Source organism: Cryptomeria japonica, chromosome 2, assembly GCF_030272615.1.
Source record: "Cryptomeria japonica chromosome 2, Sugi_1.0, whole genome shotgun sequence".
Taxonomy (NCBI): Eukaryota; Viridiplantae; Streptophyta; class Pinopsida; order Cupressales; family Cupressaceae; genus Cryptomeria; species Cryptomeria japonica.
The window spans coordinates 641,729,035-641,873,213 of NC_081406.1; the positions used below are offsets into that span (position 1 = coordinate 641,729,035).

At 37.4% G+C, this 144,179-nt stretch overlaps 1 protein-coding gene across 4 annotated transcripts; it reads right to left on the minus strand.

Annotated features, from left to right (window-relative positions):
* Positions 1-25,884: 25,884 nt before the first annotated feature.
* Positions 25,885-106,819, minus strand: LOC131055080 (protein SUPPRESSOR OF FRI 4). Of its 4 annotated transcripts, none has more exons than XM_057989725.2 (7): positions 106,515-106,819; positions 69,417-69,517; positions 47,258-47,384; positions 46,238-46,698; positions 27,289-27,467; positions 27,105-27,158; positions 25,885-26,274 (listed from the first exon to the last, which is right to left on the minus strand). In XM_057989725.2, the coding sequence occupies exons 1-7, from the start codon at positions 106,703-106,705 to the stop codon at positions 26,197-26,199; spliced, it is 1,191 nt and encodes a 396-aa protein (XP_057845708.2). In that variant the 5' UTR covers positions 106,706-106,819; the 3' UTR covers positions 25,885-26,196. The 4 variants fall into 4 exon arrangements, with proteins under 4 accessions (XP_057845708.2, XP_057845716.2, XP_057845729.2 ...); XM_057989733.2 differs by having other exon boundaries at positions 27,289-27,449; positions 106,515-106,818; XM_057989746.2 differs by lacking the exon at positions 106,515-106,819 and adding an exon at positions 71,021-71,161.
* Between the last annotated feature and the right edge of the window lie 37,360 nt (positions 106,820-144,179).

Here is a 144,179-nt window from a genome sequence, read left to right on the forward strand (position 1 = left end):
ATTGTATGTTTCTCATAAAGGAATTCACCATGTGTATTATAGGAGTAACATAATAAATTTCTATCTTAGGTAATGTGTGATTATGTACGAACAATTGTTATATGAAACTGTCTTGTTTGTAATAAGATGTGTAAAAGGGATCATGTTATAGTGGCAAGGAGTGTGTTGATGTGTTCCATGAAAGATTTCCTTATGTGTTTCATTATACCGACTCAATTGAGGACCTTTTTGAACAATACTACATTGAACTTGCTTTTGGATATATATAATTGACTTAGTATGAATAGAAGGTGCAAATGAAAACCATGTTTGATGTGCATGCATAATTATGTATTATTTAGTTGACAACTCCTCTTCCACCTTCTTCTTGTACTTTGATTTTCGATGAAAGGTTGCAGATAATGATCTATTTCGTATTAATTAGGAGTAGTAAGTGTTTCACAAAAGGTCTTGCATAAAAGAAAAGATTGTCTGTCTTGATTTCATTTTTGGAAAATTAGGACATTCAGTTGCATCTATAGTATTTGGAAATGTCATGTTAGGACAATTGGCATTCTTCTAAAATGTTAGCGAAATGAAAACCATACCATTAAGATGATAGGCATATAGTGAGAAATTTAAGCATATACGTGTGATCTTGTTGATTTTGTGCATATGTATTAAATGGGTTGACTATCAAACTCTCTTCCCCTTTTCCCTACCTAGTTATAAGATTTTTAGAAATGCTACTAAAGAATGCATTGATTTAAATAGAATGTATATGAATTATATGAAATTGTATTTTGTATTTTGGTTTCATATTGAAAGATGGAAGTCTTAAGCTTCGGGATGAAAATTTGCATGGTTAGTAATGTGAATATGAATGCTAAATGGAATTAGTGAAAGATATAGGAATGACGTTACTTCCTTGTTTAATTTGAATTGTAAGGAAATAGAGTACTTCTATCTAGAAATAAATTCTATTCAGTTATTCATGTGGTAAACATAATTAAGACCTTCCTTGAGTAGATGATAATGTTACTGAAAAGTACTCCCCGTAAATGTGAATAAACCAGTACTGGTGCTTTCATTGTGTATTGTGAGAAACCAATGCTTGCTATGTGTGCCCATGGGATAGTGAAGTAATCAACCATGGAGGACATATTTACTTATGAGTATGGGGAAACCATACTGTTTATGTGATGTTGCATATTTGTTACCCTACTGAGTGCCAACCCACGGGTTGTTGGCAATTTAGTATGTGAAGGGGTAGTATCAGAAGTCACCATTCCTCAAATACTATGGATCGACATACGAGTAATGGCAACGTGAAGCGACTTTAGGTTCTCTAATTCAAGGAAAAATATAGTTATTTAATGAAACTATATTAAAGGTGTGCTCAATACTTTCCCTTTTTGATGAACCAACTTATATGGTTTATGTGTGCCAACCTATTCCCTCTTTTATTGAGCATATTGATAGTAGTTTTTGAGCATAGTGATGGTGTATCTTGGAGGATCTTTTACCTTGTCTTCATGAAAGGTATGTTAGTTCCACATGAGTTGCCAGTTGACAGGTGTTGGTAGACATGTGGGTGGACCCTAGCCATGTATACCATTGGCTTATGGCGAGTATCCTGAGAGGTACGTCGCTGTGCGGGGTGTGACTTGCGCGTACCATTTTCTGCGAGGTACACTGCCATGTGGGATACATCCATTGCGTGCCTTCTCCACTTGGAGTATTGCCATGTCGTGCTGAGACACGATGCAGGATGTAGTAGACATTACCATGTGGCCTACCGACTTGTTTAGGGTAGAGCTATGCCAAGTGAAAACATGATGTCGAGGTGCACATTTCCATGCCATGTGGATGTGTGACTAGGCCGCACCACATGATGAGCTATTGCGATAGCTAGATGATTGTTCTCTCCTTCCTCGTTGGTGGATAGATTCTAGTCACATAGTGATGTTATGTGCAATTATGATATTCTTATTTATTTCATATGTGGACCAGCAATATATTCTATTTTGACTTTGAAGGTTTAGCCACAATCTTGTGATCTTTTTCTTACTTGATTTAGTGTTGCAATTTTAGATATTTCTTGCCTTACTGTTGGAATTGGTGATTTATTATCTTTATTCATCTGTATCTTGGTGGCTAAACTGGTTTATCCTAATTGTTTTCCTACACTTGTCTTGTGTTGAAATGTGAGTTCCTCTCCAAGCACATATGATGCGGTCTTGGTTGAGTGTATACGAGGAAGTAGACGTAGGGAACCTTGAGGATGGGGGTATGTGAGGTTGTGATGTAGCTAGGATCCACTACCTACCTATGTGTGGTGACTATCTCTTGGAGGTTAACCACCTTACTCAACAAGGGATGACCACGAGGGTCTTGTATGGAAGGTATCACCACTATGTGTGTGCCCTAGCACCATCAAGCCCTTGAGTGAGATGTTGGATTTATATGATTATGTATTTTGTTATGAGATCAGGCACATATATGTTGATCGTTCATGCTATTTATGACCGAGCATTAGACATGCTCACATGTGGCCTTATGAGTTGTACGTTCCAGTTATGTGGATGTATATTTATGTGTTAAACATGGAGTAAAATGTGTAATTTTGTCACTATGTTATGGGACATAGACATTGGAAAGGTTTTTATATGCCTAACAAGTATAAATCAATTGTGTTATATATGTTTTTCTTATTTCATGAAAGTTAACTTGGTTATAGAATTTTGAATTTGAAGCTATTTCTGTGCAATAATATATTAGGAAGAGGATGGAATGTTAAAAGAAATTGATCATGATGGCATGTTTTTCTTGTCGTAGTTAGTCGATGAGTGCTATAATTGGTTGTTTACCTCAATTAATGCATAAATTTGGTGTGATTAAAGGAAGAAAATTCTTGTTTCACTACTATGATTATAGATAGTTCCTAGAATGTTATAAAATGTATGAATTTGGATGTATCTTACTAATGGATAATTGCATTCATAAAGGATTTAGCAATAATGTTTCATTATCTGTGAAAGGATACTTATGTGCAATTTGATATTTGTTAAATAAATTTCAGGGCTAATGTGTGCTGCATGTTTTTCTTCTAGCCTTGCGACTTCCAGGAGTAAGTCGGAACCTAGGGGGGGAGGACGTAGTACCCCTTCCCTAATCAGACTTTTAAAACCCGGTTTGACCTTTTAAGTGGCTTTCTTGGATGGTTGATTTACCATGTTGTGATGTTATAGTCACGTATTATGCTTGATGTGTGTACCAATAAATGTTGATTACACATTGATTCTTATATATGATTAGTTGTTCTTTTGATTCATGTTATTAACCTCAGGCTAACACTTTCATTGAATATATATATATATATATATATATATGCTGGAGATTGCAGGTACGTCTCCACCTGGCTTTGCAAGTTTGACCGTGCCTTATTGGTCCGATGGAAGTGGATTAGGTAGTCATAAGACCCTACGTTTTACCCTAGTCGTGCTCAAGTGAACGTCGCCAGTTGTTTGTCAGTTTCCCCTTTGGTTGGGTATGCGGGTCGTGTATTTGTTTGGTTTCCTTGAGTTGCGTGTTGTGCGTTTGGTAAAATTGATTATTAAATCTTAAGTATTTAATTAGATTAATTGTGTTTTTACACATTCGTAAATCAAAGGGACTAAATTAAATAGGACCCCATTGTGTGATTAATCAATAAATCAAATTGATTAATTCATATTTGTAGCAAGTTTGGTTAATGGTTATTTTTAAATGGTGAATTAATTAAGTATATGTATTTTGAAAGGAAAGGTTAAATAGAATTAGAAAATTAATATCCATGACCCACATTGACATTTTGGAAACATAAATGTTAGATTTAATTTATTTGAGAAAATCAAAATTTGGAAAGAAAAGCAATTTTTGAATATTAAATTTGATTGGAAATGATTTTTTTTTAGTTTAAATAATTTTGACCTAAAAATAGATTTTTGGTCAACACTTCCATTTAACCTAGGTTTTCATGTAAATTGAGGAACGATTTTTGGAATAGAGAAATTTTTGGGGCATTTTTGTTGGAAGAAATCTTGCAGTTACAGGTTGGGCTCTCCTTCAAGTCTCTTCCAGGATTGCTTTAAAAGGTTGGATTCTTGTTTTAATTTATTGGGTTTTAAGAAATTTCATCTTGAAATTGAAAGAAAATTTGTATGTGTGTTTTGTTTGAAAATCTTTTAGATTTGTGGAATAGGAAGAGTTTAGTTAAATTTCAGATTTAAACCCTCCTTGATTCCTTTTCCCACTTCCAAATCAAACTCTTATTTGCTCAAATTGATTCCAAAATCGAAATTTGGGGGTGGCTATTCACAGTGATTTTTTTTTAAAATTCCATATGAATGCATTCAAATTCGAGTTTTAAAATTGTAAAATTAGTTTGTGTTTGGCTAATTGGTTGGATGAATGTGTGTAATTTGTCCAAATTTTCCCAAATATGGGATTATGTTGGTGAAATTTTCCCAGTTTTAGTTTTTTGGGACTGGTTATTTTCAGTTTTTAAAAAAACACTTGCATTTCCTTTCATATTCTCTGTCATTCTGAGTTTATCTTGTTGGTTTGGGGGTTTGTTTCTCTTTGAAAAAAAAATAAAAAATTAAATTTATAAAAACCATTATGTTTTGTGGTAAATCTTTTTTTTTTTTCTCTCAGAATTTTCTTAGAAAATTTCGAGTCTGAGACAACAGGAAATGAGGGTTCTTCTTTTAAATAAAAAAATAAACAAAAAATAATAAAAAAATATATTAAATTATGGAGGGGGCTGATTGGGGGATCATGGCCCTCGACCCATGGTTGGGGAGAGTCGTGGCTTCCCCAAACCATGGGGAGAGGCCATGGCTGTGGAGACCATGGCGTGGTCTCCACACAACCCAGGCTATTGGGAGACCACGTCATGGTCCCCACAATAGCCATCCCTTTGGAAGGAAAGCCCACGTGGGTGGCTATGTTTTCAAAGCAAAATAAAATAATAATAAACACAATTTGTTAAATTATATATTATTTAAAAGTTTTTAATATTAATTTATTAATTAATGTATATATATATATATATATATATATATATATATATATATATATATATATATATATATATATATATATATATATATATATATATATATATATTAATTAATATTTAAGTTTGTATTTTTTTTTAATATTTATGCAAGGACATATATTTTGATTTGCAAAAAATTAGATTAGATATTTTAATTTTGAAAAAAAGGGAAAATATTATTTTATTTGGAAAAATAATTATCGATTTTAGTTTTTAAATTTATATTTTTATCTATTGGAAAGTATATAGTTGATTTGGAAAAGATGAGTTTAGATAATTTACTTCGAAAAAGAATGGAAATTATGTTTTTATTTTGAAAAATAAATATCAATTTTAGTTAGTTAATATATATATTAAATTATATCTTTATATGTATAGCATATAAATATAATTATATAAAGGTGTTTTTGGTTAAAAGATTTTTGTGGGGTGTTGATATTGTTTGATGGTGTATATTGAAATATAGCTTAATTAGAAAACCTTGGTCGACATATATTAAATGAAATGGAAAAATGATTGTCATTTTAGATTTATGAAAATGCGTGTTTAATTTTTTTTATTCGCATTAGATTTCAAAAATGGCAAGTTCTTGATTGTGAGTGTTAGATATTGTCATGTGGTAGATTTGTAACTGGTCATGTCCTTGATCTCGAGTACTGGTTGTTGTCATGTGGTTGATTCATAACTGGTTGTGTCTCTAGTCGGAGAGTCGTCAGTTGGTTATCTGTGTGCAAGGGCTAGTTTGGCCAAGTGGTTTTCTATTGCTTGAAACTTCGTATACTCGTCCTTGTGTATACCTTAGTTTTAGGAGTTTGTCTGATTTGTGGTCAAGTGTCATATGGGAGAGTGGCTTTCGAGTGGGGGTCGCGTCCAAAGTGGTAGTAGGGTAACCCATCGAAAGTGTGTCTAAATAAGTGATAACTTAATAGATTATTAGGGAGTTTAGTAGATGAAACACTAAGTAAGATAATTGTGCCTCATGCATGGGATGAGTGCTAGAACAGACTCAGGATGCAGTGAGAAGGCCTGAAATGGCAAATCGACAACCTTGTATTCACGAAAGGATGTGTTGGGTCTACATGAGACTTGGATGGGGCCGGAGGTTTAGGAGAGGTTGCCAGGGTTACCCAGTAGATGGGGGCCGGGACCTAGGGAGGCTTGCCAGGGTTACCCAGTAGATGGGGACCGGGACCTAGGGAGGCTTGCCAGGGTAACCATACCAAGCTATGTGATGACACTCGTCCCTTATGTTCACTAGTGTGCAGTTTGTGTTGTTTTTTGCTAGGAGCACTATTGTGGAGTCACATCTGATTGTTTATGCCTTTGAGAGTACCTGATATTCATGATAGATCATGGGTTGCTTATGATGGGTTGTGAAGATTTAGTTTCATTGGTGCTCCTGTTGTTCTTTTGTATTTGCTCCATTTCATGTTTCAGATAGATCCTCTTTCTTCTTCTTGGATCATTCTTGTATCTTTTGGACTGATGTCGTCATATGTATTATTTGTTTCTATACGCCTTAATGACAGGATGTAATGATGGAGACATATGTATTATTTGTTTTTGTACGGCTTGATGGCAGTATGTAATTGATGTGAACATTATGTATTCTTCACCATATTATTTATTAGAGGGGTCTTGCAGTTGAGCAGACTCAGAGAGGTAGCCCATTAGGGGTGAACTCCGATATCAATTTGGTGTTATGTGGTGTTTGTGTTCATTTGGTTCCTTTTTATTTTGGATGTATGAATAACATTATGGTTAAAATGTATAATGTAGATTAGATGATATTAATCTTAATGCATGTATGAAGTTTTTAAATGCAGTAATATGGATCATGAAGAATGTAGGTTTAGTGTAATGCTAAGTATTTATCATCCTTTAATGCAAACAAAGTATGTATGGAAATTAAATGTATGGCATTTGTTTTAATTTAAGGTTGGATGCAATATATGGTTAAATTGCATGAATGAGCTTAATCATGTTATCTATATTTTAACCTATCGAATAAATTTAACCATTGTTTAAGTATAATCTTGTCATTAAGTTAATCAACTTAATTGGAGTAATTAACGTGAGTTGAGTTAGTGATAAACCAAGTAATCATGTTGGGAAACCCTTAGGTGTGAGTTAAGTCTTCTGTTGTGTAATCTCAACTTATGTTAACTCAATGTATCATTATACTGTTTTAACTAAAAATAATAATTTTTTTTAATCTATTCTTGTGTTTTAGTTTAATCCCTTCGGGGTTTCCTTGCGGGGCATTACAAAAATCATGAAAGGAGTCTTTACTCACTCCACCTAACCACAAGATTGAATTATTTTATTTGATATTAAACCCCACTAACTTTTTTGATAGTGATTATGGAAGGAAACTAATTATGGGTGATCCCACAATAGTGGGTTACACTTTTTGGCCAACTTTGACACTTAAATGAAAACATTTAAAAAAAAAACCTTCACTTTCTAACACATAACTTTTAAATTGTTAAGAATTTAAAGATGATGTAAACTAGTGATTTGTAACATCTTTTATGCATATTCTAAATAAATTTTTGTTGATTTGTTTTGAATCAATCTGTATTCATTTTTCCATCTCCTTTGAAAAGTAGTTTTTAACAACAAACAATTTTTTTAAGAGTGATGTGCATTCCGAAATGCATAACTTATTTTCTATAAATTGTAAAAACTTGATTCTTTCGAATTTAGGTCTGTAACATCGATACCTAAGGCATGCAGTTGGTTTCAGAATGATATGTTGATTTTTTATTTATTTTTATTAAGTTTGAAGTCAAACTAATTATAATTTAGACATAGGTGTATGTTTGAACTCGTAACTTGTTCTATATATATCGAAATTCGATTTATTTTTTTGGTTAGAAAGAAGACATCAATACCCAAGGCATAGATATTTTTCATATATTTTTTGAATTAGTTTACTATTTTTCCAAATGCATTGAACAAAGATGTTCATGTTCGATGAAAAACCTATATTTGGTAAAATTAAAAAAACAAGCTCATAATAAACTCAATATATAATAAAATTATGGTCATTGGAAAGCTTGCGTTGACGGATACCATAGTAAATTTTGGGTTGTCAAGATCATTCGATTTGAGCCTTCAACCAGAGGTTTGAAGGCCAAAAATCTGCAGAAATTTGTAGAAAGTTTCAGAGAAGTGCAAAAAAGGGGGGTTTGAATGAAGGGGGCCAGGGGTAAAACCATAAGACAACTAACCTCCTTGAAAAGGGATCCAACACAATGGGAAAGTGTATAATTTAATAGGAGCATAAAAATTATAAGAACATACAAGAAATTCCTAATAGATTCCCAATTTACAGATAATTTATCCTTGTAGATTTTATAAAAGTTGAAAAGTATAATGATGATGATGATGATGAGTGTTATGTCACATGTGTAGGTTATATTATCAACCCAATTAAAGATACTAATATTTCTAAGACCTCTCAAAAAGTTGTGAGTTTCCACTAACTACAAGGTCCACCTTGAATTTTAGATCCAATCTAACATTCTAGGAAATATCTATATTTTGGTGTAATAAGTATAATCCCTTTCTATTGAAATTGTTGTTCTCAATGAGATTGGGCTTAAAAAATTAAACATTCATGAAAAGCATCCTTGATTTTATTCATAGCTATCATGCCTACCATAATGATACTTGTCCTAACCCTTAATTCCTTCCAGATCAATTTTACTTTCATCTTTACATATAAAATCTTACTAAAGGTAGTTAGAACAAATGGTATTGCTAATGAGCTTGCAACCTTGAAAATGATTCCTATGTGAATGCTTCAACTTATTAATATTAGATATAAAATTGTAGTGCCAAAAATTGCATACCCCTTTGTAATTTGACCTACATCTTTTCTAACCACTTTGGTGTCCATTCACCTAGCACCTGAGTAGGCTCACTTCAGCCCTTGCATTAGCCTTTTCCCTCTCAAGATGCTCAAGACACCTTTCAACAACTATACTTCAGCTTTTGTTTCATGTTTGTCACGTGTCTCCCTTGTCTCCTGTCATTTTCAAGCATGATTCATTTGGACACTAGCGCCCCACACATTCGTCTCGTAACATCTTAATGTCCGAATGTCGGTCCTGAGCACGCCTTTCCACTTGTCACCTGCATATGTCGGTGGAAATGGCTCCAAACCTTTCAAACAACTCACAAGCCCACTTTGCCCTTCTCTTCTCTCTTTTAAATCTATCCTCACTCTTCATTCAAACTCTCTAGATTTTAGACAAAATTTCTCTTATTCTCTGGCTCTCTCTCACTTGCTTCAACAGTCTCTATTTTGTTACAACACTTTCAAGCTCTCACAATAATATCTAGAAACTCTCTTGGCTTTCTCAAGCCCCATTGCTAATATCTTTCTATCATTCTATTTATCCTATCTTTGAGCATCTTGGGATTCATCACATCCCTTATCTATCAAATCATTCATCATTTATCATTTATCTCATCTTGCATTTATTTTATTTATCTATCTATCTATCTGGCTGTCTGTGGAGGTGGAAACACCAAAAAGGGATTTGACTGAGGCAAGTCCCCAAGCAGCCCCAAACATTTTTCCTTTTTGGCTTGTGTGCAGGTCGCATTAGAGAATATTTATCTAGTTGGAGGCTTCATAGCATGGACCTATTGTTTGTCTATTTTTTTTCCCTTTTCTCCTTTTATTTTATCTTGGTTATTTCGTATATCGCATTTACTAGCTTAGCTTCATTGTTTTTCGTGTTTTTATTGCATTATAATCACACTTGGAACTTTCTGTATGAACTTCGTACCTCGTCCGTATAGGACGACAGCGCGCTGCGCTGGTGTCCCAGACCTACACGTTCGTCCTTTGGACAGAGGCTTGACAGAGTCATCCGAGAGCCTCAAATTGTGGTTAACTAACTTAACTCTGTTATTTTTATCCCCTGGCTCACCTTAGCACCAGTTCGAGTGAGGTAGCGACAGATCGATTTGTCCTCTGAGATTCATCATCTTGGAGGTAACAAATCCCCTCCTCTACAAAAATATAAATAGGCCCCCTCATATATGTTGGTTTTATTAACAACTCACTTTTTCTCCAAGAAAATTTCATGTTAGATGTCAAGTTTAGACATAAAATTATTGAGGTTAAATTAATTTTATTGATTAATAATTATCTTAGAATCACATCTTCAATTGAACCTGATTACTTTTTTGTAATTCCTTTATATATGTAAGGTTCAATTTGAATATTATCACAAAATACATTTTGCGTGCACCAATTATGATCCTTAGGGTAGGACAGAAAATTAATCTAATATATTTAATGTCTTGATTATTCCTACCATCACTACATAAAATGTATTGATCCATGCTTTACTTGTTAAGACGTAAAATTTTACCTAGAGACCCAAGAAAATGATATCTTAGAGATAGATAACAAATCTCCCGCCTCTCACCAACGACTCTTCCACCTCTTAGATTTTGAATGTTGTTGTCGATGCCAAGAATACCTCTGCCTCGATGGTGTTTGTTTCTATTGTGACTGTTAGTGGCACTACTCCTCGCGTGCCCTCATCCATCGACTTCCCCCCTTCCTCCTTGTGTGGGGGCTGTTGGCGATCTCTTTGGTGGTGGTTCAACTATGCCCTCGACTGCTGGTTCAGTTGCCTTGTGCGATGCTCCCTTGGTGGAATTGGCTGCCGTGAGAGTTGTGGTCGGTTCGTGCCCTCCCCCACCTGTGGATTCCCTTCGGAGGGTGTTTCTAGTGCTGACACTCTAGGTGATGCTTCTTAGCTGGTTGCCACAAATGTTGTGGGTGCCAAAATCTTGCCCAAACCTTCTTTTGTTGATAGGCACAACTTTGTTGCCCAACCCTCTAAGGGGATTCATCCTCTTCCCTGTGCCAAATCCTCCCCTGTGGTGGTTTGTGGGTAGGATGTGGTTGACAACATTGAGTTCTACCAACGTTGTGCTTTAATGTGCATATTCTCTTGGCTCTGGCCTTCACTACTGGACCTCCACTGCTGGGTGAGTGACTCTTGGAAGCCCTTGGTGGCTCATAATATTGAGCTTTTTCCTTGTGCAAAAGTCTTTTTCATTGCTTCTTTTACATCTTTGATTGATCGGGATTTGGTTTTGGGCAAGTTATGGGCTTGCGGAGTGCACTGCCTCTTTGTCAAGCCTTGGACAACTTCCTTAAACCTTCTCACTGAACCGCTCAATGTTTGCCTTCCAAATCTCCCTCTTCACTTTTGGGAGCATTCTTGCTATGATGCTATCGGTAACTTCATTGGTTGTTTCCTAAAGGTCAATGATGCTATGTCTTCAATGGACCACACTACCTTTGCCTGCATCTTAGTTGATATTGACATCTCCTTGCCTCTCCTAGGAGATGTGGTTCTTATGGTTAAGGATCAGCCTTGGACACAACTGTTGGATTTTGAGGGTCTCCCCTTCCATTGTCGGAAATGTTTCTCTATGGGTCATCTTGCTTCAGATTGCTCTATTTCACACCACAAAGGTGTTGCTACTTGGTGGAAATATGCTACTGTTGATCATTTGACCATACATGTTGATCCTGATTCGGATGACTCCTCTTGGGAGGTTGAGATGCCTCCTATTGTTGTTGATGTTGAGGTTGATTCCACTGCTTTGACTCCTCCCGCCCTCATGGATTCAACTCCTATCGCCTCTGACTTGCAGCTCCACTCTACACGTACTAGTTCTGCTCCTAATGTCATTCCTTTGCAGTAGCTTGTTGTTCCTCTGCAACAGTTGATTGTTGTCTTGCAACAACATTCTGTTGGCTCTACTGATTGTTTTCAAGTGGGATCCTTACCACTTGATCATTATCTTGATGGTCCCAATGATAGTATCGCTTGGACTGTTGTTTATCGCAGGCAGAAGGGGAAGTCCTCCCCACCCCCCCCAATCCCCTCCTTGTCAAGATTCAAGTGTACATACCCCTCGTTGAGTTAGGTTTGGGTTTTTGAAGGTTAGACAGGTTTTTTCATTGGGGCTTGCTTCCATTTGTTGTTGTTTCTTATTGCCTACGGGCTTTTGTTTTTTATAGTCTCTAACTATATTAAAGGCTTGGTGCCCTAGTTAACGCTACTTTTTAATCAAAAACAAATCTCTTACACAAAAGAAATCTTTGATTTTTTTATAATATTCCACACCTCCATTCCTCATCAAAGCAATTTTTATACATGTATTATTCAATCATGTGAATCTAGCCATCCCACTTTCCAAGATCCACAAAGTCCTAATCAAAATAGGGAATGTTTCTCTTAATAAAACAATTACCTTAGATAACCATATCAAGTATTGTCTGATATGAACTGTTGTTGAGAACTTATTTAATAATTTTAAAGCATTTAACAAGAATCCCATGGGGTAGAATTATAGTGTCACACTTTCAACCAACAAAAGAAACTATTTCACTGTAATTGGTTTTGTGAGAAACCATTTCGTCTGAAACCACTTGGCGTATATGTGGCATGTAGATTTTCAGACAAAACACTTTTTTTTGAAACTATAAAATATAATTTCTATTAAATTTTTTGAATCACACTTGATAATATTTCACACAAAATTCTTTTGGTTGAAACCCTTTTGACTGTAAGTGTCTATGTGGCTTCATATATGACAGTTTAACCCTCTTATATAGAAACTTTAAAAAACCTCATCTTTTAACTTTGAATTTCTCTAACTACGGATACTTTGATGAAGATCTTAAAAAAACTCTTTGTAGAACTTAGAGTCTAGAATCCAAAAATGTATATTTTTTATATTTCAATTAGTTTTGTTACGATTTATTTAAAGATTATTGTAAGTAGGTTTTTATAATCAAACACGAGACTGGCTATAAATTAAAAAATATCAAAACATATTAAATTTTTCTAAAAAACATATGATGCACTAGAGGAGAGATTCATCTCCAAAAGCATATAATTTTTTTTTCTTAAATGATAAATAATGGACAAAAGTTGACGTCAAACGAAAACTATGATGTTTTGATGAAGTAAATTGTTATTATGAAAAAATATTCATCGAATTTTTTTTGCATGCTCTAGATATTGAAGTTATCTATTTGAAAAAAAAAAAAAAGATGAAAAATTGTTTGCTCTTTTTTATGGTGTCTCATTAACCTCACTTTTTTCTAAAATTTTCAACAATTCAAATTTTGCTCATAAATTTATAAATTAAATAAAATAATACAAAACAATATTTTTTTTCTTCTTGAAATTACAAGCATAAACTTCATCAAGATTTCTACATTTCATTAGTTTACATCATTTTAAAAATTTAAAACACAAAAACCACTTTTAAGCAATTGAAGTTATTTTTTTTTGTTTATGTTGGCCATCCTTTATGAAAGTGTGACATAGCTTTATACTTTTACCCAATGAAAGATGTCCATCAATCTTTTAATTAACCTCTTCACCAACATAGCTCTAAAATTTCTTCAATTTCATCAACCAAACATCCTACTACTCAACCATAAATTGAACTCCTTGACATCAACCATGAGATTTCTTTTAATGGAATTTGAGTAACAAATTGTTCTTCCACTTGAATAGATCGAAGTTGGTATGCCATACATGTTGAAGACCATTAACATCAACCATGGTACTAATTAAAATTCCAAGAAGCAACAATGTTGTAACTAAAATAATATTAATATTATTTTCCAAAAGGAACAACTTGTGGCCTCTTTTTCTAATTAGTCCAAAGAAAATGAAAACTTATTAATGGGGGCTTCATAAAAATTATTGGCTACCCTAAGTGGGTCTACAAGGAAGATTTGTCTTTGCACAAATTTTTCTCTCTATATTTCTTGCCCAAAATAAAAACTATTTTTCGTCCATTGAAACCATCATGAATACTACTATTGGATAAGATGCTCTCTCTGTTATGGGCAATTTTTCAAGGTACAACCAAATTAGTAGTACTTCAAATGTGAAATAAAAGACATCATTCAACTTGACTAATCAGTGTTGTTTATCCTATTTGTTATTGTTGAAACTTAGTAGCTTCGGTAAGATAAATGATTGAATGAGAGACTTCATTTATCTCTCATTCAATCATCTACCTTATCGATATAACTACAATATAAACATAGACCTCATGATTAAATAAATGAACTTGTCATAATCATCTTATATGCATAATCGATGATATTACTCATGTTGTGATTAGACCAGACTTATAACTATCATAGCTATCATATGATAGCATCTATTGATGCTATCATATGATAACTATAATAGCTATCATATGATAGAATCTATTGATGCTATCATATGATAACTATAATAGCTATCATCCTAATCGCATGTTAATACCAATCACTTATTTGAGAATTATATTTTATCCCGATCATTTATCGGATGACTATATTGACGTGCCCCGATTATTAATGGTTATCGGTTTAAACATGTTAAATGGTAAATAACATGACCGATAGTTATCGGTATAACACACGATAAAGGATAAATGACGTGACCAATAATTATTGGCATAACACATGTTAATGTGGTAATATTAACTGAAACAGTGCCTATGCACCGATCAAGACATGTCTTGATCGGGCATGTCAAAAGACATGACCAGTCAAGGCATGCCTTGATCGATGAGCATAGACTATAAGTATATGTCAATAGACAGCTGTGGATGCATCGAAATAATTAATGTTATCTTCAGCAACCTATGACATAAGAAACATAAAATATCAGTAAAGAAAAATAATATATGTATAACTTCAGATTTGAACATAAATTTGAATATCATTTACATGGTATCAGAGCCAGGTTGATCGAACCCGAGGCATTCAAATTTGAGAAGTTTAAACCGAAGATATAAACATCATATTTCCCATGGCTAATGCTATCATATTTGAGGACAGACTTGAGGGAGGCGACAATTTCTCAGCATGGAAATTCATAATTAAAATGATTCTAAAAGAAAACAAGGTTGAATCATTTGTTAAAATTGAATCTAAAGAACCACAGGATGAACCTGACAAATCGACATGGATCGAGGGAAATGAAAAGGATATGAAGAACATAGTCGATGGAGTAAGAAATCACATCATGCCAATAATAACAAAGCATGAAACTGCCTATCATATGTTCAAAGCACTCGAAAGTGCATTTGAGATAAATAATGCAAGTAAAACCCTGGCTCTAAAAAGGGAAATAAATCATATAAGTATGAAAAGGGGAGTCAATCAATGCATATTTTATGCGGATATCAGCCATAAGGGATGAACTAGCAATGCTTGGATATGAGATCCAGAGCAAAGAGCTAACGCTCATTGCTCTAGATGGGTTGCCTAGTACATGGGAGACATTCGTCCAAGGCATCCGTGCAAGAGCTCAATATCCGAAATTTGATAGGCTAAGAGCAAATTGTCTTCAAGAGGAGTCAAGGCTAAATAAGAAGGGGATCAAACAAAAGAACATAGATGAAGATCTCCATGTTTTAAATACCAACTCCAACAAGAAAAACAAGAAGAAACATTTCAAGAAGAGAAAGAACCAACATGAGAAAAAGTCATCTAAAAGAGACAACTCTCACATTCAATGCTTTAGGTGTGATCAATATGGACACTATGCCGCAAGATGTCCAAATAGAATCAAACAACAAGCTACATTTGCAAAAGTTAAAAGGGAAGAATATGACTCTGAGAAGCATGTATTCTATTCTGCTCTCTCCAGTCAAGTATCCAATAAATCTAACACCTGGATCATTGACAGTGGGTCTTCAAGACACATCACTGGGTATACAGAATTATTGGATTCCATGATAGAAGAAACTGATGAGGAAGTAACCATTGGTGATGACTTTGCACATCTAGGGAAAGGTGTCGGTACTCGCACCATTAAGCTGAAGACAGGCATGTCTCTTCAACTCACTGGAGTCCTATTCGTTCTTGGCATCAAGAGGAACTTAATATCCATATTTGCACTTGAAGATGATGGGTACAAAATAACATTCATGAATGGTAAAGTTCTAGTATGGCCACAAAACTCTTCCATCAAGAAGGCTACAACCCTAGGACATAGAAAAGGCTATTTATACGAGGTATGTACTAAATCTAACCTAGCCCTCCTTCATGAGATTACAGATTCAAATGAAATTTGGCATAGAAGATTAGGTCATTTAAACTTTTGTGCTTTATGTTCAATGGAAAAATTAGTAATTGGTTTGCCTAAGTTAAAACAATACCATTCTGGTACATGTAAGGAGTGTGCCCTAGACAAAAATACTAAGAGCTCTTTTCAGAATAGTTCTAGAAAAACAAGCAATGTTTTAGAGCTAGTTCACTCTGACCTATGTGGGCCAATGTTTGTACCATCATTAGGGGGTTTCTTTACTATGTAATATTCATTGATAACTTCTCTAGGAAGACCTGGATCTATTTTCTTAAACGTAAAGAATCAGAAGAGATTCTCAAGAGATTTAAGTAATTCAAATCTCTCTCTGAAGACTCTTCCGAAAGGAAAATAAAAACCTTAAGGACTGATAATGGGAGGGAATACACCTTAGACATTTTTAGATAATTTTGTAAAGATGCTGGGATTAAGGGGGAGTTCACTGTCCCCTACAACCCCCAACAAAATGGGGTTGCTGAGAGAAAAAATAGAACCATTGTAGAGGCAGCCAAAGCCATGCTTCTTGACCAAAACTTAGAAACTCATTTCTGGACAGAAGCCTCCAACATTGTTGTATACATACAAAATAGATGCCCTCACTCCCACATTGAAGATAAAACTCCTAAAGAAGTTTTCACAGGTATAAAACCTGATATCACTCATTTTAGGATATTCGGATGCCCTGTTTATATTCATATACCTAAAGAGAAAAGAACAAAACTAGAACCTTCTGGAAGAAAAGGAATCTTTGTTGGGTATAGTGAAACTTCTAAAGCCTATAGGGTATTTGTACCTGGACATAGTAATATTGAACTTAGTAGAGATGTAATATTTGAAGAAGACGTAGCTTTCAATAGGGCTAGATACTCTATTGAGTCAGAAACTTATGCTCCATCTTCAGACCTAGAAAATGATCCTATTCCTGAGGTTCAAAGGGAGTATTCAAAAGAGAATGAGAATGAAGTTCAGATTCCACACTAGGAAAACCCCTAAGAAAAGACCACTATGGGTTCACAAAACAGTGGAAGATGCAAGGAACTTTGTAGCTCCTTCAGGGACCTTTAGAGAAAGTAAGAGGCCCCAAAGATTCACTAGCTATGTAGCCTTAATGAATGATCTCTTCAAATCAGAACCTTCTAATGTATCAGAAGCACTTAAACATCAAGTATGGAAAGATGCCATGTCAGAGGAATATCAATCCATCTTAAACAATGATGTTTGAGAAATTGTTCCTAGACCCAAAGAAAAATCCGCTGTTTCATCCAAGTGGCTATTCAAAATCAAACATGTTGCAAAAGGTAGCATAGAGAAACATAAAGCCAGATTTGTAGCCAGAGGGTTCTCACAGAAAGAGGGAATAGACTATGATGAGACTTTCGCCCCAGTTGCTAGATACACCTCAGTCAGAGCAGTACTAGCCATTGTAGCAGCCAAAGGAGGAAGGAAAAATTAAGGAGGAAGTCTACTTAGAGCAGCCAGAAGGGTTTGAGATCCACAATGCAGAATCACATGTGTGCAGATTAAAGAAAGGCCCATATGGACTGAAACAAGCCCCCAAGTTCTGGTATGAAAGAATTGACAGCTACCTCATGGGATTGGGATTCTCAAAGAATGATGCAGATCCAAATCTGTACTTCAAACGAATCAAAGGTGATATGTTGATATTGATCTTGTATGTTGATGATCTTTTGATTACAGGAGAAGATCACCTTATTGATCAATGTAAGAAAGACCTTGAGAAGGAGTTTGATATGAAGGATTTAGGCCTTCTACATTACTTCCTTGGATTGGAAGTTTGGCAAAACTTTGACAATATTGTGCTTAATCAAGGGAAGTACACCTTAGACATATTGAAGAGGTTTGGCATGATGAACTGCAGACCGATGACTTCTCCCATGGAAACTAATCTTCACAAACTAAAGGAGGCAGCAACAGATTCCCCATTGGTAGATCCTACGCTCTACAGACAGATGATTGGTTCATTAATGTATCTAGTCAATACTAGACTTGATATTTGTTATCCAATAAATGCCTTGAGTCAATTCATGTGTGAACCTAAGGAGATTCATCTTATGGCAGTAAAACATATAATGAGATACCTTCAAGGCACTCTCAACTATGGACTCAAGTATGAGAATATTGATTTGAATCTTCCCGGGTTCACTGATTCAGATTGGGCTGGAAGTGTGACTGACAGGAAAAGCACCTCAGGGTGTTGCTTCAACCTGGGTTCAACCATGATATCTTGGATTAGCAAGAAACAGTCTTCAGTAGCTCAGAGCTCTACAGAAGCTGAATATATCGCAGCTTCCATGGCTGGACGAGAAGCTGTATGGCTACGGAAGTTACTTGTGGGATTATTTGGAGAACCAATGAAGCCTACTATAATTCATTATGACAATCAGAGTTATATAAAACTCTCTATGAACCCTGTATTTCATGATCGATCCAAGCACATTGAGATCCCTTATCACTATGTGAGAGATATGGTGGACAGGAATGTGATTCAGTTATAGTATATCAGTACAGGAGACCAGACAACAGACATACTGACCAAACCTCTTGCCAGAATAAAAGTTGAACACTTCAGAAAAGGTCTTGGTATGATTGAGTTATAATCAGTTTTTGTAATCTGTACTAATATATGAGATGTTTAATGTGTAAACTTCTTTTGTCATGTTATGACTTTATGGGCTCCACCCCTGTGTACAATTCTAAAAGGTGATGATCTTTTAGACTATGAACACTTGTATTAAACATTATGAGGTGACGATCTTGTATTGTTGATATCATGCTGACTTGATATCACTCTAATTCATGGATGTGCCATGATATGTTATGGTAGACATTATGTGGCGTAATGTCAATGCACACGCCATAACCTGGATATAAGGGAATTCAACATTCTCAATTATTTTATATCCAAGGTATCGCGTGTTATGTGATATCTATATCTCAAGATGATGTGATATATTCCTGTGTTACTCATTACGTGATGCATCATGTCACGAGCATATGTGATATGGTCCTTTGTATTATGTAGTCATGTAATACATTTTATTATGAGAAATATGATGCTTATTTTCATAGGTCTCTAGTTATCTTCCCTAGCTAAGAGGGAGTGTTGAAACTTAGTAGCTTCGGTAAGATAAATGATTGAATGAGAGACTTCATTTATCTCTCATTCAATCATCTACCTTATCGATACAACTACAATATAAACATAGACCTCATGATTAAATAAATGAACTTGTCATAATCATCTTATATGCATAATCGATGATATTACTCATGTTGTGATTAGACCAAACTTATAACTATCATAGCTATCATATGATAGCATCTATTGATGCTATCATATGATAATTATAATAGCTATCATCCTAATAGCATGTTAATACCAATCACTTATTTGAGAATTATATTTTATCTCGATCATTTATCAGATGACTATATTGACGTGGCCCGATTATTAATGGTTATCGGTTTAAACATGTTAAATGGTAAATAACATGACTGATAGTTATTGGTATAACACACGATAAAGGATAAATGACGTGACCGATAGTTATTGACATAACACATGTTAATGTGGTAATATTAACTGAAATGGTGCCTATGCACCGATCAAGACATGTCTTGATCGGGCATGTCAAAAGACATGACCGGTCAAGGCATGCCTTGATCAGTGAGCATAGACTATAAGTATATGTCAATAGACTGTTGTGGATGCATTGATATATGTATAACTTCAAACTTGAACTTAAATTTGAATATCATTTACAGTTATCATATCTTATGTATAGGGATGGTCCCTTTAAAATCTTTTTACCTTAATAAAAAATAAAAGACATCATTCACCACCCCTTCAATACTTAGGCCATATTTTCATGTCATTTAATATTTAAAATGCTTATCCTACCTATGCTAAAGAACAAGATCATTCCTAACAAAGAAATAAATATATGGATGATTTCATTAGGAAATACTAATAAATTAGTTGATTTCATGACCTTCAACTCATCATCAAGAGACTTGAGAAATATCATATTAACCTCAAAAATATCTCATAATATTGAAAGGAAGCTAAGGTTCGGGAAAACACTTCCTAACACTAATATAGTGAGGGAGATAGTGCAAATTTTCTTTACAAATCTATTACAAAATCATAGACACATTCACAAGTAGATAATAAGGATGTATAAAGATAAACACAATGAACACAAGATATATCATGGGGAAAACCCTTTTGAATGAAAAAACCCACTCTAAAAACATAGTACTATGTATTCCAATAAACAGACTCTTACAATACAATATCAACACTTAGCTTCTTAAACAAGAGTACACAATTAACAACCCACAATTTGGATTAATTTCGATAGCATAACACTTCACCTGTAATACAGCTTCTTAAACAAGAGTACACAATTAACAACCCACAATTTGGATTAATTTCGATAGCATAACACTTCACCTGTAATACACAATATGACTAATACTCTCCAATGCTACCTTTTATAGAGAAATACAACTCAAGAAGAAACTTCTAGAAGTTACTAGATGGGGTTGTGCAAAGCATTTCACTCTATTTTTTAGCCACTAAAAAGTATGTAAATGACACACGTACACCTCCAAATGACTCCCCATTCACACCTCCTAAGTTGGGCATCCAAAATTTACTATTTTGAGGTATGACAGATACTCTTACACATCTTACAACACTTGCAACTGTAAGAGAATTTGTCATAAATAACTAATATTATCATATTCTCTCACAACTCGTCATAACCCAACTTGGGCACCTACCTTCTCCATGCAAAAGGTATCTCCCGCCACTTGTCCTATATGTTATAGAATATGTCATAGGATGACACTAGTCAAGATCCTCAAAGTGGGTTGCCTACCTCCACATGTGCAACATATGTGTTATACAATCATTGCCAAGCAGGATGCCACCAAGCCTATGGGTGCCACTAGATAACTAGACATCTATAGGCAAATAATAAATAAATAAATGCAAAATCAATTTAAGGATTTGTAAAAGTTGAGACACTTTAATCCCAACACATATATCATTTCGTAAATGAAATTGACCATGACAATACCTCCTAAAAATACCAACCAAATGCAAGCATTTCTAGGAAGAGATCCTTTTCTTAGAAGGTTCTTAGATAAATTGTACATAAATTAGTCTATCCAGTCCACCCCCCCTTCAAGAGTGTTCCACATGTTCATGAAACTTCTTGTATACTTCAATTACCATTTGTGTATCAAGGTAATGCTCTTGCATGTTAACTCTACTAAAAAGGAGAAATCTATCTAATAATTTCTTAATCCTTGATGAGTGAGTTCAAACATATCAATGTGCAAAAGAATTGTTGTTCTTGTATTTTATTTGCAAAAGGTTCACTACTGGATGATTGTAAATAATCAAGTTTATTGTTCAATTCAAATATCCCTACTACCTACTAACTTTACCCTATCCTTTAAGGAAAGCCAACCAAATAGGTAATGATCCTTCCTTAATTCAACCTTCAAATTGATAATCAAAAGTCTAAAAATTACTTGACAAAAATCAAACTCCTTTTCAACACTTCTTAACCTAATCACTAAAGAGCCAATGAAGGCCAATTTTTTTAGATAAATTTGTCAACTTTGTTGGCCATACCAATATTGTCAATTCTATGATTAAATAATCACTAGCAAATTTACACCTCATCTACACTAAAAAGTAATAAATAATTATTTAATTTTATTGACCAAAATTTACCTTCAACTTGTGAACATAATGATATGTAAAAATAACTATGCACAATGTTGCATCTTAAATATATGTTTGAGTATCTTACACAAGAGTAACAACTTTCTCTACTATGCTATATTAGATTATTTTAAGATTTTTTTTTAGTTTTGCATTACTATATATGCACATAATTGTCTTGTATAAACTATAAAAAAATCCAAATTAATAAAATTGAAATTATCATAAATTTAATTATTTTGGTTTTTTTTTCCTAAAAAAAAATCATAACATCATATTGAAATATATGAGATTACGTCATGTAGAAGCTGAAAAAGCTTTAAAGGAGGAAAAACTACAAAAGACAGAAGAAAACAGCAGTACACAGCCACAAAAGGGTAGGCAAAAAAAGAAAAAACAACTACTAAAACAAAGGAAATACAGCCCACCAAGAAGGGACAAACCCCCATCAAGGAAAGAGAGGAAACAAATTAACTAAACACAGAAAGTGTCTTTGTTAACAGCAGTGAATCCTCTAACTGTTCCATAATCTCCCATCTATCAGCAGCCAAATTCAAACCTTCCTTTGAAAGGGTATCAGCCTCAACATTTTGCTCTCTATAAACATGAACTAAGGATGTGAGGACAAAAGAGTTACACATCCTTTCTACCAAATCTTTAATAGGTGTGAGAATCAAATTTTCCATGGTTTATCCCATTTATCCAATTGATGATGACTTCAGAATCTCCAAAGACTTGAATTTTAACTAATTTCCTATCCATGGCCAAAGTCGAGAAGTTTCAAGGCCATAATTTCAGCAAAGTTATTTGTACCACTACCCAAACCAGCACTGAAGGAGAGAGAATGATTTGAATTAAAAAATAAGATGCCTCCTGCCCCACGAATGCTAGGATTGCCTTGACAAGCCCCGTCAACAAAACCTCACGGATAAGATTTATCAATCAAAATGGGAGTCATGGAACTCCATGTTTTCACCTTTGGTGCATGCTGAAAATGGGTAAAAATAGATAAAATTTGAGATGAGCACTAAAATGAAGGGATCAATTTGTTTTGGAAAATAGCAGAATTAAGCAACCAGAAGTGGTAGAGACCTATACTTGTGAAGTGCCCCATTGTGGTACCAATTCCAAAAACAATGTAATAGTGAACCTCCATCCCAAACATTCCTCTGACCAATGAATCTTTCCATATCAGACCAAACTTTGATAGTGTATGGGCAAGTGATTAAAATGTGATGGATAGATTCCAAATCCATCGAAATTTTTTTTGTTATTTTGTTACAATTTAGAATCTTTCATAACGCTGAAGGGGGCTTTTATGGATTTTTAAGGGAACTCATCTGTCCCACGACAAGATGATTCCTATAATTAAAAGTCATGTAGAGGATGAAGCATCAAGCACCTTCCACCAAAACCCCAAACCATTTCCCTCAATGACACATATTCCTCTCCAATACAGAGATTTGGAGATAGTTACAGAGCTAAAAACTAACCAAACAGATATAAGGAAATATTACGAAACAAAATGCAATATGTACGGAAGTAAAAAAAACTCAAGCATTGAGCTTGTTCCTCTGATGGCAGAAATCAATCGACTGTAAGTCTCACATGGGTTGGATTCTCTGGCTCCCTCTAATTCTCAGGTTTCCTGAAAATGCTTTCTCCAATTAAAAGATGTGAAAGGTGGTGATTCATTAAAGTGGGTCCTTCACTACGTAGGGGAATGTGTTATTAGACTTAGTGCATGCAAAGGGATTGGCCTCACTAGTGTTCTTTCTTTAAAGGAGTATGCTTTTCGTTATTTGTGCCAGGTGTTTTGTTTGTTTGCAGGTTTTACTTCCAGGTGTAGCTGAGAGTTTGATCCGAGAGATCTGTGAATGGCAAAGAGACGTGTAGAAGGCGAGACTAGGGATCCTTTTATTCACAGGGTAGTTCCAACTTCAGATTGAAGGATGTTTACTATTGTCCAAATGCAACCACCCTGCTGATGATTAAAATGGTATTGGGTCTAGAAGGCATTCTGAGTACCAGCAGTTTCAAGTCCAAGTGCACCATTGCAACAGACTGTCACAGAACTGGAGGATTAGGTGCCCAAAAAAGCAAACAGAAAATCGATGATCGGTATGTATTATGGTGCTTTCGGACATGGCAGCACAAGCAGCAGTGATGTTGGCGATCACTCGGGTGATGAAGGTGAACTCTTCTGAGGCTCGTGGTCCCCATGGACATTGGGAAATTCAAACTCTGCATGAGGAAATTCAGGCTGTGTAGCAGTACAAGACGAGTTGGTTGACTACTGCAAAGATCTGGCTTTGGTGGTTAGTTCCCTGCTCATCGTGCATAATGGTAAACCAGAATTGGCTTCTATGTATTCCCTCCCACACTCTCTAGTAATGTGCTTAGCAGGGATGTGACAAATTCCGAAAATTTTCCTGGTGTTCTGTTTAGGCACGAGCAGGAGAATGTGTGGAAGATCGTGCAAGGTTGTGATGGTGCTGGCAGTGGCCTGGGAGCAGAAGCGGGTGGGTTTGGAAAGGTGGGTGCAGAGGGGTTGGTGGATGTTTCTGTTTGTGTGAGGTTGAGAAGGCCTCATTGTTTTCATGTTTATGATTAGCCATGTTTTGGTAACTAGCTAGCTAGTTTTTTTTTTTAAAGATAGCAGTTTTTAATACACCATCGACTGTGGGTCTAATGGTAGCCTTTTGGCTTGTATAGGTTTAGCCTTGGCATTGTACCTTTTTCGTTAACAAATCGATGGATGTATTTGGTGTTTACATTTCATTGGTGAGAACCCCAATAGATCCCTCGCTGCTCTATCAAATAAAAAATTAAGGCTGACCACCAACAGAAGTACGTTGATCGCTGTCAGATGGAATAATTAATCAGTCTTGCAAAATATACAACCTATAGAAAATCTTCTTAATCTGCCCGTGCAAAACTATCATCTGTCAATATACGCACAATGTAGATAGTTGAGCAACTACAACTAAAAGTAAAAAGAAAAGGTAAACATAATTTTTAGGTCACCACAAGCAAGACACCAGTTTCTGTATGAGAGCCCCCTTATGCCAACATTCCGCATGAGGATTTTCTCTTGACCGTATATTATTTTAAATAAACCACCCTAGCACTCAAGACACGGACATGTGACCTCCATAATGGAGTACACATGCCTGCACCATAATACTCTATATCTTAGCTCGTATAATACAGATTTTCTGTGCATAGTTTGAATTAATATCAGCAGCACACATCCAAATTGTAAAATCAAGTTGGACATCAAATTCTTATATGATCAAATTCTAAACTTTTTGCTTGAAATGCCAGTTAAAGAAATGTCGAGGCCATGAACAATGATATATTGATGAAACAAATCAACAATTAATAATGTTGAACAAAGATGTTCTCCAATTAAAGATAGAAGACCTCAATAACGTTCCAGCAAATAATGTTCAAGGCCTCAGTAAAAACTATTTCCTATGACTTAAATATTTAAAAATATGAAAGAAAAAAAGTTAAAAAACTGAATATTTGGAAAAAGGCATCATGGAACTTTGACACAATTTAGAACATAAACAATGAGCTCTAATTGCAAATCTTGAATGCTCTACACTTTAATGAATTATGAATCATTCTAATTTTGATCAGATTTCTCCTAGACAGAGAAGTAACAGTGCTCCCTTTAGTGCTAATCACAACCATAATACTCTATATCTTAGCTCGTATAACACAGATTTTCTGTGCATAATTTGAATTAATATCAGCAGCACACATCCAAATTGTAAAATCAAGTTGGACATCAAATTCTTATACGATCAAATTCTAAACTTTTTGCTTGAAATGCCAGTTAAAGAATTGTCGAGGCCATGAACAATGACATATCGATGAAAAAAATCAACAATTAATAATGTTGAGCAAAAATGTTCTCCAATTAAAGACAGAAGACCTCAATAACGTTCCAGCAAATAATGTTCAAGGCCTCAGTAAAAACTATTTCCTATGACTTAAATATTTAACAATATGAAAGAAAAAAAAACTGAATATTTGGAAAAAGGCATTATGGAACTTTGACACAATCTAGAACATAAACAATGAGCTCTAATTGCAAATCTTGAATGCTGTACACTTTAATGAATTATGAATCATTCTAATTTTGAACAGATTCCTCCTAGACAGAGAAGTAACAGTGCTAATCACAACCCAAAACCTATACGACCAGCAAGTCTGCTTTCTGATATCCTTCTGTCAATAGCTGCATCAATAGAGTTCATCTGAATACAAAAATCAAAGTAAACTTCAAGTGAGAACCGGGAACTTCAAAAATAGAACAAACCACAGATATACTATTTTGATGGCAAATTATATCTTATCCGGATGAAAGCTGACCTGTTTCCAGTCTCACTGCAAGTGTGACTAAGAATAAAATAGACACAAGTTATGCATCAAACTATCCCAGAAATTATCACAAATGGAAACACAAAAAGGCATCAGTTGCAAACTGGGGATAGAAGTGGGTAGCCAAAAAATACAAACTTCTTTTACCAGTGGTCTACTGCATGCAACTTGTGCTACTAAATGAAGCTTTGCATGTGTAGAATATTTAAAAGCAATTTAGATATCAACACTGTAGAACAAAACGATGCAAGTACCTACTTGCATCTTCTGACATCTTGAGCACACAAGCGATTGGTTTGATAAGCAGAAGAAATTTGCAAGTTTGAGTGTGCCCTTTATAACAGTGGTATAAAACTAGAACTTCAACATCAGTTCCAAAAGGTTCCTTTGAAAGTTTCTATCTTATTTTCAGCATCAAATTCTTCAGGATCTAAGGATACAAATATACTACTGCTTTTAAAAGCTAATGCATTTCTCATCTATACAGACATTCCAAAACACCTTGTAGTATAAAGAAAAGCGAGCTTTCAATTGCATCCTAACCAAAACCAGTTATCTGATAACATTGAGTCTCGAGGTGATAAATTAAGAAGCAACTAGTGCAAAATTTCAACTACTAATTGCAAGAAATTGCATCTGACAAAATTTGTGTCACTTAAAAAGCAAACACCACCTTTACACTGAGAAAAACAAATTCATCACTTACCTGCACAGTTTCATCATGCACCTGATATTGACTTAAGGACAGCCTTCGTTCCTCCTGACCATCATTGCACTTGTTATTATCAAGAATAGATGTGTTGAAGAAACCCCAGAAGCATTAAAATGAAGCCTCCTGCAGGAGCATTTTATGGAAAACTTCCAAAAAAAGAACAAAAAAGCAAACTAACCATGCACATGGCTTCATCATCCCAAACCAAGTAGACCACATTGCTTACACCCTGAGTGGGAGCTTTGTTAGATATTACAGGTGGAGGACCTATAGAAGGACCTCCCGTATCAGGTCCTGATGCATACATGTGAGAGGATGTAATAGGTAAAGATGGTGCACCTGCATCCAATGAAAAATCTATGACAATCCAATTCAAGTTTTAAACATTTGTTAGGACAGTGCTTTCTTATAGATACATAAAACACAAAATAATTTAAAATCGTGCTTATTTAACCGTGCATCTTTTAAGGTAATACAATGTAAATGTGTCCTTAACACAATATAATTTGCAGATGATGTCAGAATCATATGACAACATTGTAAAAATGCAACTTAAATTCATTGTGACTGTATTCGCAAAACCCACATAGAACAGTAAAAAATAGTCACTTCAACAGCACAACATTCACTACCATGAAGTCCTGCATATAACTCAAAAATCCCAATTAACATTAACAGAAACAAAAACGGAAATGAAATGGGAAACAAAACAGTACAAGAGAATGGGAATGAGAAGCTGAGAAACAGCCCAGGTACAAGTAATTTTCTTTGCAGCTAAAAGAGGTGGAGAGAAAAAAAAAATTCAGCTGAAAAGACTCAGTGAAAAGCAGTGGAGAGAGATTTTGATTAAGAAAGAGGCCTTTTTTCCTTTATTTCGTATATTATTATTTTCTATCCAATTTCAGAGGTTTCTTCTATATCTTCATTAGTTGCAGCTAGCCTCAACTCTAGAGCAATGCTCACAAATTGTGATTTACCTCCTTGGAGGCATGCCACAATACTAGGGAATTTCGAAGGAAATGCATTGTTATTAATGTAGATGCAATTAATAATATTGTTGGCCCTAGTATGGGGACGGGTTCAAGGTTCAGACAGGCTGATATGTTAAAAAAAATTTCAGCTATGGACAGGGATTCAAATACCAGAATAAATTTAATACTCATAAATTCAATGTTCATAATTTCATTGATTTGTCAAAAGACCTGAATGTCAATACAAAATGAAAATTACAATCAATATTCAGTAATCTTCATATAGTTCTTCAATGTCTTCCTCAAAAGCATTATAGTCAACATTTGGTTCGATTTCATTTGAACCACAATTAGCATTAGCTGCAGTTGCCTCATGGCCCGGCCCCTCATCAATAGACATTTGGGCAAATTGTGTGACAAAAACATCAAAGTCAACACACTAAAAAGTTTGATCCCAATTCCTTGTCAACCCTTGCTATAATCAAATGGCTTATGAGACAAGAGACACAAGTTGCAATGCACAAAGATCACATCCTCAAGCTTTTTTGCATCCAATCGGTTGCATTTAACCAAGTGGATAAAAGCATGAGTACTCCAACTCTAATCAGTTAAAAAACTTGCAACCTACTGAAACTACATACAGCATTTATAGTTAATAAACTATAATATATAGCACAAAAAGAAAAATAAATAAGTAGAGTGTGTACTCCAACTCTAATCAGTTAAAGAACATGAAACCTATTGAAACTACATATAGCATTTGTAGTTAATAAACATAAAAAAGTATATAACAACAATGGAAAAATAAATAAGTTAAAAATAGATTAACAAGATGCATACTTAAGATGGAAATTTCATTACAAGAGGCTACAAGTAAACAAAGCCTTGGCCATGTAGGTACCACCATTCATGAGTGTCTTTCTTGTACTTGTCTCAAAGAGTGCAAACATCATTTTAGTTTGCTATAATAAAGTATCTCTTTGCTATAATAGTTTGGGGCTAAAGCAAATGCTAGGAGATGCAACGACATGGTCACCTTGTTCCAACGATCAACAATGGTCCTTTGCACTCTTTCAAAAAATGCTTCTACTGGGTCATGCTCTTTGGCTTCTATTATGGTCCTTATTTTTTCGACCATGGAGTCCATGCCATCCAAAATTTCACCCAATCATAGTTGATCCGTATTTCCATACCTAATCATACTTATGAAGGGCTCTGTCATACTCAATATATATTCCACACAAGCCCACAACTAACCATCAAGGATCAATCCTTTGACAGACTCTGTCTATGTCTGATTGCCTCCATACACTTCAAAGATTGTTGATGACCATGGCAATGAATGCTTCTCATGCTTTCACAAATCGTCTCAATACCATTGTGTATGACGTGAATCAAAACTCAACAATCTATCATGGTGTTAAAAACAAAACAAACTAAAAACTTAGAAAGTAGCAATTTAGCAAAAATTCAAAATTTAAAAACAATAAATATACCGAAAGAAGATTAGAACAAAAAAATAAAATCACCTTCAACAACTCTAAGTTGGAGAAGGTCTTGAAGATGGCTTGTAAGTTGTAACATATGATAATTTGTGTTAATAGAGTGGACAGTATCCAAAATATATGTCCATATGTAAACTCTACAATTAGACCTACTGCCCTACAATTTTTTGCGTTGTCTATTATGCCTTGGACAACATTTTTAGTGCCCACCATCTCAATGGCTTATATGAGGATATTCAAAATGAAAATTGCATCCTTAACTTGCCCCTCATAATCAACTAACTTAAAAAGCATTGTCCCTTAAGGGGACAATGCAATGACATTAATTAGTGGTCTATTTTTGACATCCATCCATCAAAATGATGGACACTCTTTTTTTAGCTTTATGTCCTCGATTTCTCTCAATAATGCCCTCTATGGAAGCTTTTTCCTTGGCCAATAAGGTGGTGCACACCTCTTCATACCCAGAATTAAAGTAATCAGCTAGTACATTTGTAATCATTGTCACCAAATCTCACCAATATGATCTAACCAAGTTGAAAGAAAGCCCATTGCTATAAATTCAACAAGCTATGCTCTCATGTACAACCTTCCTTGCCTCATTCTTGAAGGTCTTTTTAATGAGCCTCTTTTATAAGAAAAAAGAGGTACTATCTTCTCAAGAAGATGATGGTCACATGAAAGGATGTGCACCAGACGATTGTCTTAAGCCACTAGGCGGTTTCTACAATCCTTTCTTAGAAAAAGGTTGTGCCCTTTCCCTTGCTTTGCTACATGCCATGTTAGCATCCTCTTGTTCTTTGATTTATTCTATTATTTGTTGTTTTGGAATTGTTGTGAGGTATTCACACATCGCCCCATTGCGAATGGGGACCTGTTGACGTGTATTTTGTACACTATCAAACACAGAATGAAATACCTAAGGGTACCTTATCCTCTCTTGAATAAAGTCTCCGATTGCTGAAGATGTCGCGAAAAGGATCAATCGGGATAGCAAGTTCTGCTTGAGTTAGGTCAAGTTGGTGAGTAATGAAGTCTGGAATGTCCTGATCCTGAAATTTGGCTAAGTCTGTGATGTCCTGATCCTGAAATTTGACTAAGTCTGGAAAACTGAAAAAACCTCCAAAAACTAGATTTTGCAATATAAATCCTGGAGGTCTGAAACCACTCTCAAACATCTTGAAAGTATATATGGAATATAACTTAAAGTATTCTTCTACTTAAAGGTTATATTCCATAAAATTATCCTGACAGAGAGTTCAAAAATTCAAAAATCGCTCCTAACCCTCAGAGAGGGCCCACAGCGAAAAATCGCTCCTGACCCTCAGAGAGGGCCCACAACGAGATTTTGATTTCCTTCATTTTGCAATGGAAAAGGACTAAGTTTTGAGCATGAAAGGGAAATGAATGACTTTCTCCACCCACTTGAAGAAGTTTTGGCTAGAAATGATGAAGGACCTTGTTGAAAACAGAAAAATCGCTCCTGACCCTTAGAAAGGGTCATTGCTAGCCTTATTTGGTCGACTTAAGATGTCAAAAGCATGGGGATGGATGAAATGAGCACAGTGAAGTATCCAGACTTGATCAAAGATGATGAATTGAAGGAGTTTTGCCCAGGAAAGGTAAAATCGCTCCTAACCCTCAGAGAGGGCCCACAACGATTTTCTTTGTGTGCACATTTTTGGACCTTTCTTGGACATGAATTTTTATTCATAACAAAGAACAAGACGATATCTCCCTTGGCAAAGTGATTTTTAGATGAAAAGTGAAACATTTTGGTCCAGGTAGCAAAAATCGCTCCTGACCCTCAGAGAGGGTCCACAGCGAGATTTTCAAATATGCATTATTCTTGCAAGATCAAAGTGATTTTATGATTGGAAGGGATGAAGGAAAGCAGATTCTATCCGTTGAATATAATTTGAGGATCAACACAAGATGAAATCAACCTAAAATTCAAAAATCGCTCCTGACCCTCAGAGAGGGCCCACAGTGAAAAATCGCTCCGGACCCTCAGAGAGGGCCCACAGCGAGAAACCTAAAATGGGAACTTTTCATCCAAGTTTGAGGAAAGCTAAGGTTAGGCATGGGTTTGAAACAATGTTTGAAAAGCCTTGAAGTGAAAAGAAATCGCTGGGAATCAAAATTTTGAAGGCAATTACAAAAATCGCTCCGGACCCTCAGAGAGGGCCCATAGCGATTTTCCAGGATTCTCTCCTCGGTTTGAAGAATTGAGATAAAAACTTGCTTGGACAGGAGGAGAACGTGATGTGTTATGCCTTGGAGGTGATTTGAAGATTAAAAGATAAAGGAATTTGCCTAAAACAAAAAAATCGCTCCGGACCCTCACTGAAGGCCCACAGCGAGATTTTCAAAAAATGCATGTTTTCTTCAAAATGGTGCTAAGGCAAGGTTAGGATAAGGAGAAGAGACCTCCAAAAACATGATGAATATTGTTTTGCTTTTGAAACTTGATGATTTTTGTCAGAAATAAAAAATCGCTCCTGACCCTCAGAGAGGGCCCATAGCGATATTGTTGAAAATCCTCATTTTACCTTGCAACAACAAAGCGAATTTGGTTGGAGTGGATTAAGGAAGGACATTGCCAAATGATGAATAAAGTTTCAATGAAAAATGATGAAGAATCAAGCCTAAAATCAAAAAGTCGCTCCGGAGCCTCAGAGAGGGCCCATAGCGATTTTCCAGTTTCCTCTCCTTTGTTTGAGAAATTGAGACCAAATCTTGTGTGGATAGGAAGAAGAGATGATATTTTGTGTCTTGGAAGCAATTTGGAATCCAAAAGATGAAGGATTAAGAGCAAGATTGAAAAATCGCTCCTGACCCTCGGTGAGGGTCCAGGGCGAAATTATTTGCAAACTTCATCAAGCCTTGTTTTAAAAATTGATATTCTCCAAATTGCATTAGATCGCCAAAATTGCTAAATTGGAGGCATTTGGAAAATTAAAATTAAATTCGCAATAAATTAAGGCATTTTAATTTAATAAATTAATTTTTTAGGCCTTGAAATAATAAAAAAATCCACTTTGGAGGCATTAAAATTAATTTTCGAATTTTAAATGAAGGTGAGCGCTCAAATACATTTATTTGCTTTTACAAGCAAGTCGGCCTTCTTTTGAGGGGGATTTTATTTCATTTTCATTTCCCTTTTGACAAGTCGGCCTTGGAGGGAATCAAGGTGAGCGCTCTATATATGGGTGATGCTTTGTTCAAGTTTAATCATTCATTCATCCTTTCCTAAGTGCGAAATTGGAGAGCTATTTGAGGAGCGAAATCCAGAGGTTGAAGTGCAATTTGGAGGAGTGAAATCTAGCTAGAGTGGAGCGAATTTCTACTAAGTGTTGAAGATCAAAGAGGGTGGAGTCTATTCTTTTTGAAGCTAGAGGAGGCGCAATTCATCCAAGGGAGAATTTTGATTTAAATTTTGCCTAGCGAAATCCATTTTTTGCATCATTTCTTAGAGTTTAATACTCAAGAGGAGGTATGACAAAATCATCTAGCATCCTTGTTCAAGGTTTGATTTTTGGGCACTTTTTTTAGAAAAGTCTAAGTATTGCATGGTTAATTAGGAAATGATAACTCTAGATTTATCATGAGGTTTCCTAGTTAAAATCTTAAATCTTCCTTTTGAATCCTAATTTCTACACTTCAAGATATATTACTAATTGTGAAATGTTGTGTAGGTATCAAGATGGCGACTCCAAAGCCTGGAGGATCTACAAGTCGGTAGGTTCTCATCAAGGACAATCAAGCAAGGATAAGGGCGACCTCCTCCAGTCCAGCATTGACAAGGACGGCCTTCTTCGGTCAAGCATCATCAGGAATAACTTCTTCCAATCCAGCATTCCAAGGCGAGGTACATCAATCATCCTGCACATCAAAGACACAAGAAGTCAGAACAAGGATTCGTTGAAGAAGCAGATAGTTCCAGAAGGGTTAATTAAAGCTAGCTTCTCAGCATCATCAAATTGAATATCTACCAAGTTGCAAATGTCAGACGAGGTGGCATCCCAATCATCACTCCTCCAGTCGGATAGGTCTATCTCAGCATGTCCAGATTCAATGTACCTAACTCATGGGAGGTGGCACAAACTTCGATGTACCTACCCTAGCTATCCATTGGTCGAATTTTCCAAAGAAGACATGTGTCCAATTAATACAATTTTATCATTGGTCAAGCATTAAATGTTATGTAATGGTTGTAACAAACCCTAATTAGGGTTTTCATTGTTGAATCTTGGCCATTGATCTCAAATTGATCTTAGCCATTGAATTGTATTAAGGGCACTATATAAGCCCCGGCTCTTCATTTTGTAAAGGCAATTAGAAAGGAGTTAGAAGATAGGGAGTGAATAGTTAGAATAGTGAATTAGTCAGTTGATAGAATAGCAATTAGAGTAGAGTAGAGAGAGAAGGCAAAGATTGTTGCCAAGATGTTGTTGTAAAAGACTTGTAAAACTTCATTGAAGAAATGGTGAAATTTATGGGTCGATTCGACAATTTGCATGGTCTCTATACTTCTCATATTTGATTTCATGTTATTAGATGAGTGGAAGAAATGTGCTTGATTGATGGTGAAATTCGTATATCCATACTACTAGCAGTTTGTTGATTGCAAACTTGCCTTGTGTAGTCAACTGGAATCATTCAGCTTAAGCTTAACTTCAATTGTCGCTTCTTCATTGATATGCATCAGCCTGATGGTGTCTATGCCTGTAGTGATGATTTGAACATCATAAAGCTTTCCTTCGAAGATCGCACTAACCTTGTGGAGATGGTCTTGTGATATCAAAACAAGACTTAGTTAGAATTTCATCAAAGATCATTCATTGCTCCTACATTCTTAGTATCAGAATTAGATCCTTTCCTCACCCTCATCTTTTTTTCTTTTTTTCAAATCAAAGCTGGTAAAATCTTGTGTTCCAGCAATATTCAAAGCAAATCAGACGTTTAGTCATTAAGTGTAAGTCCCCTTGTGATTCCAGCAAAATCACATCATACCACAGAGAGCTTATCCACACGTAGAGATCCTACAGCGAAGAACCTTGAAGTCACCCTGATTGATCCTTTTCGCGATATCTTTAGCATTCAGAGGCTTTACTCAAGAGAGGATAAGGTACCCTTGGGTATTTTATTTTGTGTTTGATAGTGTCCAAAATACACGTCAACAGGACCCCCACTTTTTTCTGCTCTCTAGGATAGTGTTAGATCCTTAGCTATTAGCCTTTGCATTGAAGAGGTATAGATGGTCAAGAAGCCAAGAGTCAAGTGGATAGCCTTGTGTGAGGTGTGAAATAAGTGAGTTTGTTAGCCTTCAGTAACGTCTAGATCACATGAGAAGTAAAGCCCATCACGAGTTCACTCGAAGAATGAATGAGAGAATGCTAGTTAGGGATGCTTCAATTGCTCCTCTTCTGGAGCGAAATTCACTTCAAGTGCCCCTCTCTCAGAGCGAATTTCACTCCTATTGCCTCAAGTCGAAGGAGAAATCATATTCAAGGTGAGTTTTGAGGTCTTATAGTATATAAAGGCATAAACTAAGGCATAAAGTAAAGGATTCAACTCAAAAGTGCACTTTCAAGCTACTTCAAGTGCTCAAAATTGAGGACAAAAAACTTCAAGTGCTCCTCTTGAGGAGCGAAATTCACCTCAGATGCCCTTAGTTGAGAGCGAAGTTGTTCCTAGAACGCACTATGAACCTAGTTTCAACAAACTTGAATGAATGGGATGAAGGAGAGTAAGCGAGAAATCACTAAGTGTCAAGTTTAAATCCACTTCAGGTGCACCACTCTTAGAGCGAACTTCATGTGCTCAAGACTTAGAGCGAAATTCCTCCTTAGACCTCATGTTGAGCATGCTATGACGTATAGGATTTGAGAAAGTGAGTGTAAGTGAGCGAAGGAGAGTTAAAGTGTTGATTTGAAAGTCACTTCAAGTGCTCTTTCTTTGGAGCGAATTTCACTTCATGTGCTCTTTGATAGGAGCGAATTTTCCTTGTAGGCCTTCCATGAGGTGAGTTTGACATGTTTTCATGAATGAAAGTTAGAAAGACCTAAGGTTTGAGTCGATGGAGCAAAGAAAAATGATTGAGAGCGAGTTTAGTTTTGAGTTGAAAATTGAAATTCACTTCAAGTGCATGAGCTTAGGAGCGAACTTCAAGTGCATGTGATTTGAAGCGAACTTCAAGTGCATGAAATTTGGAGCGAACTTCAAGTGCATGTGATTTGGAGCAAACTTCAAGTGCATGGTTCATGGAGCGAACTTCAAGTGCATGGATCATGGAGTGAATTCTACTTCGGGTGCTCCTAATTAAGAGCGAATTTGCCTCATTTGTCCAAGAGAACATGTGAGATTGCTTATAAGATCATTGTCTTGAGCCGATTTGATGCTTAGAAAAGAATAATTTTGAGTTAAGATGATGAAAGGCGAGATTTGAGAGTAATTTAGGGTGTATGAGATTGGTGCAGGAGCACCTACCTATGAAGGCATGAACCAAGAACAAGATGATTTTCTATTAGCTATAAGAAATGTAATAAGACCCTATGGGTTCTTTTTGTAATTCAATGTCCTAGGAGTGTGACAAGTTTGTCCATGTTTGGGTCAAATTGTCATCTAGGGTCTAGTAGTGCATTTTGAGTCAATAAGGGTCACAATGGTCTAAATTGAGGGATCAAGTGACCTCAAGTCTATTTGAGTCATTTTTTATGTTTTAGAATCAAATGTAATCATTTTGGGGGACTATGACATTCTAGAGTCTAAGTTGGTCAAATTATCCAAAAGTTGTCATATTGTCAATTTGTTGTCTTGACAATTTTGCACTTTTTGTAAGTTGTGATTCTCCAACGGTCAGTTCGGTTTGAAAAATAGTTGGAGGTTGTGGTCGTTTGGGAAACACCTTTAAAGGCCCCAAACACCAAAGAATGTATGTTGGTTGTGTTGGTTGATTTGGAAAGAAATTGAAGCATCAAGAACTGTTGGAAACTCAGAAAAACCGTCTAATTTTTGTTGATTGCATACTGAAGGTGGATTGGTAAGAATGCTCATGGCATAGATCTTGTAACTAGTTTGTTTTACCTTTGTTTTGCATTCGGTGTGAAGTCTTGAAGTGATTGCTGCCCCATTCTACAAGCAAATCTCTACCAGGTAGCCTAAACCCTTAAACCCCTAGGGTTTGACTGCAATAATGGGTTTTGGCTTATCAATCCTTAACTGAACACTCTATCATTACAGGAGATGATAGGCCACTATATCATTTGTCAGTACCAAAAGCCATTAAGAGGATACAACAGGGTGAAGAGGATAGAGACTAACCCTAGGTCTGGCATCTCTATATGACAAACCGGTTTGATGAGTGCAGTGCGTGAGAATTGAGTGGTAGAGCACTGAAAAAGGGTTTGAATGTGGTAGAAGAGTACTTTGGAGGTTTACATGACATTTCATGGTCGGTGATGGTCACCCATTAGGAGAACCAAACCAGTTGGTGAAAGGTGTTCAGTCAAATAGGTCTAAAAGCCCTATTAGGTCTGTTAGTGCAGCACTGATTGGAATATATGCAAGTTGATCCGATACCGAAAACTGATATATTGTTTAGAACTCCCAAAAGGGTATTCGAAAACATAATTTGTTTGTCTAGATCCTTGGGGTGTCAAAAGTTATCACCTGATTCCTTCAAATGGGGCCTAATAGCAACCGGTTCAGGTTTGTGGGCGAATGAGTCAAGATTGATGTTCCGGTGGACCTAAACCATGAAATCTTGTTTCATTAGTGTTAAGGTGTTGTGAGAACACCCCTCCAAGGATTGTTGTATTGAATTGTCAAGTGGGCCATTCAAACCCTAAAGCCTAGGAGTAGCCCACTCATTGTATGCAAGGGTGTGTGTAGCCACACAAGAACTTGAGAAGTGTTAGTTGTCTGTAAGTGGATATAGTGGAGCCTTGGGGTTTTTCCAAGGTGTTGTTTGGTGTCATTGAACCATTGCTTGACTTTTTGAGATTGTGTAAGGATCATTGGAAACAGGGATTACCGGTTGAGTCTATGAACCTTAGAGATTGGCTGGTTCAAGGTTAACATCCTTCCGTCTCTTGCCTCCTCATCAAAGATCAGGAGCGAACTTCATGTGCACACCATTTGGAGCGAACTTCAGGTACATCCAATTTGGAGCAAACTTCATGTGCATCCAATTTGGAGCGAACTTCATGTGCACACCATTTGGAGTGAACTTCAGGTGCATCCAATTTGGAGCAAACTTCATGTGCATCCAATATGGAGTGAACTTCACATGCATCAAGATTGGAGCGAAATTGCTTGTAGAGCTCTCTTCCAGGTTAATTTAATGCCTCCACCTGCATGAATGACAAAGTATTCAAACCTAAAGTGATGAAGGGTAGAATTGGACTAGGTTTGAGAGAACTTCTATTGCCCCTTATTGGGAGCGTAATCCTCTTATCAAACCTGCAAACCACATAAAATCAGAAATTATATCAAATTAGGAAGGTATATATCACGTGTGTTTGATACCCCTTTGTTTGTTTTGCAGGAGATAAAGAAAGAAATCACAGGGATAAGGTTGGAGGAGGATCAAACCAAGTTTCATAAGGAAGAAATTTCAATGTGAAGGTCAAGAAGATGTCCTCAAGAGGAAAACTTCATCAGCAAATACAAAAAACATCAAGGATGGTGATTGCAAAGCAAAAGGAGGAAGATTGTAAGATCTACACCACCATGCAAAGGAGAAAACTTCATTTACAAGCACAAGAATGCCCAAGAGGAATCCCAACTCTCACCGCACCATGGAAACATGAAGAGATCAAAGGAGTGCGAAGGATGAAATCATACAATCACCCCAAGGCAAGCGGGCGAGGATGGAGGAATGACTCAGCTACATCAATACTTCCCATCATCACTACTTTGAGCGAGCTTGAAATGTTGAGTATCAAGAGATATCTCTCAACATCCCTTCATGATGATGAATCAAGTCTACAAGTGCAAAGTCAAGATGTCACCCCAATCACTATCTCCACCAATCAAAGAAGTTCCACATCAACACATCTAGATGCAATGTACCTGACTCATCATATGAAGGCACAAACTTCGAGGCACCTACCCCTGTTATCCATTGGTCGAATATTCCAGAGAGGACATGTGTCCAATATTGCAATTATTTCATTGGCCAGAATAGAGTTTGTTGTAACAAACCCTAACTAGGGCTTTCATTGTAAAATCTCGGCCATTGATCTCAAATTGATCTAAGCCATTGAATTGTATTGAGAGCATTATAAAAGGCTCAAGCTCTTCACTTGTAAAGGTTAATAATAGATAGTTTAGAAGAATAGTAATAGTAATAGAAGAGTTAGTAGCTCAAGAATAGTTTAGTAGAAGTTAGAAAATATAATAGATTAGGAGAAGAAGAAATTGTTGTTAAAGACTTGTAAATGAGATACTCTTTTCATTGAAGTTATGGTGAAATGTATTATTTCAACAAGGCTCATGGTTTCTACTTCCCATTTGCTTTCATGTTGATTAGATTGAATGGAGGAATTTGTTGAATGTATTTGGGTGGAATCCGTTTAGTCCATACCACTAGCCTCTTGCTGATTGTAAGTGTGCCTTGCGTGGTCAATTGGAATTATATAAAATTGACTTCAAGTTGTTATACATCCATTGTTTATGCATTGACTTGAATGGTAATCAGTGTTTGATGATAATGATTTGAACATCTTTGAATTATGCCTTAGAAGAATGCACTGAGCTTGTGTCAAATTGTTCAGTTTGATGGTGAGACCTTGCCCAGTAGGATTCCATCTAATCATTCACCCATCTTCTTGCATTCTAAACTTTACGATAGAATTCTTCAACCCTTTCTCTTTTGCCCTTTTTTCAATTCAAGCTAGTTTAGGACAAAAAGCATCACAAGATTGCAACATCAGATGATCTAGTTCCAGCAATTCAAACATTCAACAATTCAACGTAAGTCCCCTCGTGATTCCAGCATAATCACATCAAACCAACGAGCTTATCCACACGTCGTGACCTGACATATAAGAACCTTGGAGTTGTCTCAAGTGATCCTTAAGCTAATCTTTAGCATTTGAGTAACTTTGTTCAAGAGAGGATAAGATACTTTTGGGTATTTTATTTTGTGTTTGCATGTGCATAAAAAACACATCAACAGGAACCTTTTTTAATTCAACCTTGGACAAACTCTTATTCCTAAGTTGGGGATAGTGGATAGGTGAGCTTTCACTCAACTATACAAGCTCTTATATACATTCCCACATTGGCTACAACATCAATGATAACTTCCACCACCAGGAAGTTGTTCAATCATGGTTGTATGTCACCAAAGACATAAAATTGCATCAATTTTAAATGATGCTCTCTGTAGGTGGGGCAACTAATGAACAAGAACTACCAACCATTTTGTTTAAATACAACAATAAAAAACAAACTTGCAACCCTAAAACTAAAAATAAAAACAGCAAAATAACTCCTATATTATGTATAAAGTTATAAAATACATTTAAAATTTTAATAACTTAGAAAAAAAACAACTTGAAAAAAATTACATGATTCACTCACCTTTGATCGATCAATCTTCTTCATGCAGCTTTCTCTCCTATTGGTGTACGTCTTTCATTCCCATAGCCTTCATCTTCGAAGAAAAATGAAAAAACCTTCAAAAATCAACAATGGAAGCTTGAAGGTAAATGTACGGTTTTGCTCATTTGTATTTGTGAAATCAAACAAAATATGTTACAAGCACCCACTTTTGGGCAAAATTGGGAGTGGAGAGAGTTTCTTATTTTTAAAATATTATTAAAGTGTCTTTCTTTGTTTTTGGGTCCATTTGGCAACATGTCCTTTGGGATTTTCCTAAGTATGGCTCTAGTTCGCCCAAGGTCTCAAGAACCCGTAGGAAACCCAACAAGCTCAAGCCACACCTGGGTCATTCCCGACACAAAACCAAGCCTAGTATTGAACCCATACAAGGATAGGAGGCAATTTGAGAGAACTTGTTAATAGAACCTAAATCTAACCAAGGGATTAATGGTGTAAGGGTGATACTAAGAATTCCCAAAAGAAATGCCTTTGTAGAAGAGCAATTAGAAGTAAATAGGGACAAAACAAAGAGACATCAAAATCAAACATTTCAATGTCAACCTCAAGCTCATGTCAAAACACAACCATTTTTTAAGTAATAAGAGACAAATTTTGGGTGATCCTTTGGAAAAGAAGCTTGACACTGGCAAGAAGAACAAGCTTCTTTGATGGCACGATTCACATATGTATACTATAATGGATTTAATGTGATTCATTAACCATATTTGCTAATGGAAATTGAGCATATAGAAGTTTGAGATTTGAAAAAAAGTTTGAGACTCCTTCGCAAAGGATGAGATCTTAATGGACAGATAATTGGCTTCTATCTAAAGCCTTTGTTCTTCCACAATGAATTGTATCATTTTTGAGAAATGGACACACCAAAGCCATAAACCAGAAGTAAAGATAATTGTTTCATTAAATGGTACCTTTCTTAAAGCAAAAGTTTGTTCACTGGAAACAACAGATATTTCTCTTATCAGTTATATCAATATGTGATTCAAGCAATTGAGCACATGAATCTATCAAATGCAGTCCAAATCATATCCAACAATGCAATGGTCTGTTTGATTGGAGTATTGATCGTATAGAGCAGGGAAAATCAAATCTTTCTGGATTGTAGAGGTTTTTTGTAGGTTACATCTCATTTTATATAGTTAAAATTTTTATCAATAAAAGAGTTAAATGGTGAAAAAGAGATATCAATGATTATCAAAAATCACCACAATGTTGATATTGAATATTTCAAGACACAAAATGACAAAAAAATCATCATACTGAGCTGGCTCTAGCAGGTCAAACCTCATTTTCATCCACATTCACTACTATCAGTGAAATGCAGGAGGTTTACATACAATCTAGCTGATAGAAAGGCATATTTGACTTGAACCCTTATTGAGATTGGTAAGTTAAAGTTGACTGCTTACTAAATTTCAGAAAAACTAGCCATCAACTTCCTGAAAAAGTAAACACAAAATAAAAACTATTAGGAAGATTTTACAAGGGCATGGCAACAATGGTTGAGATCATCAAACATTATTGTTAAGATAGAGAAGCATCCCATCAACAGGCTTGTTGTCATAGCCCATTTGAAGATCAAGTGGAGAAAATTAATGATCGCAAGAATAACATATACAGCAGTCATTTCAATAATTGGGCACATAATCTACTCCAAAGCACCATGATGAGGAGATTAGATAACAAGAAGAGTAAGTCTCTGTGGAAAGTCAAAAGGCTGCCATAGCAGTTACACAGCAGTGAACTGTGAAGGCATAAATTAGTAAAATATTTCCACATCCTACTGAAGCTGCAGTTAACCACTACTTTACAGAGTTTGCTTCTAGAAGATTCATTTTAGCTATAACATCAATTTATGACCAGGATGGAAAATTTGGTACAGACACCATGCAGACTTTCAACTCAAATCCATCCTGACCTGAAGCCTCGTGAATTTATTTCTTAATAAACAAGAGAAATTGGGTTCTAAAAAAGCAACAGACTTATAATTTTTCTGCTTCAATCTTCACATTGATTCTTGTAGAATTAACATTCACCAGGAGGGGCAAAGGATTGAAGGACACATCCACAAGATGCATATTTGGATTCATGTCTTTCTTGCTCTAGACCTATCGGAAGCTTCTTCTGCATGTGAGACAGTGCCTTCTTCAAAGCCAACATCACTTGGTCCAATGTCACCAACACGACTAACAAATTTTCACATGTATCAAGAAGCAAATTATTAGATGTGCAGCCATGAGCTTGAAAATGATAACTGTTGATCTAGCTCACTTATTTTTTACAATCTATGTTACCAGATTTGTCTACAACTAGGCCCATTTCTGGATTGAGCAGGATGGGAACGGGGCTTAGTATGCACACTGGATGGCCAAGGCACAGTCCTGCACCCCCTGAGTACCCTGTGGGATATGTCTGTGCCCTGGCCAAACCTGGGCCATGCCCAGCTGTGCCTGAGGGAACCCATGTGTAAACTCCCACACTAAATTTTCCTCAAAGTTTTCCTACTTCCTACAGTTAAATTGGTGTATGACAGTTGTTTAGGCATATTATGATTTGTATGTGATTTCAACATATGAATTTGCCTTGATGGCATGCACAATGTGTAACCAAATAATTTACTAGCATTTACTGAAATACTAAATGTAAGAACAGCAGATGGAAAATAACAGAACTGAAAATATTCAAAATCTGACCTTTTAATTGACAGACTAACATTGCACAGATCTGAGATACAATCTTAAATGGTCTCCATTACATGCTGAAACAGGATATTAGATATTTCAAGCTCAGAGTTTATGAACAGCAACAAGCACCATGAATAATATGCTCAGCTACATACACAGATCTCAGTATTTGAACAGAAGCGAATAGAAAGATAAACTTCACTGTCCAATCACTCAGAAAAAATCCCACGTCCCAGCTGGTGGAATGTGACCTTCACAAACTTGGTTCTCTTTTGCAATGAGACTTCAACGCCCATCTTGAAGCATGAAATTAACCCTGCAATTGTGGGACGACCTTCCTAAATGCTGATGATAACCACACAGATTCAGATATTGTCTTATAAAACCCATGAATTGCTGATGGAAGACCATGCCTAGCCATTCATGGCCTCTTCTGAAGGAATCCACCCCTAAATGGAAGCCATTTTGCATGATATCAGATGCCCAGCTGAATAAAACAATGTCTCACGCCACCATACTAGAATGCACAAATCTGCAAACAATAATGCTGATAACCCTACACCTAGGGCACACATATCCTCACACCTTTCATAAAATCACCTCCATTCATAGTAATCCGTCCATCAAGAGATTGGATTAAATTCATATTATTGCAACTTTATATCTGAAATTTGTCTTTACCAAAAAGACTTCACAAATTTCGAACCACAATCGTTGAAGTGCAAATGTGAAACTTGAATGATTCCGCCTTTAACTAGCTAGGGTGGATAGTTTCACCACTGAAACCAATTGCCCAAGGGTTTCCGTCCTAGAGTTTAACTCCTCAAGAAGCTCTCAAAATCCAAATAGAAAAAATAATCCAATCATGTGAAAATGAGCCTCAAAACATTCCTTTATAATAACCCCAGGAAAAATATCAAAAGACTTTTCAAATTTCCACACTTTTTAATATTTCATTTAAGTCACTTCATAATACTTTATTAAATTAATTAAATAACATTACCCCAGAAATGCACTTCATTGGATAATATTAAATAATTAATTTTAATTATTCCCTTACTGTCGATTTTAGCCTACAGGAATATAAGATAGGTTAAATGGTCTCCTGAGATACTCCTCAGAAGGGGACATTACACAATGGCCAAAAAAAAAAGTTAATTAAAAATCATCAAATGAACTGTCAAATCAGAATTTTTTAAGAATTAAAAAAAGAAAAAAGCATCTCAACCCTAAAACATGATTGAAAACTTAAAAATACACCATCATTTTGGTGTAAACTTTGTCTCCATCATTTGTGACAATGCATGTGTTTGCAGCAACTTTTGTACTTATAGTAAATGTTGGTACTTAACAATGATATGCTAAAAATTGAGAGGTTTAGAGGAGTCTTCAAGCTTGGTTAAAAGTGATAAAATAAAAAATCATTTTGAGTCAAGCCAGATGGAAAATAAATGCTTTTGTTCTTTGACTTTTTCCCAATTAAATCCCAAGTAATTGATTTAAATTTATACTTTTGGTTTGTTGAGCCAAACAACCTAAGTAATGCTCCTATCGCTGTAGCAGCATTTGCAGACCTGTCCAAGACACAAGTGCAAGGCTCCACAAAGAGCTAGTGATGTTGGGCAGAGTAATACAAGCTCCTCTCTACCATAGTTCATGACTTTTTCGTGTGATTTTTATTTTTTATGCCATAGTCTATAGATATCATAATCCTTGAGTTTTGTACACCTGAAACACTCGAGAATATTTATATATTTCAAAATGTGCTTTTCCTTCAACTCAAATTGGCTTCTGTACACATTTAATTGTCATATGCTTGTCTATGTCATCAAAGTAGTTTCTAATTGATAAGTTAATTATGTCTTTAAATTTGATTTATTGAAGGGTGCATAATAAAAGCTTCAAATCCTTTAAAAATCTCTATATTTCATGATATTCAATCACCAGGTCTGAGTCTTGAAATTATGCTATATACAAATACGATTTATATTTGCAATTTTGCAGTATTTGTATATTTGCGATTGGTTAAGTTATTGCAGAATTTGTATTTTCAATTCTGTATAGTGTATACTTTTTTGGCACACACATGTTTACAGCTGTACTTGTAACTGCAGCCAGGGGACAGATTTGCTGTAAAAATATACCCGAACACCAAATCCATATTTATTCCGATACCAGAACCAGCAAATTAGTTTAGAATATTAAAGCCTAATTTGTTAAGGTTGTGGCTTATTAGTTTTATGTGTTTTGCTCATGGCCGTGCAGTAATTGAAATCTAATATAATCAGGTGCAGGATATTATCACTCAGTATGTAATAAGTCTAATTAATACTCTTTTCTTTATTTTTTATTATTGTTTTTGTTGAATCGTTATTATTTCAAGTTTGTCATTTTTCATATATGCAATCATTTTGCATTTCCTTAGATCTTGAAAGCTGTCAGTCGTTTGGAAATTTCTTCACCATAGCCATTCCAGGCAACACAGATGTAAATTAGCCAGAAAAGATATACAGTAAATTAATTAAACAAGCTTTGTCCAATATTATGAATGTGATTAAACACTCTTCAAAATAAAATAAAGAAGGTACAAATCAAAAGTCGAGGAAACAAAAGTATTCTATTAGAAATTCAACTGTATGGCTGCTGATATTACATACACCTAAGATTATTGTAATGAGTTTCTTCGACAAGTGATTGTCCCAAAATTCATTATTTCTGTACTTATGAACACGCAGCATGTAAAACAGGTCTGTTCTCAGATGATAGAAAACCCAGGAATTCCTTTGACAACAAGTCAAGCAATATGCCATGTAAATGTGGGTTCAAGGACTCATGCAGTTTTAATGGTGGTCGCTTCCATAAATTGGAATATGCTATTATCAATGATGAGAAGTGACGGCAAATTAAAAAGTTGACAAATTGTGCAGAAAACATGAACAGGTAAACCTGCAGTTCAGGGAAGCAATATGATTATATGCCCAATTAAGTTTGATATATTACCATTAAAAAACAGAAATGCACTCATTAAGTGTTGTCAATTATATGCACCATCACATGTTCTCTGTAACAAATAATAAAGAAGTGTATTCTAAGCAGTAAGAACTATGTAAAAGAGACAGCCACACTCACCTACATATATTAAGGTGTGAGTAAAAGAATGTAAATACATCTCTTAATTATAGTATTGTACATATAAATCAAGGAAAAAATCAAGTGATGACACTGAACCCGAAAATTGGGATATGTTGATCTGATTTATACATAGACAATCATATAATGACCAGACTGAAATCTCAATAGATTAATAAAAAATGCATCCCAAGAGGCTAACAAACCTTGTGATGAAGGAGCATTTAATTGATTGCTTGTTGAATTCAATTGCAATGGTGCTGTCTGACTTAAACTTCTCAGCTCACTTGTTGGCCCTGGTGTCAAACTGCTTGATGGTTGAAGCACTGCAAAGTTAGAAGGTGTGGGCATACTTGAAGGTAGGTTATTACTATTTCTAGGTGAAAAAGGTTGAGAAGGGGACACTACTAGTGTAGATTGTTGGGGTGCAGGTGGTCTAAGAGGAAATAATAGTCGAAAAGGTGGTGTGGATGACATAGGAGGTGGTTGAATATTTTGAATTGGAAATAGAGGCTGTGGAGGTTGCTGAGGTGGTTGTGGGGCTATCAAAGACACTGAAGATGCTTGCCCAGGGATAGAAGGTGCTGCTGATAACCATGGCTGTGAAGGCTGAGGTTGGGTAGGCCAGACTGGAGCATGAATGGGAACTGATGTGGGAGGGGCATACCTGCATTGAAAAAAGATATAAAAACATTACCTTTTGAAACAATAAATAGGTTCAAATAACACTTTGTCAACCCTGAACTTATCTGGCAGTAAAAAGAACAAAACTATTGAGAGCCAAGCTTTCTCTCATTAATGCAGGGTGTAAACAAATCTTAGATGTGAAAAAGTGAAGTCAAAATCACAACAAACAAGCAATTGTGAATCTCTTAACATTTGCAGCTGTTAAGGTCTCAGGTAATGTCATCCTGCAAGGTAGTATTTTATATAATAATGTTCATCATTGAAGTGACCTTCAAACAAATCCAAGACAATAAAAACACCTATATTATTATTAATTCACTTTTTTAACTAATTCTTGTAATAACATGCAGACCAAAAAAAAAAGGGAAAATTCACTACAGGCCTCTCCTTAGATGCCAATATTATAATAGCAGATAAAGCGAACATCAGTTTTTTTATGCAGAACATCAAAAGAATAAAACTTTGTGAGATTTTAGCAATTCATAATACCATGCACACATTGTCAGGGTGCTTATAGGTGAAGTTTGAAACACACTTACCCAGGCGGTCTAGCAGGATATACTGATTGACGAGGAATACCAATGCCATTTGATCCCATTAATAGTCCACCAAGAAATCCAGGTACAGGAACCTCCACCTTAGCCTCTTTTGCAGGAGGCTCTTCATCTGCATAACCATCAACTTTTTAAGTTATGTAAATACAGATTTGGATATAAACCTAAGTTTAAATTGATTGTTCTATAAAAAAATGCGCTTTTCCCTGCAATGCATGGACCTGTCAAAAGCATCCATTGATAGTCATCTACCTGCATACAAACTTACAAGGTGAACTGAAGCAGGCTTCTAACTACCATGAACTTACCTGCCAAGAGAGACAAGGCATACAACAAATGAATTGAAAACTCATTATTCAAAGATAAAGTGGTCCTTGTAGGCTTGTAGTATTGAGTTTGTAGAAATCACTTCTGCTATATAGCCCTTCATGCTATAAATGATATAAGGAATCAAGAAGATTCTCTTGAAAATGTCACCCAATATCAAATTCATGAAGTAAATATTCTCTTCTTTTAATCAGAATAAAGACACTATATTCACTTTGTAAAGTTATCAGAAATGCCTGAACCCTCTCAGAGGCTGGGAAATATAAACAATAAATAAAAGAAAACATAAATTACATATCTATGGGCATCGAAGGCCATTGAATAATTCAGAGATAAAAAAATTCTACCAGCAACCAAATGAACTAAATATGACTTTTTTCTACCAGTGTCCAAATGAACTAAACATCACTGTCAAAACTGACTTGAAAACCAACAGATACTTTCTTGATAGCAACAACATTAAAAACAGAAAACGGGCTAACACAAAAACATCAGTCCTCCAAAAAGACAGGACAAATCCATACCATCATACAGGCCCAAGTAAATAAAGAGTAAATTCTTACTCAACGGTGTGACCATAGGGCCATCAGAGCCCTATGAACACAGCTCCATAGTGGTAAACGATGAAGGGGGCACCAGAAATAGATTCAGGTTAGCTTCACATGCTTGAAAGCTGGAGCTGAAGTGGGCGGTTGAGACGACACACCACTTAAAAGGGTTTTTGGAAGGAAGATCCCATTGCTTGTTGGAATCATCCATCAACTTCTGCAACATCTGATCTTGTTAAAGAATTTGTTGCTCAACCTAAATTTGTGCTGACATATCTTGACTGGATTTTTCGAGCTAAGGGTTTATGAGATAGATCCACTAAACCAGAGTCTTTCGGAGTAAACATATTTAAGGCCGGATTCAAGGCAATAATCTCTAGCACAGATTGCAGATTAGATGAGTTGGCCTGTCTTTCTCCAGTGAGTAATGGGGGGCAAGATTGAGATGGACCAATTCTCCCCCACACAGGCAGTGATTTAAGGTTGAGTTTGAGAATGGTCAAATGGAAACAAAAGAAAGGATTATAGTGTGCATAGAACTGGCCCAAGGACAGGTGCTGTCATGTGAGAGAACTAGTCAGGACTGGTAAAGCCAAAGAGAACAGGGGAAAGAAGGAAGCAGAAAATTAGTGATTTGAAAAACAGCCCTGAGCAAGGCATCTGAAAATTCCCCAGCGAATGTTAACTAGAGAGCCTTGTCAAGGAGGTTAACTGTGAAGCCAGGCTACATCGAGAGAGTAGCTATAGCCTATAGTTGCATCCACAGATGACACCTCAAACAGATTCTTGCAAGAAGGAGAAAGCTTCATCACTCTTTCACATTTTTCCTGTAACTCAGAGCAGCAGCAAGAGATGGTAGAAGCCAGACTGCCTTTTAACTGAGCATCTATCAATCTTATGATCTGTCAGTGTGCTATGCCCCTAACCCAATAGTACGTATTGTGTTATGAGCAGTTGTCTTATCGGCCTACGTGGTATCCAAGGCATAAATATGGTATTATTATCCTGTTGAGTGTTGAGTTGTTATTGAAGACTATTGGAGGTATCCCCCTCGAAGTGGATTAGGAGGTTGCCCCCTCAAAGTGGAATATTAAAATCAAGTATCTGCAGAATATTTCCTATTATATTCTTCTTGTGCAATTTATTTCATATCATTACTTCCTCATTTCCATTGCATATGAAATCAATGAAGGGGCATTTTAAAATGCCTCATATGCATAATTCTTATATTTAGGTTGAAGGTTCTAGTTTGTATCAATAAGATTAAGAGTTTCCATTTTATGGTTTTCTTCTATTGGTACATGACATCAGTTCACTACACTTTATTATCTCAATCTTTTGCAACAAAAGAATAGAACCTGAGTGTCTATCTCTTCCTTGGGGATGGCAGCTAGGCCTATTCGTGGTCCAATGTTATGATATGAAATATGAGACCTTTACATTGCACTGATTATCCTAAAAATGAAACAACTTGCACAAAATGAATATAATAGGAAATATGCTGCAAATACTTAATAATATGCCACTTTGAGGGGCAAACTCCTAATCCACTTCCTGGGGATACCTCCATTAGTCTTTAATAACAACTCAATACTCAACATGAAGATAATAACTAACCTATACCTCCTACATATACTATACTTATGACTGGATACCACCTAGGCCAACTTAGACACTTAATATAACACCTAAACGACTTAAATACATATATATATGTGATTATAATAATGATTATGTAGCTTATTTAAGAGTTAAGGTAGCCACAAGACAATTACTCATGATACAATACACACTATTTTCTTAATGTTGTGAATGAAATGAAATATTCAAGAGCAAAACTTGACCTATGTTGGTTGAAAATTTTGTACAACCAGGGGATGTGCAAAATTGTGGTTTCAACCACAGTGTGTGAGTATGATACTCTCATAATTTAGGGAAGACTCCCCCTATCTACAAACTAAACTAATCTAATATGGGTGACACAACAGTCTTTCTTCTTCTTTCAAGAGAAACTATACTCTTTTCTCTTCACAGAAAAGCAATAGCAATTGGAAATAAATAGCAGCAAATACAGAAATGAAACTTTTTGTAGAATTTTTGGAACATAAAGGGAAGCAAAGACCTCCGTCACTTCCCCGAGACGGGAAAATAGAAAGAAAGCTCAAAGTGTTCAAATATGTATTCTCCTATCAACCTTTTTAGATGATTTTCTACTAACTAAGCACAATATGTAGCAGCTCAAAGTCCAACTACATGATGCACTACACCTTACATGCACAAATCTTAAAAATAGAAGCAACACAAAGTCTACAAGCTATCTTCCCACTTGAGCTTTCCAGACTAGCTTCAAATATGATAAGCAACTCAAAGTCTGCAAGACCAAATCTGAAAACCAAACACATAACTCTAAATACAATTAACAGCTCAAAGTCTACAAGATTGAATTTAAATCCCTCTTTAACAATAGAACAAAACTCACAATCAACTCAAAAAAATGTCATCACATAACAACTTGAATTGGCACAAAGTCTCAACACAACTTGCCTCTTTTATTGAAAGCAATCTGATTTACATCTAAGCTCAAAGTCTTAGAGTGCACATACAAACTGGCAGAATTTTATTGCATTGCCAAAAGATTAAAAATTACAATAGATCCCCTCAAGTATTTATAGGAGAGGAACCTTGAGAAAAAGGTGGGAGGATCCTAACTAACTTGAGAAATTCTCTCAACCACCATGACTTATTCCAACTACAGTCCTAATTGAACTCAACTTGTAGTTGCTTTACATGTAATTACAAAAGTGCAAGTGATAGTTAACTTGCAATTACAAAGTTATTTTTTACATGTAACTTGTCAAAACAAAATTACAAATGCATAATTAAAACTATTCTATGTGTCTGAAGACATGACTCTAACTACATCATCCTTTGTCTGTAATGATCTTCATGCTACTTTAGGATGCTAGAACTTGAAGTATTCTGGATTGGTAAAGACATCTTGAACCGGAATGGGAATTTGCATCCTTAATGATCTTTGTGTCCTTGGCCAACGAACTTCAACCTTATCTTCTTGCTTGGGGTAGTACTGGCTTTTCAGGAGGGAAAGGGCTGCCTTCCTCTTTTCATGTCATGACCATCTCTATCTTGAAAGCATTCTATGCTCTCAACGATTAATTGTTGTTGTATCTCTTCTTTGTATCATCCTCCAATCTTGAAATCTGCTTGCAAAATAAGGCCCATGCCTTAATTTACTGATTTGGTAGGTCACGTGTGCAAACAAGACTGACATGGGAAGGGATAAATTGATGCAAAAAAAGGGCTCACAAGTGAATTTCGGGTTCTGTCAACTACATTACATGTGCAGAAAAACAAGAGCATTAACTTGTAATTGCGGAGAACAAACATGCAACTTCATGTGTAATGGATAACTACAAGTTTTCACTTGTAATTGGACCTTTAAAACTCATTTTCAAGTGTTTTTTCGGGTTCTGGCAACTACATTACATGTGCAGAAAAACAAGAGCATTAACTTGTAATTGCGGAGAACAAACATGCAACTTCATGTAATGGATAACTACAAGTTTTCACTTGTAATTGGACCTTTAAAACTCATTTTCAAGTGTTTTTTGAGCACATTTTGGACCAATTTCGGGTTCTGGAAGGTTGACTGCAAGTGAAGACACAACTGCAATCAAGTTTTAAAATTTCAACTGCAAGTAGACTTTAAATGGGAAAAATGGATGAAGGTGTGAAATGAGTGGATGAAATGGTGGGAAAGGGATTTTGACGTGAAGGAGAAAATGGAAAGAATGATACCAACCGGTAATGGCAAACTTGGAAAATGGGAAAAATTCTTATTTGCAATCAGATTTGTAAAACCTGAAATCAAATGAATGGGAAAAATCTGAAAGAGGGGAAAATCATGCAAATTTACAAATTGCATTCAAAGAACTTATCCCTTTGGGAAGATCACTTAGAAACCCGAATCCTTGCTTGGTCAAAGGCCCTAGACCAAAACAAATGAACTTGGGAAGAACTGAAATGCTCCATAAATAGACATGCTGAAAACGCTTGGCAGCCAAAACAAACTCAGATTCAAACTTCTTGCACCAAAAACGGCATGAAAGGAGGAAGAAAAACGCCTTCAATCATATTGCAAATCCACATTGGGGATGATGAAGGAAAAACGCCTTGCAATGGAGGATCAAAATGCAACAACACGTGTTTGAAAAATGTCCATAATGGGGCAAAAACGTGGCTCCAAATAAGTAAAAATGCCTCGCAAATAGCAAGGAAATGTGGCCCATAAACCAGAAAATGAGGAACAAAACGTCCCACCTCCTTGATTCAATGCATTCCTCCATGAAATCGGATTCAAACCATGAAAAATGGTTTTTTTTTTGGAGCAAAAATGCATTTCGGTTTCTTGAGCTGCAAATACAAGTGGCAAAATGCACTTGGAAGTTGTAATCGGGTTTTAGAAACCCCTCTACAAGTTTTAAATATTTCACTTTTTTCACTTCAAAGGCAAATTCAGGTTTTAGGGGAGAAGTGACAAAAAGAAAGAGCAAAACAACTTGTAATAGGGAAATAAAATCCCCATTACAAGTTTTAAAAAAACACAACTTAAAAGAAATAAAAACTTAAAAACTTGTAATAGGGAAATAAAATTCCCATTACAAGTAAAAATAAAACATAAAAAACTTTAAAAACACTCAAAAAGATTTGTAATAGGGAAATAAAATCCCTATTACAACTAAAAGCAACACATAAAAACTTGTAATAGGGAAATAAAATCCCTATTACAACTAAAAATCACTTAAGTAGGAACTTTTAAAAGAAATTACAAGTTCTTTTTCAACTTATAATTTTAAATTCACTTGCAATTTGTCCAAAAAGTTCCTACAATGACTTAAAAGACATAAAAAGCAAGGTGGAAATAAAAAGTAAGTTACAAGTGACAAGTTTTAAATAAAGTGCACTTGTAATTGTTTTAAAATTTCCCTACAATACTAAAAGAAGAGAAAATAAAACTTGCAATCAAAGGAAAATTTCCCACCTGCAATCAAGGAGAAAAAATCCGAAATTTAAGGAAAGACATAGCAAACGAACTCGAAACGCAATGAAACTTGAAACGTGAATCGAGGATGGACCGAAGATCAGTCCAGTTCACCAAGAAACGAAACTTTTGCCTCGGAAAGTGTGCCTTAAGAGTAAAATCTTCCACCTACAGTGACTGCTTTGAAACCCGAAATTGCAGAAAAAGCTAAGAAAAAGAAGACCAAAACTCACCAAAACTTGGACAATGATGGCAAAGACACCCCCCAATGATTTGACACTAACAAATGTGAGTTTTGCGCCTTGTAAAATGTGCCTTGTAGACAAAAATGATGCATTTAAACCAAAAATTTGAAGGGGTTGTCACATTTTTGAATTTTCAAAAATGAGGACAACAACCTATTCTTTAACTGGAGGTAAATTTCAAAAAATAAGTAGTTCTCGGCATTTGGTCCTACAGGTTTTTCCTCTTTATCTTCAGACAAAAATCATTACAGCATTATTTCAACAAAAAAGTAGTTATATAACTAATTGAAGTAGGGCAGCTCTCCCTCTTCATTCCTTTTGTTCATGTATGTGAAACAAATACTCGTGAATGGAATTGTTGTTGACCTACCATATGCACGTTCTATTTTCTTAAATTTTATGAATGAAAAGAAATATTCAAGGATGAAACATGGCCTCTTATTTTCTCAGTGAATTCACATCTTTTGGCAGTATCAAGTTCAGCACAGTATTCTTTGAACTGCTTTGCCCACATTTTCAATATACCTTTAGCAGCTTTGCAGGTCCTATTCAAAAATTTCTGAGGTTTCATCCTTGATGAGAAACTAGTCTGCATCAACCATTTCCTGCTTTTACAGAGAATCTTTCAAGGTCTTAATAGTATGCATTCTAAGAACAATCGTGGATGAATTATGGCATTGAGAAAGGCAGTGGCTGAAACAAAAACAGAATCGAGCAAAGGATCCCCTACTTTCTTTGATGAAATATGTTTAGCAATAGCTTCCATGTCAGCACAACCCATATCGTATCTACAACCTGCTTGACACCAAACTCTATGGCTTCTATTCGTATTTCTTGGGGGTAATGATGTTGGAGTGTGTGCTCTTTTCTAAGGAACTTCTAGTGAATTTTAGGCTAAGTTCATTATTTAGGTCGGCCTCCTTTGGATATGTTCCAGGTCAGCTTCCATCATATTGCGTATCGATGTGTATATATACCAAAGTTCCCAGGCTCGGACTCGGCTCGGACTCGGCAAGGCCGACTCGACTCGTGACTCGGCTATGACTCGGCAACGACTCGGCTATGACTCGGCAAAATTAAAAAAACCTTGAAATTAAGAGATTTTTAACAATTTAAAACTTGTTTCATGCACCCATTATTGAATAAAGCCCAATTATAATGTGTGCTAGCTTGTTATGCCATGAAAGGCATGCTGGTAGAGTATCTACTTGTTTGGGGCTTCTGTTTAGTATTTTCTTTGGCCAAATTGAAATTTTGGGAGCACCAACATGAGACATCATGAACATCTTCACTTGGAAATTGTAAGGAATGCTTGTGTATGGTAGCATTAAATAGTGTGCTTTTTGAACTTAGGTTTTACCTTGGGACTATAGTTGGCCTTGGTCTTTCTTGGACCTCTTAGTTTTTAGGCTATATATATGTTGGATGGAAGGGGGAACTGTGAGGCCAGAAGGGTTTGAAATATGCTCCTCAGAGACATGTCCCTTGCCAAAAATAACCTTGTGCCCCATGGGGGGATTTTTTGGGATGTGGGGATAGGTAGGAAATATCCCCAACTCACCCCCTTTTTTCAAAATTTTAAGAAACATCCCTATTGTGAGGTACTCACACATCGCCCCATTGCAAATGAAGACCCCCACTTTTTGCTTTCTAGGGTTAGCTCTTTTAGTTTTGTTGTTGGTCGTTTTAGTGTCTTAGCCTTTGCATTGAAGGGATTGAGTTTCTCAAAGGTCATCAAATCGGGTGGATCTTCTCAAGGTGGAGTGAAGGAGGTTAGGTCAGTTGAGTGATTAGGGGTTATTTAGATCATTCCTAGGGTTTTTGTGTACTATCTGGTCACGCTTCAAGTTGCTAAATCAAACCTTGGTTGAATGCATAGTGTCCTCCTAGGTCCCATCCCTTACATCAAGGTCAGAGTGAACTCGCCTTAAAAGTCTGGAATGTCATCCTGATCCTGAAATGGCCTAAAATTTGTCAGAGTGAACTCGCCTTAAAAGTCTGGAATGTCATCCTGATCCTGAAATGGCCTAAAATTTGACTAAGTCTGGAAATTTGAAAGATCCTCCAAAAACTAGATTTTGCATTATAACTCATGGAGGTCCGAAACCACTCTCAAACATCCTGACAATATATATGGAATATAAGTTAAAGTATAAGAAAGAGAAAAGACATAAGGAAATGTCACTTATACTTAAATGTTATATTCCATATATGAATCCTGACGAAGATACTAACTTGTCAAACAAGTCAAAACATTGACCTGTGGTGGTCGAGTTTTGGAACTTGGACTCGGCGAGTTTTGCCATAACTCGCCTGACTCGCGAGTCAGGCGAGTTATGGTCAAAACTCGCCGAGTCCGAGTCCCGAGTCAGCAAAACTCGCCGAGCTTGGCTCGACTCGCCAACTCAGCAAACTCGGCAAACTCGTGGCGAGTTTGGGAACTCTGGTTATCCCCAGCTACATCTTCACAATGTTAGTTCTTACAGGTTGGCGAATGACACCTTCACTATGTACTTGATATACACATCCAGACCCATTGTTTTATCAATGAAATATCAGGATTTTATCAACGCATTACAGGCTAGAAGCAACATCACATGTTTTGGTCTTCTTTTTCACATAGTTCTTGTCATCTTAAAGCTCCTATTTCTAGAAAAAGGTCCTTTAAAGAATTTGCACAACATCTTTTGTGGGTAAGAATACTAGTACACATGAAGAAAGTGACCCAGTTATTGAGGTGAACAAATTAATTGCATAATGGAGATTAGATGTAAATGCTAGCAAGCGAGAACATAACCTTGAGAAGCATGGCTTGCATTTCAGAAAGCATCAACACCTAACAATTTTGTATTCCTCAGCTAAGCACCAATTTTGAAAGTTTGGCGTTTAATTTGATTGGAGACTTCCTCTTGGCCCAAGCCATTTTCCTAATCATTGAGCATCCGAGCACTTCTTTGTTCCTTCACTATTTCATCTCCACATTCTAGTCTCCACTCATAGGTTACTGAGCAAGTCATGCAATGAGACCAGAACACTGAGGTTCGATTCAGATTCTGCCTTTTTCCCTTACGCCTTTATTACTCACCCATATCTCCACCAAAAACTGAGGCCTTAGAATCAAGGACTCATGACGCAAGGAATGCTTTAGAATCTTGGGCATGCATCTACTGCTAGATTAGCTACTATACAGGGGCATCATTTTTAGCTTTTCCAAATTTTACCACTTACCCTTGGGAATGCTTAACCGCTTCCTTGCACCCATCGCTCAAAGTTTTGACTCGAAATATGACTTATTTGCCACATTTAATTTTTTTATAGTGCCAGGGTTATGATAACATGTATTTTCTTCAAAAAGAATTTATTGCAAACCCAAACTCTAATTGCATTAAACTGTTATTTACTGAGTTATCCTTGAATATAAAAATCCAAATGTTTCCATTCTCTCGATGAATGTCAAATAATTGTCATGGAGATTGCAAACACAAGCTAATTCCAAAGACACACAAAAGGGCCAAACTGTCAACCATGATCCAGTTAAAGAGGAAGGCCACAAAAATGTTGAATATCAGAAAGCAAGAATGGAACTTGTTCACGTGTTTTTTATGACTACGTCGAACACAGAATAAAGTTGCCTAACGGTCACTTCGCTCTCTCTTGATCAAAGTGCGATTGCATGCTAACATTGCAAGAAGTTCAAACAATCGACTCCAAGGTTCCTTTATGCTACGGACGTTACTCAGTTGGTTGATGTGATTGTTGGTAATCCAAGGGGCCGTACGTTTGCATCATGTTGAGACATGGACCAGCTAGGACTCGAACCTACGACCTTCCATATGCTGCTGGAGTGCTCTACCACTGAGCTACTGGCCCCTCTTGGACCAATCCATCGTTGGTCCGGGTGTGGCTTATTTCCAACACCAACACCCCCCCTTAAGGTGTGGAGTCTGGACCTGGCTCTAATACCATGTTGAGAAATGGACCATCTAGGACTCAAACCTAGGTCCTTCCATATGTTGCTGGAGTGCTCTACCACTGAGCTACTGGCCCCTCTTGGACCAGTCCATCGTCGGTCCGGGTGTGGCTTATTTCCAACACCAACACATCATTCTTTCACTTCTTTGTTGTGGCTGGAACTCCATCATCGGATATGCCAATCTTGCGATGCTTCTGCTTCAAACGGATTAAAATGAACTGAAAATAAAGGGGAAAGGGTTTAGAAGGATCTAAATCTATTCCTAAGCACAGTGATATCAACAATTAATGCTTTGGTGGACAAATTCCAAATAAACCAAGCTCTGCTTCGCAAGTTTAACTACAACTCCGCAAGAACCGGTGCAATCTTCTAAGGATGTTGAAGGATTTTCAAATCGAGAAAGTGCATTTGAATACCCAAAACGGCGCAATCCAAACGACTGTCCACAACCGAACTTAGCACAAGTTTAGTGGCTCGAGCTAACTTTACACTGCAACTTACAATCAATAAGATGCAAAAAGTATGAACCATGGAAATTCATCAGACATCATTACATTCTCCATTGAAATCAAAGCACTTTACTACTTCTAATCTAAGTGAGGAAGGTGAAACCATGCAAGTCTTGAAAAAATAACTTAAGCGGACACCATCAGAGAACAATGTTTCACTGTTATTATCTCAAAACTTATCGCAACAATTTCATACAAATCTCCCTCCTTTTACAAATGAGGGGGATCACCCCTTTATATAGGCTTCAAGCCTTGGCTACATGCAAACCCTAACTAGGGTTTCCCCAAAAGATTCTCCATTCAAAATGCAACAAGGTGGGAATCAGCAATAAATACCCCATAAAGCCCATATACAATTAATTCCATCCCATTACAAAAATGGCACCCATAAAGCATTGATTAACCATTACATTTAAAAAGTGCCCAGTATGCAATGAATGTACCCTCATGCAAAAATCGCCCATGATGCCATAAATGCACCATCATCTCCTGAACGTGACGGTTGCGTGTTTAGAAGGAATCTGCCATAATGCCATAAATGTGACGGCTGCATGCAAAGAGATGCTTCATTAATTCAGTGTGCGTTGACTCAACTGCCACTTGGTGAGAAAACCTTGGAGAGAGAAAACTTCAAAAGAGAAGAATTTGATCCATGAAGAATTTTCTTGAATTTTCTCGAACTTTCCTTGCTCTGGAGGAGATTTTTAATGATTTTCCACCATCTCCTATTTTTTTAGTAACTTTCCAAAAATAGGGTTTTAGGTTCCAGAAGAGAAAATTCTCTCACAAATCCAAATCTGAAAGAATTTTGAAATTTGGATGTGATTTGATGCCCAAAAATGGATTTTTCAAAATTTTTCCCGAGGGCAGTTTTCTCGTCTTCCTTGGGCGGAATTTTCATGTCATGGAGGAATTTCATCTTGGAAGGAAAATTCCTTCTTTGCTTTCATTTGGTGCCCATTCCTTTCATGGAGCGCATTTTCTCCATGGTGAAGGAATTTTGTTGTGCAGGAAAAATTCCTCCTTAACCTCATTTTGACCTTGATTCTACTTTACCCCTTGAGGAAGGAATTCCTTCATGCCTTAGCCAAACTTCACATTTCCCAAGAATTATGTCCTAAAGGAAGGAATTTCCAACACTTATTCAATTTTTACTTTCCTGGAATTCTGTCCTGAAGGAAGGAATTTCCAACACTTCGTCAATTTTTCCACTTTCTTGGAATTTTGTCTTGAAGGAAGGAATTTCCAACGCTTAGCCAAATTCTCACCTTTTTGGAATTTCTTCTTCTTGGGCGCAATTCTTCCCTGAGGAAGGAATTTCTTCAATCCTGAACCTTGATTTTACGTCTTGCTTCCAACCTTGGGCACATTTTAGAATTGGAGAAGAAATTCTAGAAATTTGTTCCTTGAGGATGAAATTTTAGTGCTCTTTAAATTCATCATGTTCGTAGGGAGCTTTTTCATCAATTTGACACATTTCCTATTTTTTAGGAATTTTCCTAAAATTTAGGACCCGGGTCCAAGAGAGAGAAATCTCTCACGATCCCATATCTAGAAATAATTTTGGATTCTAATAAGATTTGGTGTCTAAAAATAGATTTTTCAAAAATTTTCCCTAGGGGATTTTTGCTTTTCATTCCTCCTTGACCCTTGGATTTTCATGCCTTAGACAATTTTTTTAATTTTCCAACTTAGGTGTCGAATTCACTTTGTGGAGGAATTCATCATTTCATCCTTCGCCATTTGATTCTTGGAATCCTGCTTCTAGCATGGATGGAATTTTGACTCGGAGGAGGAATTCCTCAAAATTCTTCACCTTCCCCGACTCCCTCTATTTGGCGCCCTCCATTAATCATACGCGCAATTCTTCATTGAAGGAGGAATTTTGAACCTTTTCCATTCTTCCCTACCTCCCTCTATTTGGCGCCCTCTCGAGGAGAAGGGCGGAATTTTGTGCTTGCCAAGGATTCGATGCATTTCAATGAATTCCAAGGTCACCTCATTCTGGCACCCTATGACCTTCTTGGGCGGATTTTTGACCTTGTCATGGAATTCACAATATTTTCCATTTTCCACGTTGACCTTACTTTGGTGCCATGCAAATCTCTTGGGCGGATTTTTGCTAGGAGGAAGGAATTTTGACCATGGAGGAATCTTCCTTTATCACAATATATTAAGTATAAGTGGCATTTCAATGTCTTTTTCCTTTCTTATACTTTAAGTTATATTTCATATATATTGACAGGATGTTTGAGAGTGGTTTCAAATCTCTAGGAATTATAATGCAAATTCTAGGTTTTAGAAGATCTTTTAAATTTTCAGACTTAGTCAAATTTCAGGCCATTTCCAGATTAGGATGACATTTGTGGATTGACGTGAATTTCCAAACTTCAATGATTTTGCATGCTTTGCACTTTTGGAATAGGAGTTCCATACTTAACCATTTTTTTTTTATCCAACTTGTTTGCCTTCTAACTCTTCCGGATTTAGAAATGATCTTCAGAAACGTTCAGTCTTCAGCGCCTTCAGGGATGAACCTGCCAAAATAGATTTTCCCAAATAGTAAGTGTTTTGAAATGTTAGGGTTTGGACAAAACAGGTCAAGAAAGCACTTACTAAAAATAAAAATTACTAAAAAATAGTAAGAGTGATTTTTTGGCAAAATTAGACCAATCCGAGAGGGAGTGAAACTTACTAAAAAATAGGAACTTTCTAAAACTGGAAAGTTACTCCGTTTTGGCTCAAATTTTATTGGGAGGTTCCTTGAAAGGTCATGATTACTGTTCTACATTCAGTTCTTCCAAAACCCCTAAAATCTTGGACTGAAGGACAAAACCCTAAAATGACCAAAACAGGCCCTAGACTTAACCAAATTAGCTCAAACGAAAAGCAGACTTGATCAAACTGACTCCTCACTTGTAAGCTTAGAGAGACTGACGAGACTATGGCGAAAAGACCCCAAAAACGAAAGCCAAAAGACTGAGAGGGCCTAAAAAAAAGGGGGGGTCCCCATTTGCAATGGGGCGATGTGTGAAAACGTCACAACATCTAGCCCCCACCCGAATAAATGTTCTTGAACATTTACAGATAAAATTCCAATCCACAGGGGAAATGTTGAAAAACACTTAGGGCTAGAACTCAGATTAAAGAATATTCACCTAAGATCATATAAGTGTGTGCATATGCATTAATCCCCCTCTCACAAGACCATCCAAAACTCCTAAGATTAGTCATGGCAAGCTAAAGGTATCTATACTTCAAAAGCATCTAGGGCATTGCCTCGCTACTAGTCAAGCGTCCATAGCTCCAACGAGGTTGTCTCTGAAATTCCCGCGAATGCTCGACTGCCAGCCAGGCATCCATAGCCCCGGTGGAGTTATCCGCATGCTCCCAAAGCCAATAATTTGATAATTCTTTTCATTTTTCATCTTTCTTTTCTTTTCTTTTTTGATATTTCATTTCATTTCCGTCAATTCGTTTGGCTCATAAGCAATGAAGCCTACTATGGGTTTGGAGATTCCAGTGGCGATGAAGCAAGATGTAAAGTTTTCACCAACCATAACCTCTTCTAAGAGATCTGAATGACTCAAAGCAAATGTTTAGATGTCTTGGAAAACATAAGTGAAAAGGACAACATTATCACCCTGCTCGCAAATGAGAATTCAGGCCACTCAAAACCCTAGACCTAAGTAAAACCACACGAGCGGACAAGCTCCAGGGAAACCAGCACCACAGGCTGAAAACCAAAAAAAGGAAAACCAGAACCCAAAGCAACAAAAGGAAAACAAACCAAAAACCCACGAGGGGACAAACAAACAAACAAACAAAACCAAAACCCCAAAACAAAGCAAACAAAAAGGGAAACCTAATCTAATAGGAACAAAAATTTCAAATGGACAATACTCACAAGACCCAAATATATACAACTCCTAACATGATTTCTCAGGATGTGCAAGAGCAACATGGCATTAGTCATGGTTCAAAGCCTTGCAAATTCATCTTTAAACTCAGAAAAGTAATCGTTCACAATACAAATCTCAAGCTCTAGTAAAACTTCAAGAAAGATTAGCAATTGTGGCAACTCATCAAGACCATGATCAATCCATAAACAAGATCTTCCCAAATTTCCATAATCAAATTCGTAACTTTCAAATTCAAAAGCAAGGAAAGAGACAACCTGGTGGTTTTCGTGCATGGGCCGAAATTCTTGCGTGTCATCCACTTCTTCATCAGAAATATGCAGATCGGGATCACATTCAATGGTGAGCAAACTGTGGTGTAAGCTAGATTTGAATGGGAGCTTGGAAATATAGAACATTTCTCCAGCTAACTCATTTTGAATATTTGATAACTAGTTGAGCCCCAGCCCGAATCGCTCTTCATTCTTTACTTCTATCACGACAACTTGTTCCTCGATCGACATCTCATGTATCTCAATTTCTTTTAGCAATTCTTCTTGGTTCTTGAGTAGAGGTTCAAGCACTGACCCGACCTCCATTTCATACTCTACTTCCATCTCGGCGGCCCACTGACTGTCACATATTCCTTCCTGCCTCAAGCTGCTTATCATTTCTTCCATCTTGAGCATGCACGAAAGGACCACTTCATCAAGGAGCATCTCTTCTTGCTTGACTTTGGAATCATTGCCTGCATCTATTTGAACATCTTCCATTACTTTCTCAACCTCCACTTCAGTGGGTGTTCCTTTCCTCAAGGTAAGCAAATTTTCTCTTGACTGAATTGTGTTGATTGTCCCGCTCAATTGTGCTTTCTTCACTACAAGATGTTACAATAATACCTTCTTGATTTGATACTAAGTCAATTGGTTGAAGATGAGTATTCCGCCACTTTTCTATAGTGTACATCTTTGACGATTCTTCCAACCCTGCCTGCACTTTAGCTTGGTGAATAGCTTCCCTACATGATGGACATGTGATTCGGAATGAGTGGTATTGTGGATCCTACACCAACACGGGAGCAAGATGCCCTCTGCGCACAAGTCTTTCTCAATGCTTAATCCTTTCTCAACCATCTCCTTCAACCTCACGAAAAAATTAACTTTCACCAATTGAAGCTTCGGGTTCCACTTTAACCGGTACAACGGACTCGTCTACTTTTGAGAAGGAAATTTTTCCTTGCAAGGCTAATTCCATCCTTGATAGAAATGTTAAAAAATGCATCTCATTGTGTCCACCAATGTTATGAATTCTACACCTATTCCTTGATGCGAATTCAGGCAAACTCTGTGATTGTAACTACGCATTCAATCTCCACCATAGATGAAGAATGTCAACTTCTTGCTCCATTCAAAAATCTCTTTTTTTATTTTGGATTTTCAAATTTTTCACTTTTTTGGGATTTTCTGACATATAAGAGATCTAACATATCTTTGATTTGGCAGTTGAAAGTTCATACTGGCTCCAACCAACTTGAAGCTTTGCACGTGAAAATGAACGATCCGATGTTTGCCCTCCTTCTAGCGGCAATTCTGTTGGCTGGCACAAAGGAGGGTAAAAAAAAAAAGGCTTGAAATAACCTCCACAAATTTGAAATGAGAGAATCTGAAGTCTGCATATTCAGCCCTCCTTCTAGCGCCAATTCTGTTGACATGCTTTTTATGACTACATCGAACACATAATAAAGTTGCCTAACGGTCACTTCACTCTCTCTTGATCAAAGTGCGATTGCATGCTAACATTGCAAGAAGTTCAAACAATCGACTCCAAGGTGCCTTTATGCTACAGACGTGACTCAGTTGGCTGATGTGATTGTTGGTAATCCAAGAGGCCTTACGTTTGCATCACTCTTTCACTTCTTTATTGTGGCTGGAACTCCATCATCGGATATGCCAATCTTGCGATGCTTCTGCTTCGAACAGATTAAAATGAACTGAAAATAAAGGGGAAAGGGTTTAGAAGGATCTAAATCTATTCCTAAGGGCAATGATATCAACAGTTAATGCTTTGGCGGACAAATTCGAAATAAACCAAGCTCTGCTTCGCCAAGTTTAACTACAACTCTATAAGAACCAGTGCAATCTTCTAAGGATGTTGAAGGATTTTCGAATCCAGAAAGTGCATTTGAATACCCAAAACGGTGCAATCGAAACGACTGTCCACAACCGAACTTAGCACAAGTTAAGTGGCTCGGGCTAACTTTACACTGCAACTTACAATCAGCAAGATGCAAAAAGTATGAATCTGGAAATTCATCAGATACCACTACATTCTCCATTGAAATCAAAGCACTTTACTACTTCTAATCTAAGTGAGGAAGGTGAAACCATGCAAATCTTGAAAAAATAACTTAAGTGGACACCATCAAAGAACAATGTTTCACTGTTATTATCTCAAAACTTATCGCAACAATTTCATACAAATCTCCCTCCTTTTACAAATGAGGGGGGTCACCCCTTTATATAGGCTTCAAGCCTTGGCTACATGCAAACCCTAATTAGGGTTTACCCAAAAGATTCTCCAATCAAGATGCAACAAGGTGGGAATCAGCAATTAATACCCCATAAAGCCCATATACAATTAATTCCATCCCATTACAAAAATGGCACCCATAAACCATTAATTAACCATTACATTCAAAAAGTGCCCACTATGCAATGAATGTACCCTCATGCAAAAATCGCCCATGATGTCATAAATGCACCATCATCTCTTGAACGTGACGGCTGCGCGTGCAAAAGGAATATGCCATAATGCCATAAATGTGACGGTTGCATACAAAGAGATGCTTCATTAATTCAGCATGCGTTGACTCGACTGCCACTTGGTGAGAAAACCTTGGAGAGAAAAGTTCAGAAGAGAATAATTTGATCCATGAAGAATTTTCTTGAAGTTTCTCGAACTTTCCTTGCTCTAGAGGAGATTTTTAATGATTTTCCACCATCCCCTAATTTTTTAGTAACTTTCCAAAAATAGGGTTCTAGGTTCCAACAGAGAAAATTCTCCCATGAATCCAAATCTGAAAGAATTTTGAAATTTGGATGTGATTTGATGCCCAAAAATGGATTTTTCAAAGTTCTCCCCGAGGGCAATTTTCTCATTCTGTTCATCTTCGATTCCTTCCTTACCTTGGAATTTTCATCTTCTTCCTTGGACGGAATTTTCATGTCATGGAGGAATTTCATCTTGGAAGGAAAATTCCTTCTTTGCTTTCATTTGGCGCCCATTCCTTTCCCGGAGCGCATTTTCTCCATGGTGAAAGAATTTTGTTGTGGAGGAAAAAATCCTCATTAACCTCATTTTGACCTTGATTCTACTTTACCCCTTGAGGAAGGAATTCCGTCATGCCTTAGCCAAATTTCACATTTCCCAAGAATTATGTCCTAAAGGAAGGAATTTCCAACACTTAGTAAATTTTTACTTTCCTAGAATTTTGTCCTGAAGGAAGGAATTTCCAACACTTAAGTCAATTTTTCCACTTTCTTGGAATTTTGTCTTGAAGGAAGGAATTTCCAACACAGCCAAATTCTCACCTTCCTGGACTTTCTTCTTCTTGGGCGCAATTCTTCCCTGAGGAAGGAATTTCTTCAATCCTGAACCTTGATTTTACGTCTTGCTTCTAACCTTGGGCACATTTTAGAATTGGAGAAGAAATTCTGGAAATTTGTTCCTTGAGGATGGAATCTTTGTGCTCTTTGAATTCATCATGTCCGCAGGGAGCTTTTTCATCAATTTGACACATTTCCTATTTTTTAGGAATTTTCCTAAAATTTAGGACCGAGGTCCAGGAGAGAGAAATCTCTCACGATCCCAAATCTGGAAAATATTTTGGATTCTAATAAGATTTGGTGTCTAAAAATAGATTTTTCAAAAAATTTCTCGAGGGGATTTTTGCTTTTCATTCCTCATTGACCCTTGGATTTTCATGCCTTAGACAAATTTTTTAATTTTCCAACTTAGGCGTCGAATTCACTTTGTGAAGGAATTCATCATTTCATCCTTGGCCATTTGATTCTTGGAATCCTGCTTCTAGCATGGATGGAATTTTGACTCAGAGGAGGAATTCATCAAGTTTCTTCACCTTCCCTGACTCCCTCTATTTGGCGCCCTCCATTACTCATAGACGCAATTCTTCATTTAAGGAAGAATTTTGAACCTTTTCCATTCTTTCCTGACTCCCTCTATTTGGCGCTCTCTCGAGGAGTAGGGCGGCAATTTGTGCTTGCCAAGGATTCAATGCATTTCAATGAATTCCAAGGTCACCTCATTCTAGCGCCCTATGACCTTCTTGGGCGGATTTTTGACCTTGTCATGGAATTCACAATATTTTCCATTTTCCATGTTGACCTTACTTTGGCGCCTTGCAAATGTCTTGGGCAGATTTTTGCTAGGAGGAAGGAATTTTGACCATGGAGGAATCTTCCTTTATCAGAATATATATATGAAATATAACATTTAAGTATAAGTGGCATTTCAATGTCTTTTTCCTTCCTTATACTTTAAGTTATATTTCATATATATTGGCAGGATGTTTGAGAGTGATTTCAGATCTCTACGAGTTATAATACAAATTCTAGGTTTTAGAAGATCTTTTAAATTTTCAAACTTAGTCAAATTTCAGGCCATTTCCGAATCAGGATGACATTTGTGGATTGATGTGAATTTCCAGACTTAGATGATTTTGCAATATTTCCACTTCTGGAATAGGAGTTCCATACTTAACCATTTTTTTTTATCCAACTTGTTTGCCTTCTGACTCTTCCGGATTTAGAAATGATCTTCAGGAACGTTCAGTCTTCAGCGTCTTCAGGGATGAACCTGCCAAAATAGATTTTCCCAAATAGTAAGTGTTTCGAAATGTTAGGGTTTGGACAAAACAAGTCAAGAAAGCACTTACTAAAAATAGTAAGTTTGATTTTTGGCAAAATTAAACCAATCCGGGAGGCAGTGAAACTTACTAAAAAATAGGAACTTTCAATAGAAAGTTGCTCCGTTTTGGCTCAAGTTTTACTGGGAGGTTCCTTGAAGGGTCCTGATTCCAGTTCTACATTGAGTTCTTCCAAAACCCTAAAAGAAACCCCTAAAATCTAGGACCGAAGGACAAAACCCTAAAATGACCAAAACACGCCCCAGACTTAACCAAATTAGCTCAAACGAAAAGCACACTTGATCAAATTGACCCTTCACTTGCAAGCTTAGAGAGACTGGCGAGATTGCTGCGAAAAGACCCCAAAAACGAAAGCCAAAAGACCGGGAGGGCCTTAAAAAAAAGGGGGGGTCCCTATTTGCAATGGGACGATGTGTGAAAACATCACAACAGAACTTACGAGTAAAAACTCAACTAACATACACAAGATATAAGGGTGATTCACCTGCAAATATGAAAATCATGGAATAGTTTTTTAGAAAATCACAAAAAGGACAACTATTTTGACCACGGGAAAAAATAAAAATTAGGAATAACAAATAGCTAATTTAATTATTAAAATTCAAACGTATTTCATGTTTGAATTTTGCCACCTGGTACAATCATTCTAGAAATCTAATGCCACATCTGGAACTATACAAAACTGAGAAGGCTTCGAAACAAGCTCACCAGTTGACCTAGCATTAGATAGTGGGGACCAGTGGACGTTTGACATAGATTATATCCACCTGTAGTTGGTAAACCTGATGTAGAGCTTATTCCTCCTCGAAGGAAACAAAAGGAGCTTATGTCTATTGCTTTGCAAGCATATGACAAGAAGTTGATTGATGTGGATAAAAAGCTCCCTTGACTTGAACATGAAAAGTTGAAATGATAGTTGATCTGCCATGCAGTCTCCACTTAATCTGAATTATACTTGCTTACAGCTATCTGTTTGTTCTATGCTTTGAGGAGGTTTCCTTTTATAGTCCTATGTTATCTTATTCTGAACAAAAAAATCAGTAGTGATCTAGATAAGAAATCTAATTCATGGGAACTATCAATGGAAAATTCATATTATAGATCCTATGGACTAACTTCTGGCTTTAACCAATAAGCAAATGTATTGAAGATCTCTTCATTTGCCCCACTAAGAAATAAGAAATAAATTCCATTGAGAAACAGTATCAATCTTACTTATACCTGACCATAACCAGACTGCTAGAAGATACCTTAAGATAAGTCTAAGTTCAAGAAGTAATTAAAAACAACTAAAACAATTCTTAAATGCTAGCAATGCATTGTCGAACTTAGAGAAAATTTTCTTTAGTTGAATAAGTTAATAACCTAACCAATATGACATTTCAAAATGCACACTTTGCTGGAGTCCCAAAATGGTGTTTGATATAAACAACCAAAGAAAAATTTAGAAAATAAAAAAAAATGACTTAGAAGAGAAGTTTATAGAAAATATAAAAATTTTAATGTCCAATATGACCAAATGTCATTCAAATGAAACATTTAGGATAGCAACATCTAATGTCTTGCCTTCCCAAACTTATTCTTATTTATAGGAAGGAAATATGTTCACATAATGTCTAAAGTAATGCAAGGTGGCAACAATGAGAGGCTAAGAAAATATTTTTTTAGTACAAGTGCAGTGAAAATAAAGTAACAAAATATCATAGAATGGGAGTGGTGGGTTCAATGGTTAGCAATCACCCTGAATTCTTTGCAATTTTATACAAAAGTATTCTATAATCTATTATTAAAACTATACGTGATTCATCGATAAATTGTACCAGTAGTAGCATTTACAGGTTCTGGATAATGTGAACAGTAATCGACAATGGGGGCAATATAAAAAGCTTTGTCAATATGTACAATAGACGTGACACATTGGATTCTCGATGGAGAATATACAACCTGTCACTTTCTTGACAAAGTTGCAGCGATCACATAATAAAGGTGAATCATACTCTTTAGCCATCTTTCTTCTGGATGCTAATGCACTCTCTCATTAACATAATATTTTACATTACCTTACATCGCCTATATATCTAATATTAAAAGCAACATGCATGGCAAATGCCAGCAAATACATCATACATGCTCATTCCATATGAACAGAAGATAGATAGCAAATATAGAAAAGTTATTCTGAATAAGAATGTATATAATAGTTGGCATACAAGAGATGTCATTGCTTTCAGATGCAACAGCTTTAGGAAGTTTAACATACCACATTTGTTGCTTCCAAGTATGACTAATGAGAAACATTCCAGTCATATTGATCAGAGAAGTATAACAGACTCCAAAATGAATTCTGGAAACCAATGAAGAAACAGATTGAACAATATTGCATAAAAAGTAGACATAACAATGGAGAAAGGCCTGAGAGGCGCTCCACTATATAACAACATTAATAGCAAGGTTTGAAGAGTGGATCATCAATAAACTGAAAATGAAAGGAGAAAAATCCTGCATGCATGAATCATTATAAAACAGTTATGCATAAGTTATGTCAATATAAAATATTCTCCACACAAACTCAAGAAAGAAACAAGGTTGTGTTTATGTTAATTCAATACATAAAATAAAATAAATTTGTAAGGCACTACCTTGATCCCCATCATGAGCTGCCAAAATTTCAGGAGGAATCCCTTGCATTCCAAATATATCAATCTCTGTCGACTCCCTATCAGGTTTAGCATTTGGTACCCTGGAGCATCGGGTTAAAAAAATGTCAGACATCACATAAGGAAGCCTTCTATTGATATTTTTTTTGTACTGAAGATATCCACTCATGTCAGTACAATAAAATAAGACAAACTTTACGGTTTTACTTTTCAAAAATACGGCAATTATGACAAAGGATATTAGGTGAAGATCTCTTTATGGACTTTGAAGGAAGATTAAATATAATTATTATAAAATTTTCTCATTGGAAAATTGTCAGGCAAGGCAAGGTGAATATTATTCTCCCAAAATTTTATTTTGTTATCATGTGATAGGTTTGTAGCTTTAGATGCAACAATGCAAGCCTTTTTTGTATTTCCCCAGTCCTATGGCACGATCTTTCAGTCCACTGCCATGTGGGGCAAAAACAATTGAAGTCGATAGATGTTGCAGTCTTTTAGTATGGCCCCTAGATCTGACAAGAGATCATTATTTGAGCTTAAAAGTCACTTAGTTCAGCAATATCCCCCAAAGAAGGTAGCTTTCCCATTTTGCATGGGAAGTTCTGTTGCTTTAAAAGGAAGCACAGTCTAGTCCTTTAAATTATTTAAATCATTCCTCTAATCAATTCCTTAAAACATCTCATTCCTAGAAAATTTTGATCAAAAACTATGCTGACTCAAGGCCTTAATTTGTGAGTCATGTAAGCTTAGATATTATAATTTCAAACAAGAGTACAAGCAGCATGGCTTTGCCAGGGGGCACAGGCTTAACATGTTGAAATTGTGCTAAGGCATTATCCATCACCAACTTCACAATAAACCAAAGGAAGACAAGGGAGAAAGATAGCAAATCTGCAATCCCTGACTACTAGAGGCACAAACATCAATTGCAAATTGGCAACAAAGAAGTGGATGATAATTGTTGTCTGCTTGGTGGGAAAGGAGAACACTGTGGGAACAGAACACATGGTAGATACCAAGTAACAGGTATTGCAAGGGGAGATCTGAGTATGTCAATAGAGAAACTCTAGCCATGGGGAATATCTATAAATACCCTTACACAGCTACTACTATAAGATACTAGAAATAGAGAGGATAGAATAGGCAGAGCTACAAGAGTTGGAGTGCTGAGAACTGTTGAAATCATACAGATATTGAGTTAAAAACAGCGTTACCGGGAGACACGTCTCCAAACCCCTGGGACACGTCTCGAAGATTGGTACACGTCTCCCATCTCCAAAACGTCCCTGGAGGCGCCATTCTAAGAAGCATGTGTTGGAGATACGTCTCCTAACGTCTCCTGCATCTGCCGTCAGAAAATATCCCGTGAAAAAACACTGCAAAACGATTTTTTTTAAAACCACGCCTGGTTGCGTCACAGTCGCGTCAGAAAAAGGACAACGAAAACCTAACTATCGCGGGCAGGCTGCTTTCGTCGACTTTAAACCTAAATCACGAGACTAAAAACGCAGCCCACAAAACTCCGAGCGCTAAACAGTAAACAGAAACCTAAATTGCAAATCACAGGTGGAGAAAAATACGACCCAGTTGAGAAAAATCACGAGGCAGGTGTTTCGTTGCAATTTCCCATCAATCCAGGTAGATTTCCATTTCATTTCAGTTTCCATTTGTAGTTTCAATTTGCATTTTTCTGGGTTTTTTATTTGTCTGATTTCTCAATTTAATTTTCATCGTTTTCAATGTTCATTTTTATTTTTAAATTTTGAATAGTATTATTTTTATACAGTTATTTTTTATTTTTTATACAGTATTATTTATTAAGTAATAGTAATACAGTTTTACGGTATTACTTATTAAATAGTAACGCAGTATATTACTGCGTTACTATTTAATAAGTAATACAGTATTAGACTATTACTATTACTTATTAAATAGTAACGCAGTAATATAATGCGTAACTATTTATTAAGTAATGCAATATTACTGTATTACTGTATTAGTGATACTAATACAGTGTATTTATTAAAAATTTAAAAATAAATATTAAAAATTTAACAGATTATAAAATTATAAAATTAACGATTTTAATTTCAATTTTCAAACTATCAATGTTTTTGAATTCCAATTTGTAATGATGCTACTAACTAATATGAAATATCAAATATGTAGTGTGAGTTTTGAACTTTTCAGTTTTTTTGACACAATGACATTTGACATTTGTGTATTTAAACTTGAAAGTTAATATTGATTTGTTAAATTTTTCCACTATTCTTGTTTTCAAAATTCTATGTTATGATATTTACTGAAAATTATAAAATTATATTAATAAAGTAATTTGCCATCTCCAAAATACCCCCGTCTCCTATTTTTGGAAAATTTCCCATACCAGTACCAGTACCTGTCTCCGAAGTACCCAAGTACCCCCATCTCCTGGTAACCTTGGTTAAAAAGTTTGGACAAGTGAAAATCCATGGAGATGTAACAACTTACAAGACAAAGGGGAGTGGGTAGATTTGCTAGGTCTGGGACATTGTTAATTGTCATTGAATTGTGTGTTATATCATTTTTTTTTATTTTAATCCCAAGGGCCGGTATTCTTATTTCTATTGGTGACCCAAAAAATATAAGAATACTTAATTCACTTTTCATGTAAAAATATAAATTAATGACTGCTTTCTTTCTTTCTTTGCCCAGGTAATGCTCCAAGTACTCTATGCACTGCAGGAGAGACCTCCAAGAAAGGATCCTACACGTTGGTACTCAAGAGGCTGATGTATTTCCAAGAAAGGATCCTAAACATTGGTTTATCTTATCTAAGAGCAACATTTGCAAAGGTGAATAAACCCAGCATTTTGGTTCCATTATAGAAACCCATCTTTTGAAAGAAGCTTGATCACTAATTGCCAAATGGTAAGAGCAAGGATGGATAAATTGCGGTATCTAAAAATTTTCTTGTGAAGTACTAGCTACACTAATTGTAGTGTTTGGAAGTCAACTTGTAAAAATCAGTTGCAGAGTAGTGGCTACACCAGCTGTGGAGGAGATTGAGTTGATGACCAGAAGGCTGTGGAGGGTGTTGTGTGCATTGCACCACATCCCCATCCTTTTGACATGGACCCCCATTTTGCCTACCTTGGTAAAAGAGAGAGGAAACTACTGAAATGGTTGAGCTTGTCAAAGCCTTCCATGGCCAATAATGCATTGAATGTGGGTTGTTTGTGTTTCAACCAAGTTATATGAAAGGTGAAGAACATGGTGGATTTGAATGTATTCCTTCAGACCATCGGCAATCACCAAAAAATCCCCGTTTAGGAAAGAAAATCCCAAATAAAGGGATTTGTGTTTCGATTTCAAGTAAAATCTGACCTTCTAATCTCGTGAAAATCCCAAGTCAATGCCACAGAAAGGGAAGTTCGGCATTTTTGTTTGTTTTGCAAGATGCCAATGAAAGTCATGCATTTTCCTTTGAATAGCCGAGTTTACAAGTTTAAAGGGGGGCGTTTATAAGAAAGCTCGCATTTTTACCACAAGGGTCGAGTTTTCATTTACTTCAAAATCGCCGAGTCTTGTCCAAGCTAAGGGGGGAAAAGCAAAATTGGCATTTTTATCATTTTTGCAAGATGTCAAGCAAACTCGCACATTTCCTTTGAAAAACCCGAATTCTCTTGTAAGCCCGAGTTTGCAAACAAAGAGAGACGTTTGAAACAAGAGTTCACACCAAGTTATATGAAAGGTGAAGAACATGGTGGATTCGAATGTATTCCTTCAGACCATCGGCAATCACCAAAAAATCCCTGTTTAGGAAAGAAAATCCCAAATAAAGGGATTTGTCTTTCGATTTCAAGTAAAATCTGACCTTCTAATCTCGTGGAAATCCCAAGTCAATGCCACAGAAAGGGAAGTTCGACATTTTTGTTTGTTTTGCAAGATGCCAATGAAAGTCACGCATTTTCCTTTGAATAGCCGAGTTTACAAGTTTAAAGGGGGGAGTTTATAAGAAAGCTCGCATTTTTACCCCAAGGGTCGAGTTTTCATTTACTTCAAAATCGCCGAGTCTTGTCCAAGTGAAGGGGGGAAAAGCAAAATTGGCATTTTTATCATTTTTGCAAGATGTCAAGCAAACTCGCACATTTCCTTTGAAAAACCCAAATTCTCTTGTAAGCCCGAGTTTGCAAACAAAGAGAGACGTTTGAAACAAGAGTTCACATTTTCGCTTTAAATGCCAAGTTTCCCCCTTGTTGGTCGAAATCACGCATTTTGCCTAAGAAACCCGAATTTGGCATATAACATAGGTGTTTTAAAATTCTTGCATCATGGCTTAAAAAGCGGTGTTTTTTGGCCTTAGGCACCAAGGAAGGTTTTTGCAACTCACGTCCAAAGGCCAAGTCAAAGAATAAATCGCACATTTCTTCTAATAAGCCCAAATTCTCATGAGTTTTCATCAACAAAGGGCAAACAGTTCAGCATTTTTATGTGTTTTGCAAGAAATGTAAAAAAAATCGCACATTCCTCCTTGAAAGGCCGAATTTCCTCCTTGCATCGGCAGAATAAGGAAGAAAGGCAAAATGAAAGTTAAGAGGGAAAGAGGATGAGGAAGGGGGCACGTTGTAAGTTGCGCGATTTGCATTCCTCCTTAAAAGGCTAAGTTTTCTTCAACAAAGGGCATTTAAAAAGTTGCTTTAAAATTATTTAATTTTTTGAAGTGATTAATTCAAGTTGAACTCGATTGTTTGCAGATCGACATCATTGGAAAGAGCTAACGTGGCAACCTGAGGTGCAAATTGAAGATAGGATCGCAATCGAGCTGGGTGATGAAGATGATGACGCACAAAGACTACCACAAGGCGGTGTCAATGAAGAACAAGTTACGGAGTAGAGGCAACCACAACGTGAAACGACCAAGGAGATGATATTTCAAGTCTTTGGAGAGCAGTGGTATACACAGAATGCTACAAATATATGCACACTCAGAAACCACTCAAATTGCACAACAGAGAATATCAAAAAATCAGTTTGCTTGTAAAACGGAATCGTTTTAATGTAAATGGCTACCAGTAGGTCCCCACTAATGTATTCAAAGCAAAAGGGACACAGGTTAGTTATGCCTCAACTACTTGATTGACCAAATTGATGTCAAATAGTCATCAGTAGCTGAGGAGGTCGTTGGGAGGACAACTGAAAGTTACTAGGCGCGGGTTAAAGCTGCCAGGCTTCTAGAAGGCAGATTGCAGCCTTTGGATGCAATCAATCCTGGCCCTTGATTCAAATTGTAAAAATCTATATGAGGCAGGGCCTTTCTTTAGTAAAGGGTTAGAATTAGTTAGAATTTTCAGACAGTTAGATAGTTAGATTTCAGCACTTAACAAATTAGGAGTAGAATACAGCTACTATAAGAAATTATTGTAATGACAGTCAAAATCAATATATGAAGATTGAAGTCTAGTGTTTGTTATTTTGGTTTTCTTCCATTTGCATGGTTTCCCTTCAGCTAGTTAACTAGAGTTCAATGGTTTTAATGGTGAAATGTGGGGGGTATTTGATGAGGTTTCCGGTTCACACCATTGGGGGCCTGCTGATTGTAGGCCACCATGTATGGTTACGCTGAACCTAACTATTGTGCTTAGTTCAACTATAGGTATTTGTTTTGGGTTGCCCCAGAATTGGTTTATGGAAATCTATCTACCCACTACATGAACTGTTATCATCCCTGTCCTTAGGATCCCTAAACTCTTCCCTTTTGCTTTTATTTCCCAGTCTGAGAATCGCAACATCGTCAGATGCAAACCAGCTTGTTGTAAACGTAAGCCCCTTTGATCATCTAAAACAGCATTAGGGATTTCCTTATTCAAGAGAGGAAAGGATCTCAACATTCTATTCTTTGTTGACCGGGAGGAGTTGAAATCCGACTTTAGCCACGTCAATAGAATTGGTGCTAGAAGGAGGGCCCCTATTAGCCTTGCTGCAAGTTGAGTCCATTGCGCCATTTTAAATGTTATATTTGGGATATGCAAGATCCCTGTTAAACCAAAAAAAACAAAAAATCTGAAAAGATACCAAAAAATATTTTGAGTCAAGATGTGGGAGCAACCCCTTCCTAGAGACAGTTCCCAAGCCAATGTTCCCCAACTTCAGCAAAGACTGGGTGTGCAGTTGTATCCCAAGCAGCTATTTGAGTTTGCATCTGCAGGTCACTGGAGAATCCACAACACAGCAGAACACGAAGAGTTAAACTGCTTGACATTTTTGACAAGAGTCGAGCTAGCGTTGTAGGGACATATCTTTTTCTGGGATATCCCAAAGTCAGAGGAGCTCATACAGCCAAATATTCCTAGTCCTCCATCCAACATTAATGAGTTTACATGATTTAAAAATCTGATTGAGAACCCGTTTGGTCTCAACAAAGAATTATGCTTGCAAAACGTGTTGTCACCTTGGTGGTGCAGAATTCATCGCACCCCTCATTCAAAATCTACCTACTCATTATACATAGAGGCAATCAATCAAGTCAAAGCCCAATACTGACTGTTGGAATCATCAGAGTAGTGCATCACAAGAAAAGTGTGGAGTGCATACCTCGTTGTTGATGAATACAGAAGAATATGAAATCACTGCAACACCCCACTCTCCGATGATGAAAAGATGGAGTTGTCAAGTGCTGACCAAAATGAACCTGTCAATCACACTATGGCAGCGGATGACTGCATTGAAGATACAGATCAAGTGAACCCCACGGATCAGCCACAAGCTAAAGAACGATTTAAGGAAGCCCTACAAGTGGAGGATGCATTCAAAGGGCCAGTTGAAGATGTCTTTGAGGACCAAGCCATTAGAGAATCATTGCTATTTAAGGACATATTGACAGAAACGCAAAACATTGCATGGTTCATGTAGTCTAAAGATGCACCGGGGGATGATGCATCCACTTTCCTAAGTTTGAATTTGAAACCGCTTTTCAACATGTGCAACCTGTTGTAGAATTCGATGCTGATTCGCACAAGCCGGACGCAAGCAGGATGTTGCACCACCAGTTGCGACCTCTTGAAGTTGCTGAAGACCTCCCGCTGCACAACACCCTACACGACTCAGAAACACACCAAGTTGTTTCTTTCCTTTCTGCTGTTAATTTTGAATATTTTCAATTTGATCTTGAATATTTCGAGAAAGCAACCTGCATATGGATTGACCATGGACCTAATGAACTGCCCCAGTAGTTAATACTGCTCGATGTCATGGTTAAACCTTAGAGTGGCCAACTGAAAATTTTCTTTTCAAAATACAAGGACAAGTCAGCCAAACTTAGGACTATCCTCGCTGATGTGTTATTGCTGTGTGTATTAAGAAATCATCCCGGGTCAAGGAAGCATGCATATAGTCCGCATTTTGTACAGTTGGTCACTCCTTTTATATAGTTAGTTTAAGTTTTTATTTTCTGTTTTAGAGTAGTTTGTTTTCTGTTCTTAGCTTAGATTTCCTGTTTTTTGCTTTAGTTTAGTTTGCTTTGTTTTTTGTAGTGTAGGTTTACTTTCGAAGGTTTGTCTCCCTGTAGATTTTGTAGGGGTATGTTTGTGTTTGCCCAGCTTTGGTGTATGAAGTCAGGAAGTTTCCGATCTATTTCTTGGATGTCGACTTTGGTAGAGCACCTAATTGGCGGTTGCCCTTGTAGTCAATTCATGTGGTTTAAGACTTAGTCATTCTAAAAATTTAGTTGCTTAATTAGATAAGCAACTACATTTTTAGAATGACTTCCTTTTAACGCTTAATATTGCCTAAGTCTGTTGTTTTGTCAAAAGGAAGTCATTGCAAGTGAAAATTTTGGAGCTCTGCTTCAGCGACCACTATAACGCTCAATCCCAAGTAGGCTTCATTGCTTACCAACCAAAGTGAAAAAGTGAAAAGAAAAAAAAATCAAAAGAAAAGAAATTGAAAAGCAAAGAAATATAAAAAATGCTTGGCTTTGGGAATGCAAATACCTCTACCGATATTTTTTGGATTAAATATCATAAGGTCATTACATATCACCTGAACTGACTGAGGAAATCTACATCAAGGCACCATAGGAGGGTGCAGCCAACAAAAAGAGACATACCACCAATACTGACTGAGAGTTATAGTTCCAGAGTATCATCACATAAGGGGAGATGGTTACAATAGTTACATCATAATATACGAGCAAAAATATCAAAATAAAGAGACATAACAGATTATGTGTAAGAAATTTCAGAGTCTGGAGAAGAGTTGGCTCCCACTGGTAGGATCCAAGTCACCCAGCCCATATCTCCATCTTGCCATACTTCCATACGGCCATCAAGAATGTCCTACTTGTGAGGGTGTGAGGTATTCTGGTGTATCAGGTCAGCTTCCTCCCGAGAAATCTCCATATGTAGATGTCTACAGTCCATCTGTTTCATGAAGGCCATACAGTGCCTGCTCAAAGGCCGCCTTTCCTGGTTCATCTCTTTCCCATGTGAATCCGTGGGATAGCTCTCTAATGTAGACAGTGGTGGCACCCTCCTTTATCCATTTATCAAACTTATCTAAATCTAGCTTTATAACCACAGTGACCTACATTGAGACAGTATGAAAGATGAGTCTCCTAAGAGACTCAGTGAGGTGCCTGGTGCTGTTATTAAAGACATCATCATTACGATATTTCCAAATGAGCCAAAGAATTTCTAAAGATAAACAAGACCAAAAGATATTTGCAATTTTCCTACAGCCCTTAATGTAGCCTAAAACAACATTTATGATTTCAACATAATTAGCATCCAGATTTAGACCGAACAAGTTCCAGATTTCCTTTGCAAAATGACAGTCAAAAAAAATATGTTTCACAGTCTCTGGAATCCTACAAATCTTGCAATTTAGGTAGTTACCCTCCTTGTCCTTAAGAGGGAGTTTATTTAACAGCAGTCTCCATCCAAAGAACTATTTTTTTGGTTCATTTGGAGTCATCCAAAATTTACCTAATCTATCTTTCCAAACCCCAGGCTCCCAATTTAGCTCCCAACATTTATTAAGGTGAAGAAAAATGGTATCTGCCTCAGTGAGGGATTCATAAATGTTTTTGGCTTTAAGAGTGGAAAGAGGTGTGCCATCAACCCAACTAAGCACAGAGAAGGAGAAGAGGGGGGGAGAAAGGTGAGGGGGTGAAGAGCTTTGGCTAAGGCCGTCTTGAGGATGTTATAGGCTCTGCTTTGGGATAACGGAATAGAGAAGGAAAGTTGCAGATCCTCCCATGATCTTAATTGGCCATTCACCAAAATGTGTTCAAAATACTTGATTCCCATATTGTGCCATTTAAGTGCAGAGCAGCGTTGAAGAGATGCCCATGGTTTTCCATTATGTATTAGATTCCACTAGATAGATCTATCACTAGTGACCTGATTCTGTCTATTTCCTTCCAGATTGTACTGTACCAAGTGTTTCACCTGCTCCCAGGCCTTCCATAGGGACTTGAAGACTCCCGATCCAGCTGGGGACCTCTACCGATATTCAAAAAGAAAATTCACCAGAAATAGAACAATCTTTGTGGGCTTACAAGAGATAACCTCGTCAGGGCTATAGACACTCGTTGGTGGCGAGGCAATATCCAGGTTGCTTTTGGAGTTTGAGTTGCCCTGCATAGCTTGTAATGACTAAACATTGATGTTTCAACTATTGTTAAGCTGGAATGAATTTCACTACACATACTTGATTTTCGAGATTGGTGACTTGACTCAGTTTGCGACCTCATTTTTACTTTGAATCTGTCTTTTGTCATTGGGGTTAGTTTGTGGGGTATAGTCTACAACCTTTGGGTTCGATCCGGATAGTCATCCCTTGAACATTTCCCAATAGAGTCGCCATTTGTTGTGCGCATTGCACCACATCCTCGTCTTTTTGACAGGGACCCCCATTTTGCCTACCCTGGTAAAAGGGAAAGGAAACTACCGAAATGGTTGAGCTTGTCAAAGCCTTCCATGGGCGATAATGCATTGAATGTGGGTCGTTTGTGTTTCAACCAAGTTGAATCCTGGTTGCAAGCAAGTAGAAGTCGAAATTTTGAAAGGCACGAGATAGGATCTAAAGTCTTATCTAAGAGCGAAATGCCAAATGCCAAAGTTCGACCCTTTTGCGAGGCCAAGCGGATATGAAAGGTGAAGAACATGGTGGATTCGAATGTCTTCCTTCAAACCACCGGCAATCACCAAAAAATTCTAGTGTAGGAAAGAAAATCCCAAATAAAGGGCTTTGTGTTTCGATTTCTAGTAAAATCTGACCTTCTAATCTCGTGAAAATCCCAAGTTGATGCCACAAAAAGGGAAGTTTGGCATTTTTGTTTGTTTCGCAAGATGCCAATGAAAGTCACGCATTTTCCTTTGAATATCCGAGTTTGCAAGTTTAAAGGGGGGTGTTTATAAGAAAGCTCACATTTTTACCCCAAGGGTCGAGTTTTCATTTACTTCAAAATCGTCGAGTCTTGTCCAAGCAAAGGGGGGAAAAGCAAAATTGGCATTTTTATCATTTTTGCAAATGTCAAGCAAACTCGCACATTTCCTTTGAAAAATCCGAATTCTCTTGTAAGCTCGAGTTTGCGAACAAAGGGAAACATTTGAAACAAGAGTTCACATTTTCACTTTAACTGCTGAGTTTCCCCTTTGTTGGTCAAAATTGCACATTTTGCCTAAGAAACCCAAATTTGGCATACAATATAGGTGTTTTAAAATTCTTGTGTCATGGCTTTAAAAGTGGAGTTTTTTGGCCTTAGGCGCCAAGGAAGGTTTTTGCAATTCACGTCCAAAGACCGAATCAAAGAATAAATCGCACATTTCTTCTAATAAGCCCGAATTCTCATGAGTTTTCTTCAACGAAGGGCAAACAAGAGGTTCAGCATTTTTATGTGTTTTGCGAGAAATGTAAAAAAAATTGCACATTCCTCCTTGCATCAGCAAAATAAGGAAGAAAGGCAAAATGAAAGTTAAGAGGGAAAGAGAATGAGGAAGGGGGCACGTTGTAAGTCACGCGATTTGCATTCCTCCTTAAAAGGTTGAGTTTTCTTCAACAAAGGGCATTTAAAAAGTTGCTAAGGATCTTTCGACACTTATTTGTAAAAATGATTTAATTTTTCAAAGTGATTAATTCAGGTTGAACTCGATTGTTTGCAGATCAACGTCATTGGGAAGAGCTAAGGTGGCAACCTGGAGCGCAAATTGAAGATAGGATCGCGATTGAGCTGGGTGATGAAGATGATGACGCACAAAGACTACCATAGGGTGGTGTCAATGAAGAACATGTTGCAGGGTAGAGGCAACCACAACGTGAAAGGACCAATGGTATGCATAGAATGCTACAAATATATGCACACTCAGAAACCACTCAAATTGCATAGCAGAGAATATCAAAAAATCAGTTTTCTTGTAAAACGGAATTGTTTTAATGTAAATGGCTACCAGTGGGTCCCCACTAATGTATTTAAAGCAAAAGGAACACAGGTCAATTATGCCTCAGCTATTTGATTGACCAAATTGATGTCAAATAGTCATCGGTAGCTGAGGAGGTGGTTGGGAGGACAACTGAAAGTTACTAGGCATGGGTTAAAGCTGCCAAGCTTCTAGAAGGCAGATTGCAGCCTTTGGATGCAGTTAGAATTTTGAGACAATTAGATAGTTAGATTTCAGCAGTTAGTAGATTAGGAGTAGAATAGAGCTGCTGTAAGAAATTGTTGTAACGACTGTTGAAATCAATATATGAACATTGAAGTCTGGTGTTTGTTATTTTGGTTTTCTTCTCTTTGCATGGTTTCCCTTCAGCTGGTTAAGTAGATTTCAAAGGTTTTAATGGTGAAATGTGGGGGGTATTTGATGAGGTTTCTGGTTCACACCATTGGGGGCCTACTGATTGTAGGCCACCGTGTATGGTTAGTTTAAACCTTACTATTATGCTTAGTTCAACTGTATGTGTTTGTTTTGGGTTGCGCCAAAATTGGGTGCCTGAAAGAATAACAATAGTCTGAAAACCTTTAATTTCCTAGGAGCTTGCACTGTTCTTGTTGAGTTGTGAGGATATCTTTGGTGAAACGAGAATTGGTTTATAGAAATTTGTCTACCCACTGCATTAACTGTTATCGTCACTGTCCTTAGGATCCCTAAACTCTTCCCTTTTGCTTTTATTTCCCCAATCCGAGAATCGCAACATCGTCAAATGCAGACTAGCTTGTTGTAAACGTAAGCCCCTTTTGTTACCAGCAAAACACATCAACCCGTTCAGTTATCCCGTAGTCAAGACTTGACATTTGGAACCTTGAGGTTGTCCCCTTTGATGATCTAAAACAGCATTAGGGATTTCCTTATTCAAGAGAGGATAGGATACTCAGCATTCTATTTTGTGTTGACCGGAAAGAGTTGAAATCCAACTTTAGGCACGTCAACACAAAGCCTTTCGGAAGAAAATAGCAATATGTTGCATCAGGTAGTGGCCTGCTATGTGGGATAACACAAATTGGCAGTATTTGGGTGTAAACAGAGGCTTACCATTGAATTCATATTGCAGTAGTACAAGTTAATGAGAAGGGTAGAAGAAAATATATCCCAAATGCCAGAATATCATGGAACTAAAGATATAGAGGCACACATCTAAAAGTGTGAGATTACATAGTGAAAGGTGTAATAGTAACAATGCAAAAAGCAGTGTTATCTGGAACCACATTGTAGGGGAGAATAGGTAAGGTTATTGTAAGCTTGATCCAAATTGGAGCTGCAACAGCTATGAGCAGTTGAAGCAAGGGTTTTTTAAAATGAATTCAAGTATTCAGAAATGAACCTAGAAAACATTTTGACAATGCAAGAAATTAAAGGGAGGTTCAAGTAAGTGTGAAAGCATACGACACAAGATTCAAGGAATCGATGGCAAAGTTAATTTTGTGAATATGAAGATTGATATAGATAAGGTTTATTAATAGACTAGTTAAGACAGTGAAGAGGGAAGTGAATCAAAGAGTTTGTGCAACATAGAGATAGATGTTGGAATCAGAATTAAGAGCAAAATTAGACCTGACATTGGAAGATAGTAACACAAGATTTAACATTGTGGCACAGATAACAGAAATGGTGAAGTGACTAGATCAATTGAGTGCATCGCAAAAGTGACAAGAGGATGAAAGCTAGAGGGAATCAGAAGATGGTCAGTGAAGAGAGATCAGACATTGCATGATGATGAAAATAAGGAAGCAAATTGTCCTTTGATGGAGAAGATTGAGAAGGTGTCAATAAATGAATGACATATCCTTCGTGAGAGTTATATACATAACACCAAAGATAGCAGAATGTTCAAGGAGCTAAGGGCCAAACAAAAGGGAATTCAATGACTTAAAATGGGTCAGTGCATGGAAGATAGACAATAGCATGAATTTGGGAAATCCACGAGGCTAGTGCCAGTTGAAGCATAAAAAAGGTAAATGAATATGATGCTATATTTGTGGCAGTGAGGAGCAGAAGGGCAGTCACCTATCTTTTATGGTGGGACCCGCTGTTTCCATTTAATTGGACCACTGAGACACACTGCATTGGGGGGAATGAATCAGCTACACATTCAAAATGGGAAAGGGAGCTCCCTAGATGAGGAAGACTCCCAATTCTTCCTGATAAAAGCTGTTCTTCATCAACACAAAGAACAATCCGAACTGATATATATATATATATATATATATATATATATATATATATATATATATATATAGGTTTGCTCCACCTTATGGCCTTCCCATTGCAATCGCCCTGGTCGAATCGCTTTTGGGCAAAACTGGAGTCTTCCAGATCGTCCCCTATCCCCAGATTTATTAAGACAATTACAAAGCAAAATTTGGCAGAAGCAAGCATATGTTGAGCAGAGATACTAGCAAGAATGTCGTACCAAAGGTCCAATTGGTGACATGATCAAGGAAAGCATATAAAGAGTGCCAACTAGCAGTGTTGTCAAGTGATACAAATGATGAGGAGGAGAAAGAAAAGTAGGAGCTTAATGCAATGCCAAAGCCAAGTAAGGAAGCAAAGTTGGCAATACTCAAGAAAATACTGGAGCTAATGCAAAAGGCAGGTCTAGCGACAGAGTTAAGACAAAGGTTAGAAAGTAGGATATGCAGTGGACTATGTACGCACAATGAAGAAGCAATAAGAATTCAGCCAAGAAATGCTTGAACATAAATGTGTTCATCAATGGTGAAAGAGTTTGTGATATACTGATTGATACTGACACAAAGGTAAAGGTGTCAATGAGTCATGTGTTTGAGCTTGGAGGCAATAGTAAGTCCATAATGTCCCTCCCCATATTTGTTGTTTAAGGCAAATAAGATTAAAAAATTGCTGATGTGAATTCTTGAAGGAAATGAAGTAAGGATACAGGAGTTGAGTTATTTATAGATTTTAAGTCATTAAACTTGCAAAAATTCACGATTATCATACTCTCTTTGGCAGACCATGGTGTTATGTGAACAATATAGATATGTGATTCAAAACAAGTACATGATATTCCACAATTGGCAGCAAAAAGTGACTATTCCATTTGATCCTAAACAGAGAGTATGGGATACAAAATGTTGTAAGCAAAGATTCTCCAAGTCTAGTAGATAAGCCAGTGGTAGGGACCATAGTGGCAATGGAAGAGTGCAAAACCCATGGGATACAAAGGCATTGGTGTCAGTTGTAATAACCCTTGCTGCTATTTCAAATCAGATTTATATATTACTCTAACTTCTACTTCAGATTTGCAATTATAAACAACTGAGAAATTGGGTATACCGAAAAGTTCACTAAAACACAACTCAATGGACCTGAAACTTAATGCAACCAAAGTAGAATGTCCATTACTGATATTGACATGGTTTTGACATCATATTTGCTGCTAAATATAGCAGATAACAGCCATTAACATCTGGCGCAAAATACATCGAATAGAACCCCAAATCTGGATCTCAAACACACAAGAAAACAACTGAAACTTTCAATAAACTCTCTTTAACTCCAGATAATTGTTCTTAACAGAAAAGTATTGAAATAACACTTCCAACAACAGCTTAAGAACAACAATATATGCTGCTAACAACAGCAATACAAACTGAAACCCACAATCCTACCCCAAACTCACACAAACAACTGAAAATTACCCAAAACGAATCTGCAGTTGGAAGCATTCAACACCAATAAATTATAAAACCTCTGGATGCGATTGATCTTGGAGACCCTCTGGACCATTACCTTTGAGCCTCAATCTCCTTGGTTTATCAGCCTTAGAGATGCTTCTTCATTGGTTTATCGGCCTTGGAAGAAATAACAGCATCAGCTGGTTAGAACTGACCAGATAGAATAAATGGATGTTGCAAGCTAAGATCAAATGAATAGAAAAATTGTTCAAATTGATTCTTGGGTGCCCAAATCTAATGCCTAGGAGGGAAAGATGCTTGTATTCCAAGTTATAATACTTCCAATTGCCATTTGTCAACCACCCCCTAACATTCCATTCCAAAACTGCCAATCGTCCCTCCTTATTTAACACCTTCCATTTCCGTTTCACATGCCAAAGTTGCCATTTCAAAAACCCACACCATCTTTTGGTTTTACTAATATTTCAAATAACATCTATTAATTTGCTTGTCAAGCCTAATTTGACTAATTCACTTTCAAAAATAGACTTTCCCGATTTATCCGCATGTTCTCACTTACTATTTTTGGATAACCATACTTATTGTTGTGACAATTTCACACATCGCCCCATTGCAAATGGGGACCCTGACTTTTTTTCTTGTAGGTTGTTCTTTTGCTAAGTTTGCTTAGCTTGGCAGTAATTTCTTTAGTTGTTAACCTTCGCTAGTAAGGAAGAGGTGAGTAGGTTGAGGTAAAGTTGTCATATTGCAAAATTGTAAAAATGGGTCAATTGTCAAATGTTGTCATGTTGCAAGGTTGTCAAGAAAAACTGTAAAGGTCAGAAAAAATTTTAAATTTACTTCTAGGGTTTGATTTTTCACCCTTGGAGAATAAATAGTGAGTGAGAGAGAAATTTGAGATTTCCTTGTGAAATCGATTCTCCATTCTTGAGGAAGATTTAAAGGGTCAATTTTGAAGGAAACAAGAATCTTCCTTGTAAATGAGGAAATAAAATCTCTCTTGTGCATTTTTAACTTTCATCTTTACAAGAGAGCAAAATTTTAAGGCAATAAAATGGAACAAAGAAGGTCAAAAAAAAAGGAAATTTAAGCCTTCCATGTTTTGAGCACTCCTAGCTTGGCAATTTTGAGCAACAAATTTGACGAACTTCCTTAAAGAACAAGGAAATTTTAAATCTTGTGCGCTTAGGTCTTAGCAATTTGAGGGGTGATTTTGAGCCCCTTATCAAGTGGCATTAAGCTTCCCATGATGAGCAGCTAAGTGTTAAGCAAATCAACCTCCAAAAACGTGGAAGTTCACCTTGTGCAAATTTACCTTCACAAACATGAAAGGGTGTGAATTTACCTTCACAAACATAGAAGGGTGAAAATTTACCTCCACAAACAAGGAAGCGAATCTACCAAATAGCTGGAAGGGCCAACACCCATTTTAATTAAATTGTAAAGATAGAATCATTACAGAATGTCAAGCATGTCTATATTGCCAAAAATCCCACTAGCTGACAAATCTGCTATTTGCTATGCCCAATCCTCAAAATGGCCTGATGTCAAATACAGGCACCTTAACATTGCTATTGCATCCCCAACATTTCTATAGAGCTCCATCTGCAGGTTAGAGTAAACATTCCTTCCTAAATACTGAAATACGTTACCTATTTTTCTAAGTTGTAGGGTTCGCCCCCCTAGACCCCTGGTACTGGTCCGATCCGATCCTGGTCCGGACAGGGTGCGTGATTCACAGGCCTAGTTTGGACCAGGTCGAACCCAAGGGTCTGACAGCACAAATATGGTGTTTTTTTGGCAAAATTTAATTTTTTTTGGAAATCCACCATATAAAAAATTAAAATATAACCCTAAAAGTGAGTTTTAAAACATTAACTTGGCTCATTTCACACAAGCAACATGATTACAAGCAAGGTGAAATGAAGATAAGGGATATAGAGCCAAAGCATACTAATTTGGATGCTTTCGCTTCTCAGCGTGTTGCATTTGATGACTCGGATAGCAAGCAAACTTATAGTGCAAGCGCAAGTGCAAGTGGCATTGACATTGATTCATCTAATGTCAATGTCAATAATAAGGAGGATGAGGAGGAGGAGAATGAGGATGATGAATAAGAGAATCTTTTTGATGATTAAACTTTAAATTGTTGAAAGTTGAAACAATGATACTTGAGTATTTTTTCATTTTGATATTTAACTTGATGTATATGATGCTATTATGGTATGATCATGATGTTATGATTACAAGTTTATGTTGGTTTTGTTGTTTATAATATATATGATGCTATGTGACATGTTAATCTTAATTCATGCTTATAGGTTGCATAAAAATAAATATATATATGAAATTTACATGTTTTTGTACTAATGAACCCAAACCCCTTTTCAAAATTTCACCGTACCGACGTACTGATTCTTCAAACCTGAACCAGTGCTCGAACCCGAACCGGCAACTTAGCTATTTTTGTTTGCTCCAACTTTGATGTGAGAGCAAAGGAGCGTATCCAAAGATCCATCTTTCTTTGACCTCTTATCCTTCTTCCCTTTCACAATTTCCCAACCTTCTTTCTGCTTTGCAGCTTCCTTCTGCTCCATCATTATGACAATGAAGAACAGCCCGGATCTCCCACAATTCAACTGGAGGTCAACTTGGGCAACAATGTGGTAGATTTGACTAAGGATAAGGATACAAATGATGATGTTATTTCAGCCTTGAGAGGACTGGATGAAGACCAACACCTTGAGGATGGGATGGAATTCTCTACCATTCCCAATTGGTTAATGAGCAGCATGCGGAAGAAGAAATTGATAGAGGTGCAGCCCGCAGAAGATATTGATGACTTCCTAGCCAAGGTCGGCAAGGAAAAGGGGCAAAAGAAAGTGAAGATGTTCTCTACAATTACTAGAGATGATACAGGAGCACACATTGCACAAATGGTTGTCCCAATAGTTGACAAAACTAGAGATGTGGTTACTCCTATGGATTATCAGGTTACCACAATTGACCTTGGACCTACTATGAAGAAGCAAGAGTTCCATGTTGAGGCACAATTGGATAGGACTATTGAAAAGAAAGAGACGCTTGAGAGTGAGAATAGGAGACTCAAGAAGTACATTGAAGGGATGGATTCCCTAAGGCGTGAGGATCCTAGCTTTGTCTCACCCATTGCTATTGCTCATGGATCCCCCTTTGATCATGAGGCTATGAGGAATACATATCAAGAAGTTGGAAAATTGATAGAGGACGTTTCGAAGCAAGCAAATGATTTCCTAGCTCAATTTGTCCAAGCATTTGACAGGGCAGCAATGCTCATATTCAAGATGTACTTGGAAGGAGTTTGGGAGGATTTCCAACCAGTGCAAGAGAAGACTATTCCTCGCCTCAAAGTGTTGAAGCGAATTCCTTTGTCCACATTGATCCAGGAGGGAGTTGTTCAGTCAAGCAAAGTTTATGATTTCCATGGTTGGTATTATTTCTTGGCCATGCAAAAGATAGTGTATCATCATGCAAAGCAAGAGTACGTGGAGATGGAAGGATTCATTCAAGAGATACAATCCAAGATCCTTGCATCTATTGAAGAAATATTGGAACTTGATGTCCATGCTTCCAACAATTTGAACTTGGAAGAATTGAAAGAGAAAATGAGGTTTATTTACTTCAAGCAGTTGGAATCTTTCAGGAAGAATCAGCTAGATGACTTGATTTCTCTCGTGAATCACATCAACAACTTGCAGAAGCTTATGCCAGATTGGGAGAGCATTTTTTATGCTTGTTCAAATGCTTTGGATGTGATCGACTTGCAGCAGGAAGGTCTACCTAGTGTTACAATGGAAGAACTCGACTCAACCTTAGCTAAATTCGTTGAGTATGCAGCTAGAGAGAGGGATGCAGGGTACTTGATGACTAGGCGTCATCCCATTGGACCTCCTTTTTGATTCTACCTTTTGATGTAAACAATAATTAGGGTTATTTTAGAGCAATGTTGACATGATCTTGGCCCTTGATTTTAGATTGAATCTTGGTCATTCATTTCATTTTGAGACTATATATAAACCCATTTGCCTCTCATTTGTAAGGGAGAGATTTTTGAGAATTGTCATCTACATGCTGCAAGTTTGAATATAATCATTGAAGTTTAGTGATTTTGTTTAAATTTTGTATGCATCTGTGGTTCTCATTGCCTCCAAGTTTAGATTAGAAGTGTTGAATGCATTTAAATGAAATTTGTTTAATCCATACCACTAGCTTCTTGCTGATTGTAAGTTCGCCTTGTGTGGTCAACTGGAATTTGAGTTGAACTTAACTTCAATTATTGCTCATCCATTGGTATGCATTGCCTTGATGGTATTGGTGTTGATGGTAGTAATTTGAACATCTATAAATTTACCTAAGATGATTGCACTAAGCTTGTGTTGAATTGTTCTTTAATAGTGAAACCTGGCCTAGTTGAATTTCATTGAATCATTCATTACGTCTTGCATTCTAGGGTTAGATAGGATTAGATTAGAACTCCTAAAACCTCATCCTTTTGCATTTTATTTAAAATCTTTGTTGGGATAGATTGAGAACTTTATTGCAAAATCATGTCATTGAAATCATTGGCAAATCCTGTTGGTTTTTGTAACTAGGTAGAAAAATAAAAGTTGAATTCTGATTGCCGAAGGCAACATTAGAATTCAACTTAAGTAATAGGGCTGGACCCATTCTTCTATGTGGCATGTGAATTAGTCATGTAATGGGCTGGGCCCAATAACCATATCTTGTATTATGACAGGACCATTTCCTAAACGTGTGGACCCATAAATGTTCCCACGCAACACATTATGTATTCCTAAATGAAACGTGTGGTTAAGCATTTCATAGGGTTGGGCCTCAAACAGGAAACGTGTCACAAGTTGCAAGTTATGTAGGCCCCAAATTGGGCGCCAAAGTGCAAAGTGAATATGTAAAATAAAGAAATTAGTTAAGGCCGACTTAGAAGACTTGAACATGATAAACAAGATTCATTCTACACAACACACATCTTCATCAAGTGCGATCAGTCTTATGCAAGAACAGTCAGCGAATCAGGTATCTTAGAGAGCAAATTCATTGGACAACTTGCTGGGCAAGGTGACGCGCTATACTTCAGTGATCTCCCTCTTCAATTGATGTCGATATTCTGCTCTCTCTGAAGACACACTACAGCTGCATATGCTAGGTTCAGTCTGCCCTAAATTGGCAACCAAATCAGATAAGTAATCTGATTCATGTAATCTGCTCATAATTAAGAATCTGATCTGAATCTTTCCTGATGGGTTTTTCCTCCAAGACGGAGGTTTTCCCAGGGTACTTGTGTCTTGTGTTGTGTGTTCTTATTGTTATTTCTGTTTTTTTCTCAATCTGTTTATAACTTAGGTAACTAGATTAACATCCGATTACCTAAAGTCAACAAATCCATGTCCATTCATGATAAGTTTGACATCATCAAAAACAATTACGTAAGTCCCCAAGTGAAAACAGCAAATCACATCAGCCATTGAGTTACCCACATGTCAAGAACTGCCCGTAGAAACCTTGGAATCGTCTTAGTTGATCATATATTTAGCATCTAAGGTGATTTTGTTCAAGAGAAGGTAAAATACTTTGGTATTTTATTCTATGTTCTATTGTGCCTAAGAAAAACATCAATAGTGACAAAGTGAGGAAACCTTTAAACTAAGTACTCTGTTTAGGTAAGTTTATAATGCCATTAAGTAGGTGGTAAGGTAAAGTAAGATGGACAAACGGATACAAAGATCCATGTCCAAAAGTGTGAAGAGTTGTGGTGACAAAGTGAAAAGGCAATGGCAATGATGGTGTAGCCGCAAGAATTCTACTCAACACTCATCATGTAACCAACATGGGATATTTTTAGCAAACCCATCACAAAATAATAGAGTGAGAAAAGATGAAGGAAAATTTTTGTTCAGCTTTTACTTTCAGCAACAATAAGGAATGACATGTGACGGGTACTTGGTGAAAGAAAACTCCAAGAGTCAAGCAAGGAAAGAGTGAAAGGGATGATAGAATAAGGAAGTTTGGAAGTACAACACAAATGAAAGACTTGAGTGTTTAGTGCAAATTTTTGAGGATTGAAGTTCAAGGATGCAAGGAAATGGTGTCAAGGGAAGCAAAAGTCTGAAACTTTGGTGCCTAAAATTGTCCAAGGCATTGGGTTGAGGTTTTGAGGCAAAAATGGATGGAATGCCAACATGGGAGAGTCCAATGGTCCAAAATCCTTACTTAGAGAAAGTTTACAGGGTAAAGAACCAAAATGTCAAGATCAGATGGAAAGGCATGCCAAGAGGATGAAGTTTGACAACCTAATAAAGATAAAAGGGGAGTTAGAGATGGATGGAATGGGATACCAAGATGAACAACTGCAAAAATATAAGTCTCCTATATCACTCAAAAACTTAAAGAAATGACCCAACAAACCCAACACTTGTGAATTTTTTTGGTAACCTTTGATGTTGATTGTAACTAGGGGTATAGGGGTTCGGATTGCCTTAAGGCAACATCCGAACCCCCTTTAGGACCGGGTCCTACCCTAAAATAACGTGACCCTATCTTAATTCACCATGCCACGCTAAATACACACCAAAATAACATTAGCGCCAAAAATAACAAGGAGGCCGACTTACAAGGAAGCTGACTCAAAGAATAAAGATGCATATAAGTAAATGACAATTTGCAAGTCATTTCAATCAAGTTCAATCATATCAAAAGGCGATTTAGCTCTGCTGTGCGAACTTAAGGAAGAGTGCGAACTTATTCAGCTTGGTGCGAAATTGCCCAAAGGGACATAGTAGATCTTGATGCAAGTCATTGAAGCATACAAGGACAGATCTGATATGTGAAGATCAGATTTGAGCTAAGTATTGTACTTATATTTAGAGGAGAATATATAATCTGACCTGTGGGTCTTTCATGCTGGGTTTTTCCTCCTTGGAGGTTTTCCCAGGGTATGCTTGTTTGTCTTCTGTTCTATTTCTGATTTATGTTGGCTTACTAAATACTGCAAATCTGATTACAATCTAGGGCACAATTTAATTTATGTTGGTTTCCTAAAATACTGCAAATCTGATTACAATCTAGAGCACAATTTAATCTATGTTGGTTTACTAAAATACTGCAAATCTGAATACAACCTAGGGGCATAATCAATTAGATAAATCTGGTTAACATACCTAGGGTTTAAAATAACATTTGACACTAGAGGAGCACACAGAGGACAACACTTAGGCAAAGTGAAAAACAAAGACCCACACAAGGATTTCTTAGATCAGTTGTAAACTAAGGGAAAAATGAGGCCTAAGTGCACAAATAAACTAGGACTCAATGAAATTTTTGGCACCACAGGATTGAGTCCAAACAAAACCCAACAAAATTGTAGTGGCTATGCAACTGGAGAAGCACACAATGCAAAGGTATGTGCGAGCCTTCTTTTGGCATGAAGGACACTACTGCAACTTACAAAGACCTATGCTAAAAAAACACAACACTGATGAAAGAGCTATAGAAGAAAGACAATAAAATTTTATTGGGAGAAAACACAAAAAAAGGCCTTCATGGTACTAAAGTAGAGATTGGCAACGACCCCTATCTTGATATTTATAAATTGGACAGGACCATTGCATGTGTACGTTGATGCGTCAAGGATGGTGATGGTCATTATGTTAGCATAGCCAGAAAAGGGAAACATAGAACATCTAATCAACTTTACAAGCAAGAGGTTGTCACTGGCAAAGAGGAATTATTACAACAGCAAAGGAGGTATTGGAGATGATATATGCCTTGCAGAAGTTTAAGGCATCTATGCTGGTGACGCCCATTGTCTTCTATACAAAGTATGAAGCATTGAAGTTTCTAGTAAATAATCTAATCCTGCATGGGTGGATGTTCCACAATTGATTTCATTTTAGAAATTGAACTTTGAGGTAGTGGAGCATAGAATCACTAGCAATGTGAATCACAACAAAAGAGACAAAAGGGTACATCAAGGATGTGTTGTTAGATGCATAGTTTTTTTAAATGAAAGCAATTCCCAAAGAGTTGGCAGAAATTGTGACATTCTTATCAAGTGGAAGACAGCCCAAGGATTATAAGACACTGTAAACATAATTGGTGCTAAGAACAACACCATTTCAATTGGTTGGGAGCCATTTGCATAAACTTGACCAAGATGAAGTTTTTGAGGTAGTGCATTGGAACATGAATATAAAGTGTTGCACGAATGTCAAAAAGGCATTGTTGGAGGCCACTATGCATGAAAGATGATGGCAAATAAGGTGTTAAAAGCATACCTTTGGTGGCCAATTATATTCAAGGACACACTAGAATATTCTCAGAAGTGTGATGTTTGTTAAAAAACAGAAAAGTCTAATCAACAAGATATAAGTGTCAATTATACCAGTTTTGCAAAAGAGCCATTTAAGAAGAGGGTCATGGATTTTGATTTAACCTATAGCAACTGCAACACAAAAGATCAATGAAAGATACATCATTGTAGGGATAGAGTTTTGATCAAATAGGCAAAGACAATGCCGATAAAAGAATATATTGTAGTGACAATAACAAAATCTCTTTATGAACATTGAAAACACTATTACAATGTTTGGATGCTCGCTAAGTTTCATGCCCTCGATCTGATATCCCTTTCACATACAGAAAAACTTGCATATTAAATTGTCTTACGGAATAAGACTTCACAATTTCATCAAGATCCCAATTGCCTATCACATAAAAGTCGATATTGATCAATTCCTCCCATCATGCAGCGATTACATTTGTTAGGGATTGATTGTGATAAGGTGTGATCACCCTAGATTGGTTCTCATGAATACTACATTTGTCAAGGAATGATTAATCAAGGTGTGGATTGTCATGTCTCGACCAAACAATGAGACTTAATACAAAATCGTCTTACTACTGTAAGACTTCACAATTTCTCTCCCCAAGCATCAATAATGATCTTAATAGATAGTTTGTGGTTGCCCTAGCAAATCATGGGAGAGAGGAACTACAATATATGTATTAAGTGATAATTGCCTTTGATCGAACTTCCTTCTAGCATGCAATTTTCTCCAAAACAAAGAAAGGATTAGTTTACGAAGTGATTAAGAAAAGAAGGGGTACGATTAGTAGCAAGAATTACAATCTGGCAGCAAGAGACATCACCCGCTCCAAGAGCCACAATCACAAAGAAGAGACATAACCCTCCAAATCCAATGGAGGGATATAAAGGGGCATTGCCCAGCAAGCAAGGAGGAGCGATCAGATCCAGAATAATCATATAAGCAGCAAGGCGACTGTGCAATAACATCTACACCATTGTGGTATGAAGCCCTAGTTAGATTACTCATGCATATGGATATGAATGTATATATGTTGATGCCAAAACTGTATGCAGACTTTATTTCTCAATATATATATATGCTTATAATGATTATATGTGAGTGAATGTGTATTTATATCTATACATTTGACAATATAATATACCTACAATAATCAACCATATCAGGGAAGGAAAGGAGGTGCCAAGAGGGGGAACAGTGATGCCTCACTAGGTACACCACCTCATGAAAACAGTTAAGGACCACATGAGACCAAGGGGGACAGAGATTCTGCTCTTAAGCCTAGGCTTGAAATAAGGGCACCCTATTGCAGTTTTCTTTCCAAGCCCTATATGGGTTAGTTATTGAGGTAAACTATAAAGGGATCCTCGATCATAAGAGGGCAGAAGGATAGTGTGATGAAGGGGAACAGTGTACAGGCTCCCTGAGGTACACCACCTCATGAGCATGGTTAAGACTTCATGAGGTCAAGGGGGACAGGGTTTCCGCTCTTGGGCCTAGGGTCGGGGATAATTAGGGCACCTCATCATGTACTTTCCATCTCAAACTTCATTAAGGTTGAGCCCATTAGAATTATGTGCTATAAGCTTATTTCTCCCTTAACCTTAGAAATGGATGTATTACATGTATTATGTCTATATTACTATCTAAATTGGTTGTAGAGTTCCTAAACAGGCTCATCTCATCTTATTCTTAGGTGAGGGTTATATCTCTAACTATATTGTCTTCCTTGTTTTATTTGGAGTTTTTGAATTTAGGGCAGATTACAAGGCAATCCAAAAAAGGGACATTACAAGTGGTATCAAAGCATGATTCTGACACCTTGAGGGACAAAAAGAAATTAATCCAACTTAGCCAACAAGCCTTGAGAGCTTTAGAGATGGAAAAGAAGAAAATTACCACAAGCAACAACCACAGCCAAGACCAAACAAAGGGGGGACAAATGGAACAAGAATTGAGGGTCTTTATGGAAAAGAATGAACAAACAACCCAAGCTCTCCTTCACACCCTGCAGAATATAAATAGCACCATGAATACCTTTAGACCTAACCAACAGAATGAAAGAGATAGTCAATCTAAAATTGACAATAGGTCTGCATCAAGATCAACCCCTGAAACAACTTGACCTCCCTTCTGTTGCCAGGAATAATCATTATGTTATGTTGTTATATTATGTTTATGTTGTCGTCGGTAATAATGAGTTACGGCGGTCAGTTAGTTAGCCGACGGGTAGGTAGTTGGAGTCGCGACGGTTGTGTCGCACCCCTTCGGGTATTATATATGGTGTACCTTTTCTTCGAAGTAGGATCAGGATAGTCGTGTCAAATGTAATGTTATAAGCACTTGATGTACATGGACTGTTGAATTAATATAGAGACTGGTTATTTAATGTATTTCCATTATGTTCTGTGCATTTACTTTCTGCATTTAACCGTTTACCCGAGAGGGTAAACATTTGGCGCCGTTGCCTAGACGAACTCGGGAACGGAAGACACGGATGGCGCACAGACACAATGGGCCTACCCGTTGGTGAAGTAAACCCGGAGGCCGACAACGCGCGGACAGAACTTTACACAGGACAAGACACGGCAACACGAGAATTTTCAATTTTGCTCCAAGTAGCCATTCAGACCTACGTTCGACGAGAAGCGGCGGAGGCAGAAATCCCACCAAGTGTCGTGTGGACAGCGCTGGAGGTTAGCCCGGCAGTAAACCGGTTGATGAACCACCTCCCCCGGTTGCTTGCACAGGCATCGCTGGCACAACAGGCCCGCCTGGAGGAGATTGCCCAGGAAGAGCGACGACAACAAATCCTGCAACGCTACGAAGAGAACAGCCGACGGGAAACAAAACGAGATGGCGCCAGGCCAGGAGGAAATTGAACCTTGTAATAATTCCGACACACTGCTGATATAAATTGTGGCCGAAAGGCAAAATAAAAATAAAAATAATAAAAGTCTTTTTGTGTACATGGCGTGTGTTTGCTATGTATGGAAGTGACGTATGCCCAATAGACTAAATAAGGACAAAAATAAAAAGATACAGAGTGACGAATGGGAAGTGGCACAAACCGCGTTGAATCTCAGACAGCAGATAGAACGAAGGCGTAGGCTAAGGCAACTTGCCGAGGGACGACCGACCGAGGGGTTGCCCGAAGGGAACCCAGGAGGTGTCACGGAGGTTGCGGAGGCAGAGATAGACGGAGAGAACTACACTATCTACACTGTTGTAGGGCTGCCAGAAGGAGTCACGGAGGGTGCCGAAGGAGAACTCTACAGTTCTCCAGAATACCACTGTAGGGTAAGAAGCCGCGAAGAGTTGGTGGAACAAACAAGGCGAAGTCTAAACCTGATCGACGCTACCAGAGACTTGCTAAAGAATTTTGTCCATTTCAGAGGACAACCGGAGGGAGACAACGGAAGGTGACGGTACGACCGAAGGTGCCGAGGGAGCACAAGGGTACCGTACGAGAGGCAATTTGTTTGGTTCGGTGTCAACAACTTTTTCCGAAGGACCCACGAGTGGAGGTTCAGTTGCAGAAGGCAGAGGATCGCCAGGTACAAGCACACAAGGAATTAGAGGAGCGAGACCCAGCGGTGGGATGGCGAGTAAACAAAAATTGCCAAAGTTCACAGGGGAGGGCAAGGAAGACCCCTTACAGCACTGCCGTACATGTGAAACCATTTGGTCCGCCAACGGAGTAACAGACCAGGATGACTGGGTACAGCAATTTCCAGCCACGTTACGAGGAGTTGCCATAGATTGGTACTCCGATGTGGACAAGCAAAAAGTGGCCACGTGGGCCAATCTACAGAAGGAATTCACGGGGGAGTTTCGGTTGCTCCGTGATGACAATGAAATTGTAACGGAGATATACAGTACCAAACAAGGTACCAGGGAGACAGTACGGGCATACAGTCGAAGGCTGAAAGAACTCTTGGGTAAAATGGAAAGCCAACCCGCAGATGGATTGAAGAAACGATGGTTCGTTGAAGGGTTGAAATCCTCCCTACGGAGGAAGATGAAAATTGTACCACCTACGTCATATGACGATGCTTATAATAGGGCGATGGACTTGGAGAGCGAACACAAAACATCAAAGAAGAAGAAAAGTAATAAATCCTCATCCGAGGATGATGACTCTTCACAGGAAAGCAGCAGCGATGACGAGGCTGGCAAACGGGTGCAAGCGCTCCAGAAAGACATGGAGCGAATGAGAAAGGAATTCAAAATAATGAGAAGCACTGGTCGGAACGAAGGGGACATATGGTGCACTGAGTGCAAAGAGGAAGGGCACACAAAGGGTACTTGCCAAAAGAAGGCATTCTGCGAGATTTGCCAAGTGATGGGACACTCCACCAAGGAGTGCCCATACAACATGAAAACCCGAGGAACGCAAATGAACCAGGTGTTGTTCACGGAGCAGGCCACAACATCCGCACCAGCAAGTACCGGCCAACATACTAACACAACGGCATCATCTGGAGGATACCGGGACAACAGACGAGGCGGCGGAAGGAATAGCAACAATAACAATAACGGAAGCCGTATCCAGTATGACGCCAAGGGCTGGCCAATTATCCAATGTAGGGCCTGTAATCAGTGGGGGCACTTCGCCCGTGATTGCACGAAGGAAGCCACCCCTCAGCACCTCTGCCGTTGGTGTGGGCCAGGCAACCATGAGGACGCAAATTGCCCGTGGGCAGGGGTTAATCTCCTCAACATTGAGAAGGCTGAGAAGACTGGTGAGAAAGAAGTACTGGCGATCACCCGCGCCCAGACGAAAAAAGCCACTTATCCCGACCCCCGTACGGAGAAGGAGAGATTACGGGAGGCAAAGGCCAATATTGAACATGAGATGACGACCGAACGACGGGACAACGAGGTGGCGAGTACATCATCCCGTACGGAAGCGGAAAATAACATCATTGGGCAAATCTTGCAGATAGAGGTGCCGATAAAGGTAAAAGACCTTCTAGACTCTATGCCACAATTGAGGACTGCCATCCTCACCAATGTGCAAAGCACCGCATCATCGAGTGCACCACAGGTACGGGTTCCCGCCACCGCATCGTCGAGTGCACCATAGGTATGGGTTCCCGCCACCGCATCGTCGAGTGCACCACAGGTACGGGTTCCCGCCACCGCTTCGAAGAGTACACCACAGGTGGAGGTTTCCGTCAGCCCTTCGACTGACCTGGTGTTACTAGCCTTGAGCAGTGGTAGACACCCAGCTGTGGTAGAAATGGGTATCCGTGGGACCATTCTGAAGGACACCATTGTGGACGGGGGATCTGGGGTGAATGTACTACCAGAAGAAACATGGAAGCGGCTGGGGAAGCCCACCCTATGGCCACCCACATTCAACCTGGTGGGAGCAGACCAACACGGCATTAAGCCACTCGGCCTGTTGATGGCCCAGCAAGTGACAATTGGTACGCAACCATTCTTGTTAGATTTCATGGTTATTCCCTCGAAGAAGAAAGGCTATGACGCCATCCTGGGGAGAGCGTGGTTGATCAACGCGAGGGTAAACCACAACTGGAAGAAAAATACACTTTCCATGGAGAAGGGAGGGCGAAAATATACCATTGACCTACACACCCAAGATGTCGACGAAGAGCTCGCCTCTTCAGACTCGGACTCAGAGGACTCTAATAAAGGGGAAGGGGGTCCCGATGAAAGCAAGGGCAAGAACGCGATGGAGCCGAACAGTGAAGGGGTGCTCGAATTGGAGGGATGTTCTGAAGATGAGGTATGCTCACTTAACGGGCTCTTCCATTGGCAAATGGAGGATTACGAAATGTTCCAAAGCTATAGGCTCGAAGTAGAGGAACCAAAGCAACCAACAGAGGTGTACCTGCCGGAATACAGAGAATATTGGAAGGGAGACGCCCCAAACCCTGGCGATGTAAATAATCCGAAGAGTTTCGGCAACGATTGGAACCCTGTGTGGAAGGCTGCAGCCTTCAAAATCTTTATTATTCTTCTTCTTCTTATGTACGGGAAGGAGACCGTGGTCCTTGTAGAATTTGTGGTTCCAGGTCTTCGGATGGCCATGGAAAATAAACTTGCCACCAATAGGTTCAAATTGAAACCCTACCACGAGAAGCGCGTAGGGGACCCGAGAGGCCGGAAGGACACTCTGGACTCCGAAGGGGGACCCGAGAGGATGGAAGGGGACTCGAGAGGCCAGGCAGGCGACTCAAGACAGGACCACAGCAGGCGACTTTTGGGCGAGGCAAACCGAGAAGGATGAAGGGCGATCCCAGAGACATGGGACTCGAGCCAAAGACTCTCTAGACAACCACTTAAAAAAAAAAAAAAAATTGTGAAAAATACACCACCGTACGGGGCCGTACGGCAGATGACCGTACGGTTGGAAGAAATAAAGAAAGAAACGTACAGTCGTATGACAGGCGACTGTACGATCAAAAATTTATTTTAAAAAAAAAAAAATTGAAAAAAATCGCACGGTCGCACCACAGCGACCGTACAGTCAAAAAAAAAAGAAAGAAAAAGGGAAAATGGCCACCGTACGGTGGGACCAAGGTGACACCACCGTGCGGTGAAACCACCAAGGTGACACCACTGTGCGGTGGACGGTGACACCACCGTGCGGTGGAACCACCGACAGTGACACCACCGTGCGGTGGAATCACCGACGATGGCACCACCATGCGGTGGAACCACCGACGGTGACACCATCGTGCGGCGGTCACACCGTGCGGTGGGAGCCACCGAAGGTTGTTGCCGAGACATGAACCCACCACCGCACACCGCTGCACAACAAGGGATAATGGAGGAGGAAGACGCACCGCACGGCCCGACCATGCACCACACAACCCGATCAACACGCACAGCAAGGGTGACGCACACCAACGCGCAGCAGCCGCAAAAGGAAAAAGAAAAAAAGAGACCAAGCCCGCACAATCCACACAGCCACGTAAGGGCAAAACGACCGCCACAGGTAGACCAAGCAGCCGCACGATTGGAGGTGCCAGTGCTGTTGTTGACCGGAGGTGTGTCCGTACGATAAGAAGGGTGTCGACCGCACGAGAAGGTGGCCGCACGATTGGAGGTGCCAGTGTTGTTGTTGACCGTACAGGGAGGTTGTATGGCCGGGGTGCCATCGGGGACATTACAGTGCCTAAAAAAAAAAGACGACGAAGGATTGAAAAATGATTCGATGACATCTGGAGCCTAGACACTGAAAATATTGGAGTGTAGAAGAAGGGTTTTGACATCATAAAATATCACAGAAATGATGCGCCCCATGGACTTTCGTGGGGTTCTGAAGGTTGTAAATTGGTGTTGGCGGCAGGGGCGCTGCCCCTCGACCCCGCCTTGTATTGCGACAGGGAGCGCACCTGGGGCGCTACCCCCGAACCCCGCAAGGGGCGCTGCCCCTCGACCCCGTGGGGGCGCTGCCCCAGACCCCGCGAGGGCGCGCCCCTCGACCCCGCTAGGGGCGTTGCCCCCAGACCCCCAGTTTATTTTGAGCTACAGAAGACCACGGGAAGTGTTGTGGTTGTCCATATTGTGAGAAAGAAGCCCGCAGCTAAGCATTGGCAGGGAAGTCATAAGCCGTAGAGGGAGGCGGATTTGGAGGTTGGGAACAAACAGAGTTCGAGGAAAGGCATTGCAGGTCCGTGCAGTTGTATGACACCAGGGAGTTATTCAGTTCAGTTTTTAGCCTTTGGGGAGTGTGATGGAGGATTTGAGGTGTCTCCTAGCATTTGTGCCAGCGGATTGTGGCCACCTCCAGGCAGGATAGGTACGCTTTAAGGAACTCGGAGTATGTCTCGGCTGGACGTGAGGTTGCCTTGGTGGATGCACAAAGGGCTCGGGAGGAGCTGACCACCAGGTTGGAGGCAATAGTCGTGTGAGACTTAGTTCAGCGTACCCAGGAGTTGGATGCCGGGAGAGGAGCACGGGTGGCTATCGAGGACAAATTGGCTAGGGAGATAGCATCATTTGAGTAGCAGTTGGTGGAAGCTGAGACTGGAAAACGTGTTTTGCAGACAAGTTTGGGTTAGGCACAGGAGGACTGTGATGGCAAAGGAAGCAATATTGGTGAAATCCGCACTTGAGCATCAGATGGTAGCAGAAAAGGGTTTTCAGGCGAGTACGCAGCAAGTGTATAAGATTCGGGCCCGACTGGCATCAGTAGTTCCTGCCATTCATCTCTATTTTGTATTAAGTCGTCAGAGTCGACTTCTTTTCTTGGGGGGGATGATGTTGCCAGGAATAATCATTATGTTATGTTGTTATATTATGTTTATGTTGTCGTCGGTAATAATGAGTTACGGCGGTCAATTAGTTAGCCGACGGGTAGGTAGTTGGAGTCGCGACGGTTGTGTCGCACCCCTTCGGGTATTATATATGGTGTACCTTTTCTTCGAAGTAGGATCAGGATAGTCATGTCAAATGTAATGTTATAAGCACTTGATGTACATGGATTGTTGAATTAATATAGAGACTGGTTATTTAATGTATTTCCATTATGTTCTGTGCATTTACTTTCTGCATTTAACCGTTTACCCGAGAGGGTAAACACCTTCTTAACTAGGGAAAGACCCTCAAGGGAAGATGAGGAGATTAACACCCCTAATTTGAGAGAAATTGCCAAAGAATATGCAAATTTTGACCCTAAAGTCAAGAGGAGCATCCCCTTTACGATATATTATGAGGCCAGAACTAAGAATATTCATAGAAAGGAAAGGATTTGACCTAATCAAAACTTACAACACAAGGTAGGAAAATTGTCCATCCCAAATTTTGATGGGTTGAGAAAAACCACTGCCCAATTTGCCATACTACATTTAGAAGAGGTGACACATGATTGGTGGCATCACGGCCTAATCACCCAAACCATCGAAGTATAAAACCTATGATGCCTTAAAGAAAAGACTTGTTGAAAGGTTTGATCACACACATCCCCAAAGACACTTCAAATAACTAACAAGAGTAAGGCAAAGAGGAACCCTTGAGGACTACATAGCGGAATTTCAAAGACTAGCAGTTATGGTACCCGAAATATTTAAGAAGAGGCTCACTTACCTATTCATAGAGGGATTTTCGAATACACTCCATGGCCTAGTAGGTGCCTTCAACCCTACAACACTCCAGGAAGCAATCCTAAAAGCCACATGGCCTAATGCCAAAACAAGGGAAAGGGATCTTTTTTAATAAGATGGCACCAAAAGACAAGCACTTCTATGAGAAGAACAAGCACAAGAGAGCATACCCTTCTTATGATGACCAAGAAGAATTGAGGAAGAAAGGTCTATGTTTTGATTGCAAGAAGAAATGGGAATGAGGACACACTTGTAATCAAGATGAAACTCAAGAGAAAAAGTTATGTTCTAAATGCAAAAACATATGGAAGCCTAGACACTTGTGCAACCGAAGGGGGCCTTAGGAAGAAAAACTTGTGCTAGAAGTGCAAAGAAAATTGGGAACCAAGACACATATGTGGAAGCCAAATACATGTAATTGAGGCAATATTCGATGAAGAAGCAAAAGGAAACCCAAACAAGAAAGCAAGGTATGACAAAGGAGACCTTAAGAGCATCCCATCAAAAAGGGAGGAGACAATTAACCAATGGAGCTTTGTGGAGGAGCCAATCTAGTAATCATGATGCCCCCACACCCCTGAATAAAGATTCTATTATGGCAACTGAAATCTCTTCATAAGACCCCAAGGTTTCTTTGTCAAATAAAAGGAATTAATAAATACATAAGAAAAGTCTCACAATACATGTATTTTTGTGTATGCTTCGTGTTTGTTTATGTGTATGCTTCGTGTTTTTACATGCATGCTTTGTGCTTGGTTCATACTTAATGTGTTTTTCATGTGTGACAAAGATTAATGCTTAAAAACTAAAAGGATCAAAAAGACATGAGTTTATCTAGAAGAGATCATTACGTTTAATATCATAGATGTGTATCATGCTTCTAATCAATATATGGAAAGGTTGTCCTTGTTTGTCTCGAAGAGATATCCATAGGAACCACAAGAACAAGTTCTTATGATTACAATTGATGAGAGAAAACTTGTCTTAAGACTACAAACCTTGCAAACTCTCAATCATTAGTTGAGATAACCTACAGTGAATTAAAGACTGTGATATATGCATTGAGAATCTAAGGATTAGCTTAGGGATTTTCCCATTAAAAGGACTTGGTCAAACAAATCATTGCTTGAGGACAAGCAAATTTGGGAAGGGCGGACTGTCATGCCCCCGATTTGATATCCCTTTCATGTACTTAGAAACTTGCATATGAAATTGTCTTATGGAGTAAGACTTCACAATTTCATCAAGACCCCAATCGCCTATCACATAAAAGTCAAGTTTGATCAACTCCTCCCATCATGCAAGGATTACATTCATCCTTGATTGGTTCTCATGAATACTACATTTGTCAAGGAATGATTAATCAAGGTGTGGATTGTCATGTCTCGACCAAACAATGAGACTTAATACAAAATCGCCTTACTACTATAAGACTTCACAATTTCTCTCCCCAAGCACCAATAATGATCTTAATAGATAGTTTGTGGTTGCCCTAGCAAATCATGGGAGAGAGGAACTACAATATATGTATTAAGTGATAATTGCCTTTAATCTTCCTTCTAGCATGCAATTTTCTCCAAAACAAAAAAAGGATTAGTTTACGAGGTGATTAAGCAAGGAAGGGGTGCAATTAGTAGCAAGAGTTATAATCTCGCAGCAAGAGACATGACTTGCTCCAAGAGTTGCAATCACAAAGAAGAGACATAACCCTCCAAACCCAATTGAGGGATTAAAAAGGGGCATTGCCCAACAAGCAAGGAGGAGCGATCATATCCAAAATAATCATACAAGCAGTAAGGTGACTGTGCAATAACATCTACACCATTCTAGTATGAAAGAATAGTTAGATTAGTCATGCATATGGATATGAATGTATAAATGTTTATGCCAAAATTCTATGCAGACTTCATTTCTCAATATACATATATGCTTATAATAATTATATGTGAGTGAACGTGTATTTATATCTATACATTCAATAACTAATATACCTACAATAATCAACCATATTAGGGAGGAAAGGAGTTGCAAGGAGGGGGCATGGTGAGGCCTTACACCACCTCATGAGAACAATTAAGGACCGCATGAGGCCAAGGGGGACAGATATTCCACTGTTGGGCCTAGGGTCAAGTTAAGGGCACCCTATTGCAGTTTTCTTTCCATGCCCTATATGGGTTAGTTCTTGAGGTAAACTAGAAAGGGATCCTCGATCATAAGTGGTGAGAAGGATAGCATGATGAAGGGGAACAGTGTACAGGCTCCGCTAGGTACACCTCATGAGCATGGTTAAGACCACATGAGGCCAAGGGAGATAGAGTTTCCGCTCTTGGGCCTAGGGTCGGGATAATTAGGGCACCTCATCATGTCCTTCCTATCTCAACCCTTGTTATGGATGAGCCCATAAGAATTATGTGCTATAAGTGTATTTCTCCCTTAACCCTTGAAATGGATGTATTACATGTATTATGTCTATATTATTATCTAATTTGGTTGCAGGGCTCCAAAACAGGCTTATCTCATCTTATTCTTAGGTGTGAGTTATATCTCTAACTATATTGTGTTCCTTGTTTCATTCGGATTTTGTGAATTTAGGGCAGATTACAAGGCAATTCAGAAAAGGGACATTACAAATTTCAACAATTACCTCCAAGACTATAGGTAGATTGCCCATAAACAAATTTAATTTCAATGTGAATAAAGTATTTTGTTTATGGGCACGATACCCAATTTCTTATGATACTCCATAGAATAGCCAGGTAGCTAATGGTGGTCTTTAGGAAAAAAACAGACAATATCAAGGGACCACTTTGCTAACAAAAACAAGCATTCTTGAGGTCTTATTCCTAAATGAGAACAATAATAACATATCATTTCAACAAAATCTCTTTTAAAAATAAAAATTAATGGATTAGAATAGAAGACTTTTAATGTCCACGAGGCCAAGGAAGCCTATGCAGAGAAACGAGAATCGCCCGAACTCGCCCAAACTCAGCGAGTCCGGGTCAAAGTCATGCCTCCCGAGTCTGCAGAGCTTGGACTCGGACTTGGCCGAGTCCAAGAAGCAAAATCGCCAGACTCCCCGAGTTGGCGAGTTTGGCCTAAAATTGCCAAACTCGGCGAGTCCAGTGCCTAAAACTCGGCTACCAGCTGGGTTAAATAAAATGACAAAAAAAAACATTTTAAAAAGTTTTTTTAAAATGAATGATCTCGTCTTTGTTCACTACAACCTCCGCCTGAGAATGAGAAAAATTAGGGTTACAACATGTCAGCCAATAGAAAAATAACACCTGACGCCTTTATTAAATAATAAAAGTCTTTTTGGCCTCGCGGGGCAGCGCTACCCCCAAACCCCCGTCAAAAAATATGGGGGGAAACTACATCGATAGAAGTAGGGAAAATTTAACCTCCGAGTCTGACACTGATTGGATCGACCAGGTAGATATAGGAGGCTGAGACTGTAGCCATGGCAGAGGAGTGGAGAGCACGAACAAAGACAAGAGATTCAGAGGCAGATAGTGACACAGATGTTCCTGATGTTGGTGAGCATGGCATGGTGTCACGGGCAGCAGCTATGGCTGTCAAATCATCCAAGACCTACCTTAGACGCCTTTGCAAGGGCGGCGGGGCCGGAGGGTGCAAGCTCTTCTAAGCCATAGGCTTGTAGTTATATTTACCTTTGATATTTGTATGGAACATTTGATGATGATCATATGATGACATGGATTTTTTATTCCATGAGTTTTGTAATATTGTATACATTTGACAATATTTATATATCTATGTTTGTTATTTCCTTCAGCTACAATTTGCATTTATGCTTATGTGATTGATGTATACTTGTGTATGTAATCAAATGAGCCGAGTTTGATGATGTTATTGTGTCTTTAAGGTGTATTCAATAAAGGGTGCATGAAACAAGTTTTAAATCTTTTAAAATCTCTAAATTTCTTGAGTTTTTCACTTTCCCGAGTCCAGCCGAGTCTGAGTCCAAGTCCCGAGCCCGAGTCCGAGTCCGGGTCGGCCTTGACGAGTCCGAGCCAAGTCCGAGTCCTGTTTCTTTGAGTGCCTATGGGACATTAACCCCATTGTTTTAGCATTGTGAATTGCTGATCTTCCGTAATTTAGTTTAATTATAAGCTCTCTCATTTTCTCCATCAGTCTTCATCAAATAAACCTTGAAAAAAAATCGTTATTAAATTACTTCCGTAACTGATCTTGATGGCATTGTATTTTTGCAGTCCAAAACAATGAATTACATGACAGACGTATGATGATTACAACTAGACCATTTGCAATGGCTGCTGTGGACCTTCACAAATGAAGAAAGCTTTAAAAAAACCCTATGCTCACTTTCCATGTTAAAAAGCTTCAAATTGTTCGTGCAAAATTATCACAGCTATATTTTCAAATAAATAATAATCACTTAAAAATGACTTTCTGCGGAAATCTTAGATCAAATATATCTGAAAAAAAAATGACTTACTTAGTGACGGACTCTTTGTGTACTTGCATAACATGGATTGCCATGCCCCCGGCCGTTGACAGTTTCTTATGGCAGAAATGACATTTGAAATGCTTGGCCTTCTGATGCTGCACTAATATTTTTTCGTCGTCAAACTCTCGCTCGCAGTAATAACACCAGACTTTGGCAACCTTCTTCTTCTTCTTTCCCATAAGCCAAGCCCTGAAACTTTGTCGAGGTAAGGAATGGAAATCCCAGAGTGCTCCCAATATACACGGTTGAGGAAGAAAGGGGAAGAGTCATGCCGACGAGAGTTTCTATGGAAATTCTGGGAAAGGAATTTTATTGTTATTATTGTTATTATTATTATTAAATAATGTGATTATTATCCTTATATAATTTGATTATTTATTCAGATTTGATTTGATAAAATGCTCCAAAGAAGTGGCAATTGACATAATACCTCAGCAATTTCATACTAATGGGACTAGTAAATTTATCACTATGCAAACAAAATATAAATTGTTGAGGGTATTTATTATTTGTTTCTATTTTTTAAGGAAGAGAGACTCAAGGGAGATCGTGTGTTGCATTTTCATAATTATTAGAGGAGAAAAAATCATTATATGATGATATTAGTTTATCTCTTTATGTATATTGTGGTTTTAGTCTATTTTTTTCATATTTGGGAATGGTGGGAGTCCATCTTGTTACTATACCATAGGTTGTTGTAGGCTTATCATAGTGTCAAGGTAACTTACAAATGTAGGGAGCTAGTAAATACTATAATGATGCTCAATATTAGCCCATGAGATATAGAAAACATTTGTAATCAATATAAATTAATATTGTAAGGAGTGCTTGTCATGCTCACTAGAGTTCTCTCCATAATTGAGGTTTTCTCTAACTATGTGTTGTGTTGCATGTCGATGTGTGTGTGTGTGCGCGCGCGCACACGCACGTGCATGCGTGTGTGTGTGTGTGTGTGATGGGACAAGAATTGCATCTTTCATATATTATGATGTTATATTTGTTATCTTATTAAGATTTTGATAAGTTGGTGAGAATTTGTTGTTAATTGACAATGTGTGAGGGATGCCCTCCTTATCTGTAGATCAAGTGGTATAAGAACAATTGTGTCATTTGGGTGCTTATTTACAAAGTTTACAACAATGTGATATCTAAAAAATTAGGTGGAAACAAAATTTTACTACCTTTTGAGAGCAAAATTGAAATCAAAGTGTAGTTAAGCATAACAACAATGGCAAGAGAATATCGTGGATAGGTGAGGTTGCAAAAACTTGAAGAGGACGTTGTAATAATTCTTAGCATAAAGGACAAATTGGATAGACTGGAAAGAACAATGTTGGTCTCAATCTTCAAGTTAGGAATTCCAAAAGAAGGGAGATGGAGCAAGGTGAATCCTTTAAGGTAAGATTTGTTAAGGTATAGAAAAAATGATATATAACCCTATGATGGTGAAAATTTAACAAATTAGACTAATTGGTGCCCCTAAATTGAGCTATACTTTAGTATACATTAATGTTCTAAGGTTAAAGCTTTCTACACATGCCCTTATTTGGCACAAGAGTTGTGCACGATTATTGAAAATTAGGAAAGTGTTGCAACTATTTTTTTAAGTGAGAAAACATGAATAGGCTACTATATAAGCACTTATATCTTATATTCCATGAAGAAGAGTGGGTGATGTAGTGGTATTACTTGAAACAAAAGGTAGAGACAAATTTTGCAAGCATATATTATGAGGGAAATTTGGAAAGGAGGCAATTCAAATAGGAAAGGATGTAATGATTCAAGAAGTCCTCATGAAGTATTTTAGAGGACGATTTAGACAATTGAAAATTCATTTTCTCATGCCCAAACCCAAAAATATAAGTGAAGTGTGTGCCCGTGTGGACTACCTTGAATTGAACTAGATAAGGTGACGAACTCTTTCAATAAGAACAAAATGATAATCATAGTCTAGTGGTAATAAAAATGAGGATAGTTGATGCATGAGTATAACTTCCAAAGTCCATAACTTTTGACTAGGAACCTAACTGATCCTATCTTTTCAACATGAATATCTTAAAGAGTTTGAAGATGTCATAACTCACTTTGTTAAATGGTCATTTTGACATTTTGTATGCCTTATTGTAATATAGTTTCAAAAAAAGACTCTTTATTTAATTTTTGTTTAGTTGTTGGTGAAGGATAAATAGATTTCTAATTCTTTTTGTAAAAAAATTATTGTTGGATTGTTGTTGTATTTTTAGATATATCATCATGTATGAAAGCAAAGTTTAGCTCTTGGTAGAGACTTGAGGTTTACACACAATGGAAAGAGGATGAGGATTGCATGCATAGATGAGAAGGAATATAACTACTACAAATGCAAGTGGAAGAGCTTACCAAAACTATTGAAATGACATAAATAATGGTTGTATGGCTCAAATGATAAAAGAGAGCAAGAAGAAGAAGCTTTGAAAATATGATTTATCATTTGTTTCATAAGGAAAGAAAGACCAAGGAGAACCACTATCAATGGAATTAATATTGACTAGGGTGATAGAAGGAATGATGGAATAAATGTTGAAGTTTCGATATATCTAGAACTAGAGGGGTTGGTAGATGGATGACTAGTATGGACAAGTTTTTTTAATGGAAAATTATGACAAAGGAGGATAAAGTAAATGTGAGAGATATAGAATAGGGAAGGGAGGGAGAAAATCAAGACCTAGAGTAATATGCATAAAAAGTCGAGGAGAAAAGATATTATGAGTCATGTGCAAGCCCTCTCCAAGAAATTCAAAAATCAAGGCAAAAGGAACACAGTGTGTACGACTACATAAATAAATTTTTCAAGGTATCCATTTTTTTAAGCATGATTAGACAAAAAGAATAGATGGTGAAAGGTATGTGAATGGTATCTAAGACAAATTAAGCATCCACATGATTCATAATACAAAAGATTCCTATCAACTAGGTTTGAAGGAAAAAGAAAAGAAAATGCACAAAATATTTAGAGATCATCTGCGGTGAAAAGGGGGCCATTGTATCCTTCCAAGGGATGAGGTGGGTTTAATCCGAGTGGGGTGTAATTATCTCATGGAGAGAAGAAACAAGAAGTTCCAAAAAGGGATTTTTAGAAATTAAAAAACTATTTTAGATCTAGATAGAGTCTATGGAGGTGGTAGAGGTTGGGACTCCCCATTACACCTTATTTTTTCTATAGGCATGTCAAAAAAGGGCACACGGCATTTAAGTGCTTGCACTATCTTACATAAGAAAGGAGGTAATGGGATCAACCAAAACTTAATTTGGTTGAGGTTGACAGTAAATGATAGAATCTAGAAGCTACAATACATGTACATGAAAATCTAATAATGAGAAGAACAATTATTTCTCCAAGGAAGGAGCATGTGTTAATTAAAGATAGTGGTAACTCGGGATTGTGTCAAAACATTTTTAAAATCACATATATTTTGAGAGGAAATGTATGTAAAATTATTATTTATGATGGAAGATGAAAATATTATTTTTCACTTAATGGTATAGAAAAAATATCTACAATGTCAAAAGTATCTTCATCATTGTCATATTTATTGATTTAAGAAAAAAATCAAGTTATCATTGATAAAAAGGTGTTTAATAAAGTATTTAATGGAAAGACTTACAAGGATAAAATTTGGTGTAATGTTATGTGAATGGATGCATGCCACATGTTTCTAGGACAAACTGCATGACAATATAACAAAAAAGTAACCCATAATGGAGAAAATAACACTAAGCTTTTTTTAAGGATAGTTTGAATGTAGTTCTACTACCTCTTAATGAATTAGGAAAAATTCAGAGCATGTTGTCCACAAAATAATTTATCGAGGTGAAGATTATAGGGTTTTTTATGTCTTAGTAGCAAAGATGGGCTAAATAGAAATTGTTCAAATACCAATCGAAGCAACAAAGGTGTTGGAGGAATATGTTCATGTAATACTCAATGAGTTACTAGATGGACTACTTGTAACACCCCACCGAGGAATCCTAGAGGATAAGAGAAAACTATACAAGGAATGCATGAAATTTAATTTTTTAAGTAATAAAGTATCATCGTGCATTACATATACAAGTATAACACTCAGCCTCAAAATAAGGTCAACCAATCATTAACCAACTATGCACATGTGGAAGTCTAAACACTTGGAACATCGACCGAGATAACTCGAGTTGCCTCCAAGGGTTCCCTAACATTGCTACCTTAGCAAAACATCCAAGGGTAGGTCAACAACACATGACCCACGAGGAGATGACTAAATAAACCTCCAACACTTAAACTAATACACCTATGATCATTTTAAAACATCAATTAAAAATGTTCCTATGATAACAACATGATGCATTAAGAATAGAGAAGCATAAGAGATCATACTTTGTGTTGATTCCAGCACCAGTGCACACAAAGCAATACTAATACACATCCAATATCAGTTATTACATCCATCTCCAATAGGAGTGCTTAATACATACATGAACAAATATAAATTACATATTCGAATATACAAGTGATTGCATTTTACAAGAAGGAGAAGAGAATAAGAAGAATCCAGTGTTGATGAAGGAGTCGGAATCCATTGAGCTAGTCATGAACCGAGTCTTCTAATCCCCAACGGTGGTTGGCAATGCCACCCAACCATGTGGTATCCTCAAGTCCACCCCACCATGCTCATGGAGATAGTCACATGGCCCAAACAGTCACACAAGTGTACAAGGGAGAGAAATAGGTTCACACAAGAGACAAACATGGAGAAAATGCTCAACATAAGCATAACACCCAGCAAGTGTCGTAAAGCCACATCAAGATGATAATACCATCAATGCATCACTCACATCAAAGAGAAATAATCAAGCAAGAGATGGTTCCTGAACAATAATAAGAAAAAATACCAAATAATGAGGAAGCATCCTTAATCCACAACAATAAGGGCAAGGAGGCACCCACGAGAGCAACACCAAATTTTCCATATGACATATATCACAATGAGTAACCAAAAGATTAAACAACAGTAACCCATAGGGTGCTAATCAATTAACAGGACCTAGATACTTGAGTGCTAGTGTAGGGAGTGTTCTCATGTGTGCTTGTGAGGACACAACACACGGAACCACGCATTCTCTCCTATGAATGAGAATCATGATCATGCAAGTCCAATTTAAACATGTGTGGGCATGTCTCTCCGGACAAGTCCCAATCGCTCCATGTGTGGGCATGCCTTCCCAAGTCATCCTTAGCCTCGTACTAGCACTCAAGGCATGCTTGGAAAACCAAATACCTTAATAAATGTTTTACCCCATCCAAAGTTTATTATTATGTTATCACTGGGTTACAAAACTCCCTAATCAAATTACCAAGTGTGAGATTTTGCCAACATCAAGAACTCAATGAAAAGTACAAAATAGAGACAAAATATTGATAGGAATAAACTGTATTCTATCAAGATGAAAATACTGATCACCTGGATCATCAAAAGTTACATACAATGAATATGAGCCTGCTTATATAGGCAAGGCTATATGGATATGTGAGCACACAAACATGACATGTGGCTCAATGAGAAACAAGGGTATGTAGGAAATAGGTGTGGTAGGTAGGGGAAACAATAAAATATTCCACATGAGGTGGATCACCCACTGAAGGTGGAATTATCATCCCACAATAAGTGGATATAATAAAGTAATAACAAGATCACACCAGAAAAGGTGGAAATCTCCTACAACACACTATCCCAATATGGCACGAACACCCAAGTGTCTCATATGCAAACTACTATGATATGCATTTACCTAAGTAAACTCAAGTAAGGTGTAATAATATCCAACATGAATAAATAATTACACCAACACTCCTCCTTAAAGTGCAACTTAGGGGAATGCACTTAAGTCTACAATGCAACTAAGCAATGCAAGATGGGTCCCAGCTATAAGGCCATGTTAGGTACCCATGTACAAATGCAAATGCATGCAAACCAATGCAATCTCTCATAAAGCAGAGAAAGAGAGAAAAATCCAATGGGAAAAAACCCTCCCCCAAAAGGAGAGATGAAAACTATACAAATAACTCTCATAGAAGTATGAGAAGGACAAAACCCCATGTGAGGAAAAATTCCCCCCCCATATGAGAGCAGAAGAGAGACTAGGTAGCCCCCCCTCAATGTAGAATCTACATCAATGGTAGAAGCTTGATGTTGAATGAAGAAACTAATCCATGAATGGAAAACAACATTCCTCCCCTTAGGAATAAACAAAACCAAATGTGTATCCATGAAGTCTCCCCAATCATGAAGGGAAGATGTAGGAAAAAAAACCATGATGAATGAAATCTCTGAAAATTGCTCAAGTGTCCCCATGTCAATGCTGAAATTTACCCCCTCCAAAGGTGGTGAACTGATCCACACTACTAAAAAAGGTTCTCCAAGATCTAGTGAAGATGAATGTAGAACAATATCTAAAGACTCACATGTCTCCTCTAAAGAACTATTGTACAAAAGTATCCACAATCATGTCTACCTCTAAAGAATGATCATGTAGAGAATGCACAAGAGGGTCAGAGTGTTCCCTCGCAAAAATCAAAGAAGGATCATCTTCATCAAAGAGAAGATGAATGTCATCAATGATGTCTCCCAAGTCTTCAATGTAGGAATCCACAAACAAACCTGCAATGTCTGTCAAGTAGGCATCCCAATCAACTGAAGCTGGAAGACATGGAATATCCTGCTGAACTGAATCACAAGAAGGCAAAACCATCGCACTAACTGCATCATCAGGTGCAATAGATGATGTGATATCAATAGGAGGAGATGAAATGGAAGGCTCGAGAATGGGGTCACGTGTGAGAATCCCCAATTTCAAGTACCCAAAGTTCTCCTCAAAATCTGAGTCATCATGTGAAGAATCAACCTTGTCAATAGGACCAAAATGTGAAAAGGAGTACAACCGAGATGCATAATCAACCACCCCAGTTGCAATGATAGCTCTAGTCTCCAAGTCTCTAAAGATAACCGAATCAGGTGTTAACTCCACAGTTTTCCTAGTTGCCCCATGTGTGATTTGATAGATGGAAAGAAGATTGTTTATCAAATGAGGTACACACAACACATCATTGAAGGAGTTATCCCAAATGGCAATAGATCATTTCCCAATCACATCCATGTATGTATGATTTCCCATCAAAAGCTACGACATTTGGCAAGACTCAAATGTAGAAAACATAGATTGTGAAGATACCATACGATGAGAAGCCCTTGAATCTAGAAGCCATCTCCCCGAATCATGACTTGTAGCAGCACAAAGAGATTGTCACTTTCCTTTATCTATCCCAAAAGAGTGATCCTTTCCTTTGCCCTTTTCTTTGGAAGAAGAAGTCAATGTAGACATTCTAGAAGGTAGGTTGATTTTGTTCTTGTCAAGAAGATGCTTCAACTCATCAATATCCTTCTTGTAACAATGTTGTCCATCATGTCCTGACTTCTTGCAATATGGATGTAAACAAGATTGTCCTTAGATTTCGTCTTAGGTGAGGATGTAGAATCACCTTGTTGTGGAGATGAGCATTTTGCTCCATCTTGTTGTGATTTAGACTTAGGTTGCTTTTGGTTCTTTCCTTTTCCTTGATTGCTTTGATTCCCTTTGTTAGCCACCAAAGCTTATGACTTTGAAGATTTGATAATCCCCATCGTGTTCAACTTAGATTGCTCAAGTATCAACATCTCTATGAAGTCGTCAAATGAGGGACAAGTGCATGAGGAACCTTGAGCTAACCTATGGGTGTGAAAGTTAGATACAAAGGTTGCATACTCTAAAGGAAGCTTGTCCAACAAGTTATAAACCAATTGAGAATCCTTTTTGTCAATTCCATAATCCTTTAGCTTTTCTCTTAGCTCATTTTCTTTTATGACATAATCTTGGATTGTATCAAAATCCCTGGGATCCAATGTTGTGAGTTTACTATCAAGCTTGTAGCCCTTAATCTCATCAACTTGGTCATACAATTTCTCATAAATATCCCAAGCCTCTTTAATTGTAGTACACTTATCAATGTGAAAAATGAAGTCATCTGACACATACTATCTAAGAGTTCCAAGTGCCATACCATTCTTAGTGAGCCATTCAATTTGAGCATTAGGATCAACCTTAGGATCAGGTGGTGATGTAATAGTTCCATTTACATAATGAGTGAGTCCTTTTTCCATTAGTTTACTCCAAGCCTTAATCTTCCATGAAGCATAATTATGAGGAGTTAAAAGTGGAAACTTAGGAGAACCCATAGCACCAAAATGAAAAAAACACAAGATAGAGAGAGGCACAATCACACAAAACACCCCCCAAATTACTCAATCAAGAACCCCCCCCACCCCCCCCCCCCCCCACACAAAAATAAATAAATAAAAAATGATGATTTGGCACTTTATACTTAGTGTGTGTACAATGGGCCACTTGCAAAACAAGGCAAGGTGGACTTCTGATTTCAACTTTACAACTTCTCAAAATGAGATATAAGAGACTTCAACAAATACTGCAATTGATCTAATCTCATATCCAAGCAAAATTCAAGTACCAAATAGGCCAAAAATAACCAAATACTAAAAGTATAATTTCTACTCAAAATCACTGCAAAATAAGGGCAGGTTATGAAATTAGATGAAAAATTATGCACTTTAAAAAAAATGGCACCTGAAAAGGAGTTCATATGACCCCAAATGAAGCCTCTAAAGTTGCAAAATCTGGGATTAGACAGGTACAGTCATGAGAATCTCATGAATTGTTGACGTCAGCCTACATCAATGGTATTTTGAAAAATTTAACCCCCCCCCTCTCATTTGCATTTTCTATGATATGCATGTACCTAATTAAACTTAAGTAAGGTGTAATAATATCTAAGATGAATAAATAATTACACCAACACCAAGTGTACCACTTACGGGTCGGGGACACAATTGGGAGCCACTCCCTAAACCCACTCTACTACCTTTTCCTATGCTCATCCCATTCTATTGAATGGGGTGCCAAATAAAATCACGATGCAATGATTTACTTACCACATTCTCAATCATATAAAGTATCTTTTTTCATTATTCATACCAAACATATACAAGGCATACTCATTTGGTCATACAACCAAAAGAACAGGTCCATTTGATCCCACAATGAAATACAATCATATAAGAAGATACAAAGCATCTATTTAGGATTTCCATAAGTAATCAAGCATTCAAAACACTTGCTGATATCAAGAGCTATCAATTCAATACATTGTAAAGGCACGAGTCAAAAAACGTCAACATTTTTCTATCAGGTTGAAGAAGAGAACAGGTTCAAAAACTATCAAGAAGGAAAGCACTAGCCATTAAACTTTCAAACTGTCTTTAAAACTCAAGCATCATATGTACTAAGCAATTGAATTTAATAATAATCTTCAAATGTCTTTTGATAGCAAATGATTATCACTTGTTAAGACACTAAACTTCTTGAATTATTTCAACAGATTCTTGTTATTTGTATTTATGTCACTTGCTTCTGTCATTCCTATCACCCGAGTGACAGGAGATAAAAAAAAATAACGTATATGCACAAAACAACTTCAAAATAATATGTTATAGAATATTTTGTGCACTATGATGATTATCCATTTACAATCCTCAACTTCTCGGTCTATAACATGATCAAAACTGATTGCAAATTCAGGTTTTTGTCACTATGAAGGCAGAGCATAAAACTCTTAGTATAGATCCTAGATAACATTCACAAACTAATCATCATGCTTGAGTGCTTTACAAATGAGTAAGAACTAACATTGTTGGAATATGATAACCAAATGATGACAACCCCAATATACTTCATTATTTCAAATAAAAACACAACTTACAACACAAGACTTCTATTCATACTATCAGAATGAAGTGTTATCAACATGTATTCATGCCTTACCTTTGTCACCTTGTAACATCAACAACAAACTTGTATTGTTGTTTCTTTAATCTTATCTTGTCACTTACATATCTTTCTCTACAAGCACACTTATTGACATCAATGACAAACATGCCAAAGCCATCACATGTTATAGTAATTACAAATTAAAGACTAGGGTTGCTCATAGTATAGTCAAGCATTGTCCTTATTCAAGCCTAGTCAATTCTCAAAGGGAAACATACATTACTACCTACAATGTTACAATAATTACAAATTAATGATTGGGGTTGCTCATAATAAAATTAGGTGTTGTTCTTATTTGGGCCTAATCTTAATCCCCTTCTAATTTATTGCCCTAGATGGGAGACTTGCTTGTCTAGGGCACGATGATACCATCTTCCTAATGCAACCCAGATTACCAAAACCTTAGCCCATTCACCCTTGGGGCCTATAGCCCAGATTTCAAGATCATGAGTTTTTTCACCCTTGGGGATCATCTATCATGAGATGGTTTTACTCGGCCTCCCCCTAATAGCATCACACGACTCCTCAAGAAAAAGTAATCAAAACCAGTTAAGAGATCGAGACTATAAATATGTTAATATATTGTCGTACTATGAATGTATATGAAATTAAGTATGACTTCCATACCTAAGAAGATTATCAGGCTTCATATATTAAGCATACCACCAAGAACAAGGATGCTACTGCCTATAACTTTATGATCTGATTTGATCTGATCTATGGCGATGTCAATGGATGTTTTTGATTCCTTTCCTTTATATCTCTCAATGTCAGAGAGAGGTCACACCTCTTCATTGCATATTCCCTTTTGCAAGAGACACACTCTTTCACCATTAGCACCCTTTGAAAGAGTGCAACCCTTCATGATTTATGCCCTTTGAAAGGGACACAACCTTTCATAAACAGAATTGCACTTCTGATACCAAAATTATCCCCCTTCAAATGAGTTCTTTTCTCCCTTTTATACCTCGTGTTTGGGGGTGTAGACACTAAAAATTGGTAAACACTTGTTCTTCATTTTTAACCTAATCATGCGTATAGTCTTCATTATGCACGCGATCCTATCCAGCTTTGCCTTTCCTATTTTATGTCTCAATGATATTAAATTCTCCCTATTTCAAGTTTATGATATCATTTTGTCCTTAACTTCATCCCCTTTATATGATTTCATTCCTTTTTCAATTCTATGATGTTGGTTTGCCCAATATTGTCTCGATTAGGTCATTCTACTCTCGTTTTGGTTTTGTCACTTCGCCTTTCCCATTTTTTGTCCCAATGATATCATTTTCTCACAATTTTGAGTTTATGATATCATTTTATCCTCATATTCATCTCCTTGATGTTAGTCTATTCCCTTTTTTATCTAGTGATGTTGATTTGTCCCTAAACGTGTTCTAATTAGGCCATTTTCCTTCTTTTTTGATCCTATCGCTCCCTGCTTCCCATTTTTTGCTCCATTGGCTTTATTTTCTCCCAATTCCTATATTATGACATCATTTTGACCTCTTCTCCTACTCCATGGCATTGCATTCATCCCTTTTCCATTCATTGACCCGCTTTGACCCGATTTACCACTTTTACTTAGTTTTACCTGGTTTGACTTTATTTTCCCATTTTTGCTTAATTCATCCCATTTTTTATCTGAACCTTCCCATTTCTTCCCAACTTCACTCAATTTGACCAAAGTTTACTTAATTTGACCTAATTAAGGTCTCCAGATGTTAGTTTGACTAATTTGCCCTTTTAGGTTTAATTAATTAAACCCTTGCGTTACTAATTATTCTCCCGAATCAATTTAATCATCTCCTTTTAATATTAATTGAATAATTTATATTATTTAATTAATTTCAAATTCTACAATTTAATTAAATGATTTTAATTGTTTAATTAAATGTTCAATTTCTATCCCCCATAATTGAATAGTATATTTAAATTATTTGATTAGCTAATTATGTCATCATAATTAAATAAATATCTTTGTTTATTTAATTATTAACTCCTAATTTTCAAAAAGGAAACAAATATTTTATTTGTTTTTATGCGATTTTCCCCAAATCTTCTTGATTTTCAAAAATGGGAAACCAATATCCTCTTTGATTTTGGAAAATCCATCTTTTTGGAAATATCTCGTATATCTTAATTTTAAATTTGAAAATGAGGTATGCATCTTCAAAAATCTACTTTTTGTTTTTTCTTCACTTTTTCTGCATAACCTTCATCCATCCTCAAATGGCAACTCTATTGTGCACTCAATCAAGTTCATCCATCTAATCAAAAATCTTTTTGATCTTGTTCGTCCATCAAGTCTCAAGTTTTCTATAAATTGGGGTCACTTTCATCAATAAAATCATCTAATTTTCTCACCATCATTTTGTCGAAATAGCTTAGCAATTCAACATTCATGCATTGTTACTCTAGTCAATAATCTAGTAATTAGCATCATCATTTTGTCATTCAATCACGTTCCTAGTAAATCTTGCCCATCCCATCCTTGCTTTCACTTTGTATTTGCATTGGCATGATGAGAGCAACATATAAAAATTGGAGATGACAGGAAGAATGACGAAGTTAACTTGAAGGAGCCTACATAGATGGTTTGCATCTTAATTTAGGTTTCGTTTTAGTTATTTCATCGTTAGATTAGAATAGATTAGCGTGCTGGATTAAGTATTTTGTGATTAGCTTAGTGTTTATCTTGCATGCTTTGGTTTGATTGTTTTGACCGTCTTGAATCTTTTCCTCGATCTACAAGGGGAGTCACAACTTATCATTTCATGCCTCTTGACCTTTCATTAACTTTAATCAAATTTGAATTATATTTAATTATTTTCATTTATGTTTTATTTTTATATTTATTTTCATTTCTTTGTATCTTACTATTATTGTTTATTTATTAAATTTTATTCAAAGTGGGGACATTACAATATCCTTTTGATTTTATTAGTGGACTTGGACATCCTTTAAATTTAAAGCAAGAACAAAAAAGGAAAGCTACAACAACACTTATAGGCATTAAGAGGAAACTTGGCACAGTGGATGTTTATATGTCGGAGTCAAATATAGTGGAAAGTACACCAAACCCTCAACACAATAGAGAGTATGTGGAGGAAGGTATGCATAAATAACCAAGAGTGGAAGATGGGTTTGAGTCAGTGGAACAAACCATAGTTGTTGATCCTGATGTATTGGCACCTTGGAATCAAATAGTGAATAGTTTAATGAAATAATTTGTCATTGAGAAACTTACTCTCAAAGTATATTCAGAAAAGGGAGAACCTGAAATAAATATCTATTGTGAAAGTTGTTTCATTGATTATGGAACAGGGGAGATATCCATGGTAGCATGAATAGTTTGTAAGTTCAAAAACAATCATATGAAAACAATATCCCATTAATGTCACATTTTAATAGAGAGAAATGGTGAATATCATTCAAGTAGCATAGAAAGCAGACAACAGTGGTTAGAGATCGATTTGAGATTGATCAAACAATTAAACTTCTAGATGATTTCAACAAGACACAAGAGCCTAATTTGTTCAAGATGGTGGAAGCAATACTCGCAAGCTATGATGATAAGAAAAAAGTAAGAGTGGAGTGTACACAATGTAATAAATGATTTTGTTTGGTGCCAACAAGTGGTAATATTGTCAGTTCTCTAAATGAACACATGAAATCAAAGAAGCACACCACTACTACAGATGAGGCTTCACATGATACAATTGTTTTAAGGAGTGGCACAGTCAGGAGACCCAAGAAGCCTACCAACATTTGATACGTCCCAACAAATTTTGACAAGATTTTTGGTCCCATCATCACCATTTGTATTACATAGGGGTCCTATAAGTGCAGATCCTTCTACTTCAGGTGTGTTAACTACCCAAGTTAAAATTTATTTTGAATATGTTATGTTGTAATTCATACATTATTTGTTTTATCATTGTATTAAATGTCATTCATCGGTATTAATGCTGCAATGTTTGGGCATTGGTATTCCCATATTAATAGAAATGGGGAGAAATTATACACAAAGTTCCTAATGAATGATCAAAGGGGTGGAAAATTATGGGCCATAGAGAAGCATACCAAGATGATGCTATGTTATGAGCGTAATGAATATTGCATTGATGACACATGTAGGCATATTCATTGAAAGAGGCAATCTGAGATAGGGATCCCATTTGACTCATTGACATGCAACTTTTCTAAGATGATTCAAGAATGTGATGACTTTAGGATGCATTTATATTGTAAATCAAAATGTGCCAATGAAAGATATCAGAGAGATATGGGGAGAGGGAGAAGACTAGACTATTTGACTCAAAATAAACTCATAATAGTTCCTAGGGTTTCAAATGCTACTCAAATATCAACAATGTGAGCTCTTTGGTGGGGAAAAACAAAGGTTGCTATACTCTTTATTAGAATGAGATCCCTAAAGGAGAAGTTGTTTGAATTGACGAAAAAGGAAGGATGTCTTTAGGTTTTGCAAGGATGTGTGTGAGGCATATAAACAAGGAAAATTACAAGGTAAAGATTAAGTTTGGGATTTTGTCAGGGATATCTTTCACAATCTAATGCATCCAAAGGTAGGGAGAAGGTATAGTACATCCACTAAATCCCTTTATGAGATGATCAAGTTATGGGGAGGTCCTAGATTACATAGCTTTATTAGCTTGAATCTAGATGGTCCTTCAATTTCTAAAACTTTGGGGCAAGTTAGAAAGTCATTGGCGTACATCCTAGGGGAGCACAATTATATTTTTGAGGTAGTAGGAAAAGTGTATGCTTCTTATAAAACCAAACATGGTATAGATAGCCCAATTCCTGTCTACCTTGCTAAAGATGAAACTGTTGTGATAAAGTATGTTAGGAGGGTCTAAAAAAGTGATAGATTGATGGGATTTTGTTGTAATAAAGAAGAACATCAATGGCAGTCACATTTCTTGGTGATAGTTGGTGAGGGATTTGCAGGCTATGATATCATTACAGAGTCTTTTAAGAAAAAATTTATTGGGCACTATGCACATGTTATTATTGAAAACCCTTTACATCAAAATCTTCCTCTTGTGGTTGCTCATCCAACATGCTATAGGTTCAATGCAAATTTTGTTCGTCAACAATGGGAAATAATAGAACTTTTGTGGAAGAGACACGTGGAAAATAATTTGGGACCTATTATTGGTCATTCCTCAGATGGGGATAGTAGAAGAAGACAACTTATGGTAATGGACTATTGTTCAATAGAAGGTATTCAATATCAAATTCCTTGGGAAGGGTGGAGACTAAGTGGGTTGTCCAATGGTTGCAATGTAATATGATTGCATGACTAGGACTACATCCACAACTACAAAAAGCTAGTGAATCCTTTATTTAGCGATCTGCGATATTTTTTATTTTAGGGTAATATATGATAATTTTTAATCATGTTAGGATGGTTTATAACACTTTTAAAATGGATTATCACCACGTGATCATGAGCTTATCAATGGAGATATAAAGAGGATAGATTGATAGAATAGGATTTTGGCACAATGCATTGCTTCAAGGCATGTTCAAAGCTATTTTAAAGAGATGAGAAGTGCATCCAGCAGAAGGGTAGAGAGGGCACTAGGCATATAAACATATCTAATGATTTTTGTTAACTACATTGACATTTTTATGTCTTAGAGTTTGACTCTTTGGGAAAGAGTGTGAAACGCTTCACGAGTTCATCATTTCTTCACATTATGCTTATGTTGGCTATGAAAATAATTTAATAATAATATCAACATAAATTTCATCAGCAGAGAGGCATATCAAATATGAACATTTCTTTCCAGTTTGTAGTTTTGTTGTTGAGATTGTTTTGAGATCAATACTCTCACTTGCCATGTGTTTTGCACCTGACTAGGTCAGATGTATGTGAGAACTTCTTTAGCAAAGTTGGTGGGATGGTTGGAGCAGAAAGGGCCCATGACTTCACTCACTTGCTTCATGTCATTGGAACCCTTAATAGAGTTGTAAAAGAAGAATCAAATACTCAAGGGCTTCATTTTAATAAATCTCATAAGAAGCAAGAAATTATCTAGAATAGATTGCACCAAGAAAGGATATAAAATGTTAACATATTATCAAAGTATGATTCAATATTTACAGATGATAAAATTACAGAAGCCCTTAAGATAGGATTGAAGCATGCACAAGATATTTTATCATCTCTTCGCACGCGACTGGAGAATCCCACACAATCTTCTTGGTGGGTTAAACCATGGATGAAGAACCAAAATTATCCAACATTCCAAATTGTGGATAAAGTAGTTGATGAATCTCCACCAACTCATTCCAACTCTATATTCCAAACCATGTTTTCAATGGCACACAATCATGGTGAATTGCAAATAATGGAAAGTGAGTGGACGTACGAGTTGGATGAAATTTTAGATTCCATTGATGAAAATATAAAAAACTGTAAAACTAGTGGTAGAGCTTGATGGTAAGGATATGTTCAAATCTTGTTTGGTTAGTCAGTTGAGTGGAAATCTGATGTTATCCAAAGATAGGTTGACTAAAGTGAAGAATGGGATCTACTTTAGGTGAGATGAGAGGGCCCCACAAAAGGTTGTTTCAATTAGCTTTAGAATTGGATCAAATTGTGAGGTGTTGTTTGAGAGCAATTCAATACCCCCCACTAAACGTGCTGCAAGAAAAGGTGTTTCTCAAAGTACAAGATAAGGTGTTTCTTGTGGAACCTGGTACATTGGAAGGGTTTAAAGAATACAGAGGAAGGATGGTAATAGGGTGTTTGATTACCATAATGGCATTGACCTTTTGGATAGGCTAGAAGGCATTGAGCTTCAATTATGTTGGTACAATAGAATAAATGGGCAATACATGTACAAGTATGATTTGACAAATCATGTTTTTGTGGAACTTGATTATGTCATAGCAACAACCAACTTATCTTACAATTCTAGGAATGATACATACAAATTAGAAGAAAGAGATCGTATTTTTTTTTTCAGATTTGTTAAAATTTTGAACAAGGTGTATTTTCAATACATTCTACTTTCTTCTTTCTTATGTATTCCCATATGTTAAATTGTTTTAAAATATTTATTTTTATCAAATCTAATATTTGTTTTATACTTTTGGGCTTTAGGTGTAATGAATATTTTTGATGGTGAATGTTCAGGATAACTCAACTAATTTGATGCTACCTACTTCCTAGTGTAAGTTTCTTTCATCAACCATTCACATTTTGCAGTGAAATAAAATTGGAGAAAAGATAAAATATGTTCTAAATCAATTTTCAATACAAATTTGGGTCTCACATGGCAATCCAAATGTTTAGGTACATGGGTTAATAAAAATTCATATGTCATTCATGATGTCAATGGGGTTTTCAAATCAAATTTAAAGGTGCTAGAAGGTCATCAATCAAACAGATTGGCACCATGAAAGATGGAAAAGTTTCCCACAACTTGCCTTTCTTAATACTATTGTTAATTTTGCACTAATTTAAATGGTGCATACTCTATGGAACTCTATAGACTTTATATTTACATGTATTTAAAATCAGGGCAATGCCCTCTATGAACTTGAATGAAACCAATTAGGTTGTCCCTTTACAAGTTGATTGTTTGTGTTCACCTTTGAAGGTAGATGTGAGTTTTTCTATCACCTCGTTGCACCATTAATTTATATCCTATTTTAATTTTGCATAATAATAAACAAATTGATAAATTGTAGAAGATTCCTCATGGATTTTTTGTCTTTACTTAAAAGTTACTATATGATATGTCTACCTTACTGCAATATAATTACAAAATTTAATTATTTCCTTGAAAGAAACCTACAATTCGTACTACACGTTCACAATTAATTGTGAAGACAAATTAATGCACCCTAGACACATCCATTCATATAAGTAAAAATGTAAAATAGGAGACAATCTAAATCTGCTTGTATTCATTTCATTCAATTCAATTGTGTATACAATTTTGTAAAGCAGTAAAGACTCTACAACTATCTTCCATTGTCAAAAAGCTCAAACATAATACATTCTACCCACCCAATAGAATTTTCAAAACCCCTTGAAAATGACCTTGAATTCCTTTTTATAATAACAAAGGAGCCAAACAAACTTCAGTCCATCTGCACGTGTCAAAATCTTATTAGCCTCAACCAGAACATGCTCTTCATAACCAATCATTTCTCCTTTTACAAGAATTTTGTGCAGGTTTTTATATGCTCTTCGTAAGCTTGAGTTGCCACCAAAGCATTTTGTTTATTCAAGATACTCACACTGTACTCCAATTGTGACATTCCTTCTAGCTGCTTATGGCAGTTTTCTACTACTTTGTTAGCATCATCAAATACTTTATTCATTATGCCATGGAAAAATACTTTCCCGAGCTCTTCTTTCCACTTAGCTCTATTTTTATCTTCTCCCAAGTCCTTGAAAAATGTTGGTGGTTGTGTGCCTTGCAATTTATTGAATTTATTCAAAGCTTTCTCTACATGTCCATGATATTTATGATGTTCATTCAACAATATATCGATCTTTAATGATATAGCCTTTGCCTCATCCATTATAGTTACTAATTGGAATTGAACATCATTATCAAAATAACTTCAATTTTGCTCAAAAAATTGTAATAATTTGTAGACACCTAAAATTAATATTTAATTAATTTAAGCCTATCAACATAATTAATTAACTTAATTGTGTTATCCTTATTCCTCTCAGAATCAATTAAATCTAATTTAATTAATCTTGTCACTATAGTCCAATAGTTAATTTATCAAATAAATTAATTATTCCCCTATTCTTCTAAAGTCCCCTCCAATAATCATTTCCTCTAAACCCACTCAGTTAATTAATTATAATTAATTAACCTAGTCATGTGATTCCTACAAATCACTTTTCCTAATCCCACTCAACCTAATTAATCCTCCTTGAATCTTTCATAATCATGCTTATCATTATTCTCCTATTTTAATTCCCACTCATGTCACATCAACTTTGAATCTCTCAAAGAAATTCAAATTTCTTTGAATCACTCAAATGCATCCTTATTTTGGAATTTTTAATTCCTCAAGTTTGAAATTCAAATTTCTCCCCCCCTTTCCAAAGGAATTTTATATTCCTGTTTATTTTCCCAAGGCACCCTTGATCCATGCCTTCTATCCAAAATCAATCTCAACCCTTCATAATCAAATCAATCTTGGCCCTTCATTGGCCTTCTCCAATCTATAAATTGGAGCTTATTATCCTCACAAAAGATGGACTTCTCATGCATTGACATGCTGCTCTATTCTCCTCTCATCTTCTTCTAATCCTCTCTCAAATCTATCAAATTCATAATCCATCACTCAAATCCAATCCAATAATCCATCAATCCATCTTGTTGAGCAAGGGAGAGCATTCCACATCACAAGAAATCAAAGGAGCATATCAAGTGGAGCATCATCCAAGGGCGCCTTCACTTCACCAAGCTCAATCCGAAGGAGAAGGTATTGGTTTGTGAGGTATATGCATTTCATCCTTGTTTTGAGCACTTCAAATTATGTCTTTGGAGTTCATGTGATTATACGTTTGATTTGCATATTTGTCATCTAATCCACCTCACAAGTATTTTCCCCTCTTCATTTTGGCACGCCCAGTGGGACCCACATCCCTAAAAACTAACATTTTTTGTGAGTTTGTGTGAGTTGTGAGACGCAGGCTCTGCAATAGTGTGAGAGACTGCAAACCAACGCAAGCGTCATGGGTTCAGTGCAATAGAAAACCTACTTCAACACGAGCGCAGGCGTATTAGCACGGTTGTTTGACATATTTTGAATTTTCCCACTCGTTGTTTAAAAACTTAAAATTTTGTGATCTCTATGTTTGCTTATTATGTGCGCATGCATTTCGACGCGAGCACAGATGTTTTAGCACGTCCGATTTAAATCAGCACGAGCATTTTTATGTCATTCCCACCCAGTTTATTTGAATTTAAATCTTGAAAATTTTACCCACTAACTCCTATCGATCTTTATTTTCAATTTGCGCGACCACAGGCATTGCAGCACGAACGCAGGCATTTCAGCGCAAGCATAGGCGTTTCAGCATGAGCGTTTTCAACCAGCGCGACAGACGGGTATAAAATCCCTTCTTATTTTGTGTGATCTATCATCTTTGCTTACTGCTTTATTTAGTTTAATGCATACGCAAGCATTTTGGCGCAGCTGGCTGCACTTCAGCATGTGCGTTGTCTGTGCAATGCAATTAGGACTAATTTCCAATCTTTTAGTTTTGCAGTTTAATCCGACCGTCCAAGACTCAGGAAATCAGAAAAAACTACTAATCTCACTGTTTTGCAGGTTGCCTAAGCAGATTCAACCAGACATTGTGCATTTATTTAAATTAGGCACCTAGATATTAATTAAAATGGAATGAACCTTTGTCTTGCATGTCTTTTTAAGAAAAGCATAAAGGTAGGAGAGTATGTTCTCGTCTAGCTAGACGATCAGAAATCCAGACCCTCCAACCTTTTCTTGTTTGATTGTGTGTTTTCCTCTAGCGGACCTGCCCTCCCAACTTGCTCTTTGAGAAGGTAAGAGGGGAACGACCCAAGTGAGTACACCCGGACCTGGGGTTCCCAATTCACTATAATAAATAGGCCATTGACTACGAAAGGGTTAATGGTTGGGGCTATATGAGAGTTCACTCTCACATTGGGTGCTTAGTAGGATCCTAGAGATCTTAATCACGCTTGCGTGACTACTAAGTTCTTGGTGCTTCATTGGGCTATAGGCCTCAATTGCGCTTGCGCAACTTCGAAGGGTAGCTCCTAACGGGAAGACTTACTAAACACCTTGTTCATAGTGGCCAAAAACCTTCTAGTCATTGGTGCAGGAGGTCGAACCTCCAAAGTCGCCCATATTTTTACGGCCCTTAGTAGAGACACAAAGTTCGCCATGAGGAGTTTTCATGGGAATTGATGCTTGTCTGCCCTAAGAAGTGAGTGTCGTGGAGGGGAGCCAATGGGGTCAAGTATCTAAGTGTCTGCTCTGGGTAAGCATAGCTAGGAAACCAATTGGGATCCGTTGACTATTGTCTTTTCTTGCCATAGGATATGTTGCGAAGGAGCATGAGTGTCTTTTGAGTCTAACTTATTTTGGCCATTGTGTTTTCTTTACTTGACATCTCTTGCCAAGTCCATCCCCCATGACCAATAAATCATCCCTCTTTCCAAATCCCACCTTGCTATCATCAAATCTTTAATCCATTTCTTTCTATCTAAGAAATTCTCCAATTCCCAATCCACTTTCATCCATTCAAACAATCATCCTTCCTCGACTAATATTCATTCTTCCTCTAGTCCAATCAAATCTCCAAAATTCCAATCAATTCAATCCAATCCATTCAATCCAATCCAATCCAATTTAATCCAATCCATTCAATCCAATCCAATTAAATCTAATCCAATCCAACCAATCCAATAAAATCCAAATCCAATCAAGTCCTAATCCAAGGACTTGTCCAATTCCAATCCAAACCAAATCCAATCCAACTAATCTAATCCAATCCAACTAATCCAATCAAATCCAAATCCAATCAAGTCCTAATCCAAGGACTAATCCAATCCAATCCAATCAAACCAAGTCCTAATCCAAGGACTCATCCAATCCCAATCCAAATCAAATCCAATCTAATCCAATTCAATCCAATCCAACCAAGTCCTAATCCAAGGACCAATCCAATCCATTCAATCAATCAACCAATCCAATCAAATCAAGTCCTAATCCAAGGACCAATCCAATCCATTCAATCAATCATCCAATCCAATCAAATCAAGTCCTAATCCAAGGACCATTCCAATCCAATCCAATCAATTCCAATCCAAATAAAAAATCCAAATCAAATCAAATCTAATCCACCATTCCAAGCCAAGTCCCAATCCATCATCATTCCAAGCCAAATCCAAATCCTCATCTTCATTTAACATCATCTTCATAATCTTTCCCAATTCCAATCTTATCCTTCACTCTCAACATGACTACCCAGAATTTCAAAGCTTGGTATGAGAAGATGCTCATGGAAGTTCGCGAATCTACCTACCAAGTTAATCCCATAATCTCCCACTCTCCTATCACACCTTCACCCATCCCATCTCAACACATTACACCCAATCCCAATCTATACCATATTTATTATCTTTCCTCTACCTTTGACAAGGGAAATCCATCTTATCCCCCATCCATATCTCCATCTTATTCCCCATCCATATCTCCATATTATCCCCCATCCACATACTCTTATAATCCAATATGTATACCTCCATCTCCCCCCCATCTACATCACAATCCCCATCCTTCTACAATGCATTCATCACCTCTACTCCCCATCCAAATCCTTTACTCCATAGTCCTCCAATCATTAATCCTAATTCCCCAATCCATTATCCTAATCCTCCATGCAATTCCAATCCAGATCCCAATTCCAATCCTAATTCTCCATCCAATCCCAATCCTCCATCTAATCCTAATCCCCCATCCAATCCCAATTTTCCATCTAATCCAAATCCTCTAAAGTCCATATTGTCCACATCCTCCAAATCCATCATCCATAATCTTATCCAAGACATGCTAGCAAAGGAGACAGAATCCTCACCTCAAAGCAAAGTGGCCAAATCTCCTCAAATCCTCCATCCACCCCAATCACCTCCACCTCAAAACAAATCCCAATCCCCCACACTTAATGATATTCCCATTTCCCCATCTACTCATATCAAATCTTCCATACCTTCCTTCATCACACAATCCCCACAACTCCAAACATGCCAAAAGCTTGTTCCAAAGCATGCTAGCATAGAATACTCTCCATCTCACGATGCATCTCCCTCCACTCCATCTAATGATCCCATCCCCTCCACTTCCTCTCATAATCATATGACTCCTCTATCCAACCCTCCTCCTAAATCTCATGATACCCTCCCTAGTCAAGATCAAAGTATCTCTTCATCCCCATGTCACGATCCCAATCCATCTAAAGATCCTAATCTTCCTTCCACATCTCATCCCCCTCAAAATGGACTCGCATCTTGTTTCCGAAATAATAAGGGTCCTCAAGATAATGCTCAAGATGTTGGTACATCCTTTATTCCTCCTAAATCCAAATCTCCCTCATACAAATCAAAATCCCATTATCCCTTATCTTCCGCATCTATTTTGGGACCCTATGTTCCAAAGTTAAACCCTTCATTCCTTCCATCCATTTTGGGACCCTATGTTCCAACGCTCAATCCTCCATCTCTTCCATCCATATTGGGTCCTTACATCCCTCCATCCACAACTCCATCACCTCAAATAACCCCTAAGAAAGATCAACAAAGGTACACATCCTTTAATTCCTCCCAACACTCTTTTTCCACCATCCCATCCATAAAATCCATCAATCCTTCATCCTCATGCACCCATCTCGTTGCTATTGGAAGCAATTTGGATGCCCAATCTAAAAAGCATAAAGCTCATGTTGGTGTAAATAATTATTCATCATGGATATTATTACACTTACTTAAGTTTACTTAGGATAATGCATTTCATAGTAGTTTGGATATGAGACACTTGGGTGTTTGTGCCACATTGGGATAGTGTGTGTAGGAGAAATTCCACCTTTTATGGTGTTGATCTTGTTATTACACTATCATATCCACTTATTGTGGAGTGATAATTCCACCTTCGGTGGGTGATCCACCTCATGTGGAATATTATATTGTTTCTCCTACCTACCCACACCTATTTCCTACCTACCTTTGTTTCTTATTGAGCCACATGTCATATTTGTGTGCTCATACATCCATATGGCCTTGCCTATATAAGCATGCCTCTATTCATTGTATTGAACTATTGAATCCAGTTGATTATTGTTGATCATTTCTATTGATGAGAATACAGTTTATTCTTGTCCCATATTATGTCTCTATTTTGTACATTTCATTGAGCTCTTGATCTTGGCAAAATCCAACATGGTATCAGAGCCATTGGGGCTTCATTGATTCGTCTTGAAGAGGCATTATTGTGACGTCAAGAGGTAGATCTGAGGAGCAGCATCTTTTGGAGGCGTCCTAGTCCAGATCTGATCTCGCCATTGCGTCCAAAAGGCCGTTTCCATGAATTTTGGTTATAAAGTCGGCCTATTTTGGTGAGAAATTTTTTTTCCCCAATTTTGCTTATATCGTACAGATTTTCAGAATATTATTATATTTTTCGAAAAAAAAATTCCTTTTTATGAAATTTTTTTTCAAAAATAAAAATAAAAAATAAAAAAAAATCATAAAAAAAAAGAGGAAAAAAAAAAAAAAAAACAAGTTTTTGGGGGGTCCGCAGACCCCCCCCCCCTGTGACCTGCGTGTTACATGTTTGCAGGTCCGCAGCGTACCTGCTGACAGATCTGTACATCTGTCTGCGCTCCCACCATCTGATCCCGCCAGCGCCTCGTTCCTTCCACCGATCGCTGCTCCGCCGCCTCCCTCTGCACGCAGCACCGCCGGCTCTTGGCTCCGCCGGCTCCTCCGTGCAGCGCCATCGACCGCTGCCCGCAGTGTACCGCGCCCGCCGCCACCACGACGCCACCCGAACCCTGCGCATCATCCCGGTCGACCGTGCCTACAGCGCCGCCACCTCAGCACCGGCGCCTCCCGCGAGCCACTCTCCGACGCTCGCTCCTCCCCTTCGGCGCCCAATACCTCTGCGTCCGGCTCGTCTGACCAGTCAACCAAACAGGCGAACCCGCGTCCGCCACGTGGTAGGCGGCCACTGGCCTGCGGGTACCTTCCGTACAGTGACACGCATGCCATCCGTACACACAGTCATCTGCCACGTGCCCTATCCAGTCAGCGAATTCGTACAGTACGGTCGCACATTCACTTGGCCACGTCATCCGTCCGTATAGTACGGACGCCCAGTCAGCAGGCGCGAAGTTTTGCGATGGTCATACGGTCTTCAAATTTAATCCCGTGACTTGCTGACATCAGCGCCACATCAGAAGGGTTTGAAAATTTTGGACCCCCCTCTCATTGGCATTTTTTATTTTGTAGTTCAACTTCAAATGGCCATAACTTGCTCATTTTTGCTCCTTTTTGGGTGCAATTTTTTTTGAAATGGGCTAGAATTTCATTCTCTCCACAGTGGTGAAGAAATTTTTTGATTTTGATGCATGTATTTTTCAGAAAATGCAGTTTTTGGTGACTATCCCTGAGTAATCCCAGTTTTTGCAACTTCAGAGGCTTCGTTTGGGATCATACGACCTCCTTTTCAGGTGCCGTTTTTTTTGAAAGTGCATTTTTTTTGTCTACTTTCACATGATGCTATCAGATTGATGCCATTGTAAGTAGAAATTGTACTTTTAGATCTTGGCCATTTTTTGCTCTCTTGGTACTTGTATATTTGCTTGAATCTCAGTTAGATTCATTGCACTATTGATAGAAGTCTCTTGTATCTCATTTGTGAAGTTGTAAAATTTGCATCATAAGTCCACTTTGCCTTGTTTTGCAAGTGGCTCATTGTAATCGCACTAAGTATAAAGTGCCAAAATCATCACTTTGGGGGGGGTACTTTGATTGAGTGAATTTTGGGGGGTGTCTCTTGTGCTTTTGTGCTCTTGTGTTCCTTCCTTTTTGCTTCTATGGGTTCTTCTAAGTTTCCTCTCTTAACTCCACATAATTATGCTACTTGGAAAATTGATGCAAGGAGTAAACTTATGGAAAAAGGACTCACTCATTACATTGATGGAACTATTGTTGCTCCAGCTGATCCTAAGGCTGATCCAGTTGGTCACTTAGATTGGCTCACTAAAAATATCATGGCAATTGGTACCTTAAGAAAGTATAGATCAAAGGATCTCATTTTTTATATTGAGAAATGTACTCTAATCAAGGATGCTTGGCAAAAGTTTCAAGACTTGTATGGTCAAGTTGATGAGATTAGGGGATATCAAATTGATAGTGATCTCACCATGTTAGATCCCAAGAACTTTGATACTATACAAGATTATGTCACTAAGGCAAATGAGTTGAGGGCACAACTCAAAGATTGTGGCATTGATAAGAAGGATACTCAATTGATATTCAACTTGATAGGCAAGCTTCCACAAGAATATGCAGCATTTATTTCTAGTTTCCAAACTCATAGGATGACAATGGGTTCAAGCTACACAATGCCTACATTTGATGCTTTCAATGAAATGTTGATGATGGAACAAACTAAGTTGATAAGCATGGGCATTCTTAAGGCTTCTAAGTCTCAAGCATTAGTGGCAAATCAAGAGAACAAAGGAAATCAAGGAAAGGACAACTCAAACAAGAAGAAATGGCAATCAAAGCCTAAGGAAAAAGCACCATCTTCTCCAAAACAAGGAGATTCATCCTCTTCCGAGAGAGATAATTCACCAAAGAGGGAAAGACCTACTTGTGCTTATTGTAAAAAGATTGGTCATGAGGAGCATCATTGCTATTCTAAGAAGATTGATGAGCTTACACATATCATCAAAAAGCATAACATTGATTTACCTAAAGTCTACAAGAAGGATGATTCATCAACTTCAACGTCCTCACATTCAAAAGGAAAAGGGCAAGCATTCATGGCTTCTACAAGTGGGAAGACTCACTCTTTTGGAACAAGAAAAGGAAAAGCTCTATGTGCTACTTTCAGTCATAATTCAAAGAGATGGCTTCTAGATTCAGGGGCTTCCCATCATATGGCATCTTCACAGTCTATGTACTCTACATTTGAGCCTTGCACCATGCCACAGATTTTGATGGGCAATCATACATACATGGATGTGATTGGGAAAGGATCTATTGACATTGGGGATAACTCCTTCAATGATGTGTTGTGTGTACCCCACTTGACAAACAATCTCCTTTCTATCTATCAAATCACACATGGCGCAACTAAGAGAGTTGTGGAGTTCACACCTGACTCAGTTTTCATTAGAGACATGGAGACTAGAGCTATCATTGCGACTGGGGTGGTTGATCATGCATCTCGGTTATACTCCTTTTCAGATTTTGTTGATGATGATGATTTCACATTTGATGATTCTACACATGATGATCACACTTATTGTGATGGTTCAGATTTTGAGGAGAACTTTGGACACTTGAACATGGGGATTCTCACATGTGAACCCGCTCTTGAGCCTTGTATTTCATCTCCTCATATTGATATCACATCACCTATTGCACCTGATGATGCAAATAGTGTGACAGTTTTGCCTTCATGTGATTCAGTACAACAGGATATTCATTGTCTTCCAGCTTCAGATTCATGGGATGATTACTTGACAGATATTATAGGTTTGTTTGTGGAATCCTACATGGCAGATTTGGGAGACATCATTGATGACATTCATCTTCTCTTTGATGAAGATGATCCTTCTTCGATTGTTGCGAGGGCACACTCTGACCCTCTTGTTCATTCTCTACATGATCATTCTTTCGAGGTTGACATGATTGTTGATACTTGTGTACAACAGTTGGAGGAGGTCTCTTTATGTTTTGAGGAGACATGTGAATCTTTGGGACATGTTCTACATCCATCTCCACTAGATCTTGGAGTGCCTTTTTCAGCAGTGTGGCACAGTTTACCACCTTTGGAGGGGGTATCTTTCAGCATCGACATGGGGACACTTGAGCAGTTTTCAGAGATTCCTTTCATCATGAGTTTTCTTCATACATCTTCCCTTCATGATTGGGGAGACTTCATGGATACACCTTTGGTTTTGTTTCTTCCTAAGGGGAGGAATGTTGTTCGACGTTCGTGGAGCAGTTTCTTCATACAGCGAGCTTCTATCATTGGTGCAGATTCTCCATTGAGGGGGGGTCACAGTTTGACTTCTCTTCTTCTCTCATATGGGGGGGACTTTTTCCTCACATGGGGTTTTGTTCCTCACATTCTTCTATGAGAGTTCTCTTGTATGTTTTCATCTCCTTTTTGGGGGAGGGTTTTTTCCCATTGGGTTTTTCTCTCTTTCCCCACTTTGTGAGAGATTTCATTGCATTGGTTTGCATGCATTTGCATTTGTACATGGGTACCTAACATGGCCTCGTAGTCGGGACCCATCTTGCATTGCTTAGTTGCATTGTAGACTTAAGTGCATTCCCCTAAGTTGCACTTAAGGGGGGGTGTTGGTGTAAATAATTATTCATCATGGATATTATTACACTTACTTAAGTTTACTTAGGATAATGCATTTCATAGTAGTTTGGATATGAGACACTTGGGTGTTTGTGCCACATTGGGATAGTGTGTGTAGGAGAAATTCCACCTTTTATGGTGTTGATCTTGTTATTACACTATCATATCCACTTATTGTGGAGTGATAATTCCACCTTCGGTGGGTGATCCACCTCATGTGGAATATTATATTGTTTCTCCTACCTACCCACACCTATTTCCTACCTACCCTTGTTTCTTATTGAGCCACATGTCATATTTGTGTGCTCATACAACCATATGGCCTTGCCTATATAAGCATGCCTCTATTCATTGTATTGAACTATTGAATCCAGTTGATTATTGTTGATCATTTCTATTGATGAGAATACAGTTTATTCTTGTCCCATATTATGTCTTTATTTTGTACATTTCATTGAGCTCTTGATCTTGGCAAAATCCAACAGCTCAAAATCCACAAAAATCGAAGGATCAACATGTCCCCTCAAAACGACATGCTCAAAAGAAAAATGTGATCCAAAAGAAAGAAAAATCAAAAAGGCCACAAAGGCCCCAAAATAAAAAATAAAAAACTATGTGGATTCCCAAAGAAGCAATGCATCCCAAAGAAAAATCAAAATTGGCATCCAAACTTGTTAATCCAAAAGCACCATCCATTCATAAGTCTCCCAATCCTCCATCTAACACTCCTCCATCTTCAAAATCCATTTTGGGTCCTTATGTCCCAAAATCCACCATCCCAACTCCATCACTCCCTTCCTCTATTTTGGGTTCTCATTTCCCAAAATCTACATATAATCCAAAATTCTCTCCTCCACTACTCCAACACCCTTCAAGGTGTGTGCCAATGTTGATATTCCACAAATTCTTCAAAACTCCATCCATTATCCACCATCCACTTTTCACAATCCCATTCCACTAGTCCAATCCTTTCCAAATCCTTATCTTTCATCCCCTATCCATTTCATCTCCCCAATTATTATAACCAGCATCTATGAGCATACCTCTAGTTCAAAGAAATACTAAGGGATACCATCTATGGAACTAGATGCTTGAGTCCTCCCTTCCTCTTTCACGCATCCACTATCTTCCATATCCACTCATCCTCATCCTTATCTATCCAAACTATTCCAAAAATTCAAAAAATCAAAAAAATCAAAATCATTAAAAATACAAAAAAATAAAAATAAAATCAGAAAAAAGTAAAGAAAAATCATTTCATCGAATGGTGAAAACCACTTCTTGTGGTGCCTTGGGTAAGTACCATGATGAAAACTTGGCAAACAAGCGTCATGTGTAATCCCCTCATCCCCTTCCACTCTACACTTGGGGGGCAAGCTTCATCCACACAATCCTTCAATCCATCTGCATTGACTATCTTATCCATGTCCTCCATCTCATATCCCTCATCCTATCAAAATGAGTCCTCCATTCCTATCTTTCATCTTGATCATATAAGGGGCAAAATAATGAATCATGCATACATGCTTTGGAGCATTCAAGCCTTAATCGCCTTAATCCTCTACCATCCATATCCATTACACATTATCCTCCCACCTCATACATATTTATCCACCATCCTTGCATCCTTAATTCCACTACCTCTAATGTGGGGCATTGCACTCCTTTGCAGCATAGTCCTTGGGTCTCCATCACCCTAACCTCCATCCTTTATTCCTTCATATCTTATCCATATCCATCCACTCTATCCACCTATCTCATATCCAAACAATAACTCCCTCCTTTCATCCATCCCATTGTTTTACCAATCCTCGGTTCTCCCTTGTCATTTGTTTCATTCAATCCAATCCACCCCATTCAATCAAATCCTATCCACCAATCCAATATCCAATGCAATTTCTAATCCAATCCAATTTCTAATCCAATCCTATCTTATCCAATCATATTCTCCATCTCTCCCAATTCAATCATTAATCCCATCATCAATCCAATCCTATTCAATCATCCATCCCCCCTTTCATCCCATCTAATCATGTATCCTTCTTCCAATCCTGTCCAATCCATCAAATTGAGTTTTCCCATCTACCCGAGCTCGCACTGACTTGTGCCTAATCCAAGCACCCATCCATACTAAGATAATCAAATCAAAAGCAACAATCCTCTCATCTGCAGATCTTGCACATCTAGCTTGTCTTTTGTCATCCATCAATCAATCCATCACCCTGCCCATCGGGATGTATCCTTCCCTAGTCCGGCAGTTTATCCAAATCCATGTCCTACTCTTGGCAAGAGATATCAGTTGGCCATGTGCATGTTGTTTGCATGTTTGAGCTTTTCGCTTTGTTTTTCATCTTGTGTCCCAGGACTATACTTGTTCACGACTGCCTTGATCATCCTATATCTTGGTATGTCTTGGCTCGTGTATAATGGGGCATAGTTTTCATGGCATGGTGTGTTTGAAGGTCTTCCTTGTATGAACCGACAATCCTGCATTAGTGTTTATCAACACTTGCATGATTGTGTGCGAGGCATTCCTGTTTGACTAAGCATCAATCCACGCCTTAGAAGATTTCATATCATTCTGGTTCTTATAATCAGTGGTGTAGACTATCCATGGCAATATCAAATCTAGGTTTTCTCTCTATACTTGCTCAACAAGAAATCCAATCCATTTATCCTTTCTTTGTCTCATTCCATTCACAACACTCCAACTCATCCTACTTCCCTCTTTCATTATCTTCATCCTTTCATAACTTATTCTTCTAATTCCTTTCGAGAGCACACCCATGTTCTTCGAACCCACATGTTCTCTCGAGGGGGCATACCACTGCTTCCTCGTCATCCTTCCTCCTTATAATTCTTCCTCATCCCATGATTGGGGCATCATGCTACTAGTCTTTATCCTTTTCTTCCACTATGTTTTATTCTTCTTTGATATAACATCATTTCACAACGCTATATCAAAGAGGGGCAAAATGTAGACACCTAAAATTAATATTTAATTAATTTAAGCCTATCAACATAATTAATTAACTTAATTGTGTTATCCTTATTCCTCTCAGAATCAATTAAATCTAATTTAATTGATCCTGTCACTATAGTCCAATAGTTAATTTATCAAATAAAATAATTATTCCCCTATTCTTCTAAAGTCCCCTCCAATAATCATTTCCTCTAAACCCACTCAGTTAATTAATTCTAATTAATTAACCTAGTCATGTCATTCCTACAAATCACTTTTCCTAAACCCACTCAACTTAATTAATCCTCCTTGAATCTCTCATAATCATGCTTATCATTATTCTCCTATTTTTAATTCCCACTCATGTCACATCAACTTTGAATCTCTCAAAGAAATTCAAATTTCTTTGAATCCCTCAAATGCATCCTTATTTTGGAATTTTTAATTCCTCAAGTTTGAAATTCAAATTTCTCCCCCCTTTTCCAAAGGAATTTTATATTCCTATTTATTTTCCCAAGGCACCCTTGATCCATGCCTTCTATCCAAAATCAATCTCAACCCTTCATAATCAAATCAATCTTGGCCCTTCATTGGCCTCCTCCAATCTATAAATTGGAGCTTATTATCCTCGCAAAAGATGGAATTCTCATGCATTGACATGTTGCTCTATTCTCCTCTCATCTTCTTCTAGTCCTCTCTCAAATCTATCAAATTCATAATCCATCACTCAAATCCAATCCAATAATCCTTGATCCATCTTGTTGAGCACAAAGGAGAGCATTCCACATCACAAGCAATCAAAGGAGCACATCAAGTGGAGCATCATCAAGGGGCGCCTTCACTTCATCAAGCTCAATCCGAGGGAGAGGTAAAGATAGCAAGGTATAAGCATTATTTTCATATTTTTATGTGGTTTTATGCATGCTTCATGTTCTTGTGCTTTTAGTGTTTGATTTGTATGCTAACCACCACTAATCCACCTTGTTGGCTTTTCCCTTCTTCACAATTGTTGCTTTCTCTTTATGTACATATGAGTCAATTTTAATACAAGCTCTCCTTTCCTTTGTCTTTTGATAACACCAACAAAATCTTGGTACTTATTCCAAATTATTTGCAAATGACGTAGCAAATGTGAAAAAATAGCTTCAATCAATTTCAGAGCCATTTTAAACAAGAATTCTTAGATCGTTACTAAGCCTTTGGGTTTCCTCTTGAGCCTTGGCTAGACATCTTTCTACTTCTATCATCTTTTCCTTCTCAATGGCCAAGTCAATCTTCAATTTAGTAGCATCATTTTGTGCAAATAATAGAATACCTTATTGTGGAGAGGTACTTAATCTCTCATTTAGCTCATGATTCTTCCTCTTCAACTCCTCCTTCATAGTTGTGAGCTTCTCTATTGCAGCCCTAGTAAATAATGTAGTATTTACATTCAAATTTGCAACCTATTTTGTAGTGACATCTTTCAAACTATAAACAATAAAGTGCTGCAAAAAAATTTGTGAATCCACAATGGTGATAGGCCTCTTGTTAGGTGGATACAAAAATTACGTAGCCAAAACTTTGTCACTTGACCTAAAATTTGAACCATAGCACAACTTATCTATTCCTTCATCACTTAACTTCATGTCTAAATCTTGATATCTCCTGAGAATATCAAAGGCAATACAAGAGGACATATTTTTCCCTTGAAGGAGCACATGTCCTACTTTTTTTAGCATTTATCTTCCCTTCTTTGGGTTCATGCCCTTGGTTTCTTCTTTGACCTCTGCCCAAAATTGTTTGACAACTTCATCTATTTTCTATGAGGGGTATTAAGAGTTATTTTATTCAATTTCTTTCCATTTAATTTATCAATAAACACTTTAAACTCACTTGTATTGATGAAATAATCATTAGATACAAACTTCTTAGAAGCCAAAGCTCTGACTTCATTTGTTAAGAAATCAACAATTTCATCAATTTCACGATCTTGATCATTTGGGGGTCGGTAAGCTAGCACATGCACTTGCATTTGTGTTTGTTGCATAACCTCTTCCTCTTCCTTATATTGTGTTGCACTTTCTCCCACATCTTGTGATACTTCCATTCCTATTAATGGAGTGGGAGACATTTGAGCTAAAGGAGAAACAACCCTATGTCCTTCCACCCCGATCGATGAGACATTGGGTGAAGATGGGGAAATCATTGGCATATTTTATGTCAACCTAGATTCATGTTGGAGTAACAACACCATTCTTGTGACCTTATCATCCTTGTTTGCAAATACACCCTTGTATGTAGGGTCAACCAACTTTCTTGCTTTCTTAGCCTTTCATATTCTTATCCATGATTTAACCCCTTCTACAGTGGCCTCACAAGTGGGGCTATTCCTTGTTAATTCCTCTTTGATCACAAAAGTGTGACTATATGTGCTCAAACCTACAAACTTTCTTGTAAATGTGATGTATTATTCTAGATCAAATTTCCTACCCTTTGAATGTAGGGATAACGTATAGCTATCCAAGAGATTGATGGCTCGTGCAAAGACATTTGATGAAGAAACCTAAAAATATCTAGGACAAAGATAAGAAGGGAGAAAATAACCTTTATGTGACTTATCAAAAGGAGCATTTGCCTCATACATTTGTCCGATTATTTATAGATATGCCAATCTATCAGGAACTATCAAAGGTAGCAAATGTTGTTGTCCCTCAAATCCATTGATTCTTATGTAAGTATGCTTCTATATGATGTACCAATCAACCCAACTATGTGTTGGCAATTGACACCTAATTGGTTGCTTTCACTATGTTGTCATTGATGGCAACATGGCAACTTATTTTGGCTTCATATTTTGGTTAAGTTGTGTACCGACAGGCACTTCACAGACACCGACACTGAAAGGTTGGAAGGAAGTCTTTGGTTACCAGCAATGCAGGCTGACATGGTTTAGAATCAGGTTATCAGTATTGGAGGCCAACATCTTTTAGATTTGGCATCGGCAATTATTTTTGATATTCATGTATTTATGTTATCTAGCCGACATGTATATTCATATTGTAATTATCTTTGTAAGCCAACATAAGGCATGATGAATTGTGAAGGGTATATAGGTCAGTTGGTTAGATCATTTTGTAATATGTATTAGGAAGGAAATAATGAAGGAGATGTGAAATATATGAGAGAGATTATGTATGTGAGGATATTTTTGTAAAGGGTTATTCCGATATAGGGTTAAGGGTTTTAGACCGGAACAGATAAAGCTTAACCGAAACTGTATTCAGGCATAGAAGATGCTATCTTTGTAGTTCAATCATTTCTCCGGATTGTAGTCTAGATTTGTATGCAGTCAATGAGGCTTCTTTTGTGATTGAGAAGTGTGATCTAGGCTCTAAGCCTTCTTGCAAGTGCAAGCCCCTATATTTTGTAATATCTCCTCATATGGCCAGTGGATTGATATTGTGGGTCACAAATATCACTATGGTTTTTCCTCTTTGAGGTTTTTCATGTATAATTATGTGTGTTATGGTATTCATTTATGTGATTGGCTTATTGGTCTTTCAATTCTATATGTATCGGTATATCGGTTGGTGTATGCATATTTAAATTAATCATTTTGGTAGAATACTGATTCACCCCCCCCTCTTAGTGTTCTTGGAACTCGGAGGAAGTTTAATAGCTTGAGGAAGATCCTAAATACGGAATCCATGGATATAAGTTTGGAGAAGCAACTTGAGGTGGCACTGGAAGATTATGATGTTGAAAGGATGAATAACTTGAAGCTACAAGATGAATTGAATTCTACTCAGGAATTCATTCTTATCTTACAAGAGAGACTGTCATTTGTTCAGGCTAGGAGGAAGGAACTTCTGCAGAATAAGGATAATGATGAGAAAGATGCACGTAATGAAAGATGTCTGAAGTTGAGTCAGGAAAACATGGTGATGAGGAAAGAAATGCAAGCTATAACTATGAGGATGTCTAAAGAGATTGAGGATCAGAAGAAAAAGGAAGCAAATCTTGTTGTATCTCTAAAGAACAAATTTGAATAATGTGGAAGGTTGGTTGATGAGAATGATATGCTGAGAACTGATTTAATACAATCCTAGAGTAATGAACAAGAGCTTGAGAGACAAATGATAATTCTGAGAGATGATCTGACTATTGCAAGTGAGTATAAAGAAAAATTCAAGATTAGTTCAGCACAACTAGATGAGTTATTGAAGAGACAAAGGCAGAATGGAGATTCCAGTGGACTAGGATTTGAACAAGGATAGAGTTTCGGTATTGCAAATGAAGATCAAAACCATAAGGCACCGGTAAGACAGTTTAATGCTTATAAATTTAATGGTAGATTATTTTTTTGTAATAGATTTGGTCACATGGCTAGGCAATGTAGAAATAGAGCAAATTAGAACCTTGATTATGCTCCCGGTCAATGTTTTAAATGTAATAAGTATGGTCATCAAGCAGAAGATTGCATAATGAATGTTAAGTATTATGCATGTGGAAAATTTGGACATATGGCTAATCAGTGCAGGTCAAGCAATTACACCGGTTTTAGCAAAGCAATTCAAAAGAACAATGTTACATGTTATGCATGTAATGAGGTTGGACATATTGCTAAGTTTTGTAGAAGAAGAAATCCACCGGTTGGTAATAGAGGATCAAATGAAAAAGGAAAAGAGAAGGTTAATGAAATTTGACAAGATCATACCCAGAAATGGGTCAGGAAGACATAAGAACAATCAGCTGATGGAAATGCACTGGTTACTCAACCGGCAAAGGAGGTTGCTCCTACACTGACATGAAGCTCATCTGATAACTAAGGCAGATGCCTTAGGGGTAGGCAAATTCATGAAGATGTTGCATATGCCCTAGGAAGAGGTTCTGGAAGATGTTCCAGATATTGGAGATGCTTATCTGACATGGAGATGTTTGATCAAGATTCGATATCTTTCACCAAAATTCATTGATGACAATGAAGGATTAGGGTGTCTTGGAGGATAAAAGGTTGAATTCACTTCATTTCTGATCACTATTCATTCAGAGCGATTCAGAGGAAGTCTAAGGCGAATTAGTGCGATCGATATCATCTTGAGCGATTTCACTAGCGATTGGAGGAGGTCTTTAGGATTTTTCACCAGCAGCTATTCATAGGTATTTATCTTCAATCATGGAAGTGAGATCATCATTTGTACCTGTCTTTGTTGTGAATCTAACTATTGTTGAGGTCAAGGACCATCCCAAACTGATTTTCAAGCGATATCCGCATGTTGCTACCCTGGACGATTCCGTAGGAGCTTTTTCTTGTGTCCCAGAAGGAGTCATGTATGTCAAAGATGTAAGAGCCTACAATCACTGTCATATTGAGGATCTAGGAATGGCTTATATTAAGAGCATGTACATGAATGAGCTAATGGGAGATTCTGGAAAGATTAAGCCCGAATACCAGCATATTGTGGATGTAGGGTTTACCGACATTCTAGATATTCCAGAATTTGAAGATGAAATTGTTAGGTATGTTTTAAACAGGGTGCATGGAGAGTTTATCTAGTTGGATAAACCATATAAGATTACAAAGGAGTCCATCAGGGCAATCACCGATTTACTGCAGGTTGGACAACGTCCGAAGAAGAAAGTTTCAAATGATCAGGTCAACAAGATTATCGGTGCAACATCAGACAAGCGGTCAATGAGGATCAGTACTATCACCGACACAAACATCAGATTTGGAAGCATGGTCATTGGTTACAAGGTAACACAATCAAACCGACTAAATTTTGTTTCTAGCTCCTGCATTTATGCAGCTCATAAAATGATGAGGGAGAATGAGAAGTTGGATCTATGTGGTTGGATGTTGGACGAACTGTTGATAAACCTAGGAAAGATTAAAGGAGAAAAGAAAGGAACATTCTGGTATGGTAACCTAGTTGTCTGTTTAATGCTATTTTTCATCAATGAGACTCCCAATTTTGGGAAGAGAAAATGGGCATTCGATATCTTGGTAGGGAGGCAACTAAAATAGTCAATTGCTACATTGGGTAGTCAAAGAGATGAGAAAGTGTGGGGTTATTATAAAGCATTTCAAAAGGCTATGAATTCTAGGATGAGGGTTCCAAAGCACATTGTTGAGAAGTACTCAACTGACATATGCTTCATGGTCAAGAAAGATGAAACTTTGATGGAACTTGTAAGGCCCTAGAAGATTTGGATTGAGGAAATGGGTTATGAAGTTGATGCTTAGATTCTTGATGCTTATGTACAAATGCTAATTGATGCACCAGTAGATGAAACTATAAAAACCTTTGGCACTGCTAAGCAGAAAATGCAAGAGGTTGAAACTGAGTTCAACCGGAAGAAGAGAGAGAAGCAGAAGGGAAAAATCAAGTAAATTTATGGAAAAGGTTTCATAGGAAATCAAAGCATTGATTGATGATGTCCCAGAGAAAGGCAAGAAGAGGAAAGAACCAGGAATATTAATTGAGCCTATTGCAGCAGAATATGCATGTGAGGATGACACACCCTTGACATTTAAAAGGGTATTAAGGAAGAAAACTGAAGAGACCAAGGTAGAGGCTAAGAAGCAAACG

Bases quoted from the DNA above. Each gene is read 5' to 3' on its own strand.
- LOC131055080 (XM_057989725.2), bottom strand. From the start codon at position 106,705: ATGGGAAAGAAGAAGAAGAAGGTTGCCAAAGTCTGGTGTTATTACTGC. The intron at 47,385-69,416 runs GTAGTGCCTTAC...ATGGTTATGCAG, and splicing joins AGCTCATGATGGGGATCAAG to ATGAAGAGCCTCCTGCAAAA. The intron at 46,699-47,257 runs GTAAGTGTGTTT...TTTTCAATGCAG, and splicing joins TATCCTGCTAGACCGCCTGG to GTATGCCCCTCCCACATCAG.